This window comes from Dryas octopetala, chromosome 5 (assembly GCF_963921425.1).
Source record: "Dryas octopetala chromosome 5, drDryOcto1.1, whole genome shotgun sequence".
In the NCBI taxonomy this organism is placed as follows: Eukaryota; Viridiplantae; Streptophyta; class Magnoliopsida; order Rosales; family Rosaceae; genus Dryas; species Dryas octopetala.
This window is the reverse complement of record NC_141370.1, coordinates 11445946-11586618: the sequence shown is the minus strand read 5'-3', so window position 1 is coordinate 11586618 and position 140673 is coordinate 11445946. Positions and strand designations below refer to the sequence as shown.

Here is a 140673-nt window from a genome sequence, read left to right as displayed (position 1 = left end):
TAAAAGATCTTGTTGTAACTTAAAAAAATATCTTATTTAAGTGGTTTATGTAAAATTATTTGGAAGTGCTTTCTCCTGATAGATATTTTTCAAAAAATCTCTTAAAAGCGCAAATATTTTTATTCATTTCTATCAAATGAAACAAAAAATGTTTTTATTAATTTGAAAACGCTTTTAATAGTTTTAAAAATAGTGTCAAACAAGCTCTTAATATACTCAATAATATACAATCATTTATTTAAAAAAATAATTGTATTTGATTCACAATTCTTAACACAACACCTAGCAAGGAGGGGATGTGAAAGGAGTGAGAGGTGGAAGAAAAGAGGGAGGGAGGGAGGGAGGGAGGGAGGGAGAAAGAGAAGAAAAGGGAGAGATAAGAGGGGAGGCATCGGTGAGTGTGGCATGGGACCTCCGAGGTGGGGCGAACTATCGAGTGGGTAGGAGTGGTGGGAACAACTGGCTAGGGGTGGGCCGTGGGCGAGTGGGGTAGCGGGCCTCCAGCGGGAGGCCCTCACGACGGGATATTAGCTCAGTGGTAAAGCATGCCCTTGATAATTGCGTCGTTGTGCTTGGGCTGTGAGGGCACTCAACCATATGGATTATGAGTTTTTTATACGGGCAAACTGCAAAAAACTACTTCAAGTTTGAGGTATGTTGCAAGTCGATACCTCATGTTCAAAAGTTAGCTTTAAGATACCCTAACTAAAGGATGTTGGCTCTAAGGTACCTCTGTTAATTTCTCAATCCATTCCTCTGTTATGTGCTGATGTGGCGATGACCTGGCTAATGACTGGATGCCAAATGGCCTAACAAGAATGTCATGTGGCCTAACATCATGCCACGTCAGAAAAAAAAAAAAAAAACTATTCAAAAATAATTAAAAAATATAAAAACAAAAAAAAATTGAAGAAATTTTATGTTACTTTTAATCTAATTTTATATTATTTAAATTATATGGCATGATGCCAAGCCACGTGGCATTCTTGTTAGGCCATTTGGCATCTAGATACTAGCCAAGTTATTGCCATGTCAGCACATTAATTACATTAAGAAAATATACGGTAATTCCCACAAATATAAGTAATTAAAGAAATTTAGCGTGAGAGCCAAATGAATCGAAAGACTCATATTTGGTTTGGAAAGGGATTGTGGAAGTTTTGAAATGAATGGAAAGATACTCTACTTTCATTAAGTGTTTTATATTACATAATGGAAAACAGAGGACCTTAAAGACTATTGGAAATGACAGGGCTATTAACACACCACTTAAGATTCATACATTGTATCGTGTGACTTGTGACTTTGTGAGTGCAAAAAAAAATTATATTTAACTTCAACTGTAGAGAAGCTAAGTGAGGACTGAGGAGTGGGGTAATAGCATTACTTTTTTCATAGTGACACCAGTACTGAACTAAAGTAACTGCAGTAAACAAGGGATTGGCCTGGTCCAGTAAGTTAGGTAGGTGTTGGCATGTTGCAGTTGGACTCACACTGAAAATCATGGGTTCAACTCAAAATGGAGCTTAATTAAGTTGTTCACTAATTCTCACCAACTATCTTAAATAAGCTTCATTTACCTCAAAAAGAAGTTAGTGTCATGTGTGTGTGTGTGTCAGAGAGCTAGAGAGAGAGAGAGAGAGAGAGAGAGAGCAGTACCTGGAGAATGGCATCCAAGTAAGGACTAGCAACAATCTCAGCAGCTATTACCACAACAAAAGTAGTGCCTCTGTTTAAGAAACTGTAGGGCTGGATTTGCCGGAGGGCCTCCACAAATCTCCTATCTTCCTCTGAAATAGCATAAGCCTCATGACCCTCCCAGCCACACCCTTTAGCAGCTGCCACCAAGTTGAAGTTGCACCTTTTCCTTCTTTTTATTCCCATTTCCTGCCACAGACTACCCATCCCACCAACCCTCTGATTTTTCACTCTCAAACTGTAATTGGAAATTTTGGGTTTGCAGTACTGACTTGAAGAATAAGACCAACTTTGATCATGACCATAATCTTGCTGGTAATTCCATGGCCTTGATCTTAGAGTAGCCATAGTTGTACAAAAACCCAGGAAAGAAATTAATTAAACAAGTTTTGAAATAAAGAAAGATACTTCTAGCTAGCCATCTGGGTAATAGAGACAGCACCAGAAACGCGGCAAAACGTACGATAGAGATGAGAGATGGACCAGATAGTTAGAGAGAACAGAGTCAGCAGAGCAGGGTTAATTAATTAAAATATATAACAAAACAAATTGAGATTTATAGAGTTGCGAATCTGGAAGACACTTGTCCTTATTATATCAACCAAAGCAGAAGCAGTGGCGCCCTGTAGATTGTGAAAGGAACTCATTCTAATTCTCAATTATATATGGACTTTTTAACTTTTATCTTTTCTCTCTATTTAAATATTGTCACTTGCTAGATATTATCAATTTATCATATATATATATGAGAGATTCTTTCTATGGGTGTCACAATGAGGTGAGACTTTAACACATACAACACGAGGATACCCCATTCAAATATTAGTATATCGGACATGAGTCACATGATACATCCTAATAATCCATTTCTTAGTTGCTAAATCATATGTGATTAATATTTAAACTACACCTAATAATATAATCCTAATTATGAGAGAAACATCTCTACCATTCTTTGTTGATAAGATGGTTTCGAAAATTATGATCAATATGTGTGTGTGTATATATATATGGACACATATGTGCATGTCACTTTATAGTTATTGGCATGCATGATATATCATTATATACATTATGAGATTTATGTGCATTAAGTCATTGCATTTGGCCAGCATTGTGGGAAAGTTCAAACACTACCTGTAACACATTTACAAGCAACAGTAATTAAATTGGTTGCATACTTGCATGAATAGCAGGAGACAAATTAATAAAGTTCCTACATTGTACTACATAATTACATATGGTGATGTACGTGGTTCTAGCAATAGGACCATATATATCAACTCCATTTTTGTTCACATACCCAAAGTGTTTCACAGTTTCACTACTGGAGAAGTGGAGAAAATTCCAAAAGGGGGAGACGACAAAAAAAAAAGTGATACATTTATATGGTTGGCCTTCCTCTTTTCTCAAAAAAGAATAAGTAATGAGAATGGATGGGATAAGAGATTAGAATTAGGATATATAGTTTGATTTCCTCAATTTTACTAAAAAAAAAGAAGCATTCTTATATCAGTAAGTTCCACTCCTAATAGAAATTAAGGTGATAAGAAGTACAAGTAGTTTTATTTATTCAATGTGTATTGTTTCTCATGATGCTGATTTATTTATTTTTTTGGTCAAATGGAAGTTCATTAGAAAATGATGCTGATTACTTTCATGTGGAAGTTGAGACATCATTTTATCGATCTGTATACAAAATCTAGACCTTTCATCATATTGGGGGGGTCACGTGAGTTGTAGATAGAACTGATTTGAACTTCACATACACATAGACGGTGGAGATCTGGACAAAATATTATGCAAGGAATATGTCTTACCCTTTAGAGAAATTGTACCATCCCTCCATAATAGAAGAAAGAGATGTGAAGGTACAGAGAATTATGCTAAATTATATAACAAGATTCCAATGGCATATTATGAGTATCTGCTTAATTCCTAATCAGTTGGAACCTGTTCTATTTGTTTGGACCAAGTTAGTTAATAAAATACTCGGTTAATCTTGATGTCTTTAGTAGTCAAGCAATATATAGAGAATAATAGAAAGTTCCTTTCAAGTTTCATCATCGATCAATTTGAAATAAAAAAATAGTGCATGCTTCTTTTATTGCTCACCACTAGTTGTTACATCATTGTACGTTTGTTTTTGGACAAGACATGAAACCAATTATATCAATCCAAAGTGAACATATGCTGTGTGATCAATTTTTGGAATTATTAATTATCGTGTGGTGAAAAATAGTTGTGGTGACTAGAATCTTTTTTTTTTTTTTTTGGCCGGGATGGTGACTAGAATCTTAAAGATCAATGGGACACAAATATGTCGGTTAAAAAACTTCTGACGTTTAAGTTGTGCAAAGAACTCCAAATAGTGCAGAGAGAATTGTGAAGAATGTCTCATTTATTGTATGAATGAATGAGTCTAGACTTTGAGAACTCTTGTGAAACATCCATACGATCACAGCAAAAGAACTAGAGTCCCTCTAAAATTTTTTCTCTCAAAGATAATTTAAAGATCAGATCAAGAACTCATAAAGTTTTGCACAAACAAAGCATTTAGAGAAAACCTATCAAAGGTGCCAAAGTAAAAGTTCTTAAATTGCTCACTTGGCTCCCCAAAATTTTGGTTTATACATTGAAACTACTTTACTATCCATAATCAAGTTTTTAATTCCTTTCTTTTATTCGTTGAACTTTAGAAAACAAAATATAGAATTTACCAAAAAGTAAGGGGTTAAGTGAGGAATTTAAGAGTTCAAATAGAATTATAGAACCACCCTAGAAATAAAGATAGGATGGTAGATACCAGAAAACATCAGATTATAGGAGAAATTTAAACTTGGATATTCTTTTAGAAGAAAAGGAAAAAAAATCAGCTCCAACCTCCTTGGAAGAACTTCAAATCCCCCAACTGCCTACTCTAACCTTTATGGTATCTAACCGGCCAAAAAAAAAAACCCTTTATATATGGTATATAGGTGCTTTTTCTTTTTGGAAAATAATACATAGGATGTCACTATTCCTACCTAATTTTTTTATCAGTAGCCCCAATAATTTAATAAAATATTAATTTTCAATTTCATTCTAATATAAATTGACTATTAAGAACAAACATTTAATTTTAAAAAAATTAATTTTAAGTATACTCAACATCTCCACTCATCTCTCCAACATCTCTATACACCTCTCCTCTTTAACATTTAAAAAACAAAAAACATACAATATGAATTACAAATGTCAGTTCAAATTACAAGACGAAAAATATGTTACAACTCCAAAAGAATAAGTCACAGTGGAAAAAAATGAATATTAATATAGATAAAGCGTCATGTGTAAACTAAGAGTTTGGAACTTCCAGGTCTTGGTCTCCCTAACAATGGGTTGGACTATGATAGCTTAATGAACTGAAATTTGATTGTTTTAGATTGTTTTGCGGATTCAAAGTGCATCCATATTTCCTTTAAATGAAAATTGGGTTTTTGTTATGGCAATAAAAAAAAAAAAAAAAAAAAGGGCTTTTGTTCTTTCATGGATATTGATGGTCTTGAAGTATCAGAAAGACGTGTGTTTTGATTCTTAATGGTTGTGCTCTGCAGCTTTGAAGTTGATGGTTGTTGATGAGTCGTAATCTCTTTTTGTGAAATGGTGTCTATTAGGTAATCTGATTGAAATTTTGTGGATTTGATGGATTAGTTTGGCACAAATCAATCAAAGTGAGTATTTACCCGATGGCGACACCAATAACACCATTGTTAGGGAGAAGAAGCAAGAGCTCAAGGAGATCAAGAGAAGATGCCTGTGTCGGCGATGGCGGGTTATGACGATGTGAAGGAGATGTTGGGTGTGTTTAGTAGAATTGTTGGGTACTTGGGGTGTGAAGTTGGGTTTTAATAAGGATAGTTTAGGAAAATATATTGGGTATACCAATAAGTTTTAACATTTTCTAAAATGAAAGTGGGTGCAAAGAGTATATTAAAACTACTGATAAAAAAATTAGGTCCAAATAGCGACACACTAATACTTATTCCGACTATTTTTTTCAATTTTTTTTTCTCAAATCTATGTACTGCAACGTATGCACACCACATCCATTGCACTAAAACGAAAACAATATGGTAAAAGTGCGAAACCCAACCTGAGATTATCATATAAGTTGGGGGAAAAACGAGAGCTAAATACATTGTCCTTTTTTCAGTACAAATGAGACTAAAAAGGCAGAGGAGGTTTGAACTATGACCTAATATTGGAACTATAAGCCAGGAGGAGGTTATTTCAAGGAATGGGGGCTTTTTGGCCTGTGAGATTTCGTGCAGATAGAGGAGAGAAGGATTGAGAAAGATGAGAAGATGAGAAGCTGGAGATTGTGAGGTGGGAGGACTTTGTCTGATCACTAATGGAGGGCTCTTATTTTTATTTTTTGGAGGAGAGGGGGTTGGATTATTTGGAAGATTTGGGGAGTAGGAGAAAGAACTAGTTTGTGCCTTGTGGGTTGAAATTGGGATATTGGTAACCAGGTTAGCTGACATGACAAACCATGCCAAACCATCTTTAATTGCATCACCAAACATTAGCATAGCAACATACTTGCCGACTATGAGCTGTAGCCCAATGTCACAAGTGTTGGTTGCGGTCATCTATCACTAATTCCACTATTAGAATTTAGAAAGATCATCTATCACTATTAGAAAGTTGAGCCTATATGGGTGGAAAAAGGTGAAAAGGACTGGAGAATGCTACCTCTTTATTGTACAACAAAGCATTAGATCCAACCAAAAGACAAAGGAGAACATAAAAGTATTTAAGGGAAATTAAAACAACAGGTGGAGGGATTCTTCAAAGATAATCCATAAGAAAATAGCATCATATCAAATACTTATTGTCATCTACAGAAAGAGGGAAGTAACAAGTAGTTCCATCATGCTCAAATTTTGACCATGGGAATTGTTACAGAATTCAGAGACATCATGCATATACTCTCCAAGCCATTAATCACAGAAAATGTACACAACTCCATCATAAGAAACTGGAATCAGCAGTTTACCGGGAATTTATTGTACCCGGATGTGTATGTGAGTAAAAGAGTCGTGAATTCATAACACTTTTTTTGTGTGGAGCCAAAACTGTGAGTGGCTTTTGGTATCAATACCAGCCCAGTATTGTAGAATAATATGAACAAACAATAGCTGACCAGATGACAATGTCGAAAAATGAACATAAACTGCTGTTATTATTCAATTCCACAACTAATTTTCTTCACAAAAATATATCAGTAAAATTCTTGAGTCGCATTACATATTACCAAACGAAAAACCACTGTCAAACATAAGACAGTAACACTTAACTAAACTTGAATGAGATGTTACCCCTAAGATAAAGCAATCATGAATGAAGCATCGAATCTCCTTCAGAAACAAGCATCCAAAAGGCAACAACAGCAAAGTGCCGCTAAACTGCACAAGACATCAAAAATAGATACCGTTAATTATCTCAAAGTTCACATATAAAATAACTTATTTGGCTTCAATTTTTTCTTTCCTAATAATTAACTAGTATTTGAGAACTTGGTCACTTGTGATCAAGAATTCAAGATTATCAGCAATACAATTTGGCACAGTCATATTACAAAGATTGCATTCAGATTCCCATCAAAACACTTCCTAGGACAATAGGACATCGATATCCAAATAATTGTTTCCCTTTTGGTCATAGATAATTAGATATGCAAATAATAATTTGTTTTATTAAGAGGAAAGTACACCTTCTTAGGCTGTTAGGCAATAATCGCTCATAAGTCATAAGGAAAGAAATCAAACAAAAAAAGGAGGAAACTTTGAAACACCAAAATTATAAGATACAGAGAGAAGGAGAGTGTGGGCTTACCATCCTTCAAGGCAACTAGAGTTTTGTTGCCGAGGAGGAGGCTGCTGGGCATACTGCGGAGGATACCCTTGTTGTGGTGGGTACCCTTGCGGTGGGTAACCTTGTTGAGGGTAGCCCTGTGGAGGGTACCCTGGTGGAGGATAAGCATCCTTTGGAGGATACCCTGTTGAGTGTTGATGATCAATCCATCAAAAATTGTCAAAAGACCAAAACAAACCGACACAAGTGAAAAATAAAACTGGAGAAGCCAAAACCAAAACCAAAACCAAAACCAAAATAGACATCAGACATACCTTGTGGTGGAGGAACACCAACTGGGGCCTGCTGCTGATTGTAGTAACTCATTCTCTTTGTTTGAGATTCTGAGTCTGTTCCTAACAACAACAACAAGAACAACAAAAACCTGTTTTTTTTTAAAGAACTTGAGCAAAATAACAACTGGGTTTTGTTTGAAAAGTAGTGGAAGTATGAGATTTTATAAAGACTTTTATAAGGGTACTTGGAAGGCGGCTTAAGATTTGAGAACTGAACCTGAAACGAAATTTCCCTCAAATCAAGTAAGCTGAGGAAACCGACTCTATTGGGCGGTGAGAGAGGAGACGCGGTTTCTACGCTGCTTTAGCCACACACAAAAAGAGGACGAATAATGAAAGATAAAGTAGTTAGCATAGAATGCAGATTTAATTATGTAGTGGAATTCCTTTTCCCCGTATACTACCTACTAGTTTCAGTGTTTCACAGTCGTTCTACTAAACAAGTTTCTGACTTTCTCCTTTGGCCAAAAAAAAAAAGTTTCTGACTTTCTCGTATTAATACTCGATTCTGTGAACACACGTGCACATCATGCATGTGTGAGAAAAAGTATTTACTTTTTTCTTTAAACAAAATTGGAAAAGTATTCATTATCTTTCTTCTAGAATTGTAGGGTGTTTCCTAATTCCTATATTTGACATTTGACAAGCATAGTTCGTGCACCTTGATTAGTAGGTAATTCACTTCCCATTAACAATTGGATATGCGTCATAGATATCATATTTTAAAAAGGGTAAATTACACAAAAGTACTTCAACTAACCACTCTAATTCACTTGAGTACCCCAATTAAAAAAAGTTGCTCAGAGGTACCTCAATTACTAATTTTGCACACCCAGCTACCTCCGTCAACTTTTCCGTCTGAGGACTGTTAACTGCCTACGTGGCGTGCTGATATGGTTTTAAAAAAATGCCACGTGGACAAAAAAATAATAAAAAATTAAATAAACTTTAAAAAATGAAATAATTATTTTAAAAACTTAAAAAAAAAACCCAGCAACCCAGCAACCTCGCATCCCCGATCCCTCCTCCCTCCGCCTCCCCCCGTCGGCCACCCAACCCACCCACCTCCCTCCCCCTCTACAGCCACCAGCTTCACCCTTCCCCTTCCCTTTCCTACCACCTTCACTGCAGATCGCGTCGGCCACCCAATTAACCAGCGTCAAGCCCTCCTCCCTCTTTATCTTCTTCTTCTGCAAACACCTCCAGCCATGGCTACAAATATGAGGGACCAGATTGAAGTCTGAGAACTGAATCTAGCCCCGCCCCTCCCTTCCTCGCCCAACCAAGCCCCCTCACCAAGCCCCAGCCCCAGCCCCGCCTTGCCCAGATCTGCTCGCCGCGCCCAGCCTTACCCCGACAAGCCACGCCGAGCCTTGCCACGCCCAGTTGCTCCCAGCTTTGCCACACCCAGCAGTGCCTAGCCTTGCCAATCTTTTTGTCTGATGGTGGGTCACTGAATTGGGTGGCCGACGCGGGGGAGGAGGGCTCGGGGCTGGGGTTTCGGAGAGAGAGAGAGAGAGAGAGAGAGAGAGAGAGAGAGAGAGAGAGAGAGAGAGGGAGGGGCGGGGAAAGAGAGGGTGGGTGGCTGGGGTCGGTGACAAGGTGGCTGGGGTCGGAGGGGTGGGTGGCTGGGTTGTGTGGGTCTCGGAGGGAGGGGTGGGAGGCGGGGGGAGGGGTGCTGCAACAGTGCTCCATTTTTTCTTTATTTTTTTTGTTTTTTTAATTTAATTATTGTGTTTTTAATTTTTTTAGTTTTTTAAAATAATTATTTCATTTTTTAAAGTTTATTTAATTTTTTATTATTTTTTTGTCCACGTGGCATTTTTTAAAAACCATATCAGCACGCCACGTAGGCAGTTAACAGTACTCAGACGGAAAAGTTGACGGAAGTACCTGGGTGTGCAAAATCAGTAATTGAGGTACCTCTGAGCAACTTTTTTTAATTGGGGTACTCAAGTGAATTAGGGTGGTTAGTTGAGGTACTTTTGTGTAATTTGCTCTTAATTAAACTAATACTTTACGCAAATTCAAAATAATAAAACAGGACTTATTTTGAGTACCTATAATATAAAACATGACTTTGATTACAACCCTTATCCACAAATATAAATGATACTATTTATTTTATTGATTTTAACTTTTCCCTGAAAGGTTCCATTTCTTTTTTTAAATTAATGAAAAAAATAGAAAAAACAATAAATAAGTACAAGTTTTTTTTAATTTCATTTTGTAGGAAAGAAGAAAACAAATAAAGTATGAAAAGCTAAGCGTCCAAAATGAAACAAAAAAAAAAAAGGGGTAAGGCGTGCTTGTAATGTCACGCAATGCATTCACATTGACAGCTTCGTTTATAAATCTAGCTCAAATTACTACATTTGGTTCAATGTGGAAGAAATTACTTTCAAATAATATATATAGACCCCTTCAAGTGTGGGATTCCATAAATAATTTTATTTGTGGGATCCCTCATAGGACTCACTCCATATGATATTTCAACGATCCGAACAGTCTATTCTTTAAGTCTCTATTCAAAGATCATCCTTGCAAAAAATTAGCCAAATTGAAAATCATTTGTCTATCAAAATTTGATCAAACAAATAGACGAACCAAATATTTTTGACAAAACTGTCTATTTGTTTGATCAAAAGTTAGATAGGCAAATAATTTCCAATTTGACTAATTTTTTGTAAAGATGATCTATGAATAGAGACCTAAAAAATAGACGGTTCGGATTATTGAAAAACTACATAGAGTAAGCTCATTCGCCCCATCCCACAAATAAGCTTAAATGTGGAATCTCACACTTGAATGAGCTTATATATATATATATATATATATATATATATATATAAAACAAGAAAAGCTTTGCTTTACATTGGTGGACATATGCATGATTCAGAAATCTGAATATACACCCGATCATGTACAAATATGCAATGATATTCTCCTTACCAACAAAAGAGAAGGAAATGTGCAATGATATGCATGTTGAACATTTAGCAGCAAAGAGCCAATACACCAATTTTGCACCTCAGATATTGGCTTGAATTTGTAGTCTTAATGTAAGATGGAAATACTAACCAAAAAAAAAAAAATGTAAGATGGAAATACATGGATTATTCAAACTACGGAACACGCAGTACTGAGTATTGAACCCCAGTAATCATCTTACAAAAACACAAATCATCTAAAGAAAAGGGCGAGTGATCATAGGTTCCCATGAATATACATTATTTCATTTCATCACCATCAATTATCAGGCTTTAACAAGGTCCTCAAGTGCCTTCGAGATCTGTGGCTCCGTCAAACCTTCCAAACGAATGCCCCTCTCCACGCCCATGTCTGTTTAAAAATCAAAGGTAATGAAAGATGAAACAATGGTGCAACATTCAAGTTAACAGCACGGAACACTAAAGAACCAGCAAAAGAACTTACATAGCTTGAATAAATGTACATTAAAGATGGGCAATATCATACCATGATCCATTATGCATACTAGAAAAATGTGGGTCATTAAGTACATGCATGGTGCCCTTAGTTGTGAATGTAGAATGAATGGTAGCATTCATCAAGTATTCATGCGAATACATTGCTGTTAATCCACACCCAAAAATGATGACTAGATAGGTAACAGTTGTTATCCACTAGGGTGATGGCATTGGCAGGCAGACTCAGGTCTTTTCATCCCTAAGGTTGCTTACTTGCTTAGTTGAAAACTCCCCATAACATCTACGATACTTTTAAAATCGAGAGTAAAGTCAAAACGTTGGGATTCCTAAGGGAGTTTCTTACCAAAGAAAAGAAAAAAATGGAAAAAAACATTGGCTCCAAGTTAAAACAATCCTAAAAACTAGATGCTGGAGGTTAGCTACAACAATCATAGTTTGACCATCCAACAAAGACATGTTCCGTTGTCAGTCATCATGGTCCATTCACTGTCCTAACTTAATTTTTAGTGTGGCTTTTCTTCCTGCTCTTGACCTCTGGTGGCATCTCCAACAAAAGCAAGATAACTAAATTTGGTACCACCAATCACCCAGCAAGTAAAACTAATATACGCTGATCAGAGAAACAGTGCCAACATTTATGAGTTGACATGAACTGTTGCTTTGATAAAACTTACATCTCTTCAGACCTAAGAAAAAAGGAATAAAGCTTACATCTTTGAAACTTCAATAGTTATCAGTTATCCTCATTATTAGAGATTTTCGTATTGCAGCCTTCGAATAAAGCTTTAAAAACATGGTTTCAGTCATACTTATGAAACGCTGAAGAAAAGAAACGTGCAACCAGAACATATTCAAGTTTGTCAATAAATGCTGTCATTTTAGTTCCTAGCCCTTACAGATAAAACCCATGTTCCCCACTGAACTTGAGAAACAATAGTGAAAGGTCTCAACCATCCTTTCCCTTATCTAAGCAGTTTCCACAACATGGGTAACTTTGTATGATCACTTTTCTAATTTTAAAGGGTAAAGAGATCAGCTAATAAAAGAAAAAGGTATCATAAATCTAGAATGCAAATATGTCACGGCCATGGGAGAGCAGCTTATGAACCTTCACAAAATTGGAAGCAAAAACTAATGATGACACATAATATTTTCATGAATTTAAGCATTATAAATTCCAAAGGCACTGAGAAATGTTAGAAAAAAGAACAAAACAAAACAAAAGAAAGGTGGGGAAGAGTGGGAATTTACCATATCGAGCCCATAACTGAGGCTCAATCCCACTGCATTCACGAATCAAGATGGGCAATTTGGGATTCAATTTCTTGAGATCCTTGTAATTTTTCTCGACAAATGTTCTGCAAATACAAAGAGATTAACATTGTTATTGATGCTAGCACTTAGCAGTGATTAAGAAAGAAAGGGAAAGAGGGAATGCAAGGAGGACCTGGTGAGTGCGCTTGAAGGGGACGATTGGCAGAGTAGAATCCTCAGCTCCTTTAAGTTCCGAGATAGCTGTTGTCTCCAGGCCATTTTCTTGGTCTCTCGGTCTCGGACTCTCTCTCCTCTGCTTGGCTCACGAATGAAGAAGATTCAGGTTGTGCGAAGCGAATGTTTTATGAGACAAACGACTTGTCGTGCAGTTTTAACGACATGACGTTGGAAGTGTTGTGATGAGCATTTAGGATAATAACAGTAATACTAGATGGCTTGTGACTTAGGCCCCCATTTTACCAAAAAAAAAAAAACAGATGGCTTGTGAGTTGTGACTTTTGTATCAGCTGTAAGACTATAAGTAAAAAAAGTACCACATTAACTCGATAGGGTTAGAATAATAATTAGTGTTTATAGTACTACTCAATTCTAAATAGCATTGAAAGTGAGTCTAATTACAATTTGGTACTCCTGTTAGATTAAGCCAGGTTCCACTAAGATTGTCACTTCATTTGCGTCTATTTTGCCCTCTAGTTTTTCAACGTAATTAGAGGAAACAAGTTCTAACCAAATAAAACACTAGCATGTCATCAACATTATTTGGTGATTAAATTGTTAATGACATGCTTACTAATTGTAAGAACGAGGCTTATCAATTGTACGATCAAGAGTGTGTGTTAAATATCGACTTGTTAGTCACAAAAAATAAAAAAATTGTTCTTTACTAGTGCTAAAAAATAGTGAATTAACTGCACATATAGATATAAAATTTCGAACCTCATAATCGCTCTTGCTTCTCTCCATATATCAAAATTGATCACAATCAAAGAAAAGCAAGAAAAGAGAAAAAGCTTGAAGAATAAGCTCTGAATTTCATTGATTAAGTTACAGCATGAATGAGCCAATGAAGGAGCCAAAGGCTTTATACATTAACAACTAAAACTAGTCTTCTAACAAACTTTAACAAACTCGTTACTTTCTAACTAATGCCACATGTCACAATCTTACAGACCTTTTACTAACTAAATCACTAACCACCAAGCTACTGACAACTGTACAGTCAACATCCCCTCTCAACCTCAAAAAAGGAACTAAGTCTGAGGTTGCAACAATGTTGATGATGTAAAGGGCTATGGAGACCCTTGGTAAGAACATCTCTACACTGAACCCTTTCTCTAACATTGTGAAAATTTGTATCAAGATGTTTAATCTGAGAATGAAACACTAGATTGGTGCCTAAAGCAAGAGCAGAAAGATTATCACATCGAATGAGAGGAGGATAAGGGAGAACAACATGCAGATCCTTAAGAACATTTATAAGCCAAGAAAGATCAGAGACAATATTAGTCAGTGCCCTATATTCAGCTTATGTGGAGCTTCTGACCACAATACCTTGCCTTTTGGATTGCCAAGAAACAGGAGTACCAGCAACATAGACTATATAACCAGTTGTAGATATTCTATCATTGATATCGCCTCCCCAATTAGAGTCACTATAAGCTGTTAATTCCATGTGACTAGAATGATTATGAAGACCATAGGTTAAAGTCCCTTGCACATACCTCAAAATCTTCTTAACTGCATCAAAATGTGTCTCTGTAGGTCTGGCCATAAACTGACAAACAGTGTTGGTGGCATAGGAAATATCAGGTCTGGTGAAAGTAAGATATTGGAGAGCACCTACCAGACTCCTGTAGAGTGTAGGATCTGAGAGAGGATCTTCTTCATTTTTAGCCAACTGCAAATGAGGTTTACATGGAGAATTGCATGGTTTTCAATTTGCCAGACTAGCCTTTATAAGTATATCCCTGGCATATTTCTCCTAACAAACATAGATATTACCATTTTGCTTATATTTAATCTGCAATCTGAGAAAATATGTCAACTTACCAAGATCTTTCAAATCAAATGTCAGACTCAATTCATCAATCACATGCTGAACTTCTTGAGACTGTGAACCAGTGATGATAATATCATCAACATAAAGTAATAGAAGAACCACATTAGCAACACAAGTCTTAACAAACAAACTAGGGTTTGAATGTGAAGATTTAAAATGAATAGAGGGAAGAAAACCTGTGAACTTCTCATTCCATGCCTTAGGAGCTTGCTTCAAGCTATAAAGGGATTTTTGAAGAAAATAAACATGATCCTCAAAACCCTGGGGTTGTTTCATATAAACTTCTTCTTTCAAGTATCCATGAAGAAAAACATTCTTCACATCAAGTTGTTTCAATTCCCACTTCAACTGGGCTGCAAGAGCAAGAACCAATCTCACTGTTGAATGTCTCACCACATGACTGAATGTTTCCGCATAATCCAATCTCATCTCATGACTAAACCCTTGTGCCACCAATCTAGTTTTATATCTAGATAGTGTGCCATATGGATTCTTTTTCAATCGATAGACCCACTTGTAGCCGACAACATTTATATTCAGTGGTCTAGGAACAAGTTTCCATGTACCATGAGCATGCAAGGCATTAATCTCCTATGTCATAATCTTTCTCCATTCTTCTTGAATCACAGCAGCCCTGAAACTAGTTGGTTAAGTCAATTGCAGAATATCATAAACACATGTTAAGCCAGAAAAGAAAGCAAACTCCTCAAAGTCTTTACTCTCCATAACTACACTAAATCAATGAAATTCACTGAAATCTTTCTTTTGAACCACTCCTGCCTTGGATCTACTAATCATACCATGATCATTATCACTATTTAGCTTAGTAGTAATAAATAAAGACACTATTGCAGTATCTTTTGGAAAGATATCATGGACATGCAACACTTCTTGCTCTGTCCTTGGAGAAGTAACTGAGGAACTAGACCTATGTAAAGAGGCAGCAGTCATATGATGCACAATAGGCACCAAAGGTACCTCAGGTACATAAGTCACTACACATACAGTAGATACATGTGCATAAGGCACCTGTGCAGGAGGCATACAAGGAGCAGTGGACACATAAGAATATGGAACATGAATTGGAAGAATAAGTAGAGTAGAATCATGTGAAGTGGATGGAAGAAAAGAAGGAATAGAATGAGATGATTCTTGAGAAAAAGGAAAAACAGACTCATGATCATGAATTACATGCCTAGTCAAAAACAATCGAACAGTTGAAATATTGAAGCACACAACCCCCTTATAACCTAAAGCATATCCCAAAAACACACACTCATCACTTTTAGGTTGTGACTTATTGATATTATAGGGCTTAAGAAAAGGGTAGCATGTTGTCCCAAAAACTTTAAAATGCTTAATATCTGGCAAATGATGAAACATTTTTTCATAAGGATAAATCATGTGAAGAATTTTACAAGGCATTATGTTAATAAGCAATGTTGCATGAGAACAAGCATGATACCAAAATTTATGTGGAAGTTTTGTAGCATGTAAAAGTGTGATAGTTGTTTCAACAAGATGTCTATTCTTTTTTCCAACTATCCTATTTTGTTGGGGTGTATATAGACAAGAAAAATAATGAATAATACCTTTAGAAGCTAAAAATGAGGAAAAAAATTTACTAGTAAATTCACCCCCACCATCAGACTGAAAAATCTTAATGCTTGTATTAAACTGATTTGCAACAAAAGCTGTAAATTTGACAAAAATAGAGAAAACATCATATTTATTGATCATAGAATATACACGTACAAATCGAGTACATTCATCAACAAACAACACATAGTATCTATATCCTTCCAGAGAAACAGTGGGAGAAGGACCCCATACATCACTATGAATTTTCTGGAAATGAATTGACATATTGGTTGACATGAGAAGTAAAAGGCATCCTAGACATTTTCCTCCTAAACATGATTTACACAAATGAGGTTGACTATCTTGAATAACATAAATGTGAGAATCGATCAGACAACATCTTATTGACTACCTTATTTGTTGCATGACCTAACCTATGATGTCAATCAGAAGTTTTAACAAGCTGACCAAGAAAAGCTACATATGAAGCAACTGGATGACTCTGAATCTTCTTTGGAATAGGGTATAGACCTTTGCTACTCCTTCCTCTGAACATCTCCTTTAGTGTTATCTTGTCCTACATCCAAATTTCATGTTCATCAAATGAAATAGTACAATTGTTATCTCTACACAATTTATGAATAGACAGAAGATTGGCAGCTAGTCTAGGAACATGTAAGATATTGCTAAGACTAAGAAAAGGAGAAAAAGAAGCATAACCAATATGCTTGACTCCCAAGCCTTCACCACTTCCAACTGTGATTTTCTCACCCGGTTCATAAGGTCAGCAATTGTCAGATTGTTTAAGTCAACTGTCATGTGATGTGTAGCTCCTGTATCTGCAATCCAGACATCTTCAGATGCAAAACCAACATTAGCTTGAGCAGTGAGTGCATTCAAAGTATGAGGTGGTGCTGAGCCTTGATATGCATAGTTTGATTTGTTGGAGCAATCTAAAGCCACATGACCTTTTCTGCCACAGATTTAACATTCCACAACAGAAGAAGCATTATTCTAGGATGACTTGTCTGTATCAAAATAATTGATAGCAATGTGCCCTCTTCTAGAACAGATTTGACATTCAAGAACCTGTTTACCTCCATTGTTCTAGCTATTGGCATTGTTACCCCAATTGTTATTAAACCTGCCACCATTACCACCATAATTCCAGCATCTACCACCATTCGTATTGATTATTGAACCTGCCACCATTATTACCCGAGTTTACCATAATTCTCATTTCTACCTCCATTATTTCAGTAACCACCACCACCACCATTAGTGTTATTATTCCATCTCCCACCATTATTATAACCTCCCCAGAATAACCATCACATGAGTGATTACTATAACCATCATTTCCATTGAAACCACCACCTTTATTATTCCCAAAATTACCATTGCCATTATAAGAGCTTTCAGAATTAGAACCAAAGCCATTAGAACTTACTGTATAACTTGGTTTAGGCACATGAAGCTTAGCTACCATGGCAGACATTGTCTAATTAGAGGCCAAAGCAAGAGCTAGCTTTTTATTAATATCATGTTCAGCAGCAAGAAGTTGGGATCAAAATTCCTTTATAAACATAGAACGTTGATGACCTCTCAGTACAGCCTTCACAAGATTAAATTCATCAAGTAAACCATTTAATGCAACTACATATACATCATCATTTGTAACTTGCACACCTACAGCAGCTAATTGAGCCCTGACATGCTTAATACTCATTAAAAATCTTTCAATATTATCAGCACCTTTTTGCAAGGTTTGAAAGTCAGTTTTGAGTTACATACTTGTTGCTTTAGAATCAGTGCTATACCTTTATCTGATATTCATCCAGGCTTCATGAGCAGAAAAACAATCTAGGATATATTCCATAGACTCCTCAGTAATATATGTCATCAACAAACTAGTTAAAGCCTTATATGTATGATCCTATTCAATAAAAGCCCTATTAACCTCAAGTGTACTCACCTCATCCTCATCGAGTACAAACTGTGGTGGACAAACATTTGATTCATCCAAATATCCAACAACCATGATCTCCTAATATTGTCCTTAATTACTTGAAAACTGTTTTTAAGGTAATTAGAATCATTCAACCTTAATGTCAGAAAAGGTACGTAACAAGCCATCAACCTTACTTGCAATCGACATAACTTCAAACTTGCTTCAACAACAATACCACAACAACACAATGCCACTTCAAGAACCCCAGAAATACACAACACTTCAAATAATCACAACACTTCTCAAGAAAACATCAATGATTCATGCAATCCAAGACTAATCACAACAACACCATCATCATCAGAAGAAAAACACTACCACAAATCATAACGACCAACCCAGAAACAACCCAAGAACAAGACTAATCTCCACACGTCACAATCTATGAACAATTATCATAAAGAACACAATCTTTCACCAAATTAGGATTTGAAAGAAGGAAAAAGACACAATACCCAATCAGCAGACACTTAATAGAACCATCTCTGCAACTCAAAGAACCAGAAAACCTGAAGTACGATCTTCTTCTTAAAGATGATCAAGCATGGAGTAGATTGAACTGAGCAGATCCAGTCAAGTACGAACACTACAATTGGAGCAACACGTCGTCGCTATGGTGGAAGAAGCGTCAGGATTTCTCCTGCTCTGATACCATGATCACAATCAAAGAAAAGCAAGAAAAGAGAGAAAGCTTGAAGAAGAAGCTCTGAATTTCATTGATCAAGTTACAGAGAATGAATAAGCCAATGAAGGAGCCAAAAGGCTTTATACAGTAACAACTAAAACCAGTCTTCTAACAAACTTTAACAAACTCATTATTTTTTAACTAATGCCACATGTCACAATCTAACAGGTCTTCTACTATCTAAATCACTGACCACTATGCTACTGACAGCTGTACAGTCAACAAAAATTAGGGGCGAAGATAAGATTTTACAGATGAGAAGGCCGAAACATAATACATCTAATATTTATTTTAGTTCTCACCAATATCTCAAAATATCTCACAAAAAATCTCAATAGTATCTAAAATTTATATCTTAAAAAAAAAAACTATTTTAGTATTTAAAACAAATAGTATAAAATTGCCAAGTCACTTACATTAGATATATTAAGTGTTCATAGAATTAGCATGAATGGCATGCCACATTCTTTGAGTGACCCTACACCCCAAAACATATTCATAAAAATTATGTGTATTCATATAAAAATATACAATTAGAATTTATTTAATATAAGCATGTTAAAAAAATTATTGTTGGAATATTAGATTTTACACGTTTGTTGCACAAATCATCACCAATTGTATTTGACTCTTTGTGTAATACCAAGTTCTTAAATATTGATTTTCTTGTTTAGTATAATTATATACTTGTTTTTTTAGTTGATATATAATTATTTGCATTAGTATTTAGGTAAGGAAGGCTTTAATCTAAGAAACTAGTCTTGAAGAGGTCTGGTTCATAAAACAAAACAAAAAAAGTTTGTTATTTAAGGCTATTTGTTCGATGTTTCCTGATATGATAAGTGTTGTAATAAAAAAAATTTGACATACTCTAAAGGGGTTGAAATTTTATAGTTTACTTACTGAGTAATCCCACTAGTAGTAGTTTAGTGATGATGATGCTCTTGACGCATTGAGTGATTGGCAAAGTCTTTGAATTCGGTTCAACTTCTAGGACCAAATTTATGATTTATTTATTTTAAATGTTGAGTTTATGATGTCAAGTTTATAATTAGGAGATATGATTAGGAGATATTATTGACTACTTTATAAATTTAATCTATATTATGGATTTTGAAGCAATTAGGTTCAAGATTTGGGGTTTTTTATTAGAATGTATGACATGATTTATTTGATAAAATTAGAAGAAAATTTTTCGCATGGCCTAAGTTATGTAAGTTAATTTCAAATCACATATTCGAATGTATGTGTTTGTGGTCATAATGATTTGGTGTGTGTAATAGATTTTTAAATAAATTCAGCTGAGCTTCATATTACTTTCTCATCTAATCTATGTGGACACACAATTCACTCACTTGAGTACTTGAGGCTTTTTTTATAATAAGAAATATTTGATATTTTGGCATTAATTTGAAGTCAACAAAATAGCATATTCGTAGCAAAATGTACATTGGCCCTTCTAGGAGTGGAGTCAAGAATTCCTTGTAGCAAGGGCTGATCCAAAATGATGAGACACTATTCCATATATTTATATATGGGTTCAATTTGGGGTTTATTTATTTAGTAATAAGTAGAATACTAAACACATCATTTGTAATCCCAACTCCCAAGCATTATTCTATTTTGTATCATGATTCTAGCCCAACTTCTATTACCCAATTCTTTTTTTTCTTTTTTTTTACATTTACCCTTTTAAAAAGGGCAACTAAACAACTCTTCATCACATTAACACAATGATCCATATCCAGGTGGATAGATAAAGGAAGAATTGTTTGGTTGCAGTTTTTTGCAAAGATAAATGTGGATTATAGACAAAGATTGGGTCAAGAATCAAAATAGAAATAATTGGACAAATAACCTATTCTTAACAAAAAAACAAAAGCAATCTGAATCAACTAAATACAAAAGAAAGATAAACTCATACTGTGCATAATCATTGAGTTCACGTAACCAAACGATGTGGTGAGATTTAAGTTAGATGATATTTGATTTAATTTACTTTGAATTCAATTTAAGAATCTCTGTAATGTTCATGGGAAGAAAAGAAGAGAAGACAAAATATTTTTACAAGGGATACATCAACAACACATTATAACGTAAATTGATTTTCAAAAGTTTGCAGGGGCTATGATCTCTCTTAGTCCCTTCTATGTTCCGTCCCTGATCAAACCGACTACATATTTCGAAAAGCATCTTGGTTTTCCCAACCCAACTTTGAAATGCAGCATATATCCTGCTGAATGTGCCATGTTGATTTTGCAAAGAACATGTCAGATGCTCCACACTAAAAGAGCCACCAGTGGCGCTGATCATCAGCTCTTCGAGTGCTGTTCGGGGTTATGCTGATTCTTTCTGCATTTGAGACCAGCCATTTCCCGAAATCAGGAGAAGAGGCAAGTTCTACCAAGGCTTTCTCTGTCGAGTCTCTGGTGAATTTTTCCCACTCATCTTTTGAAAATTTTCTCCTTTCAGGTGTGGTGTGGAAGGCTGAAGGATATAACCCTGATTCTGATGGCTGACTACGTGGTGTCCTCCTGCTAGAACCTGAAGCACATATATCAGTAGCATGCCAAGTGGATAATAATAAGCAATTATCTAATGGTTTGATTAGTAATGGAAAATTAAATATATGGGAAACAAGCGAACCTAGGCCGGATGAATTGCATGAAGCCAAGCTAAAATTTTTGGATTGAGGCCTTGGGGACTCAAAGTCTTCCTTGCTTTGAGCCTTGCATATGTATTCATCAAAAGCATATTCAGAAGTGTACATGTATTCATCCGGAGCATACTCAGGAGAATCAGGAACCTCCAATCTTCTGCTCTTCTTTTTGGGTGATTTCAACAGTTTCCTGCAGAAACATTCCATAAATGTCATGAATGGCCAAAAGGAAAACCATTGCAAAAATCAAAAGAAACATGCATATCTGCAGATCATTTCAGATCCACAAATTATCATGTTGATTGCCAGAAGCATGAGGAACTGTATATCCATTTTTTTTATTTGAAAGAAAACACATGCGCAAGCGCACACCACACACTTCAGCACTATTGACGTTTAGAGTCAACTCATAAATAACATATTTAAATTGTAGATATCGATGAATGGAAGCAGCTCATGATCATGGAAGAGAATAACTAAGCTTCAGAACTGGAAAAAAAGATACCTGTACATACGACGAAGGAATCTCCACCTAAAGATTTGCCTCAATATTGAAGAAACTATAATTCCAAATATTAAAGCTTCTGCTGCCAGTAGGAGATCGGAAGAACTCTGAAAATAAAGAATATATCAAATCAATTTTTGGATAGTGAGACATTTACATGATCACGGTTAATAAAAACGCGAACCCCAGTTAGATTCAGGCATGATACACTTTTTAGTTATTGGGAGAACCCAAGGATATAACATACCTGAAGAATCGCGGTGGCAGCCAGAATTCGGATAGACCAAAAAACAAACTGAGATGTGCTTATATCAATTGATCCATCTTCCGTCAAGACCAGTTTGCGGACTGCCCAGAAGCCCAACCATGCTCCAGCCAGTATAACAAAAGCCAGAAGAAATATAGCCAACTGCAAATAATTGAGAGCATTTTCCAAGTATTACCAACAGTTACTGTGTAATCCTTAGTGTATGGGTCGCAGCAAAATAAAATAAGGTGAAACAATATTTCTCCATTGACTTTAATGAAACAGTAAATCCAGCAAAAAAAAGGGGCAAGAGATACCACAAAAGCAACAACAATTATGAATATCAATTGACCCTTATAAAAAAAAGATCTACTTCAAGGTTGATTCATAAATTATTTCCACACACACAACCCCCCCCCCCCCCCCCCCCTCCCAAAAAAAAAAAAAAGCACCCAAATACAAAACAAAAAACCCCCATGTAAAGAATGACCGTGTGCTTCTAAGCCTCTAAGGTATAATGCCATTCAAATATTTGAATTCTAATTTTGACATTAATTAGTACACACCTGAATAAAACTAAAACCCAAGATGGTAAGAGTAATGGAGTAGTGCAGAATTATAAGCACATCTAACCTGAAAGAGAATACAAAGTAAATCAAAACCAAAAGAAAAAAAAATTGAAAAGTATATTAAAGAGTTCATATGTTATTAACAAGATCTTTAACACTTCATATTTCATTAAAGCAAACAACTATATTCCTAAGTTGAAGAAGTTATGAGGGGGGATTTCTTTCCCCTAAGAGATGGCCATTTATTGATTATTCCAGGCATATCACTTGAAACTACATATAATAATTTTTGGTAAGAACTAAGTCTAAGGCAGTAAGGCTGGCTTCACCAGGTAATCAACTGAAGTTGGCATAGTGTCATTGACTTTTATGGTTGTTTTAACTTGCAACAGAAAACAATAATAAAGGTCTCCAGAAACAGAACTATGATATGAAAAGGAATAATCTGGATGGCAAACCATGAATGCATTCTGCTTTATGTGATACTATGGTAATAATCAGAATAATTCAAGATAACTTACTTACAGGGTTATACATGTCTTCACTAATTCCCATCTCTGTGAGTATTGTACGCAATAATCCAGGTATGTAGCGGAGGAGAAAAGATCCCAGACCAATCTGATAAAGTGTGAGAATTACATGGATCATTATCATAATATCATGTAAACAAAAACGACATAATGGTAAATTAACTTTAACTCTGATACATACCAGGGATGAGTATACAAAAACTGCAAGCGAGTTCCTTCGACCAGTTGGGAGAAGCTTCATCCCCTGTAAACAAGCAGAAAAAATAAAGTCATACTAATTATCAGTTATATCTTCTTGGATGAATCTAAAGACTTTCTTGCACAATCTAGATTACATAGGCAGCTTTACGATAATACATAAAGTCCACGTGATAAGAACTGCAAAGGAAAATTTCATTACCTGAAAAAGGACCATCAATATTACAAGAACCACCCCTATTGCCATTGCACTGCTGTAAAAAAATACTAATGATCTGCTCAGGGGGGATGCCAAGCTCATCATGATTATGCCCAATATCAAAAATATTATGCGATAAGTAAAAAATTCTGCAAAACAAAACAACACATCAATGAACCAGTCATTAAATGTAAGGATTAGAGTAAGATGTAAAAGTATATGCATATTAGACTGAGAAGAGTTACCTTCTTCAATGGACACCTCATAGGTCTCTAAGGATGAAGCAGCTGTCCGTAGATCTAAGAGTTTGTTTGCAAAAGGTGACATGGATTGAGACCAGGAGCCCTTGGCAGCTTTCTCCCACTGGTTGTGAGGGCACATCCCTATTCCAAGAGATACATTTCTGCAAAGAAACATAACACTCTTAAGTAATAACTAAATGCATTGGTATCACATTCTTCACTGTTTCTGTTTTCTAACAAAACTAAATCTTCATTCCAAGTTGGGATTACATTATTGGAAAGAAAAATAACTCAGTTGATGACTAAGATGGATGAGCACTTCCATTGCATATAAAAAGCAAAATACTGCTCTATGATCAAAACTTGAAAATTTAAGTTCAAAATACATATGCAATCAAATACAAAAAGGCACTTGCAAACTGTTTCAGTGTGATTTCAACAATGCCGTTATCAGAGACTGCTAGCAAAGGTATACAGCCCAGAAGACACTTCAATAAGCATATGCCCTTCCCACAATCACCAATTATAAATCTAACAATATAATAAAATGTTTCATTTCAAAGAAAACACAATTTGACATTACACACAAAGAACTACTTCAAAACAGCAGCAAATAAACTATCACTTTTCAGAGACACTGACAATATAACTTCTTTCCCATTCAGTAAAATAAGTCCTGCACACAAAATGTGTCACAGACACGTAGTATTAACAACTCACAAGGCCCATAATATTGATGACTCACCTGTGAAAACAAACCTCAAAGGTCGCTACGTGAATGCTTGAATTTATTCCTGATACCTTCACCTTCACCATGTGGGCAAACTTCCCCAAATTTTTAAGCCTTGACAATCCACGGATATGAACTCTTTCACACACCACTGAAGTACCAGGCTTAGAACCAGGAGATTTTTTAACTGGGATGCCATGAGATAATTGTAACTTAGCAGAGTGGGCAATATCTGCAAAACCAAAAGCATAAGAAAAGGGTATCAGCACCCAAAATGTCAAACTTTCACCCAAAGGTTATTTTCAGAGGTACTGATCCCAGTAGCCTTTTTCAATCTTGAAAAGATGTCCAACAACGCTGCCATCTAGGAGGCATGTTTTGGTTTTCAAAAGAAAGCACATTTTAATAAATGCTATACCTATAATGTAGTGGGTACTGAAAGATCACACACACAGACAGAGCCCATTAAATTAGTAAGTAATCCATAAAGACTAGGATTTTAAACCAAATTATATGTGAATAGGTAAGAAAACCCAACCAAAATATCAATAAAAATACCCAATTCTTGCAGACAAAGGAAGAGCAAGTCAAAACCAAAATTTGAAAATTTCCAGGCTCTTGATTCTTTATAAAATTAAAGAACCAAATAAATAAGTCTACTCCTATCCACTTGAAAAACCTATATTTGAGTTCTCGAATTCTTGGCAATTTTGTAGCACAAGAATCACATAACTTTCTTCTTTTTCCTCAGTATGCTCAGCAACCGTTCAGAACGAAAAGTATTAAGAAAAAAAATATTTGGAGCTTTAAATTACTGTTTATAATACTAAAAACCCTAGATTTGAAAATTTCATAGAGTTGGATAAGCGCAATAATATTTAAATTAGTATTGGAAGAGAAATTACCTAAAGAATGCTCATTGGATGATTCAATGGAAGAAGAAGACGAAGACGAAGACGAATATGGGAGCGATAGCAATAAAAGCCAGAGAATGCAGGCAGAGACGCGAAGCGGTTTAGCAGAAGCCATTGTTTCTTGGTTTCGACTTTCGAGTCACAGAGAGAGAGAGAGAGGGGAAAAGCGCGCGTCGAAAATACGGGACGTTGGCAAGGGCAATTCTGCTATTTTGTAGGGATAGAAATTTTATTGGGCCTGAGCCTGACCAACATTAGTGAAACCGGCCCAGGATGTGTTCGTTATATGAGAAGCAGGCTGGGCTTTCGAAAAATAAAAAATAACGAACACACAACATTTGAACAGTACGCCTAACCAAACAAAAAAATGTACACCTAACCAAAAAAAAGTTCTGGGATAAAAAGACATAAAAAGAAAACTCCAAAATATTTCTTTAATTCGGCCTTGTTTAGGGAATAGAATTAGATTGGACTAAATTGAAATAGACTATCACAAGATTTACACTTTTAGTCACAAATTGTGTTGTGATTAAAACCTTATTTTTTGTAGTGATAGTCTATTTCATGAACATATGCTGGATAGGATAATTGCTCAGATTTTTTTATGGTATCAAAATCTGATTATTTACATGGGCTAAACAGCCACACGTGTTCCACATTACTTAATATGAGTTGTTCACACATTTGACTTAAACGGTGTCATACGTCAGGAGATATATCAAAATGTAAAGTATTATCCCACATTAAAAATTTAAAGCCTTATATAAGGCTTTATAAGGTCTTATGACTTGAATCTAAACTTTAAGGTGTGACTGTGTGAGAGCCCAATATTTGGATAGATGAGGTATTTTATGGTGTATATTTGTTTTTTTTTTTTTTTTTTTTAGCTTAGGATTTAAAACTTAGTTTTGAAGTTGTGGGCAAAGCACTTATGTTGTTGATGATTGGCCATTTATAACCTTTTTTTGGATATGGGTCTTTCTACTGTGCTGCAAGTATTTGTTCACTGATGATGTTAGTGGGATTGTTAGGTCTCTGACTTGTCCTAACTTAATTTGTTTTCCCCTTTGACCTTAGGTCCAATGCAAAAGGCAATTAAATCATTGAACATTCATTATTCAATTAGGAGAACATGAACACCCTAATTCTAACTTTTGAAGAGGAATCTCATGGGAAAAAAAATAAAAAACCAAAAAAAGAAAGAACTTTTGAGAGAGGAAGTTAAGAGGCAGCGCACTGGGGAACCCTTATTGGCTGGCGCTGCAGTGCTTCAGAAGTTTGAACAAAAGAATTTCTCATGTAAAAACAAATGTAAGCCATCATGTCGAACAGTAAAATTTGTTGCAGAGGATTTCTTCATAAATCACCGAAGAGAAAGACTTTTACGTAAAGAGTGTATATAATATTGTCTTTCTCTCGTTACGTGTTAGATCACATGATAAGAGAAATAGACATAAAAAGTCAAAGTTAGTCCGATGATTTAAGTGGCCCTAAGCAAGAAAAAAATTTAAGACCATTTGCCCATTCAATAACTAAAATTAATTGACCAAAAAATCAATAAGCAATTTCTAATTTAATACCCATCAATTTAGTAAGAGAAATTAAAAAAATAAAACTTATTTGAATTAATTGAGAATCTTAAAGTATACAAAAGCTAGAATCAGTTTTAAAGATAACTAATACATGTAGTAAATTTTAGGCTGCAAGTAGCAAGATTCTTGGCAAGCTATATTCCAAATTCTCTGCTAACAAACCTTTGTTACCAAATTAGAGAGCTTTCTTACTCCTCGATATTAATTAAAGAAGACAAAGTGTAAAGCAACTAAGAGGAATAGTCGAATGGATGAATGAGGCCATACTATGAGACTGAGAGTGATGAAGATGAATGAATAGTTGACAAATAATAGTTAGAGAAAGAAGATAATTAGAGGAATAAACCATAGATGAAGGAGGCATAGACTAAAAATAAGAATAGTAAAAAAAGTTTGTTTTTTTTATTTATTTAAAAAGCCCAACTTAATTAGAAGTTTGAGGCCCTTTGGGTAGGTGGCCCTAGGCGGTCGCCTAGCTCGCCTACCTTCAGGGCCGGCCTTGCAAATAGTATATACAATCGTGAGACACAAACAATATATACAACCCTGATAAGTAAATTTTTTCCATTACATAAACAGTATTGCTACACTTAGCACATTTTTATACTACAATTTCATACCATCTTACATGGCATTTATACATTAGATACTAAAAATTAAAAAATTAAACTTAAAAAAAAAAATATATCATTCCACTAAAATAATGACACATCATGTGAGATACAAATGTGAGAAAAAAATGTGAAACAACTAGCATTATTGTTACAAAAATTAAGACCATCCTTTCAAATGGAAAGAAAGCACGCAAAAGACTTCATCTCATAAAATATGCATTACTTAATAGTGTAGTAGTAGGGAAATGAAGAAAAAAAAAAAGAGACTGGGTGGTTGTCATTATTGAATTGGACCCAATAATGGAATTAAAGGTGCATGGAGACGTTTCCCTCTGCTTCATCAGTTTGATCAGTCTGTTGGAAGAGAGTAAATGCCCGTGCAAGTCTTCCAAGCAAGTCCTTTAAAACTTGCTTTTTTTTTTTTTTGGCCAAGCCTTTAAAACTTGCTTAATAAACACACTTTCTTACAAACTGCATCCAAGCATATATCATATATGCAGTCCATCCATCCAATATCCAATCCATTAATGATTCAATTAATTAACTTGTAAGATGAGGACCCACCACTACCGCAAACAATTTAGCTTCGCATATCACATGTGTATCACTTTTTTAATATAAATAAAATCTACTTATATTAGAGAGGTACTACATAAATAGTACCCAAATAAATTTGCTAACATTATTGCATATATATAGAGGTTCATATATTTTGCGGATTCACAATCAAGCACTTATTAAAAAAAAAAAAATCAACCTAATATTTTGTTCGATCGAATTCATAAATTAATAAAAGCATCTTACATTTGTCCAAACATATGTGCTCCAAGACAACTCCCTCTAATTAATTAATCACATAATAAAAGCATCTTATATTGTTCGAGTACTTTACAAGAGAATCATATAGAAGAGACTAGAGAGACACCCACCGTAGATTAGCCCTCAATTAATGGTCAAAGTAATTAGAAGGCTTAATTATCGATTTACCACCCAAAATTGTAATTCATTCTCACTTTGTCACCTAAAATTTTTTTTGTTCAAGATTACCCATGTAACTTACATCTGTGTCCAATTTTACCTTGTTTCGTCAACAATTCCGTTAAAAATGATGATCTGGCAGTTAATGTTGACGTGACGTGCTGGATGTGCGCTACGTGTCACATCTTTGCTTTTATTTTCAGATTTTTTTATTTTTATAAACTTTAAAAATTAATTAAAAATAGCTCTGAACTCATAAAAATACACGGAAAATTCCTACAGACTCGTCTTGACTAGCACTAATTTACTATAAGGTTAAATTACCAATTTGCTCTCTAAAAATTTCCAAAAAAAAATTAGAAAGTCTAAATTTATTTCTAAAAAATTAAAATAAATTTCCCTCTATTAAATAAATTCTAGAATTTTCCTAAACTCTTGGACAAATTCTCAAAAATATTTTGAAAATTACCAAAAATCTATTTTAGAAAATTATTTCGAGACTTTACAGAAATTCTAGAATATATTTTATAAGAAAATTTATTTTCCTCTAAGACCGAGAGGTCTTTTGGGTAGCAAGTGTTCACGAGAAAGATATTATTAGTTTTTAGAAGACTAACGGTGTAGACTTCATATTTTTTGGAGTTCGGGAGATTATCCTATGAATTTTCAAAGAGTATAGAGTATTTTAATTTTATAGAAATTTTTAGAGGAAAAATTGATATTTTGACCCCATAGTAAATTAGTACTAGTGAAGACAAGTCGGTAGAAATTTTCCATATATTTTTTTAAGTTCAGAGTTATTTTTAATTAATTTTCAAAGTTTATAAAAATAGAAAAATAAAAAAAAATCAGAAGATACAAGAAAAGATGTGACACGTAGCGCACATCCAGCTCGCCACGTTAGCATTAACGGCCATGTCATCATTTTTAACAAAATTGTTGACAGAACAAGGTAAAATAGGACACAAATGTAAGTTACAGGTGGTAATCTGGGACAAAAAAATTTTTAGATAATAAAGTGAAAATGGATTACCGTTTTAGGTAATAAATTAATAATTAAGCCTAATTAAAATGAAGCCCAATAAGTTGCATTAGTATTATCCTAATAAAATTAAAAATTTGAGTACATCGATGAGTTGGGCAAGATCATAGCTTGTTGCCGCCAAATAGTAATTACAATTAATTAAACAACAAGGTTAATAATATTCTAATCCGCAGAACTAGTAGTATATGCGTGTCCAAATTCAATGAGTTACGTACATATATACCTAACTCTGAAACCCTAGCTAGCTAGGTTTAAGTGGAGACTGATAACATGCAGGTGCATCTGTCAAATTAAAGAGAAAAAGAGAATATGAAGAAGGTATTGGAAAGAGTGAAAGGAGGGTTCTTATGCTCATGCTCTGCTTGCTTTTATTCGTACTTAGCCACCTGCTATACTTCAAGTTCCAACCTCTGCAATGCTGTGCAAGGCTGGCCTCCACTGCCCACCACCACCACCACCACCTCCACCACCATGATTTCTAGCCACACCTCTGTAGCTGCTGCTAGTGCTGCCAGTACCACGGTGACCCTCATGCTCCATCTGATAAAAACAAAAAGGGAAAATATATATATATATATATATTGATCAGCATGCATTGATGCATGTATTAGACACTTTACAGGCACGCACTCGCCGTTAGACAATGACAATTCATAATATTTAATACGTACTCAACATTGACACATTTAAAAAAGCTAGCAACAGATGTCTGTCTATGTTAATTGTTTAAGTACCTATAAGGACATCTTTTCTACATGATCATTAATTTTTATATAACTCAAAAGATCGATGGCTACAATTGACTTCCAAGAAAAGCATAGTTTGATGAGAAACACTTTTCTATAATATTGGTGAGTGGGGGAAGTGAATTATGAACAAACCCCACCAAAAATTAATATGAAAAGTATAGAAATTTGCATTAAGCAATATTGCATTCATAAATTAAGTTTGGCACGATTTCATCATTTTGCAAATCGCATGCATGCAAAGGTGAGCTCAACGACTTTTCCAATCTTCTCAAATAAATCTGCCTCAACTTAAATAAGTGCATAACTAAATACATCCCACCACTAAAATTGGAAACCTTCAACAATTTATTGTACCTTAATTAGAAAAACCCTTCAACAAACTAAAAAGGAAGATACTGCGAAAAGGACCACATATCAACAATTAATCTGTACTTTGTTGCATCACATGATTAATATATTGTTAATTAGCACATCTACTACATTGATCAGGTGATTAGATCAACATGATCCTTCTAACATAACTCAAATTGAAAACATTTAGCTTGCCTAACTTTTCTGATGGCCCACATGTTGATTAGTAGGTACTCGATCAATTAAATTCATTGCATGGTTGGTGCATATCATATCGATCATCTCCACAGTGGGCATCACATCTTATTGTCATATATGGCAATCTAATGTCAACATAAAGTCTACCCATGTATGCGTGATGCATGGTATGGATCAAGAATGACCATTGACCACTATCATCATCATCATCATCATCATCCCAGAGTGAAATTATATGTCAAATTCAAAACAGAACAAAATTGCTTTCTATCATAAAAAATGTTGGTAGGCTCATATATGGCTAACAAGTCAATCAAGCAACTATACAATGCCCACTCAATCATGCTTAACCCTACCCTACAACCCATCATGCTATGATGTTACATATTTTTTTTTTTCTTTGAATTTTATCCTAATGCAAACTTCTGACTGTGCAAGATTCTTGCATATTTTTTTATCTGACAACAATAAAACGTGAATTGCCAGAAAAACCCACATCCCTCGATATCCGTGGGTTAAAGTATAAATTCAGATTCTTCGAATTACAGACGATAATTTAGTTAATTCACCAGTCAGACACAGAAATCAGTCGATCATCATTTCTGACCTCTCTGGAATCTGGATGCATATTTTTTTTGTTACTTTATTGGAATTGCCTTTCAAAACCCATATATCTTTTGGGTGATGTTATTTACATTCCAAAAAATGTTATCCTATAATTTAAACTATATAAATTTTCTCTTACATTTAGAGGGTAGGATAACCTTTCTACAGTGCCAATAACATTTCCCTATCCTTTTTAGTTGATATAAAAAATTTATATATATATATATATATACAAATTCGAATGTGTGAACATTCAACGTGTCATCGAGCACTCGATAGTTTTGTCAACTACTCGACAATACTTTTTTAAAATAGACAAGTGTTCGGTGCTGTTTTATCTGCCAAGTTTTGAAAATATTTTCCAATGGTGTCACCTCATTCCCTCTTAGAGTATAAAATAAGTTTGATAAAAGCGTTATATTAGGATTTAGCTATAAAATTTTGGATAAAGAGCTAAATCATAACATAAATGCCAATAAACTAGTATCGTGTTGCAAAATTTTACACTACCGAACACGTGAACTGCGACCGTTAGCACATGAAGGAGACTATATATGTATATATATATATATAGGAGTGCTCTAAAGCTAACCAGTTAGCAAGTTAATACGAAGCTAACCATGCTTTTGGGTCCACAACATCACTAATCTCATAATCCGAATCATCAATTATGTAGGCCATACTTCAAAGATCATCATTGCAAAAAATCAACTAAATCGAAAATCATGTAATCATCTAATTGAGATCAAATAAATAGACAATTAGTATTATCGATAAAAGCATAAAAATAATTGTTATTATAATCAAATGGCTAAATGACTTCTGATTTTGAAGATTTTTTACATGAAAGATCATTTAAGCATGACCTAAAAAATAAACGATTTGAATTTTGAAATTACATTATGCAGTGGGCCCAACAGGGTGGTTAATTTTTATTAACTTACTAACTAATTAATTTTAGAGCATTCATTTATATATATATATGGTTAATTCAAAAATGCATATAACATTGGGCTTACGCCTTCCCTTGTACCAAAAGAAAAAAACAAAAATGCATGTAACATTATGATTAACCCTTTGGACCGTAAGATACCATTGTCCCTCTCTCTCTCTCGAATGATGCCAAACCTCATACCCCGCACTAACAAAAGAGTCTACAAAGTGCTTGATGTCCAAGATTAATGGGAATGACGAAAATACCCTCACAAGTTACAAGTTCATCTAATTTGCAATGGCTGCAAAAATGGTTTTATTATGGTCTACAAAGTTACAACTGCGTAGTACGTACCTTGTATGAGCTGTGGTTGTCAGACCTCAAATTCGGATTCGAACTCGGACTCGGACCACCCAAGCCTCTATCCCTCAGCAACTTCCCCAGCTTCAAAGACTTTTTAGCAGCGAACTCCTTCAACACATCTTCAAAGGCCAAAGTCGTCACTAAAAAGTAAAAACCGTCGCAAAAAATAAAGAAATTAATTAAGCGTTAATTAAGAAGTGGGTTATGTACCTTCGAAGCTGATAAGGCGATAGACCTGGCCGATGAGCAGAGTGTCGTCGGGTCTGAGAAGCTTGAGCTGCTTCAATGGGGCGCCATTGTCGGACTTGAGGGTCGGGGAGGTGGTGACAAGTGCCACGTAGTGACCGGGGTTTGACGTCATGATCTCGTGAGCACTGACCGACCAGTAAATCCTCTGGATCTTGTTGTCCGGGTGCTGAATCAGCACCGTCGCTGCCTCCGCCGCCTGACAGTTACCCATGGAAGCTCTCTCTCTGGAATCCAAGTTTTGCTGAAATTTTTTGATTAATTAGAAGTACGGAAAACCACCCTTTTGTTGATTTTGTAATGGAGGATTAATGGTGGACGTGATGTGATGTGACGTGGGGGGTTTGGGGTTTTGGGTTTGGGTTTTTGGATTTGGGATTTGCGGTACCTATTATTTAGGGAAGGGAAGGGTCCTCTGTCTCTGTCTCTCTCTTTCTCTCAGTTTCTCAATAAATGAAATCTGACGGAGGGTCTTAATTTTCACGTTCACCGACGCACACGTCAAGAATTAAAGGAAAGATGTGACAAACACAGAGACCAGAATAAATTACAAATCTGAGTTTTCAGAAACGTGAACTGGAAATTAATATGAGAACAGAGAAACAGAGGAAAAGAGGAGGGTTGTTGTGGTTATATATGTGTAATGTGTACGTAGTGAAGGTACGTGAAGAAGAGGAAGCGTATAAGATGAGGGTGGTGAAGAGAGTGGGAAGGAATCAAAACATGATTATGGTTTGGTTTGGTTGCAGACGTGTTAGATGTGCAAAAACACCTGTGATATATATATATATATATATATGGGGTTGCGTCTACAGGGAAGACTAGGGACCCCACTGGATCTCAACGCTGCTGCTGCTTGCAGTTAAATAATCTCATACTTCTCATACTTTTTTTTTTTTTTTTCTCCAAAGATATCAGAGGCTGCCCTTACCAAACAAAAGGAAGTGTTAGGCCAATCAATTAATTAAGTCCTAATAAAGCTTTGTTGTCAACATAATACAGGGTTGGCGGTCAAACTTGTTTTGGAGGGTGAAAGTGCAATTGCTTAATGAGGTTTTACCAAATTGCTTGTGTGGCACATGCAAAAGACCATCCCACCAACATTTGCATTATTAACTAACCCAGTCAGCATCAGCATGCACCACACCTTCCACTACCTGGACCAATGATCATCCAATTCCAACATTTCAATGTCAAATTAACATATCCACCCAAAGGATGAGAGGATAGGGAAGGCCTTGGCAGGCCAAGGTTAATTGTTCTTCATCTTTTATTGTATATTTGTATGGGATTAGGCCAACCATAAATTAATTAAAACCCGCTTAAATCTCTCAATATCTAACACTTTTGTAAGACCTCCACCTCGAAGTCATAGTTTTTTTTTTTTTTTTTTCTCTCTTTTTCTTTTCTTCTCTTTTTGTGGATCGAATTTTCACTGAAAGATGCCATTTCACAAGTATTACATGGACAACATCAATGGGTGTAACTAAAATAGAATTTTCCATTATCAAATTATTAATATGAACTATTGATCATGTGAATTTTTTTTAAAAAAAAATATATAGTTCAAATTAACAATTTGATAATATAATATTATGATATGTCAAATTATCTAGTAAACGAACATTGCTTAGATTAAATAGTACATTTGGCCCGTATTCATTTTTCGATTGACAAATGAGTCCAAACTTATTGGCCTCCAATATAGTTATTTCCAATGTTGAATAGCTATTTTTCTCATGCATTCAAATTCGATCCCCTTTCCCCAAATCAAAATAATATTGAATAGCTATAAAAGATGCTGTTTTTTACACCTATTTTGTCTTTTCTTCTCATCACTAATGGGCTTAGTTTGGATTTTAATCTTGGTCTACATGTTTTTCAGTCGCCTCCCCCTCCTGTTTTGCGCCTTTTGGCGAAAATAACTTACATGTCCCTGTTATAAGGACATGTGTTATCTCCAATAGGGAGAAAGAGGAAGAGAGTAAGAGAGAGAGAAAGAAAGTGAGAGAAAGGGAATGAGAGAGATAGAGAGAGAGAGAGATGGGTTGAGTGATAACAGCTGGCATACTTGCTGTTGCAGATAAGTTCTTCTCCCTTTTGATAGATGATATATCTAGAGTGCCTAAGGCCAGGGATATCTTGATGTAATCTTTTGTTTTGGACATTCAGGTCCTCATTTGTACCAATAGTAAATAAATAAATAAGAGTGAAAATGACATTGTAAATTTATCCCACTTTTTTTCTCTCACTTCTGATCATACAAACATAGCTATCTGTGTATGTACTCCATCTAGTTTCAGATGAATAGAATTGTCCATGTATAAATGAACTTTTAGCCTTGTTTTGGGTACTGTGCTGGCCCAAGCTCAAGAAGACAAAACGGGGCCCAACTAAGCAACAATCAGTCTGGGCCTAGCAATCCTACACTAGTCCATGAATTAAGAGACAGCCGATGGTTAAAAAGCCCATCGCCATCAGAAACAACATGTGCTAAACAGAACACCCCCCTATCACCTTACTTTGGCAGTTTCTATCAAAGCTATGAAGGGGATTATGATTTGCTTTATTGCTTAAGCCTTTTTTTGACCATATGTAGCGTCTATAAACCCCAAAAAGGTTTCAAGATCCAATCCTCCAGTTAAGGTGTCTTATACACAAGTTTGGGCCCATAATTTGGTTAACAAAAGCCGGTACAGCTGGAGCTGTTCTACGAGTAATTGGCCCGTAAAACATGAGTGTGGGCTATTGCCACGGTTCATGTTTCCTGACACACGATTTCTCCAATAAAGTGAGATTCACTTATGTGGGGCCTACATGAGTTGGAGGAAAATTTTGAAATTTTTTCAAAAATTTTACTTTTTGAGGAGGAAATTTTATTCAAACTTCATAATATTCTTGGTAAGATTTATATTATTTGGGCGAAATTATGCCCCTCAACGTGTATGTTTGTCGCCTTTTTGTGAGAATTAATGAAATTTTGGCAAAATTTCGACTAAATTTCGTTTTTTAAACTAAACTTCGATGCTTGTTTTCACAGTTTCACTTTTTCTTAATCAAAACCAATATATGCCCAACCCAAACTGTAGCACGACATCAACCACAAGAAATAGCATAGATGGGTGAGAGGAGAGAGAAAGAGAAAGAGAGGTTACCTGGAGGATGGAGTTTCAGACAAGAGTGAGAGAGCTTGAAGAAGACGAGAATGGCGCTTGGAGGAGTGGAGGGGTGCTGAATCACTGAAGACAAGCCTAGAGAGAGAGAAGGTGAGAGATTGAGAGGGAAGACTGGAGACTTTGAGAGTCACGGGGAAAATGAAGGAAAGAAAAAAAAAAAAAAAAAAAAAAAAAAAAGAGGTTTAGGGTTGATTGGGACTTGGGACTTGGGACTTTTGGATAATTGCAAAGAAAAAAAAGGATTTAGGGTTTGGTTTAGTTGTTTATAAATCATAATACATTTTTATATAAAAAATAATTACAAATTCCTTAAAGGGACTGAACCTTAATATCCTATACCATATCCTAAACAATATGGAGTATAGATTATAAAGTATATAAGATTTATTATATAGATTAGAGAGTATAAAGAATATATTAATTTTATTTATTTATTATACTAATTTTATTTAACAGTATTTAACTTCAGCGCGCGCATTATATTCATCTTATATTACATGAAACCTACTTTATAATTTGGTTTCTTCAATGTTTTTTATCAATGTAATAGATAATATGTTAAATAAGCATATGATAAAGTTTCATTCAAAATTTTCGTATTTTGATAGCAGTTTCAATTGTTTTTGTTTAATTTTGTCGAAATCGAAATTTCTACGAAAATTTTCGTCGCAATTTTCATCAAAAATTTTCTCCAAACTAAGATTTTACTCATTGGTTCTACTTATATTAAAGAGATGATACACTCTATGGTTAGATAAGATAGTCTTCATAGTAGTACTTTGTGAATCAACTTAGTGAGCTTTGAGTTGGTGGCCTCAGCATTTCACACACTAACTATCTTATCTGATCATATAATATATTATTTCTCGAATAGATGTATGATTCACCTATGTATGCCTTTATGAGTAAATCTCACCTATATTAGAAAGATATACACCATATAGTCAGATAAGATGGTCTCAATAGCAGTATTTTACGAATGAGCTTTGATCCAGCCAATTTATTAGTAGTTATGAAAGATATTAAAATTTGTTTCTTATTGAGGAACTTTTTAAAATGACCCATTTAACATGCCATTAAAATTTAGATTTTTGCATCCTTCTTTAAATATATAACTCCACTAGCGAGACTTTAAGCTCAGAGCTTATGGACCAGCTCGAATCTATTCTTGACATATTCCACTATTTGAATAATTCGGTCCTTTTACAGTTTAAAAGGGTAATACTTGTTACCCTTCCAAAATAGGATTCAACATTTGTAGGAGTCACATTAATGACCGTTTTATGAAGTTTCACTTTCTTATTATTGGTTACTTAACAAATGATTCATTGTCGGCCAAAGAGAAAATCAATCGAAGGTAAATTGTTATTTGTTAGGAATCAATGACTTTACTTTTTTAGTGTATTATAAGACAATTTGATATAAGTCCTTTATGTTGCCCTTTGTGACTTAATTCAAGTTATGCGTGTGGATGAAACTAATCCTCCTTAAAAAACAATCATACACAATAATGTATAACATATAAACTGGGTGATCTACTATTAGTAATACCGATATACTTTGAGATAACTTCACATCTGGATGAGTTTATTGACTTTCTTTTGAGACCTAATAGGTTAAACTAGTGATTATATTAATGTTTGAGCCATCAAATTCATTCATTAAATTGCAAATGATAGAATAGCTCAATTAGAAAGGTTGTAAAATTGTATCATCTACACTCAATTCGATTTTCCATTCTCCTTAAAATTTAAAGAGATAATTAGGCTTGTATCCTTTAGAAAAATAATTTTTAGATGGAGACCGGAGGTGTTTTAAAATTTATAAGAAAATTATTTTAATTCATAATAAAATCCTTCAATTTATAAGAATTTTGAGCAGTGCCTAAAATTTTGGAGTTAAAACCTGACGACTTTTGCCCAAAATTTTGAAGTTAAAATCTAACATAAAGTCGTCAAAGAAAAAAAAAAAAAACTTGATTAAAAATTCTAAATCACTACTGATCTAATTGGTCTTAATCTAAAAAAAAAAACTCATAAAATATAGGGTTATTTTTTTTAAAGTCCATTTTTTTAAAATTTACTGTTCATCCGGCCCAACCGCTACAGTGAAATACTGTAGCAGCCCACTTTTTAAAAAAACCTGGTGGTACAGTAACGGCGTTACTGTAGCACGCTACAGTATTTTTTTAAAAAATCCAATTTTTGTTTCCTTCTTCATTTCAATGCCAATTGGTACAAAAAAAAAAAAAATCATAATTTAGGTATTTTTCATTCCATAAACATGTAAAATAATAACCATCATAAAACACAACAAATCAACATGAAGCATCCATAATCTTTTTCAATCACCTATTACTACTGTCCGGTAGTAACAATCATCTATTGTTATTGTTCGGTAGTAACAATCACATATTGCTACTGTCCGGCAGTAACAATCACCTATTGTTACTATCTGTCAGTAACAATCACCTATTGCTACTGCCCGCCAGCATAATCACATATTGTTACTGCCCGGCAGTAGGAATCACCCATTGCTATTGCTCGGCAGTAACAATCACTCATTGCTACTGCACAACAGTAACAATCACCTATTAGAATGATGAATTAGATCAAATCAATTTGAGATTTCAAAATTTATTTACCAAACGCCATTAATACTAGATATTCAAAGAGAAAAAAAGTTAACACATATACATTTCACAACTATTATAATCAACAATCTTACATAAACATGTCAGAATATATGGCAAGAGAATTTCCCTACGTTTATATTACTTGTTTGCATATGTACGTTGTGTGTTTATGTGTGTGTGCATTGAAAATGATTTTGTAAATTGATCACTAGAAAAGATTCTATTAATTAATTAATTTCTTTCATATGATTGATTATTGCAGGAAGTTTGGACACTTTGCAGGATTATGAAGCGAATTAATCCTTGTAGAAAGTATGCATCAAATTGGCATAAGACAACTTCCAAGCAGCAAAGTGTGGTTGACTCAAGTTCTAAAACATGCAGTTCTGAGTCAGATGCAAATTTGGGTGCTTTGGCAGCTGCTAAGGATCAATTTGAAAGGAGTCCTCTTTTCTATAATGGTAACATGTATGAAGGGAACCAATTTTTGGCAGAGCAGCTGAGCTTAAAAGGTGAAGTTGATCCAATGGTGAACTCATCATCATACATAAGCTTTTCCAATCCAAATGAAGATGATGAGATATTAGGATTATCATATGGCAACTGGGATGAGCTCAAACCAATGATCGATTGTGTTCTAAATCCATCACTGCTATATATATAGTTGTAGCTTTTTGGATGTCTCACACACATACACAAATTATGAGGGACTTGCATGTCTCAATGTTTTTTTTTACCAAATCAATTTGAGATCTAAGAATGATGACTTAGATCAAATCAATTTGAGATTTCAAAATTTATTTACCAAACGCCATTAATACTAGATATTCAAAGAGAAAAAAAGTTAACACATATGCATTTCACAACTATTATAATCAACAATCTTACACCTATGCATTCAAAAACCATAGGAATCAGCAATCTTGTATTTCCTAAATTTAGAAACCAAAAAGGAAAAACATTAGTACGACAGAAAAGAAAAGAAAAAAAAAAAGCAAAAGAAAATGAATTATCTTGAATCCATTTCTATGACAAATCCAAGAAAATGCAACTTGCAGAGGAGAAGCACTCATCAATAACAGCACAAACATTCAGACTAGCACAACAAAATCCCTCAAATTTGACATAAATCCTTAAACCCCAACTAGGTAATAACTGAACCACCACAAATTTTCAAAAAAAAAAAATGTCTAACAAACCAACAAATACCTTAAGAAGCTCGTTGGACTCAAGGTTCTCTATAAAAGAAGCTGCAACATTGGGAGTAACACCGGACTTGCCCACCAATTGGGACTTGAGCTTCTTCCCCAAGTTGTGAGCATAGGACGCAAGTTCCTTCTTTTCCTTCACTAAGGTTGGGTAGCTCGACCCCATCTCTCTTCAAAATCAAAGAAGACTCCAAACCCACTTGGGCATCCTCTTTCCTATTCAAGTTCTCAATTTCAAGTACACTGAGTTAACTCCATCACCACTACCACCATGACCACAAGACCAAAATAAAATAAAATAAAACACAAAAACAAGAACGCAAACCCCCAAAATAAGAGTTAACCCCAACACAACAGAAGACCCAAACCCATCAAGGTCTTATTCGCCATAGCCAAAGTCGCAGTGTCTTAGATCTGTAGCCAAGGCCTCAGCTTTTTACGCCACCGAGGCCAACGGCATCGACTCCAACATCGAAGGTAGCGCAAATTGTTTGGGTATTGTCGATCGGACTCAAAACAATAGCTCGACAGTGGCAGCGAAGCCACTGAACCTGGCTGCTCCGAGATCGGAATCGCAACGCCGTCCGAGCACCATTGCTCAACCTCTGAGCCTACGTGGGACGACACAGTTCGAGGGTGAGGGGTGGCTGGGCGTGAGTGAGGAGAGAGAAATGAGAGAGGGAGTAAGAGATTGACGGAGAGAGAGACGGAGAAGGGATGGAAAATTAGAAGTGGGCCGGAAGAAAATACAGTGGACCGGCTGGAAAATTCAATTAAATAAGTGGGTTTAAGAGGGAATAGAAGTCCAAAATTGAAGTTTATAATAATTTACTTTAAAATATACTCAACTCTAAATCTTCCAAATTTTAATTCATTAAATTTGATCACACGTTAATAGTGATCGCACTGCTATGTAAATTTGCTATTTTGTTATCAACATATTTAACGAGTATAATAATTTTTTTTTATTTGTCAAATATTTTTATTTTATTCATTGTTGATTTAATGCATGGTACAACAGTGCGACACATAGACAAAAGTTCTTTAATAATACTTCTTTATGAAATTGTTTAAAATATCCTATTCTTAGGTTTTCCCAAAAGCTATAAATGTCTTTTTTTTTTGGCCAAGAAAAAGCTATAAATGTCAAACACCTTCGTGGTTAAAAAATAAAAAGAGAAGAAATGTCAAACACCTTGAAAATATCTCCATACAAGTCACTTTCCCACAAAAACGTGCTAAACTTGCAATACTGAGACCCATCAAACTCCATTGGCACTCGGCATCTCCGCATCTCCCCAACGAATCTCTCTCTCTCTCTCTCTCTCTCTCTCTCTCTCTCTCGAGCTATTCTAACAACGTCCAAGCTTTTCTTGTGGGTATTCTCCAATCTCCAAGCATACCCAAAAAAGTGACTTTGTCATCGTTTAGCGGTCTTATTGTCTTTGGCTCTCTCTTTGGTTTCTCACACTCCAATATTTCATTTTTGACATTTGCTCCCAACGACAACAATTCTCTTAGTTCTGAATACTTCTGATTATCACCGCCCTAGTATAAAATATATATAAAAGAAGTTGAAAACTAAAAACCCATCTGAGGTTGAAGAAGAATCTCTTTCTGGGGCTGCTCTGTTTGTTCTCAGCTGGTGGTTCTTCGATTTTTGGTACGTTATCTCATCTGGGTTTTTCTTGTTAGGCTCTGGTCTTCCACCATTCACCAAATTATTGGTATTAGATTCTTTATGTAGCATATCTTTGTTCTCCAAGAAAATGCAGCAAAAGCTTTTGTTGGGTCTTGTATTTTCTCTGCCATTCTTGAAAGCTCAATTCAAAACTAAGCAAATTATTTGTTTAGTTTGTGCTAATTTGATGCAAGTTTGGATCTTTTTACATTGCATTCAATGAAAAATCAATGCTTTAAATCTGGGTCCGGTTCATGGTCTCTTAACATTGTGTGATTGGGGTTGAACAGATCAAGATGGGCAGCGAAAACGAAATTTTCGAAGATTCAAAGCTGCTGTCATCTGAAGCAATGGAGAACAACAAGGCATCTTCACCAAAGGAAGGTAAAGGAAAGAGGCTGTGGAAGAAGATGAAGTATCAGCTGGTTGAGTACCACTCCTTGCCCAACTATTTAAGGGACAACGAGTACATTGTGGGCCATTACCGATCTGAATGGCCACTGAAGCAGGTCTTGCTTAGCATATTTTCCATCCACAATGAGACGCTAAATGTTTGGACGTAAGGCTCTATTCTCTATACGAGTCCTTTTTTGATATATAATCAGGAAATGTTTGGTTGAACATATATGAATTTATGTGGTTCTCTGCTCTGTACCTATAATTTGGTTAATAGGTCTGTTGCTCTGTTCGTATAATTTGGTTAATTTCAATCAGTTTCTATAACTTTTCCCCTTCAAGTTGACAAAATCTTTTTTTTTTTTTTCGGTACAAAAATCTATTTTCAGTGTTTTGTTAAGGGGTCAGAAATTACCTTTGACAATCGTAATGAGAAAGTAAAACCTGTTTACAATATTTTATTTGTTATGAACTTCTTGAAGCAGATTAAACTGTGAAGTATGGCAATTTAGTTCAAAGATAGATTAGCTGGAAGTATTTCTCTTTTTCTTTTTTCCAGAGGTTTGCAGTAGTTGCATACACATTTTTTGTTACTGTATGAATTGTAGGTACTCAAAAGGCCCTAAACTTCAATTTTGGAGAAGCTTTTCATTCTAACAAATTATTATTATCATTTTTTGCAGGCATTTGATCGGGTTCTTCCTTTTTCTTTCCCTGACCATATACACTGCAATGAAGGTTCCAGAGGTAGTTGATCTTCATTCTCTACAACGTTTTCCTGATGTGCTGAAAAATGCTGATCTGCACAAATTGCGTGAAGAACTCGCAACATGCCTCCCTTCCTTAGCCAACATGCCTAATCTGCAAAGACTTCGAGAGGAGTTAAAGACTTCATTGCCTTCGATGGATCTGCTTCCATCACTCTCTGGTTGGCATGTCATGGAACTTGTGAATAATTGTTTGCCTCAGCGGTTCTCCCATGGAAACTACACTGATGTTTGTGTTCTGGTAACCTCTACCTTTAAATTCCTAGAGGCAATGACAATTTTGTTAGCTTATTATAAAATTGCATGATTTTAATTTTTACATTTGTATTTATATTTTAGGTTTTATAGTTTTCCATCATGTTCCTTAAGCATAAGCTGTTTTATGGCAAATTCTTGCATTTAGTGGTCTCTAAAGTCTTTTCCTGATGAAATGAGACTTTTTTTCTCCTGATTGCATTAATTAACAACTGGGTTATCCTTTATGTTTTGGTTCTTGCAAACAGTGGATCTACCTTTGTTATAGTTGTCATACATGCGTATTACCCATGTGGTATGGCAGTGTGCCTGGATTTCCTTTTGAAGGTGAAGATCTTTTTCAGGAGAAAAAGAGTTGGACCCATTATCCTCTTGTAAAAAGTGGGACGAATTTGTGTTAAGTAGCTTATGTTAAATAGGGTCTTCAATCCTCCATGAACATTTTACTATTAGATTTTCTTCTTCATTTCAATATCAACAACAAAGTGTTTGTGTATAGATGAATTCTTTTGACGTCTATGTATTTAATTCTTCATGCATATAGAATTGTAGATACTCAGCCTAGTGTGGTTTTGATGAAAGCTTTTATGCCCTTGCTAGGGCATAATGTGCTTAGAGTTGTATGATTTATGAAGAATCCATTTTTAGCACAAACCCAGTTTTGCGATATGATTTTTCTTAACATTTTGGCTACAGAAGTTATCGTATAATTGTCCATGTCATATGCTGGAAAATCAAGAATACCCCACATTGATAGTTGTGTCTTATTTCCTAAACGGTTTATTCTAGAGCTGGATGTGTTCTTAATGTTGAAAGATTGTCTATTGCTTCTTATGTTACCAACGGTATTAGTAGCAATGCATTAATATCCCCTTGCTGAAATGTATTGAATTAAACACACACGCACACGCACACTCACACAATTAAAATTGTATGAAGTATGAGCAATTAAAATCCCCAATTTATAAAAATACACTTTCCATGTTCAATATTGATGCTTATTGGGAGCTGTATCCAGCTAATAGCTTTCTTCTCTTTTTGTTTTGATGAATGCAGCATAGCATGAAGGAGGATTTAGCAAACATAATAGCACCATTGGTGATGAGACCTATCACACGATGGCCATTTTTTGCTTTCTTGGGGGGAGCTATGTTTTGCTTGCTAGCCAGCAGCACATGCCATCTTCTCTCTTGCCACTCTGAGCGCCTATCATACATCATGCTCAGACTGGACTATGCTGGAATTGCAGCCCTTATATCTACCTCATTCTACCCTCCTGTCTACTACTCCTTTATGTGCAACCCATTCTTCTGCAACCTCTACATGGGATTCATAACCCTGTTGGGAATTGCCACAATCTTGGTTTCCCTCTTACCAGTCTTTCAAAATCCTGAATACCGTAGTGTCCGTGCATCACTTTTCTTTGGCATGGGCTTGTCTGGGGTCTTACCTATTTTTCACAAGCTTATCGTGTTTTGGGATCAACCTGAGGCACACTACACAACTTGGTATGAGATTCTGATGGGGGTTCTCTATGGGGCTGGAGCACTGGTTTATGCCACAAGGATTCCAGAACGATGGATGCCTGGGAAATTCGACATTGCAGGGCACAGCCACCAACTATTTCACATATTAGTAGTGGCAGGTGCATACACTCATTACCATGCCGGGCTTGTTTACCTGAAGTGGCGTGACTTGGAAGGTTGCTGAATTAGTGAATTAGGAAGATTGCCTCCAGTAGTGAGGTGTTTATCTATTGTCATTGTATGGATAGGTGAAGACTGAAATTGGTGTAGTGTAGATATATGTGATTTCCCCATCATCACTCTGTGAAATCAAGCACACAATAGTGTTTGGTTCAGGGAAAACAATAAAAAAAAACAAAGATTCTAGGACTTATTTCTGGTACAGTATGTAGCTGGACATGTATAGAACTTGTCTTAATCCTTGTGAAAATAAGGATTTTGAGTTAGTTTCAAAATCCAAGAAGATAAAGAAGCTATTTTCGCTTAGTTTTATGCATATATATTTTTTAAAATTTCTCTGAACATAGTGCAGTGGTTTGCTAGCTCTCAAAATGGGTGAACTGTTAATCTGTTATCTCAATTAAGATTAATGATTTGTAGTTGAAATTTGAGAACAAAGCCAAGATAGAATGGTGTCGGACTGGAGCTAAAAAAAATGTGTTTTGCTTTAATTGAGAACAATATGAAGATAGAATGGTGTCAGACTTTTGAGGAGCTAAAAAAATTGTTGAGTTTTGCTTTCATTGAGAGTTGAACTCAAGACCTCCCGCTTACTAAACGGGTGCTCTAACCAACTGAGCTATGAAAGCTTGATGTTGAATGAGTGATAAGAAACGTTGATATTCAATACTCACACCTGTGGGGCAATATTACTAGTTATACACCCGAAGATATTTCCACAGCCATCGCTTTCCCTAGTGACGCGTACTTATTTAACTCATGCATCCACCGTCAGAGGTGGGGGTAAATGAGAAAGAAAATTTGTAAATGAAATAAGTCAAGAATTGCTATTAAAAAAAAAGGGGAAAAATCTAAAAGCACTACAAAGATCTGTCGTATAATGCTGAAAAAGAAGGGAAAATTTTATGACACAATTTGGCTTCCCATAGGCTAAGTTATGCGTCTTATGACTTGTGTCAATACTTGTTTTAAAAAAAACGTAATCGGACATTTGAGCATTGGAAATTCTCGTTTTGACATGTAAATGTGAAATTCGTGTGGGATGTGATAAGAGTGTCCAAGACGACCAAAGGCCCTGGTATCTGCCTTACTGGACTATGCCCAATGTGATCATCTGTTAAATTCAAAATTTTTTGAGACTTACATGACATAAATGATATAGATTCTACTAATAAATGATACATATCACACTACTAATGATAATATGTGACATGTGTGTATCTCATTAATTTATTGTGCCATCTCCAATCTTTTCCTTAAATATTCTTTAAATTTGATGATAAATTTGAGTAAAATGTTAAATTTAGAGAAGAGTACTTCAATGGTAAGGTTAATTTTTTGCCTTTTTTTTTTTTTTTTTTGAAATATCCATCTTATACAAAAATATCATTTAATTATCTATTTCCTCCAAACTTAATTCCCTCCATATTTTTCCTTCAAAAATCAAACAACTTGATTTCTTGTTTGACAGTATTTTTGGAAGGCTTAAAACCGCTTTCAATAGTAAAAAACATTTTAATTTTCGTTTGGCAAAAAAAGTTAAAAATGCTATAGTTTTTGAAATCACTAAATCTCAAATTTAGGGAACATTTGGGGAAGTGTTGGAGGTGAATTTTGAGTTATTTTTCCTCAAAATTTAAGTTTAAGAAAAAGTTAGAGGGATGATTGGAGTTGCTCTTAAAGTATCTCTAGCCCTTCCCTAAGCCTTTATCAAAATTTAAATTTCAAGAAAATTGACATAAAATCAAACCCTTCTCTAAAATCTCCACAAATTTGAGATTTTCTTAAAAATTTCACTAAATCAAGTTGAATAGATGAGGCTCTCCAAACTTGCGATGGTCAAATATTATTTAATTTGTAGAAATTTTGACTTTAGCATTAAAGAGCCCTCTCCCAAATTTATCCTCATATTTGAAGGAAATATAGGGAAAAAACTAGAAATGCTCTTACGCTCTGTCAATAATCAGCATAGTTAAACACTTAAAATCTTACCACAAATTGTTATGTGATTTGATCCAAGATAGAGATTGTAAGGAATCGAGCTCAAGTACAATTCTTCTGCATCGGATAAGTAAATGTTTAACATTAAACGTTTTTTTAGATGAATCCCCATATTTTAATGAGTTAATTGGACTTGCCATCACCTCCTCACTTAAGTTAAAAGAAAATATATGTTGAACATGGGCAGCCGACAAGGATGTGAGCCCCCAACACAAATGACCCAAACCCGCCCAAGAACCACATCCAACGAATTGAAGAAAGAAAATGTAATAATCAATGAATTGGAAAACCCAAAGCAGACATATAGTAAAGTACAGAAAATTTCCTGCCACCAACCCAACTAGAACACCTTCTAAGATTTGAGCAGAAGACAGTCAAAAAGTGAAGCAGCATCATCTTTCTTCCTCTCTTTTTTTTTTTCCCTAGCATTTATTCTTGTAATTCCTAAAATGGATATCAGATTCTAGCACACCAACCCCAATCAGACCAAACGAAAAACACTGCAATAATTAATTAATTACCCACCATTTTTAGCTTCATTACTTTTGGAAACAAAATCTGCCCGCCATTAACGTCTTCCAAATTTGCTTCCGCAAAGTAAATTCCAGGACCAATTTTAGGCAAGTGTCACAGCCTCACAGCCAACCCCAAACCCCAATCCATCTTAAAATGGGATCTCTTCCCCTCACACCACTTTTCTCACCACCAAACAACTGCCATGGCGAAACCCACCCACCAAACCAAACCCTGTTCCTTCGTCGCCGGGCTCTTCTTCGGCTGGGCCTTCTGGTGCTTGGTAACCCTTTACCTCCACAATCCCTATTTCGGGTTCATCCCATTTCCTCTAGGCGGGTCGGGTTCATCCCTTCAGGCCCCGCCGGACCTCCGCTTCGACCCGCCCCAAAAAACCTTCTACGACGACCCGGATCTCAGCTATTCCATCGTGAAGCCGCCGGTCAAGAACTGGGACCTGAAACGACGCATTTGGCTGGACCTTCACCCGTCATTCGCCGCCGGAGCACTCAATCGGATCCTCCTCGTCACCGGATCTCAGCCGTCCGTTTGTAAGAACCCGATTGGCGATCATCTTCTTCTGAGGCTCTTCAAGAACAAGGTCGACTACTGCCGACGCCATGGCTACGACGTCTTCTACAACAACGCTTACTTGCATCCCAAGATGGACTCGTATTGGGCCAAGCTCCCGATGGTCCGGGCCGCGATGCTGGCCCACCCGGAGGCTGAATGGGTCTGGTGGATGGACTCGGATGCCGTGTTCACCGACATGGAGTTTAAGGTTCCTCTGGACCGGTACAAGGCCCATAACCTCGTAGTCCATGGTTGGCCCAATATGGTTTACGGGGACAAAGATAACAAAAGTTGGACGGGCCTAAATGCTGGGTCGTTTTTAATCCGGAACTGTCAGTGGTCGATGGATTTGATGGACAAATGGGCCTCAATGGGCCCCCAGACTCCGAATTACGAGAGGTGGGGCCGAATCTTAAGATCAGTATTCAAAGACAAGCCCTTCCCACTCCCTGACGATCAGTCCGCTCTTATTTATTTACTTTTCATGAACAAAAAGAGATGGGGTGACAAGACTTATTTAGAGTGGGAGTATTACTTGGAAGCTTATTGGCTAGGCATAGTGAAGACGTACGATAACTTCACCGAGAGTTACACGGAGATGGAGCGAAACGACGTCGTTTTGAGGAGGAGACATGCAGAGAAGGTGAGCGAGTGGTATGATGTGGCAAGAGAGAAGCATATGAAAGGGCGTAAGAGGAGACCATTTGTAACGCATTTTACGGGGTGTCAACCGTGTAATGGAGAGCATAATCCACAATATTCTGGGGATGCTTGTTGGAATGGGATGCAGAGGGCTTTGAATTTTGCGGATAATCAAGTGCTTCGTAACTATGGTTTTCTGCACAAGAATTTGAGTTCCTCAGAGATGATCGTTGTACCATTTGATTATCCTGCGTGATTTGGTGTATGTTTTTTCAAAGATTTTGAGCATAATTTTGTTGGTTGTACACGTTGCATGCTAGTTTTTGCTTATTATGTTTTGAATACTGTTATTTGTATCATCTTAATTGACTGTGTTGTATCATCTCTCTAATAGATGCGAGATTCACATATATGAGTCCTATATATGTTAGATTCAAACAACTCTATTAAAAAAATGGTATAAAATATGATCAATTGAATGGTATGTATAAATAATTTTATTTTTACTTTTAGAGGGAGTGAAAGACTTGCATTGCGCACTTGATGTATTTTGACTACATGCCTTTTGCCCACCCTTGAATGAACCATGCATAGAATAACAAAATTAATATTTGTAGTTGGACAAATTGTTAGTGTGGTGTTGAACAAAAGAACTACTATTTTGCAACTAGTAAAATGAGTGTCAAAGTTGGTTTTATATATTTCCAAATATAGGGAGAAGAGGGCCAAATGGTACTTGGATGTTTTGATTTGTTTCGATTTTGGATGCTCCCTTTAGAGGTGGAAGGAGCAAGGAATGCTTTTTAGTTTTTACAGCTAGATATTCTACAGTTGAAAAGCCAGAAAATGTATGTGATTTTAATTTATGATCCTCAGATTCCTTGAAGTGGAGGACCAGTGAAGCCTGGAATTATAATATGAAATTGGAAATGCTGCCAAATTAGAAAACTCTGCACAAGAGAGAAAGTTGAGAAACACATAAATATAGTGTTTGCTTTTGGCAACGATTTGGAAATCATACGTCATGGTTGAAGAGCATATGGCCTGTTGATGAAGTAGTAGTGTATCTTAGTTGAATTAATATATGGGATTACAAAGGCAAGTGGGGGTCCACTTTCCTAATTAAAACTATATAATTAGCATTTAAATTATTGTGTACCCCTGACAGTTTAACAAAAACTATACTTATCAGTCATTGTATTCTTAATCTTCTGATGGGTTTATCAGTCATTGTTTTCTGTTGTCTTTATCTGTTCTATATACCTACCCATATAGATGAGGTCCTATTGACCCAAGGATTTAAGAACTTGCTTAGAGCGACTTCATGACCCAAGTGAACAACACGATGACTATCTCACTCGCTGTCTGTAGTAGGCTTCACCCTTACTACCAAAGTACCAATCACTTTATTAAAAGACTTTACTTAAAATCGTATTAGACTAAGGTCATCCACAATAATGAGGACTTTACTTAAAATCGATCTATTAAATATAGCTAATAATTTTTTCATCCGATGGCCATTTTAGAAAGGAATTTGATTCATTCTAAGAAGCAAATGTAATTTCTAAAATTCTATTTCGTGAGACAAACGTGTAAGTGCGTAACATGCTCTTAGCATTAGATAATCAATCCAAAATTCGGACAAAGAGAAAAAGAAGGAAAAGATTAACTCAAAATTCGGTAAAAAAGAAAAAAACAGAAGGAAATATAACCCAAAAGTGTCGGTACATAATTACATATTATCCAGGTGTCACCACCTTGATGGTGTAAGGCAGGGAGACAGAGAGGGACCCTGACTGCCATAGATCAGGAGATCAGACCCTTGGCATTATGGCGTACTTTAGCATCTTCCACCGCTCCAAAACCGACTCCTCAGTCCTCCTTTACTTACACACCTGTTAGTCTGTTACTGTTAGCGTACACTCACCATTATTGCATTGCTTCCCCACAAAACCCAAATGTGCTTAAATGTAGCTAAACTCTCACGTACTGCCTCACTGCCTTTCCTCATATCAAATCTCACTTCAAAGTTCAAACTTAAACGCTCAGATAGAATAGAAGCGTACCGCCAAAACGACACCGTTATAAATGGTCTCGCCTGAGCCCTCTCCTACAATGCCCAAACCCGCTTTCCGAAACAAACCCTCTTCGTGGGCCACCGACGGTTTCCTCTTTCTCGGCGGAGCATTTCTCGCTCTTCTCCTCCTCCTCTCTCTCTGGTCCTTCATTTCCCCCGCTTCCACTCCCACCACCCCCAATTTCGGCCGTACGGACGCCGGAGCCCCACCCACCACCGAAACGGGTCACCGCGACCCGCCCGAGCGAACCTTCTACGACGACCCGGAGCTCAGCTACTCCATCGGGGACCCGGTCGAGAACTGGGACGAGAAGCGGCGCCAGTGGCTCCTGCACCACCCCTCATACGCCGCTGGAGCAGGAGATAGGGTTCTAATGCTGACTGGATCTCAGCCATCCGCGTGTAAGAATCCTATTGGCGATCATCTCCTTCTTCGTTTTTTCAAGAATAAAGTTGATTACTGCAGAATCCACGGCTACGATATCTTCTACAACGACGCGTTCCTGCACCCCAAGATGAGGAGCTACTGGGCCAAGCTTCCCGTGGTCCGGGCCGCCATGCTGGCCCACCCAGAGGCCGAGTGGATCTGGTGGGTCGACTCGGACGCGTTGTTCACCGACATGGAGTTCAAGCTCCCTCTGGACCGGTACAAGAACCACAACCTCGTCGTCCACGGCTGGGCCCACTTGATTTTGGACGAGCACAGCTGGACGGGCCTCAACGCCGGGGTGTTTCTCATCAGAAACTGCCAGTGGGCCATGGACATCATGGAGGTGTGGGCCCAAATGGGCCCACAGACCCCGGATTACCAGAAGTGGGGTCAGACCCTCCGATCAACGTTCCCGGACAAGGCATTTCCGGAGTCAGACGATCAGACGGGCCTGGCTTATTTAATCTACAAAGAGAAGGACACGTGGGCGGACAAGATTTATTTGGAGGGCGAGTTTTATTTCGAGGGGTACTGGGCGGAGATAGTAGGGACGCTCGACAACATCACCGAGCTGTACGCGGAGATGGAGCGGAACGACGACGTTTTGAGGAGGAGGCACGCGGAGAAAGTGAGCGAGCAATACGGTGCGTTTCGGGAGGAGCATTTGAAGGAGGCCGGGAACGGGAAAGGGAGCTGGAGGAGACCGTTTGTGACGCACTTCACTGGATGCCAGCCCTGCAGTGGGAACCACAATCAGATGTATAAGGGAGAGTCGTGTTGGGATGGAATGCAAAAAGCGCTGCGTTTTGCTGACAATCAGGTGCTTCGTAAATATGGTTTCGTGCACCCTCGCCTACTGGATTCCTCCGTCTCTCCTGTGCCGTTCGATTACCCGGCTTCGTAGATTAGTTAGTGATTAGACCATCAATTCATCATGATCAAATCACATGAAAAGGTGCATAGCATAAATCTTCTGTGTTGGATTTTTCAAGTGTTTGATGGATTGCTTTTGTCTTTTATTCTCTTTTGGGCTCTTGGCTTTTGCCGTGCTAATTAGTGGGAGAGCTTTAAAGCTTTTGAGGCGCATAAACTAAAACTAGTGCTTCATTCATGATTGGAGGATGATTTTCAACTTTTTAAGGGCATTGGATGATGGAAGCATCATGCGGTTTGTGTGGCTGCCCCTCACTATTATTATAAAGAATTATAAAGAGGAATGTTATTCACCTTCTACAGTTACTTTTTTCTTTATTATTATCATTCAGCAATGTAAATTTATAATTAAAATTGTTTATTTTTAATATAATTATGAAGATCTTTTTTATAAAAAATTTACTAAATTAAAAATCGTTTGATCATTTAACTGTGATCAAATAAATAAACGATTTTGATGATAATTTAATTCATCGTTTATTTATTTAAGAATGATTACATTATCAAATGATTTTCGATTTAGTTGATTTTATGCATTAATGATCTTCAAATAATTATCTAAAAAATGAACGATTCAGACCATGAAAATTAGGGCTACCCATCGGTCGGATCGAATCGGTAAATGCCTTTGCCGATTCGATTACCGAAAATTTCGGTAATTCAATTTTGCTGCCGATTTCCAAATTGATTTTTTCGGCATTCGGTATTTTTCGGATCCTTCGATTTTCGGCATTTTTCGGTATTTTTGGTATTCATCACAAAATACAATCGGTGAGGCTTCAGATCCATTACCAATAATCCAAACGAGACCTTTACTTCTAATGTAGCATCGACCGCCTTCACAAACATCGTACCTCGAGTGCCAAATCTACACAAGTAGACAACAGAAAAACCATTAATCAAAACAAGATTTACCTGCAATTCCAGATCGGCGACTGAGTTGGGTGAGGACTGTGAGGTAGATCGAGAGTTAGAGAGATGAGAGATGAAAGAGTGAGAGTCTGAGAGAGAAAGAGAGAGGGAGCCTTCGACATCTCTGGCTTCGATCCGCCGCCGTGGTTGATCGGATGGAGAATCCGAGCACACCATCGTGCTCAGAACGTCGAGAGGAAGAAGACTTGGGTGGTGGGAAGCCTCGACGCCGCCTAGAAGGGAAGTCAACGCCGGCGACAGTGCCGGATTATGGGTTCGGGTTCTGGGTTTTCGGCTGGATTTTGGGCAATCAATGCTCATGCGAAGAGAGAGGAGGGAGAGAGGAAGCTTTTGGGACTGGTCCCGTCTCCATCGACCGCTGGACGAGAGAGTTTCGTCGGAGAAGGTGATCGGCGCAAGGAGAGGGAAGAGAGAGAAGAAGAAAAAAAAATGAAAAGAAAAACTGAAGAAGTAAGGAAGAGAGAGTCGCGGGGGGGGGGGATAGGGGTAGGTGGGCACACAAAAAAAAGAAAGGAAAGAAAAAAATGAAAAAAAAAAAAAAGATTGGGGTTTGGACAATTGGGGTTTCGATTGGGGTTTTTTAGTTGTTTTAATTTATGTAATACATTTCTATATAAATAAATAATTAAAAATATCCTAAACCCTAATATAAACTATAGTATAAGACTATAATACCATAATACTAAACCCTAATATATATAAGACTATAATACTATATGTTATATGTTATATATGTTACATATATAAATTATAGTATTATAAACTATGTAGTATATACTATCAAATATATAAACTATAGTCTTATAGTATTATAAACTATATACTATAAATTATATAAACTATATACTATCAAATATATAAACTACAGTCTTATAGTATTATAAACTATATACTATAAATTATATAAACTATATACTATCAAATATATAAGTTATAGTCTTATAGTATTATAAACTATATACTATATTATATACTATTAATTATATAAACTATAGTCTTATAGTATTATAAACTATATACTATTAAACTATAGTAACTACTAAGTACTAATTAGTTTATAACTTTAAAACTTTATATATAACTATATATTATATACATAAACAATGTTAGGTATATATAACATTATAGAGTAATTAATAAATAATAATAGACTTAGTGTATAGAGTTTAGTGTTTAGAAATTAAAATTGTATGCTTAATTGGATTTTATGTTTTAACTTTTAACTTTTAATTATAGTGTATATGATATTAATAAAGTTTAGTGTATTTAACTTTTAAGTATTAAGTTTAGGATATAAGATAAAGTGTATAGACTATAGAGAATATATAAGGTAAAGTGTCTAAAACTATAAGTTATAACTAAAAGTCTAAAACTATATACTAATTAGTAATTTTATTATATAGGGTATAAGTATAACTAAAATTATATATTAAAACATTATTATATAAGTAGTTTATACTTTGTACTATATACTATATAGAGTTATAAATTATATACTATATAAAGTTAGTAAAGTTATAAACTATATATTTATATAAACTATATGGTATTATAAACTATATACTATATAAAGTTATAAACTATAAACTATATAAACTATATACTAAGCATATTAATGTAATAATAATACATATAAATATATATAACCATATACTAACCATATTAAATTATTAATGTAATAATATTACATATAAATATATATATAACTAAATTTCGGTAATTATTTCAGATTTTTCGGTATATATTTCGGTTTTTTCGGTAATAATCGATTCGGTTGCTTAAAGTCATAATTTTCGGTAATCGGTCGGTTTACCAACTTTTTTCGGTTTTTACCAAAACCAAACCAACTTTTTCGGTAATTTTTTGGTTTCGGATTTTCGATTTTCGGCTTGTTAAAATCGATTTACCAGACCAAAAAATTTCGATCAGTAGTCGGTCGGTTCGGTAAATACCAAACCAATGGGCAGCCCTAATGAAAATACACTATAAAATAAGAATAATAAAAGAGAAGGTGGATAATATTCTCTTATTATAAGAATGGTATTATCGATAAATAATATTGCATAATTCTAATGCGTTTTTATTCATGTCAATGTCTTATCTATTGTTACAAGTACATTAAATGAAACATTGTCACACTATTATATTATTTGGCAAATAAGATATGATAAACAATTTGAGAAGTGTAGCAATATTTTATGCTAAATGAATGTCACTGCCGGCTCTTGACATATCTATGACTACATTGTGGTCCAATGCACGGTTGAAAGGGACTAAAATATGATATCTTTGAGTTAAGAAGTGAATCCTAGTGGATATAAAATTAAGTCTTCTCCTATTGTATGCAAGCTAGCTTACCTAACATCTCATTTATTTGGGTGCATTACAGTTAACTTTTCATAGCTTTCAAATCCTCAAACCTGTGGATTACCTAACTTTCTACCTTAATAACTCATGAGATACTTTGACATATTTATTAACTTGATGTTTAAGGCAGAGGTGAGTTTAATATTGTGCTTTATTTTGATACTTTATAATAAGTCCAGAACATGAATTATTTTCTTCTTGACCATAGGAGGAACACTGGGTCCTCAAGGTTCAAGTTACCATTTGAGGTTCCATTGTCCTGGCAAAGTTCTATGAACAGGAGGCTACTCTAGCAAAACAGGCTGGCATTTTGATTTATCATTTTATTTTTTGAATTTTCTACCACATTTTCGTGTTTTATGTCCATTTTCTAGCGCATGTTTAATTACATGTATTCGAGATGTATGCAGAAGTTATGAGTTCATCTCCCTCCTGTTCAGGTTTAAAGTAGGGGTGGACAAAACCCGATGCAACCCGACCAACCCAACCAAAATGGGTTGGGTTGGTTCAGTTTTTGACACCCAATTTAGAGAAGTCGGTTCATAACCCGACCAACCCGATCTCAAATGGGTTGGTTAGCGGGTTGACGTTTCAAATAACCGATCAAACCCGACCCAACCCGACCTAAAAATTTAAAAAAAAAATTAAATTAAATATTCACATGTCTAGTTTCTCATCTCACCTTGTTTAGAATAGTCAAAGGTTCAAAGCAATGAGAACTCATCTCACCTTCCCTAGTTTCATAGCCTATGTTCTTTAATATTATAATAAATTAATATTAATCTTTCACATGGCTTTATTCTTTAATATATTAATATTAATGTTTCACATATATGGCTTTCTTGTTTTACATGTGACTGTAATTGTTCCACTGTAAAAGCAGACATGTACTGAATTGAGTTCATGTGTAGAAAATAGAGACATTAATTTTATAACTTAAAGGGAGTTTCATTCATTTATAATTTGGGCCTAAATTTTAATTGTATTTTGAGACATGCCCAAACCGATCAAACCGACCAACCCAGCCCGACTTTAATTGGTTTGGTTTGGTTCGGTTGTTTCACCTTCATTGGGTTGGTTTGGTTTGAAAAATCACTAACCCGAAGGCATTGGTTTGGTCTACAATTTGGGGGCTAAACCGAACCAAACCGACCCGTGTCCATCCCTAGTTTAAAGTATTCCTGTAAATTTAGATAAATATATCATATTTAGCCTAGCTAAGTGAGTGTGTAATAAATTTCGTTGAGAAACATTTAAAGCTCCTACAACCATAAACCAATAAAGATCCGAAACAATTATGCTTCTACGAGTACAACCATGCTTGCACAGTAATGTGGTAATCTAGAGATTTTCTTCTAGGTACAAGCTGGCATGGTACATTCATCAGTTTTGCCTCAGTCCTAAAGTTAAGGAATTAAATTTCGAATTTGGAAGAAATTTTGATGGAAATTTTGAAGATTTTTAAATTTTAACAAAAATTAGACGGAAACGACGGAAATTGATATGAAAATACAGAAATTTTTAATGAAACTTTACCATATGTTTATTTAACATATTATCTACTAAATGGCTTAATTGTGTTTTTACCACCCAAAGTTTGGGGTGATTCCCACTTTACCACCCAAAACTTTATTTGTCCCACTTGACCACCTAAAGTTTACATTGATTCTCACTTTACCACCCAGAACTTTATCAGTTCCATTTTACCACCCAAAGTTTACACTAATTCTCACTTTACCACCCAAAACTATTTTTCGTGTCCCAGTTAACTTTTTTCCGTCTATTCTGTCACTCTAGATTCAGGGAGTAAAGTAGGAAAAAAGTTCTGGGTGGTAAAGTGAGAATCAATGTAAACTTTGGGTGGTAAAAACACAATTAAGCCTCTACTAAATTGATAAAAAACATTGAAAAAACTAAATTATATAATAAGTTTCATGTGATATAAGGTGAATATAATGCGCGGTGCAGCAAATACTGTTAAATAAAATTAGTATAATAAATAAATAAAATTAGTATATTATTTATACTATATAATTTAATTATACACTAAAATCTAAATCCTAATACTCTATATACTCTATATACCCTAATACTCTTTATACTCTATAATCTATACATTAAACTCTATATACTCTATATTTTATAGGATATTAGATGTTAGGCCCTTTAGGATATTTTTAATTATTTTTTTTATATAGAAATGTATTAGAGTTTAAGGTTTAAAATAACTAAACGAAATCCCAAACATTTTTTTTTCTTTCCAATTGCCCAAAGGCCCCAAACCCCCCCCCCCCCTCATTTTTTTTTTCTTTCCTTACTTTTTTCCCCCGTGCCTCTCTCTTCAGTCTTTTTATTTTTATTTTGATCTTATTTTTTCTCGTGCCTCTCACCCAGCCAAGCTTTGTCTTTACTGAGTTTAACAACCCAAATTTTGGCTTATGGTAATTTTGTTACTTAAATTTTTCAAACTTGTTTTAAGGTTTGTTTAAAGGAATTAGAAATTTCCTTAAGTTTATTTTAACTAACTTAGACCTTTGGTTGTGGTTTTAGAGATTAGTTGTATGGAAATGAATTTTAGAAAATAAAAAATTCAAGAATTTGGCGATTATTATTTTTTTAGAATTAAATTATGAGAGTAGAATTTTTCATAATTCTTTTGAAAGCAATTTGACTATTTTGAGGTCGTAAGAAATTAGTACTCATCAATACGAGTCTGTAGAATTTTTCGGTGAATTATTTGGAGTCTCGAGCTATTTTTGGTGAAAATATGAAGTTGGAGAAAATAGGAAAATTTCGATAAATTTTGATAAATTTCGGCAAAATCTTCACGAAAAATTGTTAATATGTGTTTTGATTTTGTAACCCTAAACAAACGAAATTTTCGACCAAATTTCAAAATTTAATACCTTGCCTAAAGTATGGTGCTCAAAATTTGGCAATACCAAAAACTATGCCAAATATTACATGGCATTACTAAATTTGGCGTCGGTGGAAGACTGGAAGTGGAAGTGAAACCCTCGATACTAAAAGGTATATATAACATATGTGGAAATTCTACCCTATGAAACAATTTGGAACGACATGAACAATTAGAATGCATGTGCTAAATTGTGACATATTTGAGACTTGAGTGTGATGCACTGAGTAAAAAAGGCTCCTTTTCCTTTAAAAAAAAAAAGAGGCTTCTTCCAAGTTCCATGACAGTAATGCAAGTCATTAACTGTTATTTTTGTTTTATAAATTTTTCAACATCCATAGAAGTATACAAATTATTAGTGCAATCATCCCGATGGTGCCAATCATACATTTTGATGACACTGTAAGCTAATTTTAAAGTCAAAATCACTGCCCAGTGATTCCCACAAGAAGACATTAGTGTAATCCTAACATGTCAATCTTGCTCTCTTTCCCTGGCCAGCTTCTTTGCCTTCCTCCTTTGATTCACTTTGTTGTGGTTAGAGCAAGCATGTAGCTGCTGATCTCCTGAAGAAACGCAACCCCTCATCATGTTTTCAATTTGTTATACAATTGTCAAAAATAGAAATGTGAAAATACAATGTGGTGGCTTAGCCTTCTCACCTTGTTTCTCGACGACAGCATCCTCAGAGGCATTACATCGAACACCTTGAGGTTCGTTTTCAACTTGACCAACTGTCGAAGGCAAAAGCGGCCCAACAATTTGCCTGCGGCGAGAAGCATCTTCCTTGACCTTCTTCTTGCGCAGTCTCTTCCGCTGGGCCCTTGTAAGCCTCCGAGGCCCAGTTTCGCCATTACCATCATCATCACCGCTCGACGTTGAAGACCCACTTTCCCCTAACCTATCTACTTCCAAGTCTTCACGTAAAATGTCCACGGGTACCACGAGTACTGGTGGTGATGGAGGAGGAGGAGGAGGATACAGCATGTTGAGGACACCCTCATGGAACTTGCGTCGCTTATCTTCCCGGCGCATTGTTGCAGAAAAAACGTACGACACCCTCTTTTGTGTCGTTTCTTTTACAAGTTCTAGTTTGCCTTGTTTTATTGCTGGTGTTATTGGTTGCTTTGGGTGCTTCTACCCTGCAGCTTTGCAATTGCAACTCTTTAATCACATTGACTTGTCCCTCTTACAATAACTCATCGACTTAAGTATACAGTATGGTAATTTCTCTTTAACTAGAGGCTCAAAGTAATTGTTAATGACCCAAGTGCAATGACCATTAGACCATATGGTATACAAAATTATAAAACAGTTAATATCAAATAGCAATGACCATTAGAAACACAATTACACAATATCAAATACCAATGACCATTAGAAACATGCTCTTCTTGACTGAACAAAAGGGTGCTCATGTGATCAAATTTGAGCACATTTACAGTCTAGAGATGGAACTCTGGAGTGGTCACAGTGGTTGTTGAGAGATCCACCTTTTGAACATGGCAAAGCATTCCTTAGGCCGATCTTCTGGCGCTATGTGACCTCCTCCCTGCAAAACAACCACTTAATAAGAATTTATTAGGCCATTTCAATATTGTAGAAGAGCACAAGCACTGAAGCACACTCTTGCCTTAACAGTTGCAAATGTAAAGTTGTTTGAGTATAACGTTGAGTATCTGCACACAGCAAACAGCAGCAGTAAGCAAATGAGGATTCAGTTATGACCACTACATGGTATAAAGCTCCATTGTAAATTATTGGTGTAGACAAAGCCTACCCTGCATTTTGATCATCAACCAGCCACGGTCTCCAGCGAGCAACGACAGTAAAGTTCAGAGACTTAATCCATGCTAGGGTTCCCAAGTACGGGACCAACATGTCATGATCACCGCTGCATAAAACATTCACTTTTCAAAGTCCTCAAAAATTCAGATAACCCAAACTACATTGATTTGGTTCGCCAATCGGGAAACTAGGTCTATTGCTTACTATATAGATAGTAATTTTGAGTCACTGCATGAGTGCAGAGATGAGTGCAACTACACCTGTATCTTAGAGCTTATGACCAAAAACAAGACCTGTATATTAGAGCTCGATAACCTCCGGCGTTGAGAGATAGATGATAGCTAACCACATTCTGGAAATGTTTTGTGTAAGGCAAGCCACTGCTGTTGCATCTAATCCACAACATCTTCTAGTTTATTCCCAAAAAGTAAAATGATATGTCAAATAAGTTTTTGTTAAACTAGGAATTTTCACACACACACACACACACAGGAATTTTCACACAATATTAGTTGATGTCCCAACATCAACAATGTCTTAACAGGTAAAAATTTGTGTGTGGTTAAGAATTCCATACGTTGATTTTTCCAATTGGTCAAATTCTCTTACTTTCTGAATGTGTAGCGCCTTCTGAACACTATCATCATTTGCCCAAATGTGGATCAGAAAATTCTCGTAATTCTGTAATGAGGGTGTCATCATTTGCAAACACCTTGCTCATTGGAATGATTGGTGATTAGAGAAAAGTGAATAACTCACCATGCACCCAAATTTAGGAATACCAAATGTTGGCTCTCGAAGTTTGGGATTAAGGCTCAGGTGAATTGGGTTGAGTTTAAATGGTGGATCTTCTGATTTTTCAAAGAGCTTTCTCTGGTGGTCATGCATCTTGCTATTTGCAACAAAGCTGGAAGGACACACAGGATCCAAGATGCGACCTTGATTTATTTTTTCAATGCACTGCAAAGGCAAAATAGTATCTAATAAACAATGTGGTGAAAATGCAAGGAAAATACATAATTATAACTCTAGTGTGAATAGGGAAAAATAAAACTCTTCCCACCGCTGAGATATCCTGGAGATCCTTTGCACATTGTTTATTGCTTTCGTTGATTCCTCGGTACTGTCCTCTGCAACTCTTTTTTGCTGACTTAAGAAATATGTGCAGCCCCACTTAAATATTCATATTAAAACTACATGGAACTAAGATGATATGGATGGCAACTAGATGCAGTTCATTCTTGGATGATGAATTGGAGAATATAGAGAATGGATTGTTTGAACTACCTTGTACAGTTCATCAGAAATTAGTGCCATCCGATGAGCAAATGGGATCCATGAGTTCCTATCCAAATTTAAATCTGTTGCTGGGTTCCCAAGCAGATAACCCTGGAAAAGTTTCCAAAATTGTTAGTCCTTTTAGTGATTTTGAAATTCTTGGGCTAGTAATCAAAATTTGGTCCTAGAACACACACTTTGAAATTAATTTCTGGTATGTTTCTGGCTTCAATACCTGCAGCACCATAGCAAGCCAGGTAATATTGTGTCCATCTATAGTTAATTGCTCAACTTATTATGGCATTTGAATAACGTTGGTATGAATGTTACCCTTTGCTATTTCTTGAGCTACAACTGGGACAATTAGGCCAGAGTACGAGTCACCACCAACGTAGATTGGATTTGAAATGAATTCAGGGTGACTGAGCAGCCACTGCACACAAATCAAGTTCATGAACAAGTAACAAAATTGCCTTAAAGAAGAAATATATATACGCCGGCTGCTTGTGCTTGTATATCATTTCAATGCAATTGTTGTGCTAATTTACCTTCATGAGGAAACTATAAATATGATTAACAAACAATATATCATTGGACCCTTGCGAGCTCCTTGAATATGAGAACCCGGTGCCAGTAGGTGCATCTACGAATATTATGTTGGAAACCTAACGCATCGCAATTATGCAGAAAACAACATGAGGAAACAGCAGTGGTACAAGAATAAAGATAAATAGCATGCACGTACATTCAAATACGTTACAAATTTACCTTTGTCCACGAGTAAGGATTAAGCACCAAAGTTGGTAAGGTACCATTATACTCAACCATTTTAAACTTTATAGGGCCTACAGAAAATAAAAAATTTGTCAAAAGCTTCTAGACTGAGGGTGCTGTCATTTAAGAATTGGAAGGCACTACATTGTGATGGAACTAGAAGCTGGTAAGCACTCTCTGGATTAGATAAACTCAGTGGAAAGATGACCAAGAAAGCTTGAAATAACAAAACTGCAGTAACTTTTTTGCTGGGGCATATAATATACAAAAGGTAAAAAGAAATTTACAAAAGACAATTGTTACTAAGTTATTCATCAATAAAGTTTTTGTTGCTGAATGGGGCCTGAAACAGATTCAGTTTTCACATTTAAAATTACAGAGAAGTAGTCCACTTAAACTGGTCACAGGTCTACTATTCCACACTAAAACTTGTACTCCATGATAAATGTTCAATGTTATTTTGTTAGGCTCTCAATCTAAACTAAAATTAGGTGGGTTTTTGTTTTGATTTGTTGTTCAGATTTACAGTCTGGATTGTCTCCAGACAATCTACTACAGTCGATTTTCACAATGATCAACTAATAAATCACAAAAAAAAAAAAAAAGGGTCATATATATGTAGTAGCATAGTAGTGTAGTTGCATCTGGTGTAGCACCTATCTCAAAAGCAAGTCCACATAGAGCAGAGCAAGTAGGGCCACCAGTGAGCCAGAGCAAAAGAGGGTCATCTCTTGGGCTCCTTTCAGATTCAACAAAGTAATAGAAAAGCTGCGCATCTTCTTTCTCACCAACCCCAATGTACCTGATCAAACCCAAATGCCAGTAACTTAATTAAAGTAATTAATTAACTAAGCTAGTGAGTACTGTTATCAGATCATGACTCACCCAGTTTCAAGTTTGAAGGGAAGGGAACCAGGAAATCCAGGCAGGGATTTGATGATGATTGAGCAAGAAACCTGAGGCTTTGAGAAGAGCAGCAGAGAAATCAAATATTGGAAACAAAACCACTTGAAAAATTTGGCACAAACTTTTCCTTGAATCCTCTCAAAAAGTGGTGCTTCCATTCTTTTTTTCTTTCTTCTCACTGCTTTGTTTTCTGGGACTTGGGAGAGTGAAAGGATTTTGAGTCCTGCACTAGCTACAGTTGCATGGGAGATGCCATTGCCATGTGTCCATTCTTTGTTTTATGTCTCTGCAGGTGTCAACATTTTGGATATGACTTGTGTCACTGCTTCATTTCTTGGTTACCTTTAACAGTTTAACCCATTGAAGATGGATGAGTTGGTCACCTAACATTTAAATTTGGTTAATGTTGAATTTAGACACTTAAAAGGGTATTTCAAGTGCATCTATCATCTACAAAATCATTTAAAAACATATCACATCTAAAATCTAAATTAAAAAAATGAATTTTTCTTCCTCTTTTCCTTTTTTACCCCTCTTCACCTCCCACACTCTCTCTCTCTCTCTCTCTCCCTTCTCTTTGGCCAACCCTCCCAACCCAGCCCCTCCCGATCCCACCCCCACCACAATCTTCCCGACCCCAACTATAGCTCGTGGGGGGATGGCCGGCACCAGGGGGACCCGCCGGTGACCTTGGGCCACCGGGAAATGCACGGCCTTGGCTGGGCTGAGGTGCACACAGTGAGAGAGTCGCACGGGAGATGAGAGGGAAGAGAGGGATGGTCGGAGGGGACGGGGGGGAGAAAGAGGAGCTGCAAGCTAGTGGCTGGTGGTCCGGCGCCGGCTGGGCTTGGTCGGAGTTGGCCTAGTCACGACTGGACTGTGTGAAGTCACGCGAGAGAGAAGGAAGACATAGGGAAGAAGAAGAAAAATGAGAGAAAAGAGAGAGAGACTCAGGTAAGTGGAAGGGGAGGGTCTGGCGGGTTGTGGTGGGGGTGGGGCCGGGTGGGGTCTGGAGGGGTTGGGTTGGGAGGTTGGCTGGAGAGAGGGAAGAGAGAGAGAGAATGGGAGGTGGAGAGAGTTAGAAAAGGAAAAGAAGAAGAAAAATTTATTTTTTCAATTTAAATTTTAGATGAGGTATGTTTTTTAATGATTTTGTAGATAATGGATACAGTTGAAATACTCCCTATAGTTTAGAATCTAAATTGAACTTTAGCCTTTAAATTTTGACAGAAGGGTGTAATAAATTTAACGAAATGGGTCATAAAACTAGTTACACTATATTTATCAATAAAATTTGCTCTTTACAAAGTAGGTGAATAATCAAGTTGACACTTCCTAAGTTCCTAGATTCATATACGAGTGCATATAAATTTTAGTGCGATTAAAATTTCACAAGATTAAGAATTGACGTGATGGTTGGAGAGTTGTTCTTATCTTCTACTTGTTTGGAGATACCATCAGTATCAGATATTCTTTTGATTGTCAAATAGCTTTCTTCCCTTTAATTTGTTTTGTATGGCACCGGCCATTAATCCAAACTTTTAATCCACCACCATTGTGATAGTGCTACGCGTGATTTTACAAAGCACAACACATATTGATGGGGACAATATAGTGCGTACGGTTATCATCTATGGAGGTTAGTGGCTCCAACACAATCAAGTTGCTTATTAGTATCAATTAATATTTGGTGATGACTTCAATGAAAACTCCCTCTGATCTAACTTTTGTGCTCAAAATATCGAATAGGAAGGCTGAAAATAACTTTGGAAAAAAGAAAATTTAATAACTAATGCTTGGATTTAATAATACCAAAATTAATGCCCAATGAAAAATTAATCTGAATAAAGAAAAAAAGAAGTTCCCCCAACCACATGCATTTAGTTTTGAGACTACTGCTACTCACTTAAGTGAAATTTTAAGCACGAACAAGCACTCATAGTACTTTGTCATCAAATTTAATATAATGAGTTCAGCAGCACTTACAAATTTAATCCAACAATGATTAAACATCATTTGTCTCTCACAATTGCTTTAATTTTATTCCTCATTTAAGTACCGTCGTTGGTTTTGCTTTTTCATGGCTCCAAATAATGGACAGTTGGACACATATATTGGCCAACCAACAATATGATTGGAGGTTCCGCTGCTAACTACTGCAAATTAGATTATCCTGACATCTCTCGAATTTAGAAGATGGAGGAAGATTTAGTTTCTGAGGACACCTTCTAGAGGAGGTTAAGAGAGTTTAGATTCAATCTTCCCAGATTAGCTGTAGTTATGATTCTAGAATAAGAGCACCTCTGGTCCTTTTTGCATATTTTTCTTCAATTTGAGGATAATTTAGAGAAAAAAGTTAAATTTAGGGAAATGTTGTCCAATGCTAAAGTTAAAATTTTCCTTATATATATATATATATTTTAGGTTTTTAGTCTAAAATCTAACCATTGGAGGTTTGGGAAGAGTTTGATGAGCCTCATCCATATAACTTGATTTGAAGAAAATTTTAGGGAAATCTCAAATTTGGAGAAATTTTAGGAAATGGTTAGAGTTCTGTTTTATATCATTTTTCTCCAAATTTAAATTTGAGGAAAGGTTTAGGGAAAGACTTGAGATACTCTAACGAGGCAGCTCATGCTCTAGCCCATTTTACTTTACATTGTGAAAATCTTGCTAGTTAGGTGGGGAAGCCCCTATATGATTTTTCATTCTAACTTAACTCTTTTTAGTTTTCTTTAATATATGTATCTTCCAATAAATAAATAAAAAATTATCCTGAGATATTTGTAGGCAGTAACTCACTAACTCCAACATTAAATAAGCAATTTTCAAATTTTAGAAATGTTTCAAAAAAAAAAAAAAGAGAATTTTAATTTTGCCTCCTAAAATTTGACCCCACTATAGTTTTGTTTTTTTATCTTCTTTGTCTGAAAATAGGTTTGATTTGCTTCACCTAGAATTTCTACCAATTCCTCATTTATTTTAGTACCTAAACTTTAAGAACAAACTATAATATGTTGTTCCTCAACGTTTCATCTAAATCATTCAAGGATAAAAATTGTTACCTTTGCCTCGCAGAAAATCACTTTCGGTAACCATAACGTACAAAAGTGATTATTTTGGTCACCGGTACTTTTGTCCTTAACTAACACACTTATAGGACATAATAGTTTAAAGATCAAAATGAGACTGAAGATTATGAACCAAAGTGCTACAAGCATCAAAGTTTTAAAGAAAATCTAAATCGACTCCAAAAATTATTAGAGATTTCAAGGCATGCAAAATGTGCCAGCTAAAGAAATAAGAAAGTATATAAAGCTATATAAGTCACAATTAATACCTCATTTTTCTTCACAAATTGACGAAAAACTACAACAAACAGAGGTTACAAAACATTAAATACCCATTTGTACAGCTTCACAAATGGGTATACTATAACATTTATAGTATAACATAGTTTGATACTATAACATGCTGAGTATACTAATAAGGGATCGTTGATTGTTCAAAATCTTAAAAATTAACAAAATACCTGAACAACTACTATATATTAATAATCAACCTAATTAAAAGGCTGGAAAACATGGATATATAAGAACTAGAAAACCAACAGTTGACTTTGAGATAAATAAATATTGTAAGAAATAAAAGCTGCCTTTCTTGTTGTTTCTTTATTATAATTAATTATGGCATGATTGTTCTCCTAGAAACAGCATGGCTTCTGCTTCTTGGATACACATCTGTCTTCACCATGACATCTTCTTGATCAAACTCACATGGCTTGTCTTCATCAATCCTGCCAATCGCAACACTGATACTCCGAGGCATCATCGTTGTATTGGGCTGCTGTAGTTTTGGAGGAGCAAGATTTAACTGATGACCAGTTTTGTTATTGCCTAAACTAGCCCTAGTAGAAGCAGCCCTCAGAAGCTCTCTGTAATCTTCATTATTGTTTTGGCTGCTGCTTGATTTGGTGGAGCTGGTACTGAAGCTTCTGGGCAAAGTAATGGGGATTTGGGTTGGACAACCCATGCCCATGCCATAATCCAATTTTCCAGAGCACTCAGTCATGCTCTGGATGTAGAAGTCTTTGGCTTTAATCAAAATCCTTATGGGGACCTTCATGAACCTTCTGAATCTGCTGCTTTCTTTGCTAGCCTTCATGGTTTTGCAAGTATCAAATTGCTAAAGAAGAAAAGGGTACAAGTTATAAATATATGTGTATCAAGGCAAAGCAAGAAAATGATTGGGAAATTTGGGAAACAAGAAGTGCTTATGATTGTGGAGAAGATTGTGATTAGATGTGTTTATATATGAAAGTGATGCATGGCAGAGAGGGAGAGAGTGATTTGGGGTTTGTTTGTTTGCAATTTGTTGGTATGTATGGGAGGAGGTAGCTTTTTTATGGTACGTGGTCCAACAAAGCATATTATAGAACTCACTGAACAAAATGGGCGGGACGTGTGGACTTTGTCAAAGTAAAGCCGGATTGGAATTTGAAAAGACTACACTGGGATAAGAACAAGATTATAGTGTCTATATGCACATGGAGGGTAAATAAATTTACGTTATCTCAATTGATCATTTTATACGAGGTCCGTTGAATTTAGGTACCAAATTGTAATATTTTTTTATTTTAACTATTAAAATATTTATGTCATTTCACTTTAGATACTAAATTTCAGTTTATGTACCAACTTCAAAAAACATGGTTATACTGAACTGTGACTGTCTAACAGTCATAAATTTTTTATTGATTTGTTGTTTTTTCAATATTTACAAGGCTTAAACTTTAATGTTTAGTCTATAGGTTATATGACTTTATCCCCCAATCCTAAATTAAAAGCATTAAACCTTTATAAAGTTTGAATTTTTATGAATTTGAAACAGTTACAGTTATGACTGTCGAACAGTCACAACTGTATAGCAAACTAATTTGTGACCTAATCCAAAATGTCTTGTTTTAGGTTAGTACCTAAATTAAAAAAACTTAGTGTCTTGCTGCTTTACTGAAAAACTATTAATATTTATTATTTAATCCTAATTTTCTATTTTATATATCTTTATGATTAAAACAAGATTTGAGATTCTAATAAATTTTAAAAGAATTTAAAAATTCATAGAAATCTAATTCTATTCATTTTAAAATTTTTATAAAAATAGAAGTGTATTAATTCAATCTCTTATGAATTTTAAAGGATTTCATCAAGTGTGAATTTTGATAGATTTCATGGAATTCAATAATTAAGAATCCATGAAATTTGCAAGAGTCTATAATTCTTTTAAAATCTATTAAAATATCAATTCAATACACCCCCTTAAATTTCACTTTTATTGGATAAATGATATTTCACTAAAGATCTATTAGTGAAATGATAATCATATTAGTGAAATGAGTGCTGATTCAGGAGAACAATTAATAATGATCATATTTATGAATGGAATGGGCGATGTTTAAGCATAATTGTTTTTGTTTGATGTACTGAAATTTTGTCGATTATATAAGGATGGTTGAGCTTTCTATGCTTACAAGAGCAAGCACCCAACAACATGTTTAGTTTTTAATTAATTTATTCAGGTGAACAACTGATATTACAGAATGGATGAGTTTACTCGTAATGCTCACCACCACTTTTTGTGGTGAGCAAAAATGTACTCATTAGTAATTAGTGACTTTAATTATTCAGTCATTGCTAGCAAAATATTGTGAAATTTTTTTACGGACCCCAAAATAGAGGACATGTGGCATAACCAGCGACTAGTGACCACGTGTCGCTCTCTACACATAATTCTTTTTTTTTCTTTTTTTTTTTCTTTTTTCCTTTACACACGTTGTTGAAACTCAAGAACGATATTAATTAGCTCCATACAAGATATTGCATGGCACGTCTATTTTCATTTTATAAACTGTGAAATTGACCAATATCTCAGTTTTGATAATGAAAACTTATCCTCATAAAAAAGTTATTAATTAATCAAATCATTCCTTCCTGACCAATTCATCACCACCTCTGCAGAACAAAATTCATTCCACCAATTAATAATACCTACATTGTCGGCCATGTACTAAGAAATTTATATTGATAAAAATTAACATTATCCTCATTTTTAGTTCAAACTATTAATGCAGTACCCCTAAAATGTTCTAAACTGGGCAACATTTAAATAATTGAAGGTCTAATCATATTACTAATCTTCCATTGGTTATTGTCTAAGGTTGTTCTTGGACATTCAAAAGCAGCTTACAATTTTAGGTGAGCCACAAGAAGTTAAGTGTTTGATAAAAAAATATAAAAACTGCTTTTTCTTTCAATTGTGATTCACTCACTATAATTTATAAAAGAGTATTAGTTATTATACATAACTCTAATATTTTACATTAAAATTTATCAAACATTTTATTACTTTTTTTTCATTCACAACATTTTTTAAAATATAATTTACCAAATACATAACTGTTTTACTTTACTTAACAACTATTTTTTCTTGCAACAGTATTAAACTATTTCTAAGACACTTATTTTGTTATTGACAAAAGAAAAGAGGAGGTCTCATTAGGATGCATGGAGTAGAGGAAGAGATATTCGATCCATTTTGACATCACATTGGTGCCTTGGCAGTTGGCACTAACTCTTTTACTAAGCGAAGGCTCGTGAGATTAACTAATAGGACAAATGAGATTTGAAAAGGCAGAATTATCTACTATCACATCATTTATACTTTAATTGTAATATAATATGATCATTAAATTTACTTATTTGAAATTTGCTTTGATAAAATAATTTACTTAATGTCATTAGTGTTAAAAAAGTTTTAACTATTATTTTTCATGTTAACCTAGCCTATGTTATAAAGTTAATGCTTGTGTTTTACAGACTCATGCCTATGATTTGATGTATACCTTTTTTTTTTTTTTACAGAGCTAGATGAAAGTGGCGAATAGTTTGTAGTGTGAATGTATTTCCAAATAATTTGTATTTTTGTCTCTTTTGTATTAATATATTCATTTTTTACATGTAAATGTAACAAAAATACGAAAGAAAATTGTCAAATGGTTTTAGACGGTGAGGACTTGGTGTCCTTACCAATCACTCAGCTTATTAAAAGTGGAGTGGCCTATTAGACTATTTATGATTTTAGCCTTAGAAACACTCATAAATCTAATGAAGAATAAAAATAAATGTTATGTCAGGAAAAAGACAATGATAATTAGCAAGAAAAAAGTATGTGAGATTAAACTAAAACATATCATAAATTTTTCTTTGTTTGTAAATAAATAAGTGAATCTGAACAATAAGGGACACTCTTGTCTCCTCCTCAATCCTATTCTTCCTTAATTATTTTGCTTGGACTCAACATCTTTTACTCCTCCAATTCATCAGAAAAAAGTAAGTGAGATTAAACCAACATATTAGTCACTAAAATTAAATATCTACATTGGGTTAATAACAGAGTCTATTTGAATAATTGCAATAGCGCATATATCTTATTGTAAAAAATAAAATAAAAAATGAATAAAGAATAAAAAATAAAAAATTGAACATGTATGTAATTGACAAATAAGGGCATGCAAATGTTACCAAATGTTTTTGTCCAAATTCACATTCCATTCAGAATCACCAATTTTACACTCAATTGCTTTAAACCGAAAAAATTAAATTGACCCAGTCATATATGTCCCCTATACAACATATATGATAATTTAAAACTCCAACTTCCTCAAATTATATGTCCATTTACATCCCACTTGTGACTTCTGTACTTGTATGTACGTAGCTTGTGATTGTTGTATTTGTGTTGGTCAGGACAAAAGAAAAGAGTAAAATAATAATAATAATAATAATAATAATAAATCAACCAATCCGCCAAACACATTCAATATTTCCATAGCCGTCCAATATCATGTTACAAGTGGCGGTGAATTTAAAATTATGTTAACCAAGTCAAAAGAAAAAATCTGTGTTTATATATTCTTTTTTTTTTTTTCTTTTAAAAAGTTCGTACGTAAAAATCTGTAAAAGTCAATAATGTGTAGAGTCAGTAACCCCAGTATACTGATGCATTATGCATACATTACGTTTTCTAATACATTTTTATTTTCGGTGAGATTTTTATAAGATATTTACTAATTATATATATCTAGCTACCATACATGATCATGATCTGCAAATTAAGAATGTTTCAGACATCATATATCCAAATGCTCACTCTATCATGTTGACTGAATCTGTTGAATGAAACAGAGTTGGCTAACTTGTCCCATATAAGATACGTACTCGATCTCCTCCATGTCATTATCATATATTAATAATTTTTTACATAATTATTAGCTAATTTTTGGCCCATATTTTTTTGTGCTTAGAAACTTTCTCTGTAGAGTTATAAATTAGTGTTTGTAATCAGATCGACCAAATCTCTGATGTCTTTACTTTTGTTTATTATTCTGTATTTTGAAAGGAAGACTGTGATTTTCATTTAAGAAGAAATGTCTTTATATAGAGCCTCAAAAACCTATAAAGGTACAATATCAAATAAAAAATTCTAACCGCGTAATATATAATTGATTAAAAATTTAAGTCATATAAAAAAATGTTACGGATCTATTTCTTTATAATCTTGGTATTTGAGTTTCTGAATTTCTGTAACTCAACCTCGAGATCAATTGGTTTTTTTTGTTTTTTTTTTTGGGTCATGAATCGGTGTTTGTTTGAGCATGGCTGTTGATCGATCAGCCATTTGTTAGGTCTAACTGCGTTATTATCGAAGGCTAGAGTGGTTCACATGACCCAGTCAGACTTTTATCCTTGTTAGGAGGGTCAAGGTAATTAATAACTGATTAGTTATATAAAACAAAAACAAAAACAAAAAAAGAGATTCCTTGTATCTGTTGGGAGCTAAACTAGTATAATGCCAAAATGTAAATTGTTCCAAATAGATTTGACCAAAAAAATATTGTTCCAAGTTGACAAAAGTTTATATAAAGAATTTCTTTGGTTTTCAAACTTCTGAGGAGTCAAGGCCCATCCATAATATATTTACTTGTAGCCTTGTAGGACTAGAATGGTTATATGGAAGAAGTCTACGAAAATTTCACTTTTTATTTTTAATTTTTTGCATGAAAGTCTCATAAATAAGTTGTTGTTTTGTTTGAGACATATAATTGTTGTGGGGGGAGATTATTCTCTTAGCCCAAAATTCAAATTTAAAGTGTGAAGCCAAAGTAACAAACAATATTTGGGCCGAACCCATAAGAGTAATTTAACTGAGTTTGAGGTTGTAAAACTATTCTAGTAAAAAGCCCAAGAAATGGTTAAGTTTATCCTCGTGACTAAATTCAATTGAGAACGTGGGCGTGAAGTGCAAGTAACATCACGCAAACATTGGGATGGAAGACGCGTGGAAGGAGAAACTTGCGCGTTATGTCGTGAACTTTATCCACAAAAAATCATCGACTATATATACGTAATCATAGTCATTGGAGAATGTATGCAATCAAACCATTTGAGCATTCATTCGCATCAGATATTAACTGACTTGAGCGTCGGAGTATCTTTTGCAGGTACCCCACCCACCGTTCAAAAACAAACTCAAATTAAAGTCATATAACGAGCGTTCCAGAGTTCAATTCCGAAGTCAACATCAACAACATGTAGGCCAAGTTATCTTCTTTGAAAATTTTGAGTCCAACAATTGTAGTGGTTAAGTTAAAACTTAAAAGTATCATTAGCACATTTAAGGTGTCATCCCAATATTAATTGATTAAAAAGAAATTATTGTCATGTTAAAAACAATTGTATTTTACTAATGAAATATGAATTCACAATAAGTGAGAGGACTTAAAGATTCAGACTTTCAGTAGTAAAGTGCATTTACTCTCCATTCAAGGATGATATCTCTCTCTCTCTCCTTCTTCTCTTTTTGTGACACCAGCATGTCCCTATCACACAGGGACATGCAAGATATTTTCTAAGTGAGATATATAGTGTCATGAAGTAGTAATAGTGTGATACACACAATACCTTAATGCATGAAATGCCTAAAATTTGTAGACTTTTGTATTGAATACTCAGCATCCAACGTGAAATCTAAAGTATTGAGCCTATTAGCTTGAACCCACATCCTGGCTCCTCCTTGCCCATGTATCACAGCATTTTAAGTAGGCCCATATGCACCAATGTGAACTTTTCGGAGAATTCTATTATTTGGGCCTAGGGATATAGGGAGAACATCAATTACTTTGTGGGCCAAAGGCATTCTCCAATACTAGGCCCAGAAAACAAGAACTCTTTGTGGGATGTTTGCATAATTAATGTGGAGAGTTAATTACACTTACACCTCCTGAGGTTTATTGTGTTTTCACATACATCCCTGAGGTTTCAATAATTACATATACACCCCCTGAGGTTTCAAAACTGTTTCATATAACCCCCTATAGTGAGCAAAAAATGATGATAAATTATGCAAAAAGGCATGCTAAGGGGTTAAATGACCTAATAAGATTACTCAAGGTATAAAGTCCAACCTCAATACAAATATTTTCATTTTTGTTTATTTATTTTTTTCTCTTGTAGGGGGTTATATGCAATAGTTTTGAAATCTCAAGGGGTGTATGTGTAATTTTTTAAACCCCAGGGGGTGTATGTGAAAAGACGATAAACCTCAAGGGATGTAAGTGTAATTAACTCTTAATGTGGATGTAAGACCCCTTCGAATGCCGATTATGAAATTTAAAACGAAAAGTTCTCATATGGTCATATCCTGTTTAAATTATGCATCAGGTAAAAGTATTAAAAATCTCTCCAAATAAAGTGTCGTACCCGGTACCCCAAGTGAATAATAAGTTTAAATTTTTAGTTCTTTATTAATAAGCCACAAAAATTCATTACTCAAATTCTCAATAATTCTATATGACAAAAATGCCTTTTTTTTTTTTTTTTATTTGAGGGGAGGGAGAACGAACTTGGTGCATTGTGAGTAATTATATTACTCTTTCAATTAAACTATTCAACAACTGCGACAAAAATGCCTTTCAATAATTCAATTTAAAACAAATTTAAATTTAACAATAATTCAAGTAAATTTGTGTTATGTTTAGGCAAGGAATAAAATTTCGGGTTTCGAGGAAATTTCGATGGAAATTTCGACTGAAATTTCGAAGATTTTTAAATTTCGACAGAAATTAGATAGAAATTATGGAAATTACTACCAAAATACGGAAATTTTGAATGAAACTTTACTATATGTTTATTTAACATATTATCTACTACATTGATAAAAAACATTGAAGAAACCAAATTATATAGTAAGTTTCATGTGATATAAGATGAATATAATGTGCGTTGAAGGTAAATACTGTGAAATAAAATTAGTATAATAAATAAATAAAATTAATATATTCTTTATACTCTATAATATATACACTAAATCCTATATACTTTATAATCTATACTCTATATTGCTTAAGATATCATATAGGATATTAGGGTTTAGGCCCTTTAGGATATTTTTAATTATTTTTTATATAAGAATGTATTAGAGTTTATTGGTTTAGGGTTTAAAAACAATTAAACGAAACCCTAAAACGGCCAAACGAAACCCCAAATTATTATTTTTTTTTCAATTGCCCAAAAACCTCAAACTAGGATATGGTATATGATATTAGAGTTTAGCCCTTTAGAGTATTTTAAATTATTTTTTATATAAAAATATATTATAGTTTATTAATTTAGGGTTTAAAAACAACTAAACAAAACTCCAAAATGGCCAAACGAAAACTCAAACTATTTTTTTTCTTTACAATTGACCAAAGACCCCAAATCCTAATCAACCCTAAATCTTTTAATTTTTTTCTCTTTTTTCCTTTTTTTTTTCTTTTTTTTTTTTCCTTTTTTTTCTTTTTTTCTTTTCTTTTCTTTTTTTCTTTCCTTCTTTTTCTTTTTTTCCTTTCTTTATTTTTTCTTCTTTTTCTTTCTTTATTTTTTTCTTCTTTTTCTTTCTTTCCTTCCCTCTGCTTTCTTTTCCCCCGAGTCTCCAGCTCCACACCTCCACGCCTCCACTGTCTCATTTCTTCTCCTTTCTTCATCTCTCTCTCTCTCTCTCTCTCTCTCTCTCTCTCTCTCTCTCTCTCTCTCTCTCTCTCTCTCTCTCTATCTCTCCAATCCATCACCAATCCACCATCTCTCTCCCCAAGACTCCCCCTGCCATCGCCACCCTTGTCGCCCCCCCTGCCGGCCTCTTTTTCCCCCCTGCCGCCCCCTGCCGTCGCCCCCCTGCCGGATCTTTCTCCCCCTGCCGGGGGGCCCCCTCTTTCTCTGTTGATCTCCCTCTGCCGCCCCCTGCCGCCGCCCCTCCTCTTTCTCCCTCGATCTCGCCCCTGCCGCTGCCCCATTTTTCTCCCAAAACCCAGTCTCCTCTCCAAAAACCCAGCCTCCTCTCTAAAAACCCATAAATCCAAAACCAGTTCACACCGAAAATTTCACCGAAATTTCAAAAATTTCGAAAATTTTGCCGAAATTATCCCGAAAATTTAACAAATATAGGTTTCGATTTCGACATCCCTAAAAATCGAAAATTTTGAAATTTAAACCCTTGTGTTTAGGTAAATATGCATGAAACCCATTTTAAAAAGTTCATCTTATTATGCTGCATGAACCTTAGGATTGGTCCAATGACTCCAATGTTATCCCAAAGTTTGATTAATTTGTAGTGGTCATTAAGTTAATTAAAAAACTGAAATGAAAGTATGAACACATTTATCCAGCACAGGCTTTAGTGTTAGGACTTCTTATAGCCCTTCTTAAGCTTACCATTTAAATAATAATAATAATATAATTAATAATAAATTGAACTGGTGGTAAGCTGTTAGCCCTACTCACGAGGACTCATTTGGTGGGTCATGTGACACCTATGTTGTAGCTGTAGCATACTAGTAGTATATGCCAATTTTATTCCAATATTTGTAATGTGGAAGTGGAAATCCAGATTATATAAAACGATTGGACAATTTTAACAAGTACATTAAGCTTTCTATCTGAAGTTTTGAATCATTAATAAGTCATAAGACTCATTAACAATGGGATCACCCACATTTTGTTCATTAAATAGTAGACTGATGACTCTAATAACTCCAATAAACAACCAATGCACCTGTTCTGTACTGTGCCACAAACCCAATACATTATTACTATTATATAATCCAACCTAAATTGGCACTGCTTGTGACAGTGTCCAGTCTGCCACACAACAACTACCAAAAATCTTAAATATTCAACAAGTATATTAAATTATCAAATTTATTTGTTAAATAATAAAATGGATAAAAAAATCTACACTTACTTCAGTCCCTAGTTAAAGAAACTCCTTCGATCCTTTTGACAATAATATGTCTATATTAGTTTTCATTCTAAATAAATAAAAAATTAATTTATAAATAGAAAATTATGATTAAATACCAAATCTCAATAATTTTTTGGTATAGTATGAAGACCATATAATTTTTCAATTAAACTACCAAATTTAAATGTAGTTTTTTAAATTAGGTCATAAATATGTTGACCCCTTTGATTTGAGCCTTTTTCATTTGATATTTTTATCCTTTGGCCCACATATGATGAGTGTTAGTTAAAATTTATGAGATTTTGACAAAATTGTCCTTGAGACTTTTATATTATCTTGAAAATTTACTAATGTAGTCTCAACTTCACATTTAGTTGTGCCTGTACGACACTCACATCTAAGTTATGAGACAGTCACAATTAAGTTATGACTTAATTGAATTTTTTTTAGAGAAATTATACTACAATATAATATAAATAGAGGTCAAAATAATACTTTTACTCAAAATAATATATAGTATAGTGGTGTGAGTTGTCTCTTTCAATTTACCAAGATAGTCACAGTTAAGTTGTGACTGGATTGATTTTTTTTTTAATATAATATAGTATAAATTAATGTAATATTTGTGATGTAATATTTTTTTTATTTTTTATTGTAGTGGCATGTGATGTAATATATGTAAATTCTAATACCTTTTACTTTATTAATTTGTTTTACTTTTCAACTAGTACCTAATCTAAAATGTTATTTAATTTTGGTACCTAAACTAAAAAGTTATTTAAATTTAGTAGTTAAAATCAATGTACCTATTTATAAATTGAATAGACTAAAACGGACATACATTGTAAGAAAATATTAAGGCATAAGTTCAATATAAACACTTAATTATAAATAGGTAATTTCAATTGGGTCCATAAACAAAAAAAAATTTCAAATGTATACCCGAACTAAGATTTAATTTGAAAAATGACTATCTGTCAGTTAAGTGCTTATATGACTTTACTGACTAGACTTTTTTAATGATGTGGAAGCTAACTTTTTTTCACGTGTTAAAAAAAAATTACAAAAACATGTAAAAACTTTTCCAAGTGACTATCTTTCTCCCCAACTCCCTCACTCTCTCTGCAACTCTCTTTTCCGCAGCCCGCGCCGACACTCAACACCGTTGACCCAATTTCCTGGCAACATTGAGACCAGCCACCACCCCAGTCAGCTTCCCCTCATTGTTCTGAGCAAGAAGGTGGTCTTGGATCATTCACCGAACCACTGAGCACGACCAATCGACGCCGAGAAGCCGCAGTGGCTCCTACAACTTTTTCGGCCAATTTTGGCGGTGTGGGCTACGGTCAGCAAAAGCCACGTAGGCACTTAACTAACGGACCTCCATTTTTCTTTTATTATTTAAGTTAAATCTTAGTTCATGTATACATTTGAAAAAAAAATTTCTTTATGGATCCGGTTGAAATGACTTATATAGTTAAGTGTCTATATTGAACTTTTGCCAATTAACTTCTAATCAAGAGACTGAGACAAGTATTATTCATAAATTATGATTCATTGAACATATTTAGTAAAGGTTAGGCTCACTTTAGCCACAAATAAATATGAATTGGGTGAACTCAAATTTAAATAAATTATAAAATATTTTATCGTTGAAAAAGAGTAACAGTGTAAGAAAATTAACATTATATTGAAAAAAGGAGTGTCAAACAGGCCTGCCCAAGCACAACACAAAATGACACAATTAAAACAAACAAACATGACACGACACGAATAAAAGGGCTGGGCTAGGTTGAAGTTTTAAGCTCATTAAATACGGCATGAGCACGACACAAGCCAAGCATAATACGAGCATGAACACAAAATTGACTCGAATTAGACATGAGTGTACTCTTTAATATTGTTTTTTTTTTTTTTTTCATTTTTTAAAATTGTTTCAATAATAATATTCAATTTTTATACAAAAAAAATGTTAATATTTAATTATAAAAAAATAATATCATATGATTAGTTCTTCACCCTAAAAAAAAACTTGTAAGCCGACTGTTTTAAAGCAAGCATGAGTACAACATGAATGCGAATGAGCCAAAGGCCATATTAAACCTAGGTCTTAATTATATAGGTCGCCACAGAAACACGATGCACCTAAATTAATTGGATGCGTTGGTTCGTTTCAGAAATTAGAAGAAAGCGTGATGTGGCGGTGTCTGATTAGGTAATAGGGGGTGCAAGCAAGCAACAACGTTCGAAATAGAGAAATTATTCTGTATAATCGATATATTAACACGTAGTATAACCAATTTATGTATTATAATATGAGTGGATGTTATTAATACTATATTCTACTAATATAAACATATCGTCTAATAATACTCTTACACTTTAAATTAATTATATCATATAGACGGTATATCGATTATATCCTATAATTTTTTCTTGAATAGTGTAAACTGGAAAAGCAGTCAAAGCAAGACCGGATAAGCCAAAGGAGGCGTACAGTCAAAGCAACACACTGTCACGGTCAAACGCTTAGCTTAGCTGGAATGGGACTCTACCAAAAAAAAAAGCAATTATTATTTAAAAAATAATAATTATAGAGAAAGTGGGGGGCCCACTTGGGTTCATTACTTTATTAATTTTGGGAGTTTTTTTTGTTTGTTTTGTGAGAAAAAGTGTCTGGAAATATTCGATTTGCTAAATCGAGAAGGAGGAGAGAGTCTGAGTGACTCACTGAGCTGAGCTAGTCCACCCCCGTGGGGGTTGGGTCATGAGTCTCATGACTCAATTACTCATGGCTTGTACTTTACCCAATTAGGGCTCTCTTTTTGACCCACCTAACTTTCTCTCCTAAATACCAATTTTGTCCTCCTATCCTTTCACTTTTCTATGTTTTCAAAGTCCTCTTCTCAAAATCTCTCTTTGCATTTAATGAAAATTCAATATTTAAGACTTAATTTGAGTGTCATTAAGAGTTCATTTTGAGAAAAAATTATAGGGTATAATCGATATACCGCTATGTGGTATAACCAATTCAACGTGTAATGGTATTACTGGACGATGTGTTTATATTAGTAGGATATAGTATCAATAACATCCACTCATATTATAACAAATAGACTGATTATACCACGTGTCAATATAGCGGTTATACAGAATAATTTATCCATTCTGAGATATAATTTGATGATTTAAACCATTTCTTTTCAAAATTTAGGATTATTAATGAAAAAAAATTAATTAAATTATAAGTTATTAGTTATATGTGATGAAATCAATAGACAATTTTGTAACAATTTATTTAATCATGATGATAATTTAAAATAATTTTTAATTTGACAAAAATTTAGAGCTATAAACCTATAATTGAGTTCGGGCAACAACATTATAGTCTTTTAGTTTATGTTATACTTATGTGTATAAGGTAAGTTGTGTAAAAATTGAACTTTTGATTAATAAAAATTGATGGGCTCAGAAAAGGAGTTTTTCTTGGCTTGTGCCTTCCCTCTATGCCTAGCCAAGAGCTAAGGACAAGGCCGATCTTGAAATTTAGTGGCATAAGGCGAACCATAACAATTGGACACTCAATTTTTCATGTACATTATTTAGTTTTAATATAATATAATATATATATATATATATAAAGGGTCTATATAAAATATAAGGGCTCGAAGTAGTTGCCTACTATACCTACCCTAAGAGTCTGCCTTAGTTAAAGAGTTGAAACAAACATTTTTTTTGATTAATTAGACTCGGAACTAGTGAATCGATATAGAGCCATAGTAATCCTACGTGAGAATGAAACTCTTGTACTTAAGTCTTGTTGTTAAGAATCTCAACTAAATAAATAGCAACAATAATCCCAACGATAAAAATTATAAAAGACACAGCATGTAAGGATAAAATTGTCATTAAATTTTTATTTGTGGGGCGGGAAGAATCCCACTCCCACCACTTAAATTCTAATTAACAGAGACTTAACCAAAAAATAAAAAATAATTAACAGAGAAACCTACAAGAAAAACAAATTTACAGAGAAGCGGGAGGTTAAGGCGACACGTGAAGTGACTGCACGTGCCGTGCGCGGGCCGAGGGGCTTATTCATCGGCTGCAGCCCGTGGTTTCCGGTCATCCGATATTTCGAAAGTCACCATTTTTATTTTTACAATTTTACCACGAATATAATAATAATAATAATAATTAAAATTAAAATGATTATTTTCGATGAAGACTCAAAGACTGAAGGGCTTTCAGTAGACTAGTTCCCCAAAAGAAGAGCTCTATGGCTTTTCCATGCTCTCTCTCTCGGGTCTCTTTCCTTTTGCTTTTGGCGGTACGGCCTCTCTCATAGTTTTTTCCTCTTAATCTCTTCGGATTCCTCATTTTCTCCGTTTTCTAAGATCTGGGTGTTACTTATTTTTCTCTCAATTTCTGTACTACTACCTCATTAGATTTACTTCTAGTGTCCACTGTTTGCTTATCTTTGAGTGGTCTAAATTATTGCACATCTTTTGTCTTCTGGTGAATGGGGGTTGTTGATTGAGCCCTTTTGAAGCTTGAACATGAAGTGAAACAAGTTTGATTAGTGTTGTGTTTTATGATGTGTGTATTATGATTGTAATGATGCTTTTGACCATAGAAAGAGATCAGATAAAAAAGCAACAGAAGTTGTGTGTGTGTGCAATAAATAGAGTATTGCTGCTTGTGATTGTCTACGAGGGAAAAACAGGTGGGAGTTTTATTCTCTCTCTTTATCCCTTTTCACACATTTCATGTGTTACCCAGTTGTAATGTTCTCTGAATTGTCATTGAAGTCATTTTGAGAGTTTTAATTGTTTTTTTTTCTGGGTTGTTAATAACTTTGAGGGTTTGGGTTTCCTTTTCTCTCAAAAGGGTTTTCAAGAATGCCTATGTTTCAGCCCTCAAAGAGGGATGGGGTTGTTGGGTTTGATGGTGGTGGAGATGGGCATGTTTTAGATCTGGACACAGCCGTCAAGGATGGAGTTTTGGGTGGTGTTGGTGGTGGGGTTGTTGGGGCTGGTGTTGGTGAGAAATTGGATCTGAAGAAGATGATTGAAGAGCTTGACTTGTCTGAGGTCCCTTCAGTGTTTATTTGCCCAATCTCTCTGGAGCCAATGCAAGACCCAGTGACCCTTTGCACTGGCCAAACCTATGAGAGGTCCAATATTCTCAAATGGTTCAATTTGGGGCACCTCACTTGCCCCACCACAATGCAAGAGCTTTGGGACGATTCCATAACCCCAAATAGCACTCTTTACCATCTAATCTACACTTGGTTTTCTCTCAAGTATGTGCTCATGAAGAAGAGGTCGGAGGATGTTCAGGGAAGAGCGTCGGAGCTCCTCGAGACGTTGAAGAAGGTAAAGGGTCAAGCTAGGGTGCAAACCCTCAAGGAGCTTCAACAAGTTGTGGCCGCTCATGCTACTGCCAGGAAGACATTGATTGATAAAGGTGGGGTTGCTGTAATTTCATCTCTTCTAGGTCCATTTACTTCACATGCTGTTGGTTCTGAAGTCATTGCGATTCTCGTGAATTTGACCCTTGATTCAGAATCCAAAACTAATTTGATGCAACCCGCAAAGATTTCGTTAATGGTGGACATTTTGAACGAGGGGTCCATTGAGACAAAGATCAATTGTACCCGGTTGATCCAAATGCTAATGGAGGAGAAGGATTTTCGATCAGAAATCATTTCGAGCCATAGCCTCTTGGTAGGACTAATGAGGCTGGTTAAAGATAAGAGACATACAACTGGAATCTTGGCTGGACTTAGCCTTCTAAGAACAATATGCTTGCATAAGGAAGTAAGGGGTCTGGTAGTGAGCATTGGGGCTGTGCCTCAATTGGTCGAATGCTTGCCTTCTCTGGATCCTGATTGCTTAGAACTAGCTCTCTTCGTGTTGGATGCATTGTCGTCTCTACCAGAGGGAGGATTAGCATTGAAGGATTGCCCAAAGACCATTCCGAATATGGTGAGGCTTCTGATGAGAATTTCAGAGACCTGTACGCATTATGCACTGTCAATCTTATTGTCTGTATGCAAACTTGCCCCTGAGGAATGCTCATCAATTGCTCTGGATGCTGGTCTAGCAGCAAAGCTCCTCCTTGTGATGCAAAGCGGTTGCGGTCCTGTCTTGAAGCAGCAGTCTGCAGAGCTCTTGAAGCTGTGTAGTCTAAACTATACCGATACAATATTCATTTCCAAGTGCAAACTTACAAGGACAATCCAATGACAGGAAAAGTTTACTTGGGTATGTATAACCACCCCTTTGATGTTACATATGTAGCCCTGAATAGAATGTTGCAAAGAATTTCAGATGAACTCAATATATGAATATGGCAATTGAGGTACGAATTAGCTCTCCTGTATATACTTAAAAAGTATGTTTGTTCCAACAATGGATTCAACATTCATGAAGAAGACTCATAATGTGGACATCACACACTATGCTGGTTGTAGTGGAATCATGTAATTTTCTGGGCCGGTGCCAATGGTTTTCGAATAACCCCAGCAGAAAGAAGAAAGTGTAGTTGTTGGATAAAGATACTTGTTAGGAGTATAATTTGCTCCAAATGTTTGGAGCTTGCAATGGCAAGTGTAATTGTTAAGAAATTCCCTTGGTCTTCTCCTTGAGGTCTTGGTAGCTCCCAATTTTCCTGTTGTTTTTTAAGTGGGAGTTTTGCTTTTGACCCACTAACTGTAGAGATTGGAGAGCCCTTGGGCTCTGTCCTTCAAGATATCCATTGAATGTGTACATTGAAGTCAAGAATTTCTTTTTCCACTTATCTACTTCTGCACAGCTTCTTGTTTAAAATGTGATTTTCTGTATTTAAGATCTCAGATTCTTGCTTAATCTTCCTCTTCAAAGTTTGATTTTCTCTCTCTTTTTGCTTGTTTCACACACACGCACACGCACACACACCAAACACCCACACAAACCTACCCAGTGGTCATTACGCAGACAATCCCAGAGGAAGAGAGAGAGAAGGGGGGGGGGGGGGTTGCAGGTCCTAGCGTTCACTACATGTGCTGGACTTTACTATTTTGGGGCAAGACTAGACGCTTTGGTGAATTGGTGTACTTCCTTTTATCCTTTTGCGGGAAGAGTTGAGGATGGGACCAATTGATAGCTTGCACTCATTCACTGCACACTGCTGACTGCTGAATTGAAAAGAAAGAAATGAAATCTCAGAGCTTTCACTTCACTGCAAAGTAAGTAGCCTTGAAAGTTGAAACTGCCATGTGCCTTTTGGTTCCAAAATTGTGAGAGAGAGCAGCCCTACCACTGCTGCAGTGCAGCTAATGCTTCTACAGCAGTGCATGAATAATACTACCATCTACACTTTGAAAAATGTAATATGAAAATAAATTGGATTCTCCACCAACACCCAAATTATATCTTTAATGCTAGATTCTTTTTTTGGGAGGAGGGTTATGTTGTGTAAAATTATGAGTGGGTACTTTGTCTTGTATTGCCTGGGAGATTCTTGAAGCCTGATTTTTGAGTTCCCTGTAATAGAGACCAAGAAAGAAACTAGTTGGATCTGGATACTATTTGGCTTGTACTGCTTTACATCCTTCATTATTTACTTTTCTTTAGTTGATTTTGATAATTTGTCTCAACTCTCAACAGAAAGCAGCAAGAGATTTCCCTCCATTTCTCTGCTTTGATCTAAAAGCCCCTTTATGTAAAGGAGCCATTACCATTAGGATAGATGCATAGGGCATCTTTGAATGACAGTTAAAGAGGCCCAAATTCAAGGAAAAAGGCCATTCTTGTGGCAGAAGGGACTGTAAATTTTCTCATGCAATTTTCATGGAGCTTCTGAATGCACCCAATAATGTACTCAGTACCCAAAAAAAAAAAATTCTGAAAGTTTCAACTCTACACTTAGATGCACTAAGAATAAAAAAAATTAAAAAATTTCAAGGCAAAAGAAAGCCAGGTGGGCAGCTTGCCCAATCTCAAATGGAGGTGCAGGCAAATCATTGGGTGTATATAGAATCCCCTATTTTTCATGGACCCAGTTCTCTTTCTTATTTCTGTGTCTGTGTATTATACTTATGCAACCATGCATGAAATCCAGTAGGCCCATGAAATGAGGCACAATGGATCTATGACCATATGATTAATAAGAATTAGTAGAGATCTCCAAATCTTTTAGCATAATTAAATTCTTACAAAGGGAAAGGGCTGCATATGGGATGTCATACACTTTTATGCTTTTGCATGAAATTTTAATTAGGCTTTAATCTTAATTATATAAGGTAAAAAGGAAGTCTCTTTCTTTTGTTTGGCTCATTTGCTAGAACTGGAAGATGGTAACATACTTACATATGCTGCCACTGAGCCACCTCATGGGGAAACCACACACACTTGAATCTACACAAAGTCAGGCACACAGCCGAGTTACGAGTAATTCTTTGGTGACCGTGATATCGTCACATGGTATTACTAATCTATTTATATTATAACACATCTATATTTATTAATACGATACTTTTAAAATACGTGTATATTAATACAGTCACGTCAAAAAAATTTGACTGTGGTAATAGGGTTGAATCTAGCAACATCTTGCTATTTGATTGCAGTTTGCCTATATAAAATTGTACAAACTACACAATCTGCATTCAGATTTCAGTGCAATGCTTCTTGTAGGCCCATTTTGATTAATATGGACCAATCAGCCCCACTTTTGTGAACTGCAATATGGTACATTCTCATGTATTGAAGCCCACTAAGAGGATATGGGCCATATGGCAAAGCCAACCTAATACTGAGTTTGAGTCTAGCTACGAATATTATTATAATTTATTTATTGTATTAATACAAAGGAAAGCCTAATTAAAGTTTGAGAAGGAAAATATGAGTCTTATAAAGAGATAAAGAATAAATGCTCTATCACTATCACTGAAGCATAGTTTGGTTGTTTATTTTCACTTTTCTAGTCTTTAGGATTGAAGTCAAACTTTTGGCTGAATTTAACTACAACTAAGAGACAATAGTTTCCACATTGCAGTAAACATTAATTGATCGATGTTGATAGTTTCGTATTCAAAGAAAAACAGAAATTGGCGAGCATTCATCTATATATATTCAACGTTGGACAGCTGCACGAGCAAAGGTTATACTTCATTTCAAAATTCAAATGAATTTTTTAGTAATTTCACTATTAATTGGATCACAAATTCACAATTAATTGTGACCGAAAAGAAAATAAATAAAAGTGAAGCACATGAGTTGGGTGAAGAATAACTTATTAATTATTTGGTTTCCATTATAAAAACATGAGATGCAGAGCCAATTAGTCTACGGGGCTTTGATTGTTTCACGGGGGTAGATCTGAAGCAAAGCTTACGTGCATGAATCACATGTCCCCTTAAATATATATATTGATTATTGATTCGCAGGACATTTCATTAAATTCCAGCTGTATTAATTAATATTCACATAAATAAAAATGGTGCACAAAATTGACTTGGTCAGCTTCATTTCCATATTAATTGAAATATATTTGAATATAGAATGTTCCCTTCATGTAGAAGAAAGTAATGAAAACAAGAGTATTAATTGTGATAACAAGGGATTAAACAAAGAAAAAAGTTTTACTAATTATAACATATTTTATGAGATGAGATAAAGGTCCACTAATTGTTTTGTTTAATAAAGGTCCAGATTTGTTTTCTCAAATTTGTCTCGCCTTTTACCTTATCAAATCTCAGCCAAATTCAGCAAACATATACTTGTTTTAAAGCTATGCATCTCATATTTACAACCATATAAAGATCATTTAAATTGAAGTTTTAAAACTCAAGATAATTAGTTCCAAAGTAAGGTACCCGAAACTATCAATTTTTCTTAGAAAATTTTCAGATTTTTCAAACTTCACTAAACTTCAATTCTCTTTGATTCTAATACTTCAAATTGGTTCCTATGACTAAGAAATGATAAAATATAACTTATACTTCGTTTATAATTAAAGAAAACACAACCAAAATGATTTAAAATTATAACTTAAAAAAATCATAGACTAAAATTGAACTAAGTATAAAATAAGTGGACCAAAATTGAACTTAAAAAATAATGTGAACCAAAATTAAATTATGTATAAAATAAGTGGACTAAATTTATAATTTCCTCTTTACCAGATTGTGACAAGATTTGGGTGGTTGCAACTTGCTGGGACCTATAATTTCATGTCTAAAATAATGAGTTGGAAGCTTCTTCTACATGTTGCCTGAGAGGAAAGGAATCGTCTCATACATTTTTTTTTTGCCACTGTCTCATGACATTTTTTAAGCTACAGCTGGTTGATATTCAGTGGCTAGCTGCTATCACACTTTTTGTTAGAAGTCGTGAAACGTATCTAATATTAGAAAAAAGATGGGTATTTCACATAATATACCAAACGCACTAAAATAGTTAAGATAGAGGCAATATATCTAATAATATTGCCACATAATATAGAGACAATATATCTAATATTGCCACATAATATTAGGCATATTATGTGAAAATAGATTTTAGGTACATCGAAATTTTTTAAAATAAAACCTTACATCAGCGCACTGAAAATGGTTAAGTTAAAAGACAATATTTGTGCTACCGCCTGTTAAACAATGCAAGGCTTTGTTGCATTGTCACACTATCATTTTCATTCAGGACTTCCCTAATTATTGGATGACCTCAAAATAATAATTGACAATAATTAAAAGAACTGCAATATGTCAAATAGCTATTATTGATGTATTAATGGCAGTGAAAAAGTATCTGGTAAGATGATCAACATTCACTATCAATTCACATATTGCAGAAAGTCTCAGGCTCTAATGCCATGCATCATTGCACAAATTTGTCTTCCAAAATCTGAGATAAAAGCTATGGTTTAATTTACAGTTCTCTCTGTTGTTAATTTTGTCCATGACTTAATTTGGTCACATATTTGACATGCATGCATGCCTGAACATACAAATAACAACTTCACCAGTGTACATCAGTAGGAGCTAGACTTGAGAGTTTTGCAATAACGGCAAATACTGAATAACTTAATTAAGGGTGATTTGGATCTCCGTCTTTAAATTCAATTTATTTGAAAAACAATATGTGGGTTTGTGGAAATCCATTTATATTTTGAAATTAAATTGTATGAAACTTTAAGAACCTGATCTGCAGCAGCAGGCTAGATTATTAGCTCTATGTTTTCTGTGTAATTTAACAATTTATATATGCATTCCGTTTGATGTATTAATATGTAGAATGGTAAGCATTTTGTGTAACTATTGGGTTTATGAATATTTTCAGATGCATGGAACCCAAAAAGGAAGGCATAACACTTGTATTTGTGTATTAATTTAGGCCAAGCATATTGAATTGCCACAAAAACTCCTTTTCTGGGCATCTTAATTTTAAGGACTATTGTTTATGAACCATTAAGTTGGAATACTAGGCTAGAAGATGAAGAAGAGATCCAATATATATAATCAAAGAAAGAAGAATAATTAATGTGGCAACAAAAATGTTATTGACACAGCTATACCAAAAAGCTAGCTGAAGAAGATCCAATACATATTGCTCATGAATTATTTCTGCATAACATTGTTGTTCTGCAACACTGGGAACATATATAACATGGTTTGATGCTATTCTTCTTTTGATATATATTTAAAAAGAACCACTACATATATGTAAATGAATCAGTAAGCCAACACTTTTATATTATCACGTACACACACACACACACACACAATCATAATCAAAATGCAGTATATAAGACTAAATCAAAAACGGGTTTTCTACTATCATAATCATAGAGATCTCTATCATTCCTATATATATATATATATATATATATATATATGATTGTTCATATATGTAATTGTTTAGTTTTGGTCAAAGATAGAAGCAAACTTTGTACCAAAAAAAAAAAAAAAAAAAAAAGATTGAAGCAAACTAAAAGAGCTGCACGTGTATCAATTAGCACAGTAAAAGGGCGGCTGGTCCACCTTCAGCAACTACATTTATTACATTTATCATATGTCACAGTACCTTCTATAACTTCTAATTCTATTGCTAAATTAAGAAACCCCTCCCCCCCTAGTGCCAAAAAAAAAAAAAAAAAAACAGAAACCTCCCAAGTGAGCAATATATTTTGGGGAAAAAATTTCAAAAAGGACACATATTTTAGGGTCAATCTTAGTTTAGGACACGCATTTGGGTTTGTGTTAGTGTATGACACATATTTAGAATTTGTGTTATTGTAGGACAATCCGTCAACTCCGTTACATTTTTTGTTAAAAATAGATCATGTGGCACATGACCAATTTTTATGGGACAAATTTGACAATTCACCTATATATTTAAAAAACAAACATCACCTTCTTCTTGACCAAGCCCCGCCCCACTATCCCTTCCACCCAACCCAGTCCTCCCCACCATTCCCCTCCACCCACTCGTTACACCACCTCCCCCTTCCCCACCCAATCTACCCCACCACCACCCCATCCCCCACCCAGCCCAATCCCACCCCTTTCCCTCCCACCCAGCTTGCCTCACTACCTCCCAGCCCCGACCTCGCCGCACCCCCTAGCCCGTCGCACCCCCTAGCTCGTCGTACCCCCCAGCCCGACACTACGCCCCGGTCCGTCGCAACCCCTCTCCCATCCAACCCAACCCCAATCTTAGTGTGTACAGAGAAGAGAGAAAGATGAATAGATAGAGAGAGAAAGTGACAAAGATAGAGAGAGATAGGGAGAGATATAGAGAGAGAAAAAAATATAGAGGAAGAAATGAAGAGGGAGAGATGGAGAAAGAGAGAGAGGGGAGGGTCAGTCGTCGCCGGCGTGTAGGGCCACTATCGGAGATGGTACGGTTGGGGCTAGGTGAGAAGGCCGGGGTGCCAGATCTCCCCTCTTCTTTCTGTTTTTTTTTTATAGTTTTAATCCTTTTATTTTTGTTTTTTAATTTGTTTGTTTTTATTTCAATTTTAATATTTTCAGTTTTAATTTTTTGTAATTCTAAAAAAATTAGTTTTAAATATTTTGATTTATTTTTAGTATTAATCTTTTTAAGTTTTTGAGTTTTAATATTTATTAAATTAGAAATTGAATTAAAATTTTATTTAATATGAAATGACAAAATTATTCCTCATTTAGACGAAAAATGTAACGGAGTTGACGTAATGTCCCACAATAACACAAATCTTAAATATGTGTCCTACACTAACACAAACCCAAAGATGTATCATTTTTGAAAAATTTTCCCCATATTTTATTGCTTTATATCGAATTCTTGATCTCTCTTAATTCGAAAATCCAGGATTTGAATTGATGTCCTTTTACTGAATCCTCCTAAATTGCATTGATTTATCCTAAAGATTTCATTTCAATTGGAATTTGGTTATTCACCATGTACGAGGATCCCCGCTAAGCATCCATGGCTAAATGGTTAAAGCGCCCAACTCATAATTGGCGAATTTGTAGGTTCAATTCCTACTGGATGCACGCCAATGGGACCCTCTAATAAGTCTATTGGAATTGGCTCTGTATCAATGGAATCTCATCATCCATACATAACGAATTGGTGTAGTATATTCATATCATAACATATGAACAGTAAGAACTAGCATTCTTATAGTGTGATTTCTATGTTATGTATGGCCGTGCGTAAGGGCATATTGGTTGAAGTAGATTCTTCTTTTTGATCAATCAAAACCCTTTCCCAAACTGTACAAGCTTTTTCCAAAGCATACGGCTTTCTGGATGTAAATGATGATATTTATACATATGGATCTTATATATATATATATATATATCGTATAATTCTTATATATCATATAATGAAAATGAAGTACACATGAGTGGTCCTCATTATCATATTATTATCATATATACCAATCAACAGTAGGCACAGAGAGAATCACAAAGACACAATAATGGAGATCAAATTTCATTATACATTGGCCATTATATAATATATATATATATACATATATAATGGTCAAATGCAAAAGATTTGACCACATTGCAGATACAATTAATCGTTAGCACTCACATCCCGCCGACGGCTCCAGACAAAAAACACAGCATTGAAATTCCTCTCTCTCCCTTTCTCCCTCTCTCTCTCTCTCTCTCTCCCTCTCTCTTCTCAAACGGCTTCACTTCCAGGTCGTTGCCTTTCTCTACTTTCTTTTTTTTTTGGCCAAGTTGCCTTTCTTTACTTTAATACCCCATTTATACATCTATATAAACAAAGTAAAGCTTCCATCTTTTCTCACTTCTCAAATTTTTAGTGAAACAAACTAAAGCTTCCATCTTTTTCCACTTTCTCACATTTTTAGTAACAGAAAATCCCACATATCTCAGACAAACCCAGATCAACTTTCAAATTTTCAACCACCATGGAAGCTTACTCTTGTTCATCATCATCTATGCAAGCAACAAAGGGTCCAAGTGGGTCATCATCAAGGCAATCAATTCCTAATTCTCACCCCTCATCTCTCCACTCTGTTCGCAAGTCTTTATCGTCGTCGCAAAAGCCATGGAGGAAGCCTTCAGTGGCGCCACTGCCACCGACCCCGCCGCGAGTCTACAAAGTGGACCCCATCAACTTCCGAGACCTTGTTCAGAGCCTCACCAGCGCACCTGAGTTCCTTGACTCATCGTTGTCGAGTACCACCACCACCACCCTGCAAAGCATTGCACCATCCCCACTTGATATCAACCGTGGCTCTGCAGTTTCATTGCCTTCTGCAGCAAAAAGTACACCATTTTCGGCCATGTACAAGGACTTGTCTGAGACATTGGAGATCAAGACTGGAACACCTCACAATAAGGTCATGCCTACTGATCATAATAGCATGGTGGACTCCAGTTATCTGAGATTGAATCTGTCACCGTCTTCGAACCACCATTGGTTTTCTTTTCCTCTGCTCAGCCCAGGAACTCTGTCCAGTCTGGAACAGAGCACAGTTCTCTAGGATTTCAGATCTTCAAAGCAAATGCTAGCTATATGTATGTGAACCCATTTTCTTAAAATTGTGGTTTTTTCTTTTGCTTTATTTTGTAGCAGTAAGAAATTAATGTGAAAATGTACACAGCAATAGGGGCTGTATGTAAGTGCAGAATAATTATGAATTAACGAAATTAAATTGGGTACACAATATAATCACAAGGGAGGGATTCGATTAGAATGTCAGCACTCGAAATCAAGAAATTTTAGCATCCAACACAAAATTAAAATTTCAAAAATCTTAGGGCCGTTTGTTATTCTACTCAATTTTTTTTTTCAAAAATTAAGATTTTTTTTTTTTAATATGAGTTTTCAAAATTAATTTTTATAATTTGCAAACGTGTTTAGTATGAAATTTGAAAATAATTTTTAATTTTAAAAATGATGACAGCTAAAAAAGAAGAAAGTGTAAAAAAGAAGAAGAGAAAAATGATATTTTATCATTTTTAAAAAGAAACATGTTTTTTAAAATTATCCACCGAACACGTTTTTTTGACTAAATCTTTTTTTTTTTTAATAGAATACCAAATATGCCCTTATTTTTTTGATATGAGATACTTCTCAAAACATCTCTTGTCCGTTGACTTTGCGAAATCCAATAACGGAGATTTTGATGAACTATTCTCAGTAATGCAAGAGATAAGCTCTTTTATAAGTTTCTATGGTGAATTACTCAAATTACATGTCAAGGTAGAGCTTCATCCCCAACCCACTTAGGTGATGATCTTCATCACGTTTCAGTGTCGAATAGTTTCGTCACTAAAAACAAGAGTATTGCCAAAAAAGTAAGAGCCTAGCAACTCCACCTAACATTCTGTGATGTCTTTAATTCCACAAAGACAAACAGGCGGCTGAAAACCAGTGTAGGGCATGGAGTGGTCGTCGGATTTTGTAACTAAATTGTTGCTCAAAAATTTCAAAATTAACAATAAAGGATAAGGCACAAATTTGTCGCTCTTGAGAAAATTATTAGAGACAACGTGTTATGTGTGCCACAAATATGCTTGGTGATATATTATTTTTAATTCATAGCTGATTTGGGGGATGACGATTTTTCCTACCAAATCTGCCCCATCCCGTTTAGATATAGATGTCACTTGAATAATGGAACTCCGTCGTCGGATAAAGCATTGTTTAATTTTTATTTGGGGAAGAGGAATTCAAAATTATAAACTCTCTAACCTCGTAAAAAAAATATCATTACACCAATAATTAGTTAATAAATGAGGCGACATTTGAACGAGATTTATAAATCATTGGAATGCTTCTTTTAAAGAAATGCTAAGCCCTAAACAGGTTGCACACCCTAAAATGATCAATCCGTCGACATAAATGAACAAAAATTTAAGCAATTGTTCGAACAATGTTTGTGAGCATTTTTAAACAATATTGGATTCCACATAATAGAACGTACATGAAGCTTCATGTTCATGTTTGTTTATACAGAAATGTTCTCTTTTAAGATTGTGAAATCTACATTATCAATAGTTAATTCTTAATTGAATTTGAGGTTCAAATTCATAGTTTAGTAAGAAAATATTAATATATAGAGTTAATTATAGAAATACTCCATGAATTATACCGCGAGTATTATTTTAGTCCATGAATATCATTTTGGAATTTTGGAGTCCATGAATTATTGCACGAATATCACTTTGGCCTTTTTTGTAACTTCTGTTACATTTTCGTCTAAAATACTCATATGACGCGCATGTGACCCATATTTAAGGAGTATTTTTGTCATTAGAGTGCCCTACCCCTCGTTCAATGTCTCATCCCACTTATCTATTTTTTAAGTCTCTATAAGAAAAAGTATCTCGGCAATCGCAAGGTGTGTAATTAATTTATGATGATTTCAGAGTTATAAATTATTTTTGTTATGTTATACTATCAAGTATTCAAGTGTGTTGATGTATATTATATTATGGGGTCAGATTTTCTAAATTCAATAAGCCATTTAATATTTAATATGAGGTGACTGAAGTCTTTCTTACAGCCACAAGAAGTAATGTTAGTGGAATTGAAGTTTAAGCTGTTCATCATCTCGTCATGCAACCTGTGGAAGAACTTGATCACGGACTGCCAGAAGCTTCTTCAATGGAGCCGGGCCTGGTCTATATGCCTTGTGTATAGACTATAGAGAGCAAAAACATAATTGCAGAGGGGCTTGCAAATCTATTACTCTATTAGTATCAAACTTAGGGTAATACATATGAAAAAAAAAAAAAAAAAACTTGGGTGTTCTCTTGCAAATCTAATATGTTACATTGCCAAAAAATTGTCAATCTAACACCTGTTTATGATCGGTCCAATATTGACAATCTGAAAGCCAAATGATATTAACAAAATAACATTTGTTATTATACTTACTTTATCTTTTGACATTAGATTTATTTAGATAATCGCCAAATCTCTGAAATATGAATTCCCAAAACCATTTGAAAAGATGCTCAAAATTTTCAGCAACTCGACCAACAAGGTGGGGGGCAAGAAAGGGTAAAAGAAGCCTGAAAGATTGGCACATTGAATAACTATTTCTGAAAAAAAGACAGTCATCTCTATATACACAGAATAACACATCCCTCGGCAGCCAAATTACAAATCTGAATCACATTTTGACAGGCTTTCTTGAAGAAAATTGATACCAACCAGTAAGCAAAAAAGAAAACAGTAAAAAACTATGGACAACCGAGTTGAAGCCCCTAGTCTTGTTCCACCTTTCTAGATTGAGGAATCAGCCAGTATTATGGTTATGCAGCTATTGATCCCAGTAGTTTCTAAGCTGTGACATGTGAAGCAGAAGTTCATCCCTGCCCAAACCTGTTAAACTGCTGGTCATGATCCATGGGGGATGTTCCCTGTAGTTTTGTCTGATAAACTGCTGAAAATCCCTGATGTTCTCATCAGGCCTTTTACCTTTTCCCCCCTTCATTTTGTCGCACTTCGTGAAGACAAAAGTAATTGGTATCTAAATACAGAAAAGGGCAGAAAAGTCATGAGGATGGAGTAGATATAGCCTTGCAACAGAGTAACACTAATTATGAAGAGGTTAACAAAAAGGTATTGCATATCAGAGAGCAAGCATTGTACATTGTTACGTCCAAGCCAATTAGCACAGTCTAGGTCAATCTTCTGAGGTGGAACGCTAGCATCAATGAGAAGTAGGACAGCAACAAGAGTATCTCTGTTCAAAAAGAAACCTTTGGTGAATGAGGACCAATCCATTCGAGCAGCTTCTGGAGCTTTAGCAAACCTGCAAACAAAGCAAACCACTAGACATCAAAAGAAGAAAGCTGAAGGCAATTTATTCAATTATAGTATATCCTTTATGAAACAATAACCAAAATTGAAATAACAGGATTTATTCCTCATTTTTTTGCTTGAAAAGTTTTACATATGAGTTCGAACACATAACAAAACTGGGATAAAATAACTCTGGGATCAATGGTTAGCAATCTTATAAGCAACATAATCTTCGTATTTACAACTGATTACCAACACTGCAGCTCGTACAGAAACTCCAAAAGAATGGCGACCAGAATATGGCTACGGCCATTTCACCATGCTCTTGATTGATCATTCTATGATCTTCTCTACAGCACAATATTAGGTCTCAGTCATTAACAATATGAATTATGCCTAATATAATTAGAGTGGATAAGGATGAGCACAGGCTCCAGCCAAATGGCCATACCCTCTATTCCTTCCCAAGGGAATGGTAATGCATTCAAATTCTAATGGAATAGTTGAAGATTGGCTTGTGAGCAGTTTATTAAAGGACCAGGCATGCCTTGCTGTCCCTCAATTTTCTTACAACGAGGACTGATTAGAGTTGGGAATATCTAGACAGATAATCTTGAGAACATTATAAAAGGTGAAAATAAGAAACAACAGTGAACAGAACCAACCAAGTGGTCCAAAGCAAATAACACTTGTTTGGACACCTAAAGTATCAAACTCATAACCAGGTGAACAATCTAGCACAAATCACAAATAACCTGACCATAAAGACTAACACTACAAATATTAGGTGCCTCTTTGGTTGGCCAAAACCTCCATGCTCTAGAATAAATCATCACAAGTGTGCATATTAATCATCCATCTTGCCACTGTTTATTCCTTGCTGTCAACTAGCAAACAAACTAAATCTTAGAACTTGTAACTTAAGGAAAATGCCACAAGAATGCTGCATGTTACTTTGAATTTTAGTAGCAGAAACAGGTGCTCAAAGGTATTGTATGAGAAGGTCAACTATTGATGAATCAAATCACTCAAAAGAAAGCATAAAGCAAAAAATCAGGTTTCAAAGAAAATTATCTGCACACTAATACTAAATTCAGCTCAAAACCAAATAGATATCAAACATTTGTTATAAACTCAAGTCATTAAAGCCTCGAGCCGAACTGATTTGGATCCTACAGAGATTCTTTAGAAAGCCATTGGCTTGAAATGTATGTCATATAAGATGCTAGATAACGGTATGAGGGTGAAATTAGTTTTAGGTGCCTAGTGCATCCTCGCATACAAATACTTTTGATTAATTTCACTGATACAGAGAATTGGCTTGCAATGTAGAACAGTGCAGTCCAAAGGAAACAAACATTATTGCATTCTAGGCATGGAAAGAACTCGAACCCAACTGAATTAAAAAAGTTAGAGACTTTCTGAAGTCAAAGTGATAGTTTCCCTACAGACAACTAGTTCCAAACAGTCACAAATGAAACAGTGGGCTTCAAATAATTGCATAACCAAGTAGAATAGTTCAAAAGCTAAAATTTCCATTCGATACTAGCAAAGAAGGACGGAGCGAGGCCTTACCCATAACCAGGCAAATCCACAAAGTACCAACTTTTGTTGACCAAGAAATGATTGATAAGCTTAGTCTTCCCTACACAAATTTACAAACAAATAAGCAACACCCAGAAGCCAAAACGCATTAAACATGAGAAAACAATAAATTTTCTTTCTAACCTGGTTTCTTGGACGTAAGTGCAACATCCTTTTTGCGAACCAAAGCATTGATAAGCGAGGACTTTCCGACATTGGACCGACCCAGAATAGCAAATTCGGGTCGGTCATCTTTGGGGCAGTCTTTAGCTCTACCACTGCTCTTAACGAACTCCACCTCCTTAATCTTGGCGTCACCCGCGTAGGGTCCGATCACGATGTTCGACCCGGGTAGGACCATGTCCTGGGTCACCTCGTCCGGGTCGACCCCGGGAGGCACGAACAGGACCGTCCGGTCGTTCTCCAAGATGGGTGGGTTAGCTGTGGTTTTTGAGGCGGAGACATGGCGGGTCGGGTTTCGACGGGTTGGGTTTGAGAGTAGGGTTCGGAAAGAGAGGGTGAAAGGTTGGGTTTGTAGAGGTGGAGAAGAAGATGGTGATAGGAAGGTAGTGATTTGCAGGGTCAGGAGGCGGTTTCTCAGTAACATTGTTTAGGTGCGAGAGGCTTTGTTTTCAGAGGCTGCACAAGAGCCATTTTTACAATCCATTTTGGTACGAATGAGGCAAAAAATTTTATCCAAATTTTTGCTAAATTAGTTTCCATGGCACCAAATCATTTGGTACCAAAATTATAGCTTGAAGTGTTCTAATAGTTACCCAATAATTTTTTTTAACCAAATTGTAAGTATATAATAATCGCAAAAATGTAATTGTATGACGGAACTTAATTTTAAAATTAAGTGTTGAACGTTCAAATGCTTGCAAAATGTCTCTATTTACTTAGAATATATATATTTTTTTAACTAATATAAAGTGAGTAATGAGGTTCAAAAGTATATTTAATATTCATAAATAAAATTGATTAAATATCTAATGACAATAATTACTAAACTAGAGCAAGACATTAGATCACAAATTTGTACCAAGTGTGAATTGTTTATGCCGATTGCTTTTTTATATTTTGTTCATGCAATCACTATATATATATGTTTTAGAGTTTATAAGGATTTAAGATTTTAAATTTAGATTTTGGGAGATGAACCCTACTATCTAGAGACTCAACACTAGGGATGGACACGGGTCGGGTTGGGTCGGGTTTAGGCCTAAACCGCAGACTGAACCAATCCCTACGGTTTTCTATTTTCACAACCCAAACCAACTCAATCAAACGATGGAAACCAAACCAATCCAAACCAACTGTGATCGGGTTGGTTTGGTCGAGTAGACGGGTTGGGCTTGACCCATATAAGCAAAAAAAAAAAGGACAAATTTGAGGCCCAAAAGACAAAGAGTAAAAACAATTACAAGTTCATCCTGAAATTCATCCATAAAAACAATTCATACATACTTAAAAGTTCATCCATGATCCAAATCCACATTCCAAATAGTCTAACTGTCTAAGTTCCAACTTCCAAATAGTCTAATTTCAATTTAGAACTTAAAAAACATAAATAAATAACAGTCCAAGCATAAAAAAATAACAGTCCAACAGTCCAAGCATAAATAAAACATCAATTGGCAGCAAATAGCAACCCAGCCAGTCAACATTCAGCAACTCCTTAATCCTCATTTCCTCATTCTTCATTCCTTTTTAGTCACTTCAATTGGCAGCAAACTTGGACCAAAACAATTCACAATTCACATCATCAATATCAACAACAAATCATAACATCACATCACCAAAATAAAGTCATATATACCTCTAATCAACGTCTTCCATATTCAGAACATTGCTTCCCAACTGTGTAACTTGAGAGGTCACTTCTGCATATTTGGACAAAGAAAAATAAACATGAGAACTTAAAATAAATAATGAACACACTAAAATCAGCAAAACAAATTCATGAATCATAACTACTAACATGTATACCTGCCTGTGTTGATTATGTCCCTCCATGCAAAGTCTCAAAGAAAAGTAAGTCATCAAATGAGGGGGCTGTATACAAGTTTAATGCATCTGCATTAAGCCAATTTTGGCAACATACAAGAGCCTCCATTGTTTTAGGGTCCAAGGCACTCCTATAAGTATCCACAACACGCCCTCCAGTACTAAACGCGGACTCTGAAGCCACTGAGGAAGCCTGGACAGCAAACACATCTTTTGCCATATTTGCTAAACCAGGATATTTAGTCCTATTAGCCTTCCACCAAACCAACACATCAAACTTATCATCTTCCACATTTTCAGCAGGATCACACAAGTACCTATCCACCTCATTCTTGATCTCAACAACATCCTTCTCCTTTCTCATTTGTGAGAATCTTGCAAGCCTCTTAATCAAGAAGCCAGCTGGTTTTGGATTTGCAGGCATCATATTAAAAAATGACCCAACAGATTGTGAAGATTCTTCAACACTTGATCCTACTTCAGAGTTATAAAGTTCCCACATCCTAAAAAAGAGGTTCTTAATGCTAATTGTGAACTCCTCAGCCACATCAGCACCATATAAATCAGAAATGTTGTAATTTACATAATCAAGTTTATATCTTGGATCTAGAACTGTTGCAATAACTAGAATCTGGTTCACACTCTCAACCGACCCCCAATACTTGTCAAATTTCCTCTTCATGTTGGCTGCCATCTTACTCAAAAGAGGATCCCCACTTGTACTCAATGTATTCAATTCAGATTGAATTGAACACAACTCAGTAAAGGGCCAGTTGGATGTCACACACAATGTTCCACTAAATTTCTTGGTACAATCATAGAAAAATTCTAGAAACTTAACAAACACAGCAGAATTATCCCAATCAGCCCCTTGTGGGGGCCCTGCCCTTTTTCTCCCACCCTCATTTTCCTCAAAATAGCTCACATAAGCATTGTCATCTTCTTCCAACCACTCAAATGCCTTTCGAAATTTGTTGGCAGCCTCTAACATTAAATAGGTGGAATTCCACCTTGTAGGCACATCTAAGACTACAAGCCCTTTGTACTCAATCTTTGAATGCTCAATCGCTTCTTTAAATTTTCCCAATCTCGCGGGGGATGACCTAACATTTCTCACAGAATTGCGAATACAAGCAATTGAGTTATGTAGTTCCTTCAACCCCTCAACCACAATCAAGTTAATGATGTGGGCACAACACCTAAGATGCAAAAACTCCCCAGCTAGCACACTTTTCCCCCAAGAATTAAGCCTACGCTTCAAATGGTTAACAGCCACATCATTTGATGATGCACTATCAACAGTGATAGTAAACACCTTATCTATACCCCAATCAATCAAGCATTTCTCAACAAGTTTCCCAATGGTGTCCCCCCTATGATTGGTGATAACACAAAAATTGAGAATTCTTTTGTGCAGATTGAAATCAGAATCAACAAAATGTGCTGTTAATACCATATAGTTAACATTTTGACATGATGTCCATGTGTCGGTTGTAAGGCTAACTCTTTGGGAATTGGCAGCCAACAAACTCTTCAATTTTAGCTTCTCATCTTCATACAAACACACCATATCTCTAGCTATTGTTCTCCTAGATGGTGGCACAAATTTAGGGCAAGCAATAGCACAAAAATACCTAAAACCATTACCTTCCACAAAGTTAAATGGTAACTCATCAGTTATTATCATCCTAACACAAGCTTTCCTACATTGCTCTTTGCTAAACCCTATGGCCTGCAAGTTGGTAACACCTTTATCATTTTTTTCAAAACTTAAGAGCTTTTGTCTCTTTTCTTCAATTTTTCCAGGAAACTTTGGGCATTGGTTTTTCAAATGGTGTTTCAAAGTGGAGGTGCCACATGTCTTAGGATTACATGCATAAGTCTTCTTACAACAATTACACATGAATCTAGGGTTATTAGGATCACCTCCCTCAATTTTTGTGAAGTGAGACCATACCTCGGATGAGGGTTTGGTAGGCTTCCTTTTGGTACTTGGTGCTGGAATTTGACTTGGGGTTTCACTTGGAACTTCAATAGCAGTAGTTGTGCCAGCTGATGATTGCACACCAGGACTGGGATTTGAATCCATCATTGGAGTTGAACTTGTAGCAGGGGTTGACAGTGGAGATGGTGAGCTAGCCTCCATGTTAATTTAGAAAAAACAAAGTTAACAAACCCTAAATGTTAATCCAGTAAACTAAAATTCGAAAATCAAAAGTTCAAAACCCTAAAACTAAAATCCGAAAATCAAAATTTCAAAACACTAAAACTAAAATTCGAAAAGCAAAACTCTAACAGTCAAGCTTGTATACCTTCAATGTTGAAGAAATTGAAGCTGAAGAGTGGAGAATGGAGAAGGTGAGCAGAGATCGAGTGATTCGAGTTGCAACGGAGAGAGCAGAGAGCTTAAGAACCTTGCAATGGAGAGAGAAGAGGTCCTGAGAGTAGAGGCGAGCAAAGACGAGCAGAGGCGAGCAGAGACGAGCAGAGGTAGAGGCGAGCAGAGACGAGCAGAGGCGAGCACAGCAGAGGCGAGCACTGAGCAGAGGCGAGCACAGCAGATGCTAGCACTGAGCAGATGAGAGCTGAGGGTAGGCTGGTAGCGACGGAGGCAGAGAGAACTCAGAGAAGAAGAGACTGGAGTGGCGGCTTGAGAAATGAGAAATGAGAAATGAGATTGAAAAATGAGAGTCAGAGAGAAACCTAACCCGATTTGGGCCTGTGGGCTGTGGCTTCTTTTGCCTTCTTGGTCTTTTGTTCGATTAATCATTTAATCATTCTCCTTACTTTCATTTGGAGCAAAAATGCAATAAGTATAGGAGATCGGGTCGGGTCGGTTTGGAATGGTTATGTGAAGTTGTCACCCGTAAGCCAACCCATTAGAGATCGGGTTGGTCGGGTTGAGCACCGACACCCCCAAAAAATGTGTTAAAAACCAACCCAATCCAACCCAATATGGTCGGGTTGGTCGGGTTGGAACGGTTATTGTCCACCCCTACTCAACACCATAACTTAAGCCTTAAGTTAATGAAAAAAAAAAAAAAAACTGTGATTGTGTCTCGGTCAAAAAATTGTGATTGTAGTGGTTATATAGTCACAACAATTGAGTTAGGAGGGTGTATTCAATTATGATTTTAAATGACTTTGGTGGAATTAAAAAGTCTGGTGGTATTCAATCAAAACTTTTAAAGAGTTTATAAAAGTCTGGTGGTATTCAATCAAGACTTTTAAAAAGTCTATGGTATTCAATTAAGACTTTTAAAGAGTCTATAAAAGTGACATGGTATTCAAAAAGTCATTGACTTTATTAAATGATAGACTTTAAAAGACTTTCATGGACTTTGTAGTGTAAATTATGTTATATCAAAGTCAATAATTCTCCAGGGTTCCTCCTGCAGATTTCAAAGGATTTCAAATATTAAAAAGCTATTAAAAAAGTTGTATTTATTTATTTTTTAAAGAGTGATGCTAAACCCCCTAATCTTATTTTTTCACCCACCTCTTAATTTATTTTTTTCTAATTGACTCATCATCTTGGGTTGGAACCAACAGCGTTGCCACAATACAATGTAACAGCAAGATATTCAAACCAACCACTTCATAGTCTTTAAGTTCTCAACAAAATCACAAGATTATAAATTCATAATTTGAGAAATAATGTTACCACCACATCATATAATGTTTTTAACCTGTCAATTCAATTAGACAAATTCTAACAACTCGTTAAAACACAATATTTGACAGTCTAACAACATCATAAAATTCAGAACACTTATAATAAATTATGGAACAAAATAATTTTGGTCCCTACAATTTTAGACCCAACTTTTTATATTGTTTGCAATATTAGGACAATTTATAACACATGCATCTCGGTCTTGAAGCTCATCCCCATTTCATTCACTCACGGAGGACAAAAAAATAAAAAACATATTGGAGAAATCTTAAAATAAATAATAAAAAATTATATCAAAGTTATTAGAAGTCTATAAAAATCCTTCAAAATCTATGAGAAAAGTCAGGGAAACTCTAAATAGAATTCTGTCAAAGTCTATGTGGAGTTTATGAAAGTCATTAAAAATCCATCAACTCTACCAAAGTCAATGACTTTTAAAAACTCTACAAAAGTCCATTAAAATCTTAATTGAATACACCCCCCTTAGTAAATTAAAAAAATTATTTGATCGGTCCATTGGTGAAACAACCAATTAAACATAGAAAAATATTTTTAAAAGTTAGTACTAAAGTGAATGAAATAAAGTTTTGGTAGTTTTATTAAAGAAATAAGATTTTATAAAAAGAAAAGAGATATTAAGAAAAAAACAAAACAACGACGTAGAAAGAAGTCTAAATCCCGGTTAAGGGAACTAGAAGAAGGCCGACACTGCAAGTCAGAAGGACTCAGAAGAAATAGGCTGATAATAATTCACAGAATTTGTGATTAGCATCTCTATCCACAAACAATGTCATGGCTCGCTAAATCAATCGCCAACTCACTCAAACTCGACGACGACGACGACGACGACTATGACAGCCCTAACGCCAATGCAACCGACACGAAATCTCCGCAACCCGATCCACAATCCGAACCCAAACCCGATTCGCCGTCCCCGGCCCCACCAACTCCCACCGCCAGAGGCGGCGTCAAAGGCGACCTCTCGGAGCTCACCCAAACCCTCTCCCGCCAGTTCTGGGGCGTCGCCTCCTTCCTCGCCCCGCCACCGCCACCGCCCGATTCATCGCCCCCTCCTCCCAAACCGTCCGATCAGGCGGAGCCGTCCGATCCCGAGCCCTCCGAAGAAGACGTAATCGCGGGGATCCGCAGCGACTTCGCCGAGATCGGCGGGAGGTTCAAGAGCGGGATCGAGAAGCTGTCGAGTAACAAAGCGGTTTCGGAGTTTACTAAGATCGCTTCGAATTTGCTTCAGTTTGGATCGGAGGAAGAGGCCGAGGCAGCTGGTGCAGCTCTCGGCGTGACCCAGGAGGTTCTTGCGTTCGTCAGGAACATTTCTATGCATCCGGAGACTTGGCTCGATTTCCCTCTCGAAGATGACCAAGATTCAGACGGTATGTTCTACTTCGAATTGCCCTCTCTTTTTTTTGGGTAATTTATTTCAATGTGGGTTGGTTTAATGCATAATTTGGGTATGTTATTGTAAATTAGTATTATTGTTGATCAATGGAGTATTTATGAATAATGGATTTGAGGTATATATGTGTTTCCCATATAGATTTAAAGGTTTCTCATTTAATAATTAGGTAAATTTCAGTTAAGCTTGTGAATTTACTGAGTAGATCTTTTGTTGATTTGTAATTGCCATTTTGTTGCTGAGCTCAATTTACTTTGGTAAGTTATGTTGTAATGTATGTATTTGATCAGTAGCACCTTTGAAACTTGTATGGCATTGAAATAAGAATAATGTGAGTTTCCTTTTCCAGATTTTGAATTGTCTGATGTCCAACAAGAGCATGCTCTGGCTGTTGAACGACTTGCACCAACATTAGCTGCTCTCAGGATTGAACTTTGCCCGGAGCATATGAGTGAGGCTCACTTTTGGATGATTTACTTCGTACTCTTGCATCCCAGACTCAGTAAACATGATGCTGAGCTTTTGTCTACACCCAAGGTAAGTTGGTCCTATGCGGCACTGACCTGACACTCCCTTTTTGTTGTTCTTGTTCATTGTGCTTCTTTTATTAGTTACTTCTGGGTTGAGCAAACTATGGCTTGCATGACTTTATCATACGTCTGCAGATAGTGGAAGCTAGAGCAAAGTTGACTCAGGAGTTACGTAAGCAACCTATGGAAAAGCCAGAAGAATCAGACCCTTCAGGAAGCGGCACCAATTATGCAAGAGGATTTTCTGATTCGCCAAAAGAACAGCATCTTTCTGTGCCACCTACTGCGCAATCTCACTTGGTGCCTCCCCAAACACTTGTCATCAGATCAGCTCCTCTCCCAGGGGAAGTTGATCTCGAGACAGAGAAGCACCCAGTCCAGAGTAGTGAAATCCAAATTATTGACAAGCCTGCTATTGAGGAAGAACCAGTGAAAGAGACCAAATATCAACTTCCGCCCACTAATTCTTCCTCTAAAGTCCTGGATGACAAATATGAGGATGATGCCGATGATTGGTTGAAAGAGGAAAGTTCAGAGATGGATGGTGTCGGAGGAACCTCCATCCCTATAGAGAATGACGAGGATGTAACATTCAGTGATCTTGAGGATGACGATGGAGAGGTGCCATCAAGTTACAAGAAAGTCACGTCTGGCTCTGATTCGTCAACTAAAGATTCAAGAGACTGGGTTCAGCTAAGCAGAGGCTCTGCTGATTCTGATAAGGAGATCAACTCTGTTGAGAATAGACATGCTGGGTCTGAGCAGGTAAGTACCCGTAACTCGGAGACCAAAGAATCTAATGACTGGCTTGATGTTGATGACATTGATGTTATATGATGACTCCATAAGAACCCTTTTTAGGTCAATGTGGCCTGTTCTTCTCATTCATCCCTTATTGTGAATAGATTGTGAAAGGTTTCTTTAGTCTGAGTTAGGCTATGGAAGCTCTATTAATGTACATAAGTCCTGATGCTGGATATTTGTTTCTTATGAATGTATTTGTAACTGTAGTAAATACAGCACCGTGCAATAATCCTCATCTGTTTATTTCATATAAAATTGCATTTTATTGAAAACTCATTCTGGTCCATGCAGAAACCCTTAATGGTGGAGGTTTTGTTATTGTTGTTTGTTCCCTTGGGAAAGTTATATTTTGTAAGAACCTTGTTCATGACCAAAGTTGAAGATTTTAATAGAGACTAAAAACAGGAACAAATTTAGCATGACTTGTTAAAAAAATTTGGAAATTTTGCCTGAGCTTTTTTGTTTAAGAAGTCCACTCATCATAATAACTAGTAAGTTAAACCTGTGAGATGTTAAACATATTGGCCTAAACCTTATATTGGTGGATGCTAATACTTTGCATATATCCTAGAAAGTTGTTATTTTTTGTTCTCAAGGATTATACGCATAAACTAGCTTTGATATATTCTGATTTCTGATTATATCTTGTTTTTGCATTAGTTTGGCCTTAAACGTTTAAGTGAACTGTTGGTTGTCCTTCCTGTAAAATATTCATGAAAAATGCTTTAAATAGGATGATAGTTTTCTTTGTCAAGCTGAGACCTCTTTAAGATTTTAATTCCTAATAGGGTGAGGATGTGTATGAGTATGACATTACCCGGTTACCCATTTAGTACTATAAATATAAACAATATATACATGTTATTAGTTTTTAATTTTTGTCTTTTTTCTTAATTGTACTGTGTTATATTATATTATAATATTACGTTTGTTAATACATTTTGTGTGTTTTATTATAAATTTTAAAGAAAAGTATCAGGTCCTGCTTATCATGCTGCCCAATTTGTAGGCAGGGAGGAAGATGAGAATGACAAACCTCGTTAGCTTTTGCATGTAAAAAAGCATCAAATGCGTTTAGAGCATAATTTACTATTGCTTTTCATAAACTAATGACATAATTGGAACAATGTTGTTATAGTATATGAGGCATTAGCCCCTAATGTCTTACTTACGACTTTAAAACCCATTAAGGCAGAAGCCAGCCCTGTAATAAGATTCCTCTACCTCAACAGACACTGTAGACGGGTTCAAACAGGTTATCTGTCGGTCATTTTCTCCAAGTTCTTAGAATCTGTGAATGGAACACATAGTTGTAACAGAAACAAGAAAAAAGAAAATCATTGGGTCGACCCATCAATAGAATCGTTATTGGAAGATTAAGATAGAATCCCCAAACTCATTGATGCTTATGCATAAATTAATCACAAGTCGCAAGAAAACAAATTAAGCAAAATCCCAACAAAATAGATTATGCATTAATAGCAAAATAACGATCCCACAATTCAAATCGAGCAAACTACAAGGTCGTGTTGTGAAGATGTGAAAATAGAATCCCCAAATTCATAAATTTATAGAAAACCACATAAAAAATTTCAACAGATCCATGATCTATTGATCTGATGGGTGATTTCCAATGAAAACGAAAAAAGAAAGACTAGAGCAAAATGAGAGAGTTAGAGATAGAAGCTATTGCCTTATGAATGCTATGGCTTCAATCACACAGAAATGGTTTTGGGAGGAAAAACAAAAAAAGGAAGAGAAACACAAGCTAAAGCTGGAGGAAGAGACTACAAAACCCAATAGAGGAAAAAATTCCAATACCATAAGCAGATTCTAGCAAGGTGACAGCTTACAGAGGATGATAAATGATACATGGTAATTTTCGAGTTACCATGGGGGATATATGCTAATTTATGGAGCTATCCTCACCAAAACATGAAGAAGAGCCATTTTATGAGAACTAGCATTGTTTACAGTGAATGACCACGATGAACTTCAGTATGTTCAAGTGGCATCGGATGAGTGTCACGAAAAAATTCTTCATATTAAGAAAAAAAAAAATCTGTACAATGAACATAAGCTAGCTATCTGGCTAGAAGACAAAAACTACTTGACTCCTGATCTACAGACACATTCACAGATACAACATTGTAAAAGATTATGTGACTAGGAGGAGACTGAGGAGTCTAGGAGCTCTATGTTTCTGATTTTATGGCTCCGAAATTGCCGGACAGGCGCTCCAAATGAGACCAGAGCAAGCCTCCAAGTGAAAATCTAGGTCTGTCTTCTTCTTCTTCTTCTTCTACTTTTCTGTTGGGTTTGTTGTGGCGTGTTCTTGATGATGATGAGCCCTGAAGAGCCCAGTTTTGTGATTTGTGAACAATGAGAGATCCTCCAATCTCCTTTGTCACCAATTCCACTATGTTTGGATTCAAATTATACCCTGAAGCATCTGTGACATAGATTGATCCCACTGCTCTGTCACCATGTGTTCCAACCTCAATTCTTGATATGGATAACCCGTTCTCTCGGAAAACCCTTGTGATGTCTGATAACAGTCCCATTCGGTTTTTAGCGCAGAGGTCCAACCTCAGTCCCTGCAAAAGATCATTTGTATCATGAGTCTAAGGAAATTGCAAAATGAAACGTATTTTCTAACCACGCTAGCTGTTGTGTACTTATTTCATCAATTGTTTCATCTTGTGTTTATTTCACGACCAGTCTAGTACAAAATGAGGCCTAATGCATAAATTAAAAGTGGGATTTATTTTGTTTCTATTAATTTAAGGACTAAAGGCTTGTTCAAAGCATTATCTTGTGGTAACTGGTATGTAGCAGTCCTCACTAGATCACATACCTGTGAGACCCTCCTCTCTATTGCAGCAATCAAGCACTGGGTAAGCTTGTGCCTCTCACTTTCTGTATTCAAAGTGTAGCCATCCTTGTGCCTCACGAAATACTCCTGTGGTCACATTCACATTCAAATATATAACATCAACATTTGCATACCTATATGTATATATATATATAAGAGTCTCTGTAAAAGTAATTTTTTAAATAAGTTTATTTAAGGGATGCATATGCACAAGGTAAATAAATGGTGTACCTGATCAGCCATGGTGCCTCTGGAGGCAACCACCGCGTGGAACACCACGTACTCCAAGTCGGTTAGGGCACACACTGTGTCAAACAACAGCTTAGGACGGTCTCTGCTTCTCACATTCACAATCCAATACCCTTTCTCTTTACAACTTTCTATCGACACGTGTGTCCGATCACAACCCTTCTTGTGTGCGTTGCCACTACCATTGCAACCGTGACACGATTCATAGTCATCATCGGCGTACATTAACTGGTGGAGCCGCCGCTCTGTATGAGTCCGACCGGCTGCCGGGGTGGTCAACCTCACGCTCCTCTTCTCTCCCTCCCCATGATGGGCCTCAACTACATTTTCCAGCTGTTCCTGTACATGTGACAGCCGTTTTGGGTCCGTGATGGGTCCACCTTTGAGCCCATCTTCCACATAGAAAATGCCGGCAGCCCGGGTGCTGTGTGTCCAGGCCACAGTAGCAGTGATGTTGCAGCCCAGCTCAACAAGAACTGCAGATATTTCGGACATTAGGCCCGGTCGGTCCTTGCTAGTCATCTCTAGGGCCAAGTCCTTTTGTCCTGGTGTCACTTCTCTTCCTAGGCGTAGTCTTGCCTCCTTTGAAATCCCCCCCCTCCTAGCACAAAGTGCCTACAAAATTTATTATTCTTTTTATTAAAACAAATTAAAAGAAATATGGTGTTAAGAGTAAATTCGTTATAAGAAAGAAAATTAGGAAGCCTGTGCTGTGTTTGACATGGCACAAAATTTTTATTTTTTATTTATATTGGAAGACATTGAGTTACAAACTTATTCTAATCTTAACTCATTATCTCACTCATCACCACCACTTAAACTAATTCTAAGAGTTTAATATGGCACGACTATAGTCGTATCCATGCGTATAAATACGCGGATCCAACTTAAATAAGCCGGATTCATGTTGTTCCGGACGTAGGTTAGGTGAATGAAACTCATCCAGTGTTCGAATCAGTTCGGATTATTTTAAACCTAAAATAAAGTAGAATGAATTAAAAGAGAGAGAAAGAAAGGAAGAGGGACGAGAGACTCTTCGATGGGGCATGCCCCAGTGCGGCATCTCTTTGTGTGGATCCCACCTCATGTGAGAGATGCCCCGTTGGACATGCCCCATACAAGATTTAGTCAAGAGGGACCTCACCTGCTGAATATAAAGTATGAGGCTTTCGTCAGTGATTTTGTTGCCGAGTTGGTCCGTCACGTGGAAAACTGCACCACCATACAATCAAAACAGACACACATGAATCAGCCTGCAAGCAACACTTGTGGGTGACTCATACATAGCTCAGATAGTGAGAGCTTTTTTTTTTTTAAGGCCAAGACAGATAGTGAGAGCTTTAGTTATATTCAAATTATAATAAGTATATCATCATTATTCCTGATCAATATATGGATAATATTTTTAATAATAGAAAAATATATATAGGATAATATTATATAATAGATAACAGAAGCAGTAATGCTTGCAGGTGATGAAAGAATGAATGGTGATAGATGAAGGTACTTAAGCAGTGCTTATTGGTAATTACCATCCATAAACCATCCACCGTCAGAGGAAATGTATGATTTGGAAATGACAAGGTCAAGATCTGTCAAGACTTGGACCATCTCTAGCAATATCCCGTGCTTGTTTGCACTGTCAACCTGTAAAAGTACATTAACCATAGAGAAACAAAACAAATCAATTCAAGTTCAATATTATGCATAAAGCTTTTCATCTGATGCATGCATATGTCATTTTCTTACTCCCTATATAATTAATCAGCCTTTTGGACTCTACGTACACATGACTCTGTGGTCCAAAACCCAGTTAATATAATTTGAACTTTATGATGTAGCACTGCAGCTAGCTATGATTCTTTGATCTTTCACGGTTTGCAACTTTGTATATAATTAGATCACGTCATCTGGTTAGGGTTTGTAGAGTAGGCCTAGTAGGTAAATAAATGTGTGTGAAGTTTTTTTTTTTTTCCACGTCAAATAATGGTTTAGACATGAATTTGTGAATATTTATAAAAGATGTCGTTACTTCAATTTGAGAAATATTTAAAGATTTATAATTTGAGGCATTTATTATTCTTAATTTTGAATGTTTTTATTGATAAAATTTCATGATTAATTCATGCATCAAATTCAAAAAAAATATGTTACTAATTATGAACATCAACATCTAAACACTCAAATACAAAAAAAAATAAAAAAATCAAACACCCAATATACATATATTATATCTATAATATAGATAAAAAAAATGAACACTATAATTAAGCCTTCACCTTTACATTTAATAATATAGATAAACTAATCGTTTTAAACTTTCATCTAATTAATTATTTTTTCAACATTTATATATATATATATATATATATATATATTACGTGCTAAACTGTGAATCTAAGATAACTAACTTTTAAACCCTAAAATCACATAATTTTTAAATATAAACGCAAGATTCATTCTCTATTGAAATCTTTAATATTGTTGGTATCTGTCATGCATAATTGTTTGGAAATCTTTGGGTGACCCACTTGGCCACTAAAAAACAAACAGCCCCATCAACAGAAATAAATGAAGAAGAAAAAGTTCCAAAATCAATAAACCATGTTCATCACCCACCAACAAAATATATAGACTAATCAAGTAACCTAATGAACCGCTGAATTCCATTTGTTAATTAACTAATTAATATGATTGATGATTGATCTAACCTTCACAAGCGTGCAATCTTTGCATGTGTCATTGTCGATACAAACCCTGCAAAATAATTATAAACGAAACCAGCAATTAGCCAATTACCACTGATTCTCTGTTAATCCAGTAGTGTGATAATAATGTTGATAAGAAAAAATATATCATGAATACCATGGAGGATAGATTCTTTCGATGAGGCATTCATACTCGGGGTCGATATAGGGCTGGTAAATGATCTCCATCCTCTAACTAGCTTCTTAGAAGATGTATGATCGAGTTGTTTGCAGCAGCAGCTTTGTTACCAGAAGCAGAAAATCTGAAAATGTTGCTGGCTTTGCTATATGTATATATAAGAAGGTGTTTGGATATGAGATAAGTATTGATTAAAATATATATATATATATATATATATATATATATACTTAAGGAAATTACACAAAAACGCGTAAGCATGCTAAATAACTTATAGAGGGGATAACAGATCGCTAGATAGCGGCCGTCGTCTATATATATATCTTGTTCTTTAAGTTAATTATTAATTAATAATAAAACATAGATATAGAAGAATATATAAAATTAAATTATGATTTTGTATTGGGGTTTAATTCATTGATTCTAGAACTGTATATATAAATAGCTAGAAAGAGTAAAAAGACTAGGATTTAGCCATGATTAATTAATAGCTTGGAATATTCAAAGTGATTTTGAGGAGGAGAGACAAGAAATTGTAAGGAAAATATGATGATTGTTTGACCCGGAAATACTGTATGGCAATTCGGATATATATGTATGTATGTACAAGTTGCTGATTCAGATTGAAATGAACCAATTAATAATAAAGAAAAAGAAGGAAGAATATATAATGAAGAAATTGAAAGAAAGAAACCCAATTGTTGATGAAAAGATTGAAACTTTGGTGAAAAGGGTAGAAACCCAGACCAAGAGTACGTGGGCAGAACTTCATTAACATTGTTCAAAATTAATAGTTTCTTTGATGAAAATGGATTATCTAGAAATAAAGAAAAATAATTAAATAAATAAATAAATAAATAGGTACCTGAGCAGAGAGGCGTATTGTTGAATAGACAGAGACAAACAGAGACAAACAGAGACAGTGATATGTATATATAGATGATGTTATATGTATCTCTCTGTTTCGAATCCAAACAGATGATGGGGATTAACCAAAGGAATTGATTTATATATAAGAGAAGAGAAGGGGCGAGAAGGCAAGTCGAGTTTTGCATGTGGTTTGCTCTATTGTGAGTAATTGAGGTTTCCTAGGAGGACTCAGACTTTGGCTGCTAACCAGCCACGTACATAGAATACCACCACGTGGCAGATGGGACTTTGCTAGCTCACATTACATGAACATGAATCATGATGTTATATGTTCCCAACCAAGTGCTTGCATGGCTTGCGGCGGCTCGGGTTTTTTTTTTTGTGTTGAATCTGATGATGATGATGATTAACATAAAACATGTGTTTTCCAGTTGTGGTCAGGAATTTGTTTCGGGATTTACAGCTAATCTATTATTAGAGAGAGAGAGAGAGAGAGAGAGAGAGAGAGAGAGAGAGAGAGAGAGAGAGAGAGAGGACTCGTCTGTGATCTGTCATTTGGGGTTTGTTTGTTTTTACCTAGTCAGTGGTCAGTTGGTCACCAGTCACCCTCTTAGCCTTTACTGTCCAATGAGAGTGACCGTCACTCACTCCATCCAAATTATCCAATAGTTGATGCACCCAGGGGTAGATTTGTAATTTCTGTGATCAAAATCTATACAGCAGAATATGACGTGGCAAAATCATGGTACGCTGGACTTGCTTAGGTATTGCATTGGGAATTTAATCCCACTTGCACTAGACATCTCCCCTAGTCATTTTGGGCAGTTTGCTTCCAGCTTTGTAGAATCTTAATTGGTGCAGGCGCTCATTGAGGCCTCAAGCAGCTCTAACTATATATGGCTACTCGAGAAAAATGGGATCTCGAAAACTTAGATTTCGTCTAACAACTTTTGTGTAAATTTGTGGACCACATGTTAATTATGAGATTCATTTATATCAGAAGGTTCGGTCTTTGTTAGAGATGCGGTTCTAAATATAGTCTCATTAATTATTTCAAGGGCCTAAAAGATTCTAACAACTAAAACACTTGTGAGATTTAACGGTTAAATTTTTTTGCCCATGTTTGCACATTTTCTCATGCAAATGACAGAATTTTGGCTATAAAACACCAACCATATTCTATTTTATTCTATTCGTCATAGGATGTTGGGATTTTGTCATTTATTCGAGGTTTTTTTATTTATTTATATTTGAGAACCTTTGAATCTCATTTATTTTTAATAAGTAAATTATTTAGATGTATGATTGATATATGATTCGGTAAATAGATTTGATGAACAAATTTAATAAGTTTAATATTATTAAAAAAATATGGAAGTGTGACATTTTTTAAAGCAAAAAACGATTGTGGAGATAGATTGATGAGGTTTAAGAACTGACTATTAATCTCAGACTGGCACATGGATAATCATCGATCAATAGCATGAAGACTCGACTCAAATATGATAATATGAAAAGACCATATATAGCTTAGGCTAACAATTTAGGAAACCAGAGTCAATATGGAAACAAAAGTCTTCCGCTCTTATCGGATTCCTTTCCTTTTTTAAACCCAATCCAATTCAATCATGAAAAATTAGTAAACTACACGCTCAAAACTTCTAAAATTATCAGAATTAGAAATTGATTTCCTACTTAAGGATGATTCTAGATAAAATTACATAACTTTAAGAACAAAATTCGAAGCTTTACGAATTGAGAGCGTATAAACACTATAGCTTTTGCAGTTATAAACTGCAATTACAATTGGATTTGCAAATAGCTAAAAAATATAATTATAGTGATATATATGTTGTTGGTTCTCATGGGTTAGGGGCTTGAGAAGAGCTTATTGTCTACTTCACGAGCCTTCACTTTGATTTGGGCGTATAATGTGTGTTTTAGTATGACTTAGAATATTAATTGTTTTTTCGAAAACTATTGACTTTTTTGTGAGTGTCAGCTATGTAGTTGCAGTTGCACAACTTGCACTGGATTTTTTATGAGCGTTGGGTCGTTCAAACACTTGGTGCTCAATGTGAAAGTATGCTCGAACTAGAGAAAACCAGTCCTTTTCTCATTTTGAGAACATTTGAATGTTGCAAAACGCTTATAAAGATCGGACTTATGAAAAATTATGATTATTTAAAAGGAAATTTTTAGCAAAAACAAAGGACTCCAATTTAGGAGTTCATCGTAATTCTAATTCGAGATAAGACTTTTTATTTTGACTCAAAGTAGGGCTTAGACTTTACGTTTGTGCTAAAAAAATATTTAGGCAGTCAATTTAGCGAAAACGTCCATTATTTTTAGGGACAAAATTGTTATCCAATCATCATTTATAGTTAATATAAACTATAAAAAAAAAGGAGGAAAGTGCCGAAGTCCTAAGTTCATTTTGCTAAAAATTTCGATATTCTAAAAACAGAGAGAAGATAAAACATTTAGGTTTGGCCCAACCGCCCACGGCCTGGTCCATATGCTTAGAAGTCACATCACATGGCCTATGAGTCTTTGAGCTGAATCTATTGACAGTGAAATAATAAATAAAGTTTATGGTGGTAGTTAAACTGAGAAATGAAGCTGATGATCGTTGGCCTTCTCATCCATTCAGAAATCAGAACCAGAGAAACAAGTAGTACACGCAATTGGTCATAGTCGCTTTTCATTTCCAGCACGAGACGCCTATCTATCTCCCTCTGCAACTGCTTTTGGGTCATCATCCCCTTCTCACTCTCACACACAGGTCCGTCTCTCTCTCTCTCTCTCTCTCTCTCTCTCTCTCTCTCTCTCTCTCTCTCTCTCTGTGACATGGTGATAATAAACTTTATAAACGTCCTCCCCATAACAACCCAATTGCCCATTTGAATGGCTATCTTGAAAATAATAGAATCTTATTGATTTTTCGTTTCATTAGGACCATGCACAACAGAGAACCTTTCCTCAACTATTGGGGACTCAGTTGAGGTAAAATCCTCGTCTTTACAGTCTTTTCTAAGGAACTTAATAGCGGGTTTAAAGCTTCAATCAAAATCAAAATTGGGTCCTTGAGATTTCGGATTCTTGATGGACCTGAAATTGGTGAAAAAGGGTTTTGATCAGGCCCGGAAAAGGAAGAAGTGGCTCTTTGTAATGGCCGCTTTAGGCTTCTCTGGTTATGGTGTGTATAGGGTTTATCACTTGCCTTCAGTGTCTCAAAAAAGAAAAAGAATTTTAAAGCTTATAGGTGCTTTGGTTTCTATAGCCGAAGTAGTTTCAGACTCCGCTGAGTCAATAGGAGTTGTCTCTAAAGCTTTGAAGGACTTTCTGCAATCTGATTCTGACCAAATTCCAAATAGCTTGAAGCAAGTTTCGAAAATCACAAGGTCCGAGGAGTTTTCAGAGTCAGTTATTAAGGCCACACAGGCTGTAACTTTGGGAGTTTTGCGGGGTTATCGATCTGAAACGAAGAGTCATGGTGATGATGGAGTTTCTAGTAATTCAGGCTTCACAGACCAGGTTATGGATAAGCTTTTTACCACTGCTGGGTCTGGTTTTTCTTCGGTTGTGGTTGGAAGCTTTGCTAGGAATTTGGTATTAGCTTTCTATTCAGATGGCCAGTCTGGTGGAGGGTCTAATTCAAACAATTCCGCAAGTATGGACCATTTTGTTTCGGAAATGAATGATGTTCCAAGATGGGTGAATGTGGTTTGTGGCGAAAAGTGCAGAGACCTAATTGGTGATTGTATCCAGTTATTTGTGAGCACAGCGGTTGCTGTTTATCTTGACAAGACTATGGATATCAACTCCTATGATGAAGTCTTCTCTGGGTTAACTAACCCCAAGCACGAAACAAAAGTGAGAGACATGTTGTTATCCGTCTGTAATGGTGCGGTGGAAACTCTTGTCAGAACATCTCACCAAGTGTTAACAAATTCAACTTCAAATGGGAACTCATTGAATTTGAATTCGAGTTCTTATTTGGCTATTGATGAAGGCCTAACTCCAGCTAGAGATGAGGAATTGAGTCAACAGGCTTTATCAATGAGTTCAGGAGCAAGAAATGTACATGGTCAGAGAAAAGATAGTGGGTGGATTGGTAAAGTGTCCTCTACTTTGGCAGTGCCAAGCAATAGGAGGCTTGTTCTTGACTTGACTGGGAGGGTTACATTTGAAACAGTTAGATCATTCTTGGATTTTTTGTTGGAGAAACTATTTGATCGAATGAAACAACGTGTTAATTCTGTTCGTGAGGAAACTGTTGACAGGGGTCTTGAGATTGTGAGATATGCTGTTGCAAAGTCCTCTGTTATTGCTACCATATGTCTATCTTTGTGTTTACACGTAATAGACAGTCCATGGGATTTTGGTGGCAGCTTAGCTTGTTAAGTATGTGTGCGAAAATTCTTTTTGTGCAACTGCTTGTTTGGTGGATGCCTGTCTATATTTTGTCCAAAATCCACAAATTTCTTTAGGACTGGAGTTAACTGATCGAGAATTTCTATTGATGTTTGTGAGAGCAAATGTTTTATAATTTGTAAAGAAAGAAAATCCATTGTTCTTTGGGCAATGGAATCAAGATTTGGTCTGGTATTACAGCTGAATGATAAACAATATACTTGAAATTGGAAAATTTGGAAGTTCTTATATATAATTGCAGCTATCTGTTACTTTTGTTTGTGCAGCCACACTGAGTATACAATTTACATGTTATTTTATTTTTTAATTTCTTCTCCATTCTTTAGAAGAGATAGGTGTAGGTGTTGGTTCTATGTGTAGCAGTGTGTATATCAAGCTGTTTTATAACTCTGCATGGTAACCTGCTGGGAATTCCTCTCAATTTGAGATTCTCATTTCTGCCAGACCAACTCAGAGATTTCAAAGTCCACTGCAATTCACAGTGAATTTGATGCAACCCATTCTGTGCATAGAAGCAAACTTAACCAGGAGTAGTATCAAGCTTCAAAACATCTGTTCGGATGGATTGCAATTGGTATAGTAAACCATTTCATTCTCGTAGATTGCTACTTGTGTTGATTTATATTATGTTGTGTTAATCATATTTAGTTTTTAGTTGTATTTTCGGCCATAGTGTATTCGTGTACTTGGAGTCTTACTCTCGCAGCTATAGAAGTTTGTTGCTATTTGTCCGAAAATAACATACATCTGCCTAAAAGTAGATAGGTCCTTGTTAGTTGTGTAATGCTGCATGGAAACTTGCTTGCCTTGTTGGTAAGAAGGAACAACAGAAGTCAAATAAGAATTGCTATTGGGTTGGGAAGTTATACTAGAGGCCAATGTTTATTTCCATATCCTAATCCATACATCATCTTGTATTCTCAGAATGATGTCAAACACATCACCCATTTTGGATAGTTTTGCCTTTTCTCATAAACTACAGCTACTTTTAGGATTTTGGATTCTTGTTAGTGGAATGGTTTTTAATTTTATTATTAAACAAAGGGCAAACTGCAAAAAATTACTTCAACTTTGTGAAAAATTATTAGATGTATCCGATACAACGTTATGTGGTGTAACCAATCTAATGTATAAGGTTATTATTGGACGATATATTTATATTAATAGGGTATAGTATTAATAATATCCACTTATATTATGACACGTTGGATTGGTTACACCACGTGACAGTGTATCGATTACAAATAATAATTTCTCCAAATTTGGGGTCTATTGCAAGTCGATACTCCAATTTCAAAAATTGGCTTTAAACTACCTCAACTAAAGGACGTTGACTTTAAGGTACCTCTGTTAGATTTTTCATCCATTTTCCCATTAAGTGATGATGTGGCAATGACCCACACACAACAAAATGCCAAATGGCCTAAAAATATGTCACGTAGCCTGACATAATGCCATGTAATATAAATAATATAAAATTAAATTAAAAAAACAAAAGATCAACCAAAAAAATAAAAAACATTATAATATAATAAATTTGCAAATCGTTAAAAGCACAACCCCACTGCAATAAAATCATTAGAAGAAGAAGAAGAAAGGGGGAAAGTGGAGAGGGGCTACGATCTGGGTTGATGGGGGGTTAAATTCTAGGTTGCTAAATAATTTTGATTATTTTGTTGTTTATTATTTTTCAAGTTTTTTGGTTGGTTTTGTGTTTTTTTATTTTAACTTTATTAATTACTTTTAATTAATTGGGTTAAATACATTTTTGGTCCACGAACTTTGGGCGGTTTCTCAATTTGGTCCACCAATTTTAAAACGTGACAAAAATAACCCCGAATTATCCAATTTGTGTCAATTCAGGATTTTCCGTCTAAATATCTAACGAAAGCTGACGTGGCCGTTAAATGTTGACGTGGCGCATTGAATGTGCGCCACGTGTCACCTTTTTTATTTTATTTTCAGATTTTTTCTATTTTCTTATTTTTATAAACTTTAAAAATTAATTAAAAATAGCTCCGGACTCATAAAAATACATGGAAAATTCCTACAACCTCGTGTTAACGAGTCCAAATTTATTATGGGGCCAAATTACCAATTTGCCCTATGAGAGTTTCTAAAAAATTTGGGAAGTCCAAATTTATTTTATAGAGGAAAATTTATTTTCCTCTAAGACCGAGAGGTCTTTTGGGTAGTAAGTGTTCACGAGAAAGGTAGTGTTAGTTTTTAGAAGACCAACGGTGCAAACCTCGTATTTTTTGAAGCTCGGGAGATTATTCTATAAATTTCCAAAGAGTCTAGAGTATTTTAATTTTTTAGAAATAAATTTGGACTTCCCAAATTTTCTGGAAACTCTCAGAGGGCAAATTGGTAATTTGGCCTCATAATAAATTAGTACTAGTCAAGGCGAGATCGTAGGAATTTTCCATGTATTTTTATGAGTCCGGAGCTATTTTTAATTAATTTTTAAAGTTTATAAAAATAGGAAAATAGAAAAAATCTGAAAATAAAATAAAAGAGGTGACACGTGGCGCACATTCAGTGCGCCACGTCAGCGTTTAACGGCCACGTCAGCTTCCGTTAGATATTTGGACGGAAAATCCTGAATTGACACAAATTGGATAATTCGGGGTTATTTTTGTCACATTTCAAAATTGGTGGACCAAATTGAGAAACCGCGCAAAGTTCGTGAACCAAAAATGTATTTAACCCTAATTAATTTTATATTATTTTATGTTACATGGCATAGTATCAGATCACGTGGCATTTTTTTAGGCCATTTGGCATCCAGCGGTTTGCCAATTTAGAACTTAACGGGAGAATGGATGAAGAAACTAACTAAGGTACCTTAAAGCCAACGTCGCTTAGTTAAGGTAGCTTAAAGTTTAAGCCAACTTTTAACTAAGCTTAAAGCCAACTTTTGAATAAGAGGTATGAACTTACAACAAACCCTTAGTTGAGGTAGCTTAAAGCCAACTTTTAACTAAGCTTAAAGCCAACTTTGGAATATAGGTATGAACTTGCAACAAACCCCAAACTTGAGATACTTTTTTGCACAGAAAGTAGTCTAATTTTCTGTGTCTTATTATTATGGAAACAGAATATTCCATTGATAAAGTTCCAAAAAAATATTCTACTTCTTCAATAATCCAGGTCAGCCCCCTTCTATATATAGAATAGATGCCAAGAGAAAGCAAGGATTTATAGGAAGCAATGAAGCATCGTTAAGAATTTGAATGGAAAAGAATATTATTTAAAGATAAAAAAATGTACAAGCCTTTTTTATATTTATTGGTCTGTAACTCAAAAAATAATTTTACAGCAGGGCAATTTATATCAGCAAAGCTCAAATACAATTGAGCAAATTCAAGGTAGTTTCTTCTTAGACTATGACAGTTTCAACAAACAGTCGGGGATCCCAGATGATCGAAACTTAGCTGTTGCCTTCATCCTTCTAATGGGGTTGGTAGAGGGCAAAAGTCGAATTAATTACCATCCCCCTATTTGCACATCTATGATACGATCAAACATGAGGAAATCCGATATTATATCGGTTAAGTTGAGCTTGAATCAGTCTCCTTTGCAGATGTCTCGGCCTGATGCTTCTTTTTCCAGTAGTCATCAAGTGGGGGTCCAAATATTGCCTTGCCTGAAACAACTCCAATCCTGCACACGCCATATACCTCTATTGAGTCATCTTGAATGTCACTTAAAATCAGATCAATCACATTGGAACATTTTAAAATTTGAAGCAGATTCCATCAGGAATACAAGTTTCTAAGGCTGGCTGCAAATTTGAGGGGAACAAAATAAAGCACACTAACACCATACCATGATACTCTCAAGGAGGCTAAATGACAGAACTATTCTTATAAAATAAATGACAGAAATATCAACACAACATTAATACTTTGTTTAACCCATTCTTAGCTGAAATTTCAGTCAGGAGAAGAAAGCCCCCTTGCTCCCTTTTTTTCCACTGGACATTTAAAGCAGAAGGTTGCCCACATTGTTTTACCAACTATGCTGAAGCTTTATCATCTTCTAGGTTTTATCACCTATAATATTTGGATCATGAACCCAATTTAATTTTTTATGATAACTTAGATTCCTCCATAATAGGATCTAGCCTACCTTCATTTCCATTCTGTGTCATAATACACAACCATGGCTCTATCTGATATGAATGCATTTCTTTTAATAATCCCCTAGTTAACAGTCATCTAGACGAAGGTCTCCCAGTCTTAATGTTAGATAATTTTCTCTAGATATAGGACTGAAAAAACAGAGACAAGACCAATGAATTAGTGAAAAGAAGCCATGGGATGTAATGCAGTTAGAAGAGTCAGGCTACAATTCTGAAATTCATTCAACTAGAGGGCTTGTATATCTCAATACAGAATACAGATTCATCATGTGTAGAAATCATAGTAAAAGGAACAATATACGCTTTCTGGTAGAGGTGCAAATAAGAGAGGCAGGTTATGTTTAGTAATTCAACTGTTTCTGCAAAATTCACTAAACTTTCTGCACCAGTATGCTTCAAGATCTCCCCATTACTACCTATTGAAAATCCCATCTCAAGAATTTAGAACACAAACATGATATGCATGCACAATAACAGACATACCCAGCGACAGAAGTACCTCTATTTCAAGAGTGTAATATCACCAAACCAATAAACAGATAGAAGAATCCTTATTTTTTGTTTCTTTTTGAAAAAAGGCAAATAGACATTGTGATCCACACCATAGTGGTTGCTGCTAAGATAATATCAAACATATTGATAATTCATGGAACGAGATAACAGAATTAAACCTCTGATAATTGATAAGTTGCTCACGGGTAATACTTTTACAGTGGACCAAAAAGACAGCTCCAATTTTGAATACTTTGACTTCAACTAGGGTTTGAAAATAATGCATGGTGTTCTATTTGAGATCCCTTTAAAAGGCAGATTGTTATATCAACCCCTGGTTCCCAAATTCCCCGTTGGAAAAACCGTAAGGAAAATGATACAAGAAAATAACAACAAAAGCAAAACAATATAAACAAGAGGAAAACAATGGTTGCTGCAAACAATCTTTGTCATTGAAGAATTTACTCGTAAACTAAGCCTAGCTTTCCTATGAGCGCAGCATTATAGCCACATTTTGGATTGCTTACGAAGGAGATCTCAACGAATCTAGAGGAACATCTTATGCGTTAACTCTTAATACAAATGTCCTGAATTCTATTAATAACCAGTCATCACAAATATTAAAAGACACCCACAGTAATGATTTTGTTTTCCCTTTTCATTGCTTTAATTAACAGTGGAAAAGGGAACACAATTTTTTTGCATTCTATAAAACTTCACTTGCCATTTACCTTCCCTTTTTCCATTTCTAATTCACTATGTAAATGGATGATAAGAATAAACATTGTGATATCCAAAACACATTAAAACATTGATCCATACATGTTTTCCCATTCATGAATTACCATTTTTATAGTCAAGCAAATCAGATTGGAAAAAGGAACTAAATAATGGGTCATTAAAAAAACTATTAAATATGTGTAAGCATATCAATCTGGGCCAAACCTAACAGACCAAATTGGAGCGTTCTTCAACTTAAAGATTGTGCAGCGCAGCTGATAAACTCAATATCACATAAAGGGATAGCTCAATTTTGTAATTATCAAACTCAAATTCATTTGTAAAGAAATAAACTTTTGAACTAAAGAAAAAGGAACTTACACGACTGCTCCAATCACCAAAGGAAACGAGAGGAATTTTCTTCTACCAAACATTTTCAATACAACAACTCTGGTATCTCTTGCAATTTGTGTGCTTTTGCTTTTCAAGATTCAGGGTTTTTCAGCTTATTGCTTTTTGAGGGTTTTAGAGGTTTTATTCAGATCGGTTGCTGCAATTTTTGGAAATTTGTTTCGTCATTTTTTTTTTTTTTGGTAGGTTCAGATGTCAGATTCAATTCTGTTTGGGTTGGTCAGAAAACTAATGGACTCGGGACTAAAGCCCATTAACAAGTGTGACTGTTTGAGTCTGGGTCCGTCAATGAATGACAACAAGTTGCATCATGTTGTGTTTGGATTGTATCATTTTGCACCGATTGTCTTATGGTGCCGACAGTACATAGCATAGGGATATATATGTAATATGGGCCGTTACACCGACATGTTTATCCTTTTTAATTATAGGGTATAGTTTTGTGGGCTGTTAGATCTATTTATATCTCAAGCAGATGTCCGCACAATAGCCGGCATATCATATGAGATATTTTATAATAGAGAAAATTACAGATTTGGTCCACTTATTTTATACCTAATTCAATTTTGGTCCACGATCTTTTTTAAGTTCTGTTTTGGTCCACTAATTGTTTCATTTGTTCAATAAAGGTCCAGATTTGTGACTTTAAATCTTTTGGGTTGTGTTTTATTCAATTATAATTGAAGTATAAGTTATATTTCATCATTTCTTAGTCATAAAAACAAATTTGGAGTATTATAATCTAAGAGAATTGAGATTTGGTGAAATTTGAAAAATTGGCAGTTTTGGGTACCCTACTTTAGGGTCAATTATCTTGAGTTTTAGAACTCCAATTTGAATGATCTTTATATGGTTGTAAAGAAGAAATGCATAGCTTTAAAACAAGTATATATTTGCTGAATTTGGGTGAGATTTGATAGGGTAAAAAGCAGGCCAAATTTGATAAAACAAATCTGGACCTTTATTGAACAAGTGAAACAATTAGTGGACCAAAACAGAACTTAAAAAAGATTGTGGACCAAAATTGAACTAGGTATAAAATAACTGGACTAAATCTGTAATTTCCTCTTTCTAATAATAAAGTGGGTCTCATATATTGTGAATCTCACCTGATTATGAGAGCATGTCTCATAAAATATATCAAATGAAAGAATCACTCGTCATTTTTTTTTTTTTAGTTTGATTAAGGAAAAGTCAATCTTAAGCTAGTAATTTTGTGTTAGATTTATGTCATGTCGAAAATTGCTACAAGCTAATCAAGTTGGCCCGATCCATCAAATTAAGGCATACTTTGGAATGGTTCTATGGGTCATTAATCAATTAACAAACAAGACTGGGCAAATTATTTTACATGATATATATGGTCCACGACTCTATAATTGAGAAACGAGTCATGCGCTTGTAGCATTAAACCCACGATTTTACTCAAGATGTAGACCCAATGCATTGTGCACCTCCTTTATATTGTTGCAATATTTCGAGATACATTCATCTCCAGAGACTTACATAATACTAAGTATACTATGTTTTATCTAATTAAATAATTACTATGATACTCTTTGTTGACAAATTATGATAGCTCAAATTTTACTTTGTATTAATATTATGAAGACTTAGACTTCAGTATATTTTATGAGTTTTTCTTAAACTAAGACCGGTAGTGATTTAGAATTTTTAATCAAGTCATTTTATTTTTCTTTTTTGACGGCTTTATATTAAATTTTAACTCTGGAAATTTGGGCGGATACAGCCTCTACAAAGCCCACTCTACACCCTAGGAAGAAAAATATCATTCAAATCGGTGGAAGACTTTATTATAAATTAAAAGGATTTTCTTATAAATTAAAACGACTTTATTATGAATTAAAATGATTTTCTTATAAATTAAAATAATTTTATTATAAATTAAAATAATTTTTTATAAATTTTAAAACACCTCCAATCTCTATCTAAAAACTATTTTTTAAAAAAACTTAAACTTAATTATCTCTTAATATTATTGTCGTAAGTTATTATTCTCAATGTTGGACGGGTATTTATCCAAACAATATTTCTTGGTCATAGTTTGACACATGAGATGGTTGCTTTTGCATTTTCCATTTCTACTAGAACAAGCCGACTTGGTTTGGAGGACCACTATATAAGTATAGAACGTATAGCATGGGATGGGCCCACGCGCATTGGCAAGTTGAAAAGCTACTACTATCCTGAGGCAGTTGACTAGAATAAGGTTGGTGAATCGGCTTTCACATTCTATTTTAGGATCATGCAATTTTAATCACGGCACGGCACATCTACACTTTTATTAATTTTAGTATTACTTATATATATTGTTCAGTGCAAAAATATTCTTTTATAAACTATAGATTGAATTGATTAACAACAGTAAATTGTGGTCGGTCTAGTTGGCTGAGGATAAAAATTTTCCCCTAAACACCTGAGTTTGAACCTTCCCCCTTCCCCTTCAATAAAAAAAAAAAATTGATTAACAACATAATTTTGTTATATTATCAGATTATCTAATAAAATAACATAGATTTATATATATACTCTAACTTAGTGATCGCCGATGGGCATATAAGCTTTATAACATTATTATTTAACAAATATGCATGTAATCTTGGAGTAAAACTTTGTTGTTAGATGAATGCTCAAACAATGGCAATTATATAGTGTTTTTTTCTTGGTAATCAAGGATGTCTTGGCTAATTTTTGCACACTAGACTAATCCTTTAAACCGGTTAAAGATAGACAATCTATGCCAAACTTAGAGGATTCATAAGAGATTTTACCTTTCTTGTTGTCTGGCTCTAAAGGTCAAACTAGAAACTCGAACTCGAATATCTAAATTTACAGTTATACCTCTGAACTAACTTCTCCAATACCTTAGAGTTAGAGTTAATTTGCATAGATACTAATTAATTGATTAATTATATAGCAGCTATGCGACTAACATATAAAGTTCAACGGATGCAATGCAAGGACCATAAAATTTGAGCGTGCAGTTCGAATAGTCAAATGCTAGAGTGGCCCATAACGATAAGTGGGAGGGGAGGCCACCATGTAGAGTTCCAAATTTTAACAACTTCACAAACAAGACAGATAAGTATATACACTCATTTTATTAATATTTTTTTTCTAAGCTTTTAATTAACATAATAGCAGGCAACAAAATAATAAGAAGTGCACAAGATATGTTTAGATACGATTTCTGATTTAAGTACCAAATTAGAGTAATACTTTATTGAAAGACATCAAATATGATACTGCATCTTAAATTAAAAATTTACTTGATCAATAGTCTAAATTGATAATTTGTCAATATAATATATTAGCCTTTTTGACAAGAGGATATTTTCTATTGAGTTCATTGAATCCTCTAATAACTATAACTTTTAGATCAGAAATTTATTTACCGATCACCATTGATATATAATTGATTTGAATTTATATAATCTAAATAGGTTGGTAAGAACACATTAGCATGTCACGTAGTGTTACAGTCACATGCAATAATTTTTCATGCATGAGATGTCTCACCTCAAGTTTTTTTTTTTTTTTTTTGCCACTATCTCACCTCAAGTTTAAGTTTCATTGACTCATCAAATACACAGAGATTTGAATTCTCTACTTGTCTTGTTTTTGTTTGTTTCAATCTTAATTATGTAAAATTCAAGTGTTTATGTAACTTCACTCATACTAAAAAATTGTTATGAATCTCTTGCATTTTTGGTTGAGAGAAACTTCCATGTAACATGGATAAGAGATGATCTGGTATTTCAAGAGACAAAACTTTTCTTGAAATTAGAAAAACTTTAATGTGATGAGGCATAAAAATATAGATATTATAATATTATTGGATGGTGATACATGCTCATCATATTTATCCTTTTGCAGAGAAGTTTTTCTCTCTTTTATTGCCTATCCTTATTAAAAGCCAAACAAAAAAAAAAGTAGAAAATCCAGTCTATTATTTAGAACCTACCTAATTTTTTCAAACTCGATCATCAACTTAGATAGTTTTGGACTTCAATAACTAGCTGGCGGAGGGCATCAAATCAACCCTTTTACTTATTAACTTAAAACTATTGAGTTGGATGTTAATTATTCAGCAAATATGTTGGAATTAATTAATGGCTTGTTACTCAACCATTAACCATCGTCAAACACTTGCCTTTTTGTTGCTTTTCCTCGATCTTTAATTGGAAAAAAACAACGAAAAACCCCAAGTTGCAATTACTTAAAGTAGTTGTTCACAATGAATATCTTACATGCTGGTAGAGAGTGAGAAATAGGCCAGCATTAAATTTACAAGCAGTTCCAACTACACTCACTAATTGTACCACTTTTTCTGGTTACTTCCTAGGTAATTAACTCCCAATTAATTTGACAAAGCAAAGTGGCAGTTGAAAGCAGCAGGAAATAAACAGATGGCAATCACATGCAAAATGGGCAACATTAAGCAACTTGTTGGGCAGAAGAAGCAATTGAACAAGTTGCTTATCTCAGTTTTTTGAGGCATTTTATTGAACATCTTAAAAACATATAAATAAATAAACTGAATTGCTAAAATAAATTAATAGATAAAACTTTGTTGGATGGGAGTGAATGGATTACAGACACCACTCCCCTCTACATAGGTTCGCTAGTGAGCACGACATTTTGGTAGAAGAAAATTGATACAAAAATGTTCTTTTCTAGACAATATGGGAACATAATTTTCTCTTATAATTATGTCGTGAGACTCAAAATTGTGATAAAAGAATATTAACCAATTAATATAATTTTAACAATCTGAAAAATACTAAGAAGACTGTCCTCTCCCATTTGGTCATCATTCTTTACCACTATGAAAGGATCATTCCCACTATAGCAGATGAAAATAGTTATGCTATAAGAGAGCCATTTTTTTATGGTTTTCAAGTTGTGCACATATGTTTTCTCTTTTGCCACTCTCTTTCTCAAATCACTGCAGGTAAAAACTAAGAATAAAAACAAAAGGATTATGATAATAATTCAAACCCAGTTCCCCAAAAAAACATTGAGAAACTTATATCAGCTAGATTGGTAGTCATGAACATTTCTTGTTATTGCTAACTAGTCTTACAAAGATAATCACAATACATGTAGTGAACGAAAGAAGTTCATGGTTTATCATGCTTCTGGGTATAGATGTAGTCGATGTGAGCAGTCAGAGTCCTTCTCATTAAACACTCCTCCTCCCCAACACCTTCACAGCTCTCATCCACCACCACCTCATCAACTTGCTCTGTTTCAACGCCCTAATCAACACAAAAAAACAAACACATCAATCTCATAAACCCAGTAATAAAAATGCATACACAAGACTAAGAACATGAAAAACATGAAGATTCAACTAACCCCAAGTTGGGTTTTGGCAGAATTTGGTGCTGAAAAAGCTGGTTCTGGTCTGGCTGCATAGGCTGAAGTAGAGCAGAGGAGGAGGGCTAGGAAAAACAGGGCTTTCACTCTGGCCATCTTTCTTTGTTTTGTTCTAGAAAGGGTAGGGATATAACTTGGTGGACACAAAGACAAGAGAGTGAGATCAATGTATTTATAGAAATTAGATGATGACATATGTGGTCGTGTGAAGTGTGAACTAAGAAGGGGAAGGGTGACTTTCTGTAACAAAGTATTATAGACCCAAAATTTATATACTTGTATAGAAATTATGTATGAATGCACACGTATTAATATCTTATTTGTTGAAAACAAACGATTTCAAAATAAATTCAGATTTAACGAAACAGTCACATTATTTGATGATTTGATGAGTAAGACAATACTAAAACATAATTGTAAAATGTGAACTTTTTATTTTCATTTGCTTTAATTTTTAGGTCCATTGATTTTAACTACTAAATTTCAATAATTTTTTAGTTTAGTACCAAAATTAAATAACATTTTAGATTAGATACTAGTTGAAAAGTCAAACAAAATAATAAAGTAAAATGTATTATAATTTACAAATATTACATCACATGTCACTACAATAAAAAAAATAAAAATAATATTATTTCACAAATATTACATTAATTTATACTATATTGTATTAAAAAAAAATCAATTCAGTCACAACTTAATTGTGACTGTCTTGGTAAATTGAAATAGACAACTCACACTACTATACTATGTATTATTTTGAATAAAAATATTATTTTGATCTCTATTTATACTATATTGTAATATAATTTTTTTAAAAAAATTTTAATTAAGTCACAACTTAACTGTGACTGTCTCACAATTTAGATGTGACTGTCGTTTAGTCACAACTAAATTTGAAGTTGATATTACATTAACAAATTTTCAAGATAATATAAAAGTTTCAAGGGCAATTTTATTAAAACCTTATAAATTTTAACTAACACCCATTATATGTGGGCCAAAGGACAAAAATGTTAAATGGAAAAAGTTCAAATCAAAGAGGGTAACATATTTGTGACATAATTTAAAAAACTACATTTAAATTTAGTAGTTAAATTAAAATATTATATAATTTTCGTGCTATACTAAAAAATTATTGAAATTTAGTATTTAATTTTAATTTTCTATTAATTTTTATACATTCCTAATAAAACGGTGGAATTAAAGGCGACCGCAGAAACAAAAGCAATAATAAAACACAAAAGGGTTTGAAATCGTTGATATCGCCGGGGATGGATTTAGTATTTAGCCGACTTACGTTTGAACAACATGAAGAGGTTTCTTTGGTCATTAAAGAAAAAGGGTACTAAATCCAAAATTGATTCCTTGTTGGCTAACGAATAAAGCTGAAAAACAATGAATGTGTCCAGCTAATTATGTCAAAGACTCCATCGCAGCAAAGCAACTCAGCTTTACAAAGAGACTTATGAGCGAAGAAATGAAAATGCTCTGATCTCATGCTATCTAATTTATCATGGTTCATAGTGATAATTTCACAATATTATTAATACTGAAATTAAGATTAAGATCATAATAGAATTAAATAAATTAAATAGTTAAATTCATATATATTCAAGGAAGAACATAGATGATGCTAGTGACGAATGCACGTTGTGGGCTGCATGGGCTGCAGCCCATGCTCTTTTTCTGGGTTTTTAGCTTACCTAGGTAGTTTAGCCCATCCAATTTCCATCCCAAGCACAGTAGCCCACTACCCACAGTTTAAGTATTTTTTTTTTTTTCTGCTGAAGAACAACTTCTCACATGCTGCAGCTACTGCCTCTTTGTTTGATGAAAAAAAATTACTTTTACTTACTTCCACTCCCCCCAAAAACAGCCCATAGATCCGCACTTGCTCCAACTTCTTTCCTCTGCAGCTCCAAAACTTATCTCCCCGGCCCCACACAAATAGCTCAACCCTCCAATCTCCAAGGGGTGCCAAGCCGCCAAGGTATTATATATGTATTTGCACCCAATCTCTATACTCTTTTTTCTTGGCTCAACTATCTATTAAAATTAGAAATTTTTGCAATTTTAAAATTAGAGCTTTGATTATTTTTTATAATTAAATTAGGGTTTGATTCTTTTTTTGATTAAACTATAGCTTGATTATTGTGATGGTTAAATTACAAATTGATTGGGAACATATAAAACAATATAAAATTCTAAATTGGGAACCTATCAAGTTGGGATTTGAAAAATTGGGAACATATAAACAATAGACATGCAATTCTAAATTTAAGTTGTATGTCTTTTACGTGCAGATATTCATTTTCAAGGTATTAACTAAGTGACTCATACTTATAGGTCTACAAGTGATTATTGTATGATCATCCACATTAAAAGAAAATTTTCTAATAGTATCGATACTTAATGATTTTTGCTATTTGAAGAAACATATGACCCAACTTAGATAGTATTATATTGTATTTGCATTGCATGTTTAATTGTTGTATTGCTATCTTTTTTTTTGTGCGATTTTTTTCATTTGTTTAGATATACATTTTTAGGGTAAGGCTCATTATGTTTCCCCTAACTAGGTGTAACTTTTTTTTTTGCTAATGAAATTCATTTATACGGTCGAGTTTCACTCGTAAGCTAAGTTTAGCCCACCCCATTTTAAAATCCTGGATTCGTCCCTGGATGATGCCTTCTACTTAAAGAACGAAGATATAAAAAAGATGGGAAGAAGATGAATTATTTAATCTCACCATTTTTGGGGAGATTGGAAGGAATAAGTCTCTTCTTATGATGAATCTATCTTAATATATTTTATTTTTTCAAGTTAGAAACTTCTTTTCTGAATACACATAAATTTAATCATTATCTTATCAAATCCTATCATATGAACTAAACGAGACCTAACAATTGTACAACTTCAAAGGATGTACGTAACTAAATACATATTTACTTACTTAGAATAGTCAAATAAGAAAATATGGTCAAAATCCAACAAAATAAACTAAGTAAGCTATGAATATTATGACATCGATGTGATGATGATCTGAAGCTGTCCAACTATGATCGAGTAGAATATATAAGAATGCTAAACTCCATGGATTTTGTCTTCTAGTCCTTGGAATGGATTGATATGCGATCTATCGAATCTAATTCCGTGTATAAACACTATCAAAGATTCAAAATGCAAGGTACTGTATATAGTTTACCATTTAATTGGATTATTACATCAATTGTCTTTCGAATTGTTTGAATCAATTCTCATTTTCCTAATTAATTAATAAGATCAACATTAAGGGTACTCACAAAAATTATGGTTGAATAATATTGTTCAGCTTCTTAATTAATTTGGTTGATTATTCAGTACCAATTGACAGCTACGATATTCTAGAACGCCCTAGAAGCCTTTCATTAATCAATTCCTTCGTGATTTTTCCCTTTTAAAAGCAAGTACATCAAGACTTTTAGAATAGCAATAAGTGGCAAGATAACCGTTCCGTTTGAGGATCTTTAGCTTAAGATTAATTATGAGTAATGATAGCTATTGACTTTATTAATTCGATCTTTCCCCATCTCTTCAAAAAGTGGAACTGATCGACCTCAAATTCAGGAGATCATCAAAGGGTTCTCTAATAACTACTTGCAGTACTACAACCAGTCTTCTGCCAATCTACATCAACCACCGCTAGAAGGTTCCTCTAGTTTACTATTTCATTATTTAATGAGCAACTTAATTGTTTGCGGCAATTTAAAACTAATAAGCTGATTTTTCTTTTTCTTTTAAAGATGTCTTTGATTCAAGAATGAGTAACATCCGAAAATAGTACATCATTCAATCATGATGAGCCATCTTCTATCCATATATGAAAATTCAGAGACACAAGCGTAAGCTTTGCTAAAATGTACGTGGACTGCTCGATTACAAGTCCTAGGAGCATACTTATGACATACAACGGATAGAAATTAACTCAAATATGACTTGGATTCGGCTACAAGTGCCCCATTCAGGCATCCAAGAATCACATACCCTGCTCATTGAGACAATTAATAACATTCTTACTTCTTAGTATCTATTTTCGATCAAGATCACATGCATGCATGCATAATAGATTAATGTATTTGTAAGGTAAAATTTTACGTTCTCTGTATGAAATACTGACTTATGCCGTAGTACTTTGACAGAAAAAAAAAAAAAAAAGACTTATGCTGCCCAATGACATAATCACATGCGTGACTTATGCCGAAGTACAATTTGACAGAAAAAAAAAATATAAGAAATTCTATATACAAAAATGCTCTAAAGCTACCGATTAGTAAGTTAATACGAAAATAACCACCCTTTTGGGCCCACCACAAGATGTAATCTCATAATCCGAACCGTTCAGTTTGTAAGCCACACTTCAAAGATCATATTTGTAAAAAAAATTTTAAAATCAAAAGTCATTTAACCATTTGATTATAATAACAACTATTTATATGTTTCTGTAAAAAATAATGTTCATATAGTTATTTGATCACAGTTAGATGACTCAATGATTTCCAATTTATTTGATATATATGAAAGTACAAGTAATTGGTTTATATATAGCTTATTTAAGGATCAGGTATTTTTGTATACACACTACATACATATATTATGTATATAAAAAGATAGAGGGATATTTTTTGTAAGAGTGTAGCATATGTATTCACACTGTGTTTGGACCATATGTTGACATCAACACAAAAACAAAACCGAGGAAGCTTTGTCCTTGATTAATTGGGCAGCCTCCCTTTGTATGGTGTCGAACAGCTAGGTACTTAAAAATATATGTTTTGGTTGGGCTTGTGATGTAAAAATCAAAGGGGAAAGGAGGCAATATATGGTGATGTCTGGAAGGCAAGAAGTTCTCTTATTTGAGTAGTCGGGCTGCTTTTCTTTTCTTTGTTTATTAGACTTTTTCGGGTAGCTTTACATGTACGCAGAGGAAAATGGAAGAAGTGTGGTATATGTTGTCGGGCAGCCTAGCTTTGTTCTTCAAAGTGGACAGGCAGCCTTTGTTTTTCTTTGAGGGTGATTGGGCAACTGCACACATGTATATACCAATATATATGTTGAAGTAAGCAGTCGGGCAGCTTTGTTCTCTTTGAGTAGTCGTTCAGCTATATATATGTTGAAGTGCTTTGGAATGATGTCGAGCAGCTAGGCAATTGAAAGCCTTGGAACTTTGGATATATATATGTTATTAGGGTAACCATATGCTCACGACCTCCTGATTATCCTTTTAGATTCAGATTCACATTGGTTGAAACGTTAGACGATTGCTTAATGTGAATAACAACAATAGGAGCTTACCCACAAAAACAAATAAGCTATAGGTACGTAGTTTTGGCGGCATGCAAATGCAATATTCAGCTAATTAAAACCTTGGTTTGCTATATATCAATTAAATAGGTTTATAACAATAATGTATCATTAGAGGTCGGTATCCAGTATTTAAGAAGACTAATCTGGTGCAAGTAGTTATTATTAATTTATAAAGCTAGCAGAAGATCTATAGCTTTGTTTATTGAGGTTGACCAAGACCTGTGGCAATTAATAAAGCGTTCTAGAAAAGTAAAAGAAGAGAATACTAATTGGATAACATTAATATTTGTAGGGGAAAGGCATGCATGGAAAGAGTTTAACATACATATCCCAAGGGTTTTGTGCCAGCCGAAAGCCAGTGCTTGAATATATGAGTCAAAAGATTTTCATCAAGTGGAAATTCTTTGGTAGGCAAAGTGAGCATTGTGGCTTTGGACAAAGATAAAGTACAGCATACAAGAGTGTATTATATATGTATTTAGGATTTTGGTTAGAATCAAATTAAACTAATTAATTTCCGCTAATTCCTTGGCAACAGTTTTTTGTATTAATATTAAATATGAAAACAAAGTTTTCCTGTTGATGCTAAGTGAACCAACAAAACAATAAAATTAATTTGTCATCAATACAAATTTCCAAGTGAATTAGCTGCATGATAAGCCACAAATTAATCTGCCAGTAGTTTATTTCTTCCGCTCAATTGTTGCATGTGTATATATATGAACAACTTTGGGCTCTTTACAATTACAATTAATGTTATAGAGATAAAAATTCATTGATCCCGTGGGAGAATCACAATCTTACATGTATTCAGTTATAAAAAAAAATGTCTAATGATCTATCAGAAAAAAAAAAAACAAAATAAATAGACATATACGTGTAAAATTATAATTCATTTGTAAGATGGAATCACTCTTTTATATTAACTAATTATAGTTGTATTTTTCTTTACAATATTGAAGCTCTCGTAAATTCAAATTCTCCTTGATCAAAATAGAAAAAGGAAAAAAAAAAAAACTCAGTCCTCTATCATAAACGGAGTCGAGCATTTTTTTTTTTCATATTTTATTCCATATGAGGTTGATAAGCAACAAACTGGTTCTTCCAATGTAGCTAGGTTTTTATTTTCTAATTCTACCTGATAAAGAAAGAGAAAAAAAAGCTAATCGTATGATCCTACATGTTGATATCAAACGAAGGTCTTCTAGTTGATTTTCACGTTCTGCATATATGATTTAATTACTTAGAAATACACGTGAAAACTTGCTTAATTTTGACTTCAATTATTATGTACAACAAATTAATGGAACATGTTATGCATGTTGGTACGTGTTGCTTTAAATTGGTGGTCAAGGTTGCCTTCTAATGATCTAATCAATCAATCCTTATCCTTGAGGCCGCACACAGAGGAATAGTGATCGATCAGCTCCCGGGGCACTTCTATGTACGTAATCATGCAGTCATGACTTCACAGGAAATAAAGGTTTTCCACAACTTCTGTATATGATTGTATTGTTCGTGGGCTCCATGAGTGGAAACATTACAAGCTTAGCTTTAATTTCCCACTTCTGCTGAATTCCAGACATATGAAACCAAAAACAGGCTTTGACTAAAGCATATAAACACATGAAAAACTTAGCTCCCGGCCTGCAACAACTGCAATACAAGCTGATTCTAATTATATATATATATATATATATAAGAGCGCTATGTACTTTTTTTTGTTAGGTTGATGATCGATATACTATTTTATTCACCCATTTAGAGACCGTTTAAATTTTTGGAATTTAGTGATTATATATCTAATATGGTATCAGAGTTTTTAGAAGGTTATGAGTTTCAACGTCGAATTTTCATATATATCATCTTCATTATTTGTTAACATATATGTTATATAGTTATATATATGAAGAAATTGAAGCACTCAACCCAAAATTCATTGACAATAAATGGAGAGGTCATAGACCTTATATATATTGTGTTACGTAAATCTTTATTTTTCTGATATAAAATTCTCCTTAACAATATATATATATATATATATGATATACACTTATTATATCTCTGTAGTTTTTGTGACTTTTGTCCCTCCATGTTCAAGATGAGGCTAAGGAGGGTATTAGCTTGATAATATATACATGATTGATAGAGAATCTCTAATAATTTGGGTCTCGTGGCTGTGCATGAGTTCTATTTCCTTTCCCCATTTGCCTGTTTTTCAAGGCAAGCCTTAAGGCTTTAGTTACATATATGCACGGTTTTGTTGTCTTTCACATTCATGGACATGTCTTTCAAGCTTTGCAATTGTCGGTGGAAATTAGCAAGCCCCAGTTTTGTCTCAACATAGCATTATGACATGGAGCCGCACCAAAAAATTGGGAAGTGACCAAAACTACGTTCCATCAATTGCACCAAAAAAGAGGGCCATCGTGAAAGTGTTGTGACTTGTGAGAAAGCTGTGCAAGGCAATCAACAATCAATAATTTGTAAGTGGAGTTATTGATGATTGGAGAAAATTTGTGAGTCTATTCCTAACAGACGGTAATATTGAGTAGCAGAACCACTTAATTAAAAGATGATATATATATATAATTTTATTTAGGTGCGGACGTCTCACACCGAGGCTCGGTGTATGTATACCTAATGCTCGGTGTGATTAATCGAGCCTGTATATATATGCCCAAATTTGAAACTTTTTTATTTTTGGATGCATGTCATCTTTTTAAAATTAATCAATAGTGACATGTAATTCTTGTTGAGAGTAATATCTCATATCAGTGAAATACAACCTTGCATAATAGATATATATAAGGTCTTGGATTTGTTTATCCTGCATCAATTGATTTTAAGTTAAATATTTTAATTTTATCATGGTATAAGAGTGCAGACAATCTATTACCTTGAGAAAATGAAGCCAATAAAAGATTTTGAAATCTCAATACCCATTACCAATTATTTTTTAGCAAAATGCTTTTTTATTTTTATTTTTTAGAAACATCTCCACACAAATTATTATTTGTCTAATGATTGAGGGTTGGATGGAAGTCTGATCACTATTGATGAATAACATCGTGCGAAAGGCGGTCAAAGAGTGGAACTGAGCCTGTGTGTTTTGGTGTGAACACAAACATATCAAATCAAACTAAAAGAAACAGATATGATCCTCAACATATGTTTACCCTCTCTTTTATATAAAGTGTAGACGACAATTATGGCGCAAGGGATTTGTAATGACAAAAGAGGCCATATATATCACTTGTGCCCCACTATATACACTAATCAATTGACTCTAAAGGGATACCAAAAATATTATTATTTTCATAATTGAGGATAAGTTTATATACAGCACATGCATGATAACATAATACATATATATATATATGTATATATATATATATATCTATATGCAAGCAATCATGTAAAATGGAAAATGAACTCTGAAGATCGAAATTTGGAGCAGGATTATGGGTAGTATAAATATTCCAATGACCAATCATCATTGTACATTTCAATTTTTAAGGTCGACCCAAGAAAATACAGTTGAAGTATGAAAGCTTTTATTAGTGGGGTCTTACCTAGCTATTTTCTGAGTTAATTAATCTCTTTTTGTTGGAGTGCATTTTGAAAATGGATTGGCATTTATGTACTCTTGTCCTCTTTTTTCCATATGAAACCAAGACGACCAAGACTTGGACCAAAGACAGTTTAAATAATCTATGGAATGTTTGCAATCTCTGTAACTGATAGTTCATGTCTGGTGGAATTACATCAAGGATGACCATCAATGTAAGTAAGCACTTTTGGTACTCATATATTGGCTCACTCTATATATTTCACTCATTTTATTTCCTGTATTTACAGTCATTGAATAAGAGGGTCTTTTCAGAGGGGGAGGGTGATGGTCAATAGGCCATGGGCCCATGGACCATAGCCCATTTTCTGTGGGCCATAGTCCATTGCACGTGGGCCGTATCCCGTTTCTAGTGGGCTGTAGCCCATTGTGCGTGACCCAATAGATATTATATGTTTGTTTTTGGGTTGTTAGGGTGATTGTGTTACGAAGTCAGGAATCAAGCCTCCTCTCCAAAGAAAGTCATGTAAGTGTAGTCCATATTCAATAGTCCATCTTGACCTTGGGCTTCCATTGGGCAGTGATCTCTAGTGCTGGGCTTGGAACATTTTGGTCTAAAGTCCAGCCTTGTAAGTATTGCTACGTTTTAGTCATTTAAAAGATTCCGATTTATAATTTCTACTATATATAGGGTGCCAAACTACCAATCTGTATTGAGGCAACCAAATTACTTGCTAGTATTGCTTTGATCCTTAGATTAATTTGTAGGCAAAGTATAGCTTCTAAACTACATGTGCCTAAATTTATGGTGTTAAGATTCTAGTGTAAATTCTTCAAGTTACTCCAACATAAAGCTATCCTTTTCTTCTTTAATTATCATCTGAAGTGCTGTATGAGACACCTCTGTACTCACTGCACTGTATGAGACATAATTAATATTTCATCACAAAATATTGAGCTAATTTCAATAGAATCTTAATTGTCCCCTTGACTCTTTGAGATATATATTTTTTGAATAATTTTTGTGAAGAAAACTTAAAAACCCTAAATAGAAGAGGAGAGATACCCCCAATTTCAAAGAAAAAGAAAAGAAGAGGAGAGATACATTGGGAAAATGAGAGGATCCAAATCCATGGTTGAGATGTATATAATGGAACACATGCATAATATCACTAAATTATTACACTACGTTTAGCTTCTTTTACTGAATTTTATCATAATGTACCACACATTTCTTTAAACATGGACAAATTTATAGTGTCCGTAGGCAATTTTACCCACTTTTTTTTTTTTTTTTGTCTTTTACAGACTAACATGTCCAAATGTCTAATGACGCTCCCACAAACATGAGTTTTTGAATCCACCCCTATATTTCAGTGTATCCTCCGTGGTCAGTTGGAGTTCCAAATAAAAATTATTATATCAATTAATTAGCTGAGAATCAAAGTTTTGAGATTTTCTTTTTGGTTCCTTAGTATTTACTCAAATTGGCAAGGAAGGTATATATTATCTAGACCTTAATTAAAGGCATTAAATTGCAAAATTGCACACATAAATTAAACCCATTAAAATCTTTGTCATCATCCTCACCAGTCACCACTCCCTAGCTAAAAGCTATGGCTAGGTACGAACCTCTTGATTCCCAATACTCCCTTGCAAGGAGCTGCACCAACTTGTTCCATTGCAGAGGTTGTGCAGCAGTGGAGGTCGAGCCCGAGGCCCTTAGTACTACGCCACCAAACACAAGCAGCTGCGGTGTCCCTGTGGTGTGCAGAAAGCTGGGCCTGGACGGGTTGGCAGGGTGGCTCTTTCACAACATGACAGCAGCCTTTTTTGGGTCTCTGCAGCGCTGCTCTTGCATTTATGTCGACACCAAAGATGACCCTGCAGAAGATAATCTCATTTACATCCCTCTTAATAATAATAATAATACCAACCATGAGGAGGATCATAGTGCCATCGAAATCCCAATAACTACTGGGAATATGTGAAAATTAAGTAGATTCAGATGGGATGAAAATGCAATTGAATACAAAATTAATATATGCTTTGTATAGTGGACCTAGCTAATTGTGTTATGCATTGTACAAATTATTATTATTATTATTATTATTATTTCTGGTTGTAAATGAAATGAATCTCTTAATCTTAATTGATGTATATATACTAGCTCTTATCACGTACGTGTTTGTGCCAGAAATCAGAGGACAAGTTGAAACACCAAGTTGCAGTAATTATGAGGTGTTGTAGTACTTGTGCATGGCATATATGTGCAGTTCAAACTTTCTGATGATGTACAAAGTGTAGATATGTCAAAAAATGTAGACCATCGAATGGAGAAAGATATAATTTATTCGACCAAATTCATTTAGGTGACAGTAAGTTGCAGATTTATGTTGGCTTAATTATGCCCATACTTCTTCAACCATGTCCGGTGTCTCATTTTTTGCCCAATTTGTTATCTAAATTAGGTCATATGCTTTGTACTAATTCAATATTAGAAGGGTTTTGCAATTGCAACAACCATGAATTTGGGAGACCAATATATATGAGGCTTTTTAACAGTACTACCCAGAAATTATCAAATCCTTTTTAACTTATTGATTACAACTAATTAAAGTTGACCCCAAATTAATTCAAAATTAAATGGGTTTTTAAAAACTAACGAACACAAATATATTTGAAGCATTTCATGGTCAGGCAACAATCTTATATGGTGACTGCTGATAACTGATAAGGGTACATGAGAGATGGAAAAGGAAAAAAGCAAAAGATCAGTGAAAAGATTGTCTGAACAAAATGCTCCCAAGTCTCCAATATTTCCATGGATACCTTTCCCTGTGAGGTCCAAACCCTGCTTTAATTAGCGGCTCCATTGCAACAGCTGGTGGTCCTATGGTGTCCTATAGGACACTTTTTCATGCCCTAAGACATGATAGTGTGGTCCTGATCAATAAAACTTTGATCTATATGCATGTACATCAATTTGTAAAGTCCGCTATGTTAGAAAAAGTGACTTACATTAAAGTTTATTTATACTTTCACACCGAATTTGTTAGAATCATCGACATGTATATGAAGAATTAGACCATACTATTGTAATGCCAAAGTATATACCAATTAGACAATTTAAATTGCCAAACTGAGACAAATATTAATATATGTAAAATGTGTATGAACTTTGGAGATAAATTGTTGGGATCATTAATGGGTTTTGGAGATGTTGGACTCATCAACCGGCTTTCGCACAATATATACCTAAAGAATAAAGATTCCTAGCTTGGATACTTATCCCATGTGATGGACATGGTCAAGAACCGGATTGTGCCCCGCCATTAGGGCTCTATCCAAAAAAAGCAAAAGCAATCCTTTCAAATGTCCTTCTTTTTCTTGTTCATCATCAACTATATTTCTTTTTAAATTGTTTTGGTATTACTTGGCTTTTTCTCCCTTCCTCCACATGGATTGCTTTTCTCAACTTTTTTTTCTTCTGCCAAATATGTCGCAGCCTAGGCAACCCATGCCACTGCCCCTATATAAACGCCCAGAGGGGAAGCTCTTTGACATATTCTACTAAACAACAACTGGGTATCTTTCTTTTGCTTTGTGTCATTCACTAGCTACTAGCAAAGAATAGCCAAGACCATCTTTTCTTTAAAGGGTATCTATCTATCATTCACATGAGGCCTACTTCCAAGTCTTAGAAAGAAACAAGGAAGATGTGAGATGCAAATCTCAAAAGCTGATATCTCTAGCTAGATCGATCTCCCTTACAACCATTACTTTCTCACAAACAACAAAAGCTGTGAGGCAGTTGCATGCAGCTTGGCCATTAAGAAATCAACTGAAAGACATTTGCCCAACCAACTAATTAGTTATAAGGAAGGACATAACATTACAATATGTCCATGGAGTAGTATATGAGCTGGTAACAAGCTAACAATATTGCTGGCACTTCTAAACTATCAAATTATTTGATCGCCAATATTACAAATTTAAAATAGGCTCAACCCATAAAATAATGTTACATGTAACACAAGTACCGCATTTTCCTATCTAGAGCCAAGAGATGCATGTGCAACTTTAAGGCATGTTTAGAAGTACATGCTTCTGTAGGGAGTGCTAATTTTACAGGAAACGATTTATGTAAATATACGTACTTGAAAAGTACTTATTGTAAATGTACTTAAAAGTGCTTTCTGTAAATATACGTACTTGGAAGTGTTTTTTGTAAATATACTAGGTGCTTCCTCAAGAAGCGTTTTT

At 35.0% G+C, this 140673-nt stretch overlaps 18 protein-coding genes, 1 long non-coding RNA gene, 2 other non-coding genes and 2 pseudogenes across 27 annotated transcripts in view; 9 read left to right on the top strand and 14 right to left on the bottom strand.

Annotated features, from left to right (window-relative positions):
* The window catches only part of LOC147284295 (putative amino-acid acetyltransferase NAGS1, chloroplastic), an 8800-nt gene extending 6499 nt beyond the window's left edge, over positions 1–2301 (bottom strand). The window contains exon 1 of one of the 2 annotated variants that reach the window (XM_086244321.1): positions 1660–2301. In XM_086244321.1, the coding sequence (XP_086100447.1) occupies positions 1660–2046 (387 nt within the window). In that variant the 5' untranslated portion in view covers positions 2047–2301. The remainder of the gene's footprint in view (positions 1–1659) is intronic. The other variant, XM_086244319.1, reaches the window with a different exon arrangement.
* A 4605-nt stretch (positions 2302–6906) lies between these two features.
* WIH1 (cysteine-rich TM module stress tolerance protein) lies at positions 6907–8285 on the bottom strand. Of its 2 annotated transcripts, none has more exons than XM_086244543.1 (4): positions 8110–8285; positions 7872–7946; positions 7579–7741; positions 6907–7148 (listed from the first exon to the last, which is right to left on the bottom strand). In XM_086244543.1, exons 2-4 carry the CDS (start codon positions 7921–7923, stop codon positions 7103–7105), a joined length of 261 nt encoding a protein of 86 aa, XP_086100669.1. In that variant the 5' UTR covers positions 7924–7946; positions 8110–8285; the 3' UTR covers positions 6907–7102. The 2 variants fall into 2 exon arrangements, with proteins under 2 accessions (XP_086100669.1, XP_086100668.1); XM_086244542.1 differs by having other exon boundaries at positions 7872–7952; positions 8110–8284.
* A 2693-nt stretch (positions 8286–10978) lies between these two features.
* On the bottom strand, positions 10979–12947 carry LOC147284293 (NADH dehydrogenase [ubiquinone] 1 alpha subcomplex subunit 2-like). Its single transcript, XM_086244992.1, has 3 exons — positions 12789–12947; positions 12593–12699; positions 10979–11234 (listed from the first exon to the last, which is right to left on the bottom strand). The coding sequence occupies exons 1-3, from the start codon at positions 12872–12874 to the stop codon at positions 11149–11151; spliced, it is 279 nt and encodes a 92-aa protein (XP_086101118.1). The 5' UTR covers positions 12875–12947; the 3' UTR covers positions 10979–11148.
* A 7984-nt stretch (positions 12948–20931) lies between these two features.
* LOC147284292 (transmembrane protein (DUF2215)) lies at positions 20932–25906 on the bottom strand. The gene is made up of 10 exons (XM_086244782.1): positions 25737–25906; positions 24847–25063; positions 24105–24262; positions 23863–24008; positions 23644–23706; positions 23458–23550; positions 22364–22525; positions 22117–22223; positions 21599–21801; positions 20932–21496 (listed from the first exon to the last, which is right to left on the bottom strand). Exons 1-10 carry the CDS (start codon positions 25858–25860, stop codon positions 21237–21239), a joined length of 1533 nt encoding a protein of 510 aa, XP_086100908.1. The 5' UTR covers positions 25861–25906; the 3' UTR covers positions 20932–21236.
* A 4104-nt stretch (positions 25907–30010) lies between these two features.
* Positions 30011–36714, bottom strand: LOC147284291 (DUF4228 domain protein). The gene is made up of 4 exons (XM_086244576.1): positions 36577–36714; positions 33386–33665; positions 33167–33294; positions 30011–30514 (listed from the first exon to the last, which is right to left on the bottom strand). The coding sequence occupies exons 2-4, from the start codon at positions 33633–33635 to the stop codon at positions 30371–30373; spliced, it is 522 nt and encodes a 173-aa protein (XP_086100702.1). The 5' UTR covers positions 33636–33665; positions 36577–36714; the 3' UTR covers positions 30011–30370.
* A 2804-nt stretch (positions 36715–39518) lies between these two features.
* LOC147284290 (uncharacterized) lies at positions 39519–39896 on the top strand. The gene has a single exon (XM_086245671.1). It carries the CDS (start codon positions 39519–39521, stop codon positions 39894–39896), a length of 378 nt encoding a protein of 125 aa, XP_086101797.1.
* A 1853-nt stretch (positions 39897–41749) lies between these two features.
* LOC147284289 (heptahelical transmembrane protein 4-like) lies at positions 41750–45587 on the top strand. 2 transcript variants are annotated; one of them, XM_086243881.1, is made up of 4 exons: positions 41750–42103; positions 42412–42680; positions 43201–43513; positions 44596–45587. In XM_086243881.1, the coding sequence occupies exons 2-4, from the start codon at positions 42418–42420 to the stop codon at positions 45247–45249; spliced, it is 1230 nt and encodes a 409-aa protein (XP_086100007.1). In that variant the 5' UTR covers positions 41750–42103; positions 42412–42417; the 3' UTR covers positions 45250–45587. The 2 variants fall into 2 exon arrangements, with proteins under 2 accessions (XP_086100007.1, XP_086100006.1); XM_086243880.1 differs by having other exon boundaries at positions 41753–42103; positions 43201–43525.
* A 213-nt stretch (positions 45588–45800) lies between these two features.
* On the bottom strand, positions 45801–45874 carry TRNAT-AGU (transfer RNA threonine (anticodon AGU)). Its single transcript has one exon. It is a non-coding gene; the product is annotated as a tRNA-Thr (tRNA).
* Positions 45875–47649: 1775 nt separating this feature from the next.
* On the top strand, positions 47650–49230 carry LOC147284287 (galactomannan galactosyltransferase 1 pseudogene; annotated as a pseudogene).
* A 1373-nt stretch (positions 49231–50603) lies between these two features.
* On the top strand, positions 50604–55977 carry LOC147284286 (galactomannan galactosyltransferase 1-like). Of its 2 annotated transcripts, XR_015122307.1 has the most exons (2): positions 50604–52436; positions 55923–55977. XR_015122307.1 is itself a non-coding variant. In XM_086243891.1 (1 exon), the coding sequence occupies exon 1, from the start codon at positions 51063–51065 to the stop codon at positions 52383–52385; it is 1323 nt and encodes a 440-aa protein (XP_086100017.1). In that variant the 5' UTR covers positions 50604–51062; the 3' UTR covers positions 52386–52716. The 2 variants fall into 2 exon arrangements, 1 of the variants encoding a protein (XP_086100017.1); XM_086243891.1 differs by lacking the exon at positions 55923–55977 and having other exon boundaries at positions 50604–52716.
* Positions 55978–58995: 3018 nt separating this feature from the next.
* Positions 58996–59678, bottom strand: LOC147284285 (uncharacterized). Its single transcript, XM_086245405.1, has 2 exons — positions 59294–59678; positions 58996–59197 (listed from the first exon to the last, which is right to left on the bottom strand). Exons 1-2 carry the CDS (start codon positions 59664–59666, stop codon positions 59106–59108), a joined length of 465 nt encoding a protein of 154 aa, XP_086101531.1. The 5' UTR covers positions 59667–59678; the 3' UTR covers positions 58996–59105.
* Positions 59679–59957: 279 nt separating this feature from the next.
* LOC147284284 (serine carboxypeptidase-like 1) lies at positions 59958–63535 on the bottom strand. Its single transcript, XM_086245670.1, has 14 exons — positions 63357–63535; positions 63128–63297; positions 62466–62542; positions 62246–62362; positions 62028–62130; positions 61895–61932; positions 61707–61808; positions 61483–61569; positions 61179–61379; positions 61029–61100; positions 60713–60828; positions 60412–60525; positions 60265–60310; positions 59958–60183 (listed from the first exon to the last, which is right to left on the bottom strand). Exons 1-14 carry the CDS (start codon positions 63533–63535, stop codon positions 60100–60102), a joined length of 1506 nt encoding a protein of 501 aa, XP_086101796.1. The 3' UTR covers positions 59958–60099.
* A 3371-nt stretch (positions 63536–66906) lies between these two features.
* Positions 66907–67730, bottom strand: LOC147284283 (uncharacterized). Its single transcript, XM_086245251.1, has one exon. The coding sequence runs from the start codon at positions 67539–67541 to the stop codon at positions 67062–67064; it is 480 nt and encodes a 159-aa protein (XP_086101377.1). The 5' UTR covers positions 67542–67730; the 3' UTR covers positions 66907–67061.
* Positions 67731–80983: 13253 nt separating this feature from the next.
* LOC147284282 (U-box domain-containing protein 30-like) lies at positions 80984–83522 on the top strand. Of its 2 annotated transcripts, XM_086244220.1 has the most exons (3): positions 80984–81438; positions 81603–82181; positions 82281–83522. In XM_086244220.1, exons 1-3 carry the CDS (start codon positions 81321–81323, stop codon positions 82961–82963), a joined length of 1380 nt encoding a protein of 459 aa, XP_086100346.1. In that variant the 5' UTR covers positions 80984–81320; the 3' UTR covers positions 82964–83522. The 2 variants fall into 2 exon arrangements, with proteins under 2 accessions (XP_086100346.1, XP_086100345.1); XM_086244219.1 differs by having other exon boundaries at positions 81603–83522.
* A 6638-nt stretch (positions 83523–90160) lies between these two features.
* TRNAM-CAU (transfer RNA methionine (anticodon CAU)) lies at positions 90161–90234 on the top strand. The gene has a single exon. It is a non-coding gene; the product is annotated as a tRNA-Met (tRNA).
* A 684-nt stretch (positions 90235–90918) lies between these two features.
* Positions 90919–91894, top strand: LOC147284280 (VQ motif-containing protein). The gene has a single exon (XM_086245139.1). It carries the CDS (start codon positions 91131–91133, stop codon positions 91707–91709), a length of 579 nt encoding a protein of 192 aa, XP_086101265.1. The 5' UTR covers positions 90919–91130; the 3' UTR covers positions 91710–91894.
* Positions 91895–94238: 2344 nt separating this feature from the next.
* EMB2001 (P-loop containing nucleoside triphosphate hydrolases superfamily protein) lies at positions 94239–97251 on the bottom strand. Its single transcript, XM_086244210.1, has 4 exons — positions 96713–97251; positions 96560–96629; positions 94832–94994; positions 94239–94709 (listed from the first exon to the last, which is right to left on the bottom strand). Exons 1-4 carry the CDS (start codon positions 97173–97175, stop codon positions 94500–94502), a joined length of 906 nt encoding a protein of 301 aa, XP_086100336.1. The 5' UTR covers positions 97176–97251; the 3' UTR covers positions 94239–94499.
* A 1319-nt stretch (positions 97252–98570) lies between these two features.
* Positions 98571–100721, bottom strand: LOC147284278 (zinc finger BED domain-containing protein RICESLEEPER 2-like). The gene has a single exon (XM_086245669.1). It carries the CDS (start codon positions 100719–100721, stop codon positions 98571–98573), a length of 2151 nt encoding a protein of 716 aa, XP_086101795.1.
* Positions 100722–102936: 2215 nt separating this feature from the next.
* LOC147284277 (BSD domain-containing protein) lies at positions 102937–105275 on the top strand. Its single transcript, XM_086244316.1, has 3 exons — positions 102937–103642; positions 104015–104202; positions 104331–105275. Exons 1-3 carry the CDS (start codon positions 103039–103041, stop codon positions 105030–105032), a joined length of 1494 nt encoding a protein of 497 aa, XP_086100442.1. The 5' UTR covers positions 102937–103038; the 3' UTR covers positions 105033–105275.
* Positions 105276–107024: 1749 nt separating this feature from the next.
* Positions 107025–111979, bottom strand: ACR1 (ACT domain repeat 1). Its single transcript, XM_086244955.1, has 8 exons — positions 111875–111979; positions 110989–111154; positions 110835–110880; positions 109656–109770; positions 109268–109335; positions 108106–108738; positions 107857–107961; positions 107025–107596 (listed from the first exon to the last, which is right to left on the bottom strand). Exons 2-8 carry the CDS (start codon positions 111057–111059, stop codon positions 107195–107197), a joined length of 1440 nt encoding a protein of 479 aa, XP_086101081.1. The 5' UTR covers positions 111060–111154; positions 111875–111979; the 3' UTR covers positions 107025–107194.
* A 2501-nt stretch (positions 111980–114480) lies between these two features.
* On the top strand, positions 114481–116571 carry LOC147284275 (protein PHLOEM PROTEIN 2-LIKE A10 pseudogene; annotated as a pseudogene). The gene is made up of 2 exons (XR_015122356.1): positions 114481–114664; positions 114836–116571. The product of XR_015122356.1 is annotated as a protein PHLOEM PROTEIN 2-LIKE A10 pseudogene (transcript).
* A 2971-nt stretch (positions 116572–119542) lies between these two features.
* LOC147284274 (uncharacterized) lies at positions 119543–122241 on the bottom strand. Its single transcript, XR_015122467.1, has 2 exons — positions 122057–122241; positions 119543–119982 (listed from the first exon to the last, which is right to left on the bottom strand). It is a non-coding gene; the product is annotated as an uncharacterized LOC147284274 (long non-coding RNA).
* A 4834-nt stretch (positions 122242–127075) lies between these two features.
* On the bottom strand, positions 127076–127632 carry LOC147284273 (phytosulfokines 3-like). The gene is made up of 2 exons (XM_086245132.1): positions 127469–127632; positions 127076–127368 (listed from the first exon to the last, which is right to left on the bottom strand). The coding sequence occupies exons 1-2, from the start codon at positions 127583–127585 to the stop codon at positions 127231–127233; spliced, it is 255 nt and encodes an 84-aa protein (XP_086101258.1). The 5' UTR covers positions 127586–127632; the 3' UTR covers positions 127076–127230.
* Between the last annotated feature and the right edge of the window lie 13041 nt (positions 127633–140673).

What these genes read in the sequence shown, in the direction of transcription:
- WIH1 (XM_086244543.1), bottom strand. Translation starts at nt 7,923, where the DNA reads ATGAGTTACTACAATCAGCAGCAGGCCCCAGTTGGTGTTCCTCCACCA. An exon ending in TGGTGTTCCTCCACCACAAG is followed by an intron (nt 7,742 to 7,871) that starts GTATGTCTGATG and finishes AACACTCAACAG; the next exon opens with GGTATCCTCCAAAGGATGCT. An exon ending in TCTAGTTGCCTTGAAGGATG is followed by an intron (nt 7,149 to 7,578) that starts GTAAGCCCACAC and finishes TGTCTTGTGCAG; the next exon opens with TTTAGCGGCACTTTGCTGTT.
- LOC147284293 (XM_086244992.1), bottom strand. Translation starts at nt 12,874, where the DNA reads ATGGCCTGGAGACAACAGCTATCTCGGAACTTAAAGGAGCTGAGGATT. An exon ending in CCTTCAAGCGCACTCACCAG is followed by an intron (nt 12,700 to 12,788) that starts GTCCTCCTTGCA and finishes TTGTATTTGCAG; the next exon opens with AACATTTGTCGAGAAAAATT. An exon ending in TCAGTTATGGGCTCGATATG is followed by an intron (nt 11,235 to 12,592) that starts GTAAATTCCCAC and finishes ATTTTTAAACAG; the next exon opens with ACATGGGCGTGGAGAGGGGC.
- LOC147284292 (XM_086244782.1), bottom strand. Translation starts at nt 25,860, where the DNA reads ATGGCTTCTGCTAAACCGCTTCGCGTCTCTGCCTGCATTCTCTGGCTT. An exon ending in ATCCAATGAGCATTCTTTAG is followed by an intron (nt 25,064 to 25,736) that starts GTAATTTCTCTT and finishes TTGGTTTTGCAG; the next exon opens with ATATTGCCCACTCTGCTAAG. An exon ending in ATGCAATTCATCCGGCCTAG is followed by an intron (nt 21,497 to 21,598) that starts GTTCGCTTGTTT and finishes TATGTGCTTCAG; the next exon opens with GTTCTAGCAGGAGGACACCA.
- LOC147284291 (XM_086244576.1), bottom strand. Translation starts at nt 33,635, where the DNA reads ATGGGTAACTGTCAGGCGGCGGAGGCAGCGACGGTGCTGATTCAGCAC. An exon ending in TCGCCTTATCAGCTTCGAAG is followed by an intron (nt 33,295 to 33,385) that starts GTACATAACCCA and finishes TGGCCTTTGAAG; the next exon opens with ATGTGTTGAAGGAGTTCGCT. An exon ending in ACAACCACAGCTCATACAAG is followed by an intron (nt 30,515 to 33,166) that starts GTACGTACTACG and finishes TGTTTTTATCAG; the next exon opens with ATGGAGCATGAGGGTCACCG.
- LOC147284290 (XM_086245671.1), top strand. Translation starts at nt 39,519, where the DNA reads ATGAAGCGAATTAATCCTTGTAGAAAGTATGCATCAAATTGGCATAAG.
- LOC147284289 (XM_086243880.1), top strand. Translation starts at nt 42,418, where the DNA reads ATGGGCAGCGAAAACGAAATTTTCGAAGATTCAAAGCTGCTGTCATCT. An exon ending in GAGACGCTAAATGTTTGGAC is followed by an intron (nt 42,681 to 43,200) that starts GTAAGGCTCTAT and finishes CATTTTTTGCAG; the next exon opens with GCATTTGATCGGGTTCTTCC. An exon ending in ACACTGATGTTTGTGTTCTG is followed by an intron (nt 43,526 to 44,595) that starts GTAACCTCTACC and finishes TGATGAATGCAG; the next exon opens with CATAGCATGAAGGAGGATTT.
- LOC147284286 (XM_086243891.1), top strand. Translation starts at nt 51,063, where the DNA reads ATGGTCTCGCCTGAGCCCTCTCCTACAATGCCCAAACCCGCTTTCCGA.
- LOC147284285 (XM_086245405.1), bottom strand. Translation starts at nt 59,666, where the DNA reads ATGCGCCGGGAAGATAAGCGACGCAAGTTCCATGAGGGTGTCCTCAAC. An exon ending in TGCTGTCGTCGAGAAACAAG is followed by an intron (nt 59,198 to 59,293) that starts GTGAGAAGGCTA and finishes GCGTTTCTTCAG; the next exon opens with GAGATCAGCAGCTACATGCT.
- LOC147284284 (XM_086245670.1), bottom strand. Translation starts at nt 63,535, where the DNA reads ATGGAAGCACCACTTTTTGAGAGGATTCAAGGAAAAGTTTGTGCCAAA. An exon ending in TTTATAGTTTCCTCATGAAG is followed by an intron (nt 62,131 to 62,245) that starts GTAAATTAGCAC and finishes ATTTGTGTGCAG; the next exon opens with TGGCTGCTCAGTCACCCTGA. An exon ending in GTTGATGATCAAAATGCAGG is followed by an intron (nt 60,311 to 60,411) that starts GTAGGCTTTGTC and finishes TGCTGTGTGCAG; the next exon opens with ATACTCAACGTTATACTCAA.
- LOC147284283 (XM_086245251.1), bottom strand. Translation starts at nt 67,541, where the DNA reads ATGAAGGCTAGCAAAGAAAGCAGCAGATTCAGAAGGTTCATGAAGGTC.
- LOC147284282 (XM_086244219.1), top strand. Translation starts at nt 81,321, where the DNA reads ATGATTGTAATGATGCTTTTGACCATAGAAAGAGATCAGATAAAAAAG. An exon ending in TGTCTACGAGGGAAAAACAG is followed by an intron (nt 81,439 to 81,602) that starts GTGGGAGTTTTA and finishes TTCTCTCAAAAG; the next exon opens with GGTTTTCAAGAATGCCTATG.
- LOC147284280 (XM_086245139.1), top strand. Translation starts at nt 91,131, where the DNA reads ATGGAAGCTTACTCTTGTTCATCATCATCTATGCAAGCAACAAAGGGT.
- EMB2001 (XM_086244210.1), bottom strand. Translation starts at nt 97,175, where the DNA reads ATGTTACTGAGAAACCGCCTCCTGACCCTGCAAATCACTACCTTCCTA. An exon ending in ACTTACGTCCAAGAAACCAG is followed by an intron (nt 96,630 to 96,712) that starts GTTAGAAAGAAA and finishes AAATTTGTGTAG; the next exon opens with GGAAGACTAAGCTTATCAAT. An exon ending in ATTGGCTTGGACGTAACAAT is followed by an intron (nt 94,710 to 94,831) that starts GTACAATGCTTG and finishes TTCTGTATTTAG; the next exon opens with ATACCAATTACTTTTGTCTT.
- LOC147284278 (XM_086245669.1), bottom strand. Translation starts at nt 100,721, where the DNA reads ATGGAGGCTAGCTCACCATCTCCACTGTCAACCCCTGCTACAAGTTCA.
- LOC147284277 (XM_086244316.1), top strand. Translation starts at nt 103,039, where the DNA reads ATGTCATGGCTCGCTAAATCAATCGCCAACTCACTCAAACTCGACGAC. An exon ending in AGATGACCAAGATTCAGACG is followed by an intron (nt 103,643 to 104,014) that starts GTATGTTCTACT and finishes TTCCTTTTCCAG; the next exon opens with ATTTTGAATTGTCTGATGTC. An exon ending in AGCTTTTGTCTACACCCAAG is followed by an intron (nt 104,203 to 104,330) that starts GTAAGTTGGTCC and finishes ATACGTCTGCAG; the next exon opens with ATAGTGGAAGCTAGAGCAAA.
- ACR1 (XM_086244955.1), bottom strand. Translation starts at nt 111,059, where the DNA reads ATGGAGATCATTTACCAGCCCTATATCGACCCCGAGTATGAATGCCTC. An exon ending in AAGATTGCACGCTTGTGAAG is followed by an intron (nt 109,771 to 110,834) that starts GTTAGATCAATC and finishes GTACTTTTACAG; the next exon opens with GTTGACAGTGCAAACAAGCA. An exon ending in TAGAGAGGAGGGTCTCACAG is followed by an intron (nt 107,597 to 107,856) that starts GTATGTGATCTA and finishes GATCTTTTGCAG; the next exon opens with GGACTGAGGTTGGACCTCTG.
- LOC147284273 (XM_086245132.1), bottom strand. Translation starts at nt 127,585, where the DNA reads ATGGCCAGAGTGAAAGCCCTGTTTTTCCTAGCCCTCCTCCTCTGCTCT. An exon ending in CTGCCAAAACCCAACTTGGG is followed by an intron (nt 127,369 to 127,468) that starts GTTAGTTGAATC and finishes TGTGTTGATTAG; the next exon opens with GGCGTTGAAACAGAGCAAGT.